Here is a 144179-nt window from a genome sequence, read left to right as displayed (position 1 = left end):
TGAATAAGGAAAGTGGGAAATCCGATAATGTTTTATTCTCAATGTAACGTCGAGACTGCACTGTGACCATTAACCAATCAGGTGATTTCCAACTCTAGCTTGTTTAGTTCCATTTTCATGTCCAGTAGCCAGCGATACAAATATACTTTATTTAATATTTGTTCAGTATACTGTTGACAATATTATAAGATGGTCTAAGTTATGTTAACAATACTTTAGATTTATTACCATCTGTTCGTTTATCACACTCTCGGCTATAACTTTCATGTCTTCCACATTTGCTGTAGTTCTTGTTTTTCTGTCAAGTTTTGGGGCACCTTCTTTATCCAAAAGGCTTTTATCTGTAGTTCCTGGTAATATGTCATGTTAAGTTATATTGGAGGTCCTGTAATTCTGGACTATCATTCGATGGTATAATATTATTTTATTCTGTACTCCTTGGATGTTGCATTAATTGTTTTACTGCGACTGTAACCAATTCAGATTTCCTCAAGAATTAAACAACTTCCTTCAAACACACATAAATACTTTGTTCAGGCATGTATCCTCATTCACTACGTAATATATGAACTCATCATGTTCAAACAAGTGTACTATTTTACTTTGAACATCTGGGCAAGTATATCGCATCTTTAACAATTTTAACTCGGCATTTCTCCTTACTTTTATTTTAAAATATGAATTAGGATCTTCCTTCTCATATGATACCACAAATCTGTTTCATGAAGTGATTACCAATGTAAATTAGGATCTTCCTTCTCATGTGATACAACAAATCTGTTTCATGAAGTGATTACCATTGTAAATTAGGATCTTCCTTCTTATGTGGGCCCGGCATGGCCTAGCGCGTAAGGCGTGCGACTCGTAATCCGAGGGTCGCGGGTTCGCGCCCGCGTCGCGCTAAACATGCTCGCCCTCCCAGCCGTGGGGGTGTATAATGTGACGGTCAATCCCACTATTCGTTGGTAAAAGAGTAGCCCAAGAGTTGGCGGTGGGTGGTGATGACTAGCTGCCTTCCCTCTAGTCTTACACTGCTAAATTAGGGACGGCTAGCACAGATAGCCCTCGAGTAGCTTTGTGCGAAATTACAAAACAAACAAACAAACAACAAACCTTCTTATGTGATACCACAAATCTGTTTCATGAAGTGATTACCAATGTGAATTAGGATCTTCCTTCTGATGTGACACCACAAAGTTGTTTCATGACGTGATTACCAATGTGAATTAGGATCTTCCTTCTGATGTGACACCACAAAGTTGTTTCATGACGTGACCATCAATATGATTTAGGATCTTCCTTCTGATGTGAAACCACAAATCTGTTTCATGACATGGTTGCTAATATGAACTGTAATCTTCCTTCTGATGTGAAACTGCAAATCCGTTTCGTGAGATGGTTACCAATATGATTTAAAATCTTTCTGAAGTGACACCACAAACCTGCTTCATAAGGTGACTACCAGTGTCAGTTAGGATCTTCCCTTCTGATGAGACATATCACAACACACTGTTATCGTGATGTCAAAAAACACATAACTTCAAGAAGTATTGATAGAGATGAAATAAAAACTCCGTAACCCGAGCGCTTTCGAAAGGTGAACGCTCAGGTTATAGGGTTTTTGTTTCATTTCTAACAACACACTATAGAAAAGTTTGTCTTCTTACGTCAAATGAAACGTATACAGAAACCTAGAACATTCTCATCTGCATATTTAATGTAACGTTTAAGCGAAAAGGAGTGATAAAAATGAAAACAGTAATCTACCATTTATTTCAGTCTCTTGTGAAAGATAATAAAACTGTTTTACGTGCTTTTTGTCGACCGATTTAAATAAAGGACGAATAACATTGTATCATTGTATGTTCCATGAGGGTTTCACATAATGTAGTGTTCCGACTTCGTTGTCTTTATAAACCATAATGTGGATATTTATAAGAAAGAAGTGTTCAGGAAGAAACATTTATGTAATGTGTATGTAGATCGTAAAAAAACTTAGTTCTATATCGTCATTAATACAAACAAATCAAACACCGACAGCATGAAATGTTCGAGATTAAGTGATATTTAATAATTATTTTCAGTTTTATTTAGTTGGAAATTAAAATCTCTAACCAAAATCCCATTTTAAAAATACTTTATTTAATGTAACCTTAACTTAGTGTTTACCATCATCAGGGTAGGATTGTACCATCATCAGGGTAGGATTGTACCATAATCAGGGTAGGATTGTACCATCATCAGGGTAGGATTGTAGAGTGAGAAGTTGTTTAACACACACACACACGCACATATATATATAGAACATATTTTACTTATGTATATAAATATAAGCGTACTTTACATATATATAGAGCATACTTGCCTTATATATATAAATATAGGACATTCTTTATACATTATACATATATTTATATAGAACATACTTTACTTACGTATATATAAATATAGAACATACTTTACTTACGTATATATAAATATAGAACATACTTTACTTACGTATATATAAATATAGAACATACTTTACATATTTATATATATAGGACAAATTTTACATGTGTATACACACTGCTGGCAAAAATCTTAAGGCCGATGAACATAAAGAAAAGTTATGCATTTTGCGTTGTTAGACTCAACCACTTATTTGAGTAGGGCTTCGAAAGATGAAAATAAGAAATGGGAAAATAAAAATAAAAATATTTTATAGCATTTAATAGGGAAATTGTGAACACTATGAAATTAACCTAAATACTAGCTGGTTAAAAGTTTTGTTAAAAGTTAAAAGTTTGAACAAACAAACAGTAATTATGAAACGTTAATTAATTTATAAATTATTCATTTCTCTTATTTTTTCAGTGATTTAAATAATTTAATGTATAGACTATAAACTGTCAGTAAGTTCCAACAGTAAGTGTATTTTGATTTGTTTGTTTGTTTTGGAATTTCGCACAAAGCTATTCAAGGGCTATCTGTGCTAGCCGTCCCTAATTTAGCAGTGTAAAACTAGAGGGAAGGCAGCTAGTCATCACCACCCACCGCCAACTCTTGGGCTACTCTTTTACCAACGAATAGTGGGATTGACCATCACATTATAACTCCCCCACGGCTGAAAGGGCGAGCATGTTTGACGCGACCGGGATACCACACCGCGACCCTCAGATTACGAATCGCACGCCTTAAAACGCTTGGCCATGCCGGGCCCGTGTATTTTGAAGTAAGATAAACTGGTAATTGTTTTCTTTATGTCATAGAATAGAACAGTATGACATTCAATGTATGTTTTGTTTAATTTTAAATACTAGTATGAATTTGAAGTTTTTTATTCAGAAAATTATTAATGTGAGAATTTTATAGTTTACAGAATATATTAAGTAACAATTCTTCCCAACAGTGCTTTCTCCCGTATAAGGTGATTACTGATTATGTACAGTATAGTACAGTGCTTCTGTATGAATCAGTTGCAAGTTCATGACTTCGTATTTAGCTGATACTTAAAAAATAATTTTTAAGATAAACTAGGGAAGCACTGTTTCCCTTGCTCTGCAGGTACTTTCCGGAACTAACCAAATTAGTTGAAAGTGTTCCGGTAGGTGCTCTCCGTTTTCACATGTTTCTGCACCTCAATTATAAAGTCAGGATAGTGCTATACTGATGTTTTTCATAGTAAAGTTGTTGGTTTTCCAATGTCGATTAACCATGTGCGAATCTGTGTTCTACATTTTTGATAGACAGAGCGGGAAACGTCGCCATTAAAGTCACCGCTAAGCACCTCGACGTCTGTGTCTTCTGTTGTCACCATGACCGTCTATGATCCTGTCTTTCTGAGTAAAGTACGCGTAGGAACAGAGAGTATTGGTTTTTTTCTTGAGCAGATCTCAATTAAGCAACTTTCATCTGGTCATCATTGGTCATTTTCTTCACTAGTTACATTTCGTTCTTCGACCACAAACTTGATGAGGCTTACCTTGTTGGAAAAGTTGTACAGAAACTTCCTCCATTGCTGGACGTGGTATCCTCATGCATTGTTCTTGACGTGAACGGATGTTCCTGACTTGATGAGGCTTACCTTGTTGGAAAAGTTGTACAGAAACTTCCTCCATTGCTGAACATGGTATCTTCATGCATTGTTCTTGACGTGAACGGATGTTCCTGACTTGATGAGGCTTACCTTGTTGGAAAAGTTGTACAGAAACTTCCTCCATTGCTGGACATGGTATCCTCCTGCATTGTTCTTGACGTGAACGGATGTTCCTGACTTGATGAGGCTCAACTTGTTGGAAAAGTTGTACAGAAACTTCCTCCATTGCTGAAGATGGTATCTTCATGCATTGTTCTTGACGTGAACGGATGTTCCTGACTTGATGAGGCTTAACTTGTTGGAAAAGTTGTACAGAAACTTCCTCCATTGCTGAACATGGTATCCTCATGCATTGTTCTTGACGTGAACGGATGTTCCTGATCCTCTATTGCATCTCTCAGCACTTTGATTGATGTCTTTTGGTATACGCAAAAAACGCACCTTATAAGACAATCTTGAGGAATATTTCAAATAACATTTAAGTTTCATTGTGATTTTCCAATGCAGTTGATACTCCCCTACACTAAGACGTGGGTTATCTTTGTAGTTTTGAGTGATTCGTTCTTAACAAAATACGATAATTAACAAAATCTGGACAAAAATTGAAAAAGAAAACGTGATTAACATGTTGAGTTGTCTTGACAGCCTGAGCAATTATATTACCAAAATATAGCATCAAAATATTTAGAATTAAACTTGGAACAAAGTCACCAAATTTGGTGACAAAGAGCTCATAACGAAACAGTTGGCATTATAAAATGTAATCTGCGCTAGTCGTCCCTAATTCAGCAGTGTAAGACTAGAGTGAAGAAAAGAAACAGTTGGCATTATAAAATGTAATCTTCACTAGTCGTCCCTAATTCAGCAGTGTAAGACTAGAGTGAAGAAAAGAAACAGTTGGCATTATAAAATGTAATCTGCGCTAGTCGTCCCTAATTCAGCAATGTAAGACTAGAGTGAAGAAAAGAAACAGCTGGCATCATAAAATGTAATCTGCGCTAGTCGTCCCTAATTCAGCAGTGTAAGACTAGAGTGAAGAAACGAAACAGTTGGCATTATAAAGTGTAATCTTCACTAGTCGTCCCTAATTCGGCAGTGTAAGACTAGAGTGAAGACAGCTAGTGATCACCACCCACCGCCAACTCTTGGACTACTCTTTTACCAACGAATAGTGGGATTGACCGTCTCATTATAACGCCTCCACGGCTGAAAGGGCGAGCATGTTTGGTGTGACTGGTATTCAAACCCGCGACCCTACGATTACGAGTCGAACGCCACCTGGCCATGTCGGACCTAATTCAAATGCACCATGAGACTTGATCTATTGATACAAAACAAATAGATTTATTCACATTGAGCTGAACATAATGATTTGTAAACATTAAAGAGAATGAGGCCTAGAATGAAATTAAGTAAATTTCAAAAATGCTGAAGATGTATTAAAAAAACAAATACGTATTCTCCTCGTGCGAGTAATGACTCTATACAGGAAACACGTAGTGCAACTTCCGCTTGATGCAAATTCTCTGATGCTAGTTTAATCTTTTCAATTCGAACAACTGAAACGCTTTATGAGCAGAGATGACCTAACAGAAGCACGTTATACCGTAGTATTTTAACCCTAAATGGAACTCTATCGTGTAACGAAAGATCGATTATTAGTTCCCTTTCCTTTTCAGCTGTCACGTAACAGGTCACGTGACAGGATTCTGATTCTCACCTTGTCAGTGAGATTAAACTGTATGGAGTTTACAATGTGTTTATTCTACGTCATTGTTAATACTATACAATAAAGTAATCAAATATAGTAAGAATAATTTTAAAATATTAAATAAGGATTAGGAAAAGATGTTTTAATAGATGAAGTAAACTTCTTTAAGTTGAACTGATATGTAAAGTTGATTATTTGGTTTCTGACGGGGTAAAAAGTGTATAAGACTCAACATTCTTACAAAATATGCACTTTTGATGATGACGACGTACAAAGTCGAAGTATTTCGAGATTATGAGACATTGTGTTAGGTAACTAAAGAAACACTAGTCTATTTGAGGCAATGTATTAGGTAACAAAAGAAACATTGGTCTATTTGAAGCAATGTGTTAGGTAACTAAAGAAACACTAGTCTATTTGAGGCAATGTATTAGGTAACAAAAGAAACATTGGTCTATTTGAAGCAATGTGTTAGGTAACTAAAGAAACACTAGTCTATTTGAGGCAATGTATTAGGTAACAAAAGAAGCATTGGTCTAGTTGAGGCAATGTGTTAGGTAACTAAAGAAACACTAGTCTATTTGAGGCAATGTATTAGGTAATAAAAGAAGCATTGGTCTAGTTGAGGCAATGTGTTAGGTAACTAAAGAAACACTAGTCTATTTGAGGCAATGTATTAGGTAATAAAAGAAACATTGGTCTATTTGAGGCAATGTGTTAGGTAACTAAAGAAACATTGGTCTATTTGAGGCAATGTATTAGGTAACAAAAGAAACATTGGTCTATTTGAGGCAATGTGTTAGGTAACTAAAGAAACATTGGTCTATTTGAGGCAATGTATTAGGTAACAAAAGAAGCATTGGTCTAGTTGAGGCAATGTGTTAGGTAACTAAAGAAACACTAGTCTATTTGAGGCAATGTATTAGGTAACAAAAGAAGCATTGGTCTAGTTGAGGCAATGTGTTAGGTAACTAAAGAAACACTAGTCTATTTGAGGCAATGTATTAGGTAACAAAAGAAACATTGGTCTATTTGAGGCAATGTGTTAGGTAACTAAAGAAACATTGGTCTATTTGAGGCAATGTATTAGGTAACAAAAGAAGCATTGGTCTATTTGAGGCATTGTATAAGATAATTAAAGAAACACTGGTCAGTTTGAGGCAATGTAATGGGTAACTAAAGAAAGACTAGTCTATTTGAGGCAATGTATTAGGTAACAAAAGAAGCATTGGTCTATTTGAGGCAATGCATTAGGTAATAAAAGAAAATTGGTCTATTTGAGGCAATGTATTAGGTAACAAAAGAAACATTGGTCTATTTGAGGCAATGTATTAGGTAACAAAAGAAGCATTGGTCTATTTGAGGCAATGTATTTGGTAATAAAAGAAACACTGGTCTATTTGAGGCATTATATAAGATAATTAAAGAAACACTGGTCAGTTTGAGGCAATGTGATGGGTAACTAAAGAAAGACTAGTCTATTTGAGGCAATGTATTAGGTAACAAAAGAAGCATTGGTCTATTTGAGGCAATGCATTAGGTAATAAAAGAAAATTGGTCTATTTGAGGCAATGTATTAGGTAACAAAAGAAACATTGGTCTATTTGAGGCAATGTATTAGGTAACAAAAGAAGCATTGGTCTATTTGAGGCAATGTATTTGGTAATAAAAGAAACACTGGTCTATTTGAGGCAATGTAATGGGTAACTAAAGAAATTCTTGTATATTTGAGGCAGTGTACTAAGTTACTACAGAAACACTCGTCTATTTGAGGCACTGTATTAGGTAAGTAAAGAAACGCTGGTCTATTTGAGGCTTTGTGTTAGGTAACTAAAGAAGGACTGCCGTATTTGAGGCAATGTATTAGGTAAGTAAAGAAGGACTGCTGTATTTGAAACAATGTATTAGGTAATTAAAGAAAGACTGCTGTATTTGAGGCTTTGTGTTAGGTAACTAAAGAAGGACTGCCGTATTTGAGGCTTTGTGTTAGGTTACTAAAGAAGGACTGCCGTATTTGAGGCAATGTATTAGGTAACTAAAGAAGGACTGCTGTATTTGAAACAATGTATTAGGTAACTAAAGAAGGACTGCTGTATTTGAAACAATGTATTAGGTAACTAAAGAAAGACTGCTGTATTTGAGGCTTTCTGTTAGGTAACTAAAGAAGGACTGCCGTATTTGAGGCTTTGTGTTAGGTAACTAAAGAAGGACTGCCGTATTTGAGGCAATGTATTAGGTAAGTAAAGAAGGACTGCTGTATTTGAAACAATGTATTAGGTAACTAAAGAAAGACTGCTGTATTTGAGGCTTTGTGTTAGGTAACTAAAGAAGGACTGCCGTATTTGAGGCTTTGTGTTAGGTTACTAAAGAAGGACTGCCGTATTTGAGGCAATGTATTAGGTAACTAAAGAAGGACTGCTGTATTTGAAACAATGTATTAGGTAACTAAAGAAGGACTGCTGTATTTGAAACAATGTATTAGGTAACTAAAGAAGGACTGCCGTATTTGAGGCTTTGTGTTAGGTAACTAAAGAAGGACTGCCGTATTTGAGGCAATGTATTAGGTAACTAAAGAAGGACTGCTGTATTTGAAGCAATGTATTAGGTAGCTAAAAAAGGACTGCTGTATTTGACCATGGCTGAACTTTCCCCAGTTTCCCTACATTTGGATCTGTTATGTGGTGAATACATATGAACGTAGAATCAAACAACATATACATGTTAACCAGAAATGACGTTAATATTTTACCTTCTATTATAACACGTGGGAAATCAGTATATCTGTTCCGGTGCCTATCGGCTAATTAACTACGTTCAAAATAGGTTGTTTTCATTTCATATATAGAAATAAAAACTAAATAACAAACTTTTTTAAAGTTTCACAGTCACAAATACTTACGGTTATACTTTTACTTACAACAGTGATAAACGTTTTATGACAAGTTAAACCTGACTAACTGAAAACGGTTTTCAATACCTGGAATTAACCAAGCCTGCTGAACTGTCCCATATCGCTTTGTTAGATAGTTATATTAAAAAAAATCAATATTTGGTATTCATACGGAGAAAACTACTTCTAAACATTGAGAAATGTGTAGTGATATTAAAATAGTCAATAGAAAAAATTACACACAATTAATATCTGCGAAATATTTCTTCAAAGGGTTTCAGTTACTTTTAGTCATAATTTATTTTGATATATTGTTTCCTTCTTAAGCCTCGGTTAATTTTAATGTAATTTTAAGTGAATGTAACAAAGTAATTTTACTAAATTAATATTTAAGAATTTTATTTTCATAACTGGTTTTATTTATTGAGTTTCAAACGGCCCATCGTTTTTTATCTGTAGAATGGATGATCCAAATAACTTTATTTTCATTTTAAGTTCAGTAACCAAAAATGGATTGTTGTTAGCACATCACATTTTATACACAGCAACCAAAACTGAATCAATGATAGACATCAAATTTCGAATACAGTTATCAAAACTGGAAAAATGTTAGCACATCACATTTTTTGTGCAGTTGCCCAAACTGGATTATTATTAGCACATCACATTTGAACTTTTGACCGAATTAAACAACTTTAATTCAAGACACCATTTTCATTGAAATTAATACTCAAAGATTAAATACAATGTAAATGGCGGTAGGTGGTGATGACTAGTTGCCTTCCCTCTAGTCTTACACTGCTAAATTAGGGATGGCTAGCGCAGATTGCCCTCGAGTGGCTTTGTGTGAAATTCAAAACACACGCACTCCTCTAGTTTTACACTGCAAAATCATGGACGGCTAGCACAGATAACTCTGGTGTAGCTTTGCACAAAATTAAAAACACAGCAAACATTAAGATTCCTGTTTATCCTGTTTATGAAGATAAAGAAGGATTATTTATAAACAAGTTTAAAATCTGTAATATTGTTTCACATTAAACGAATTCCTGGAGGCTACATATTTTTTCTTGTCAATATGTATTCCAGCTAGTTCAAGGAGGTTCAATGGGAGAACATTTCAGCCAATAAATCAGAGGTTTATATTTATTTGATCGTGAATTTTCATGCACAATAAGCATTACTAACCAAAGACTTTAATAAAACTTTGTACATCAGTCGGAAGTTATGTAAATTCATTGAAAGGTTATCTTAGAACATAAAAAGTTGCTTCCATTATATGTGAAAATTAAAAACTCAAAAACACAAAATATGAAACCACATATTTTCGTTTATCTACCCATGGATCTAATTCGTTGACAATTCATTCTCAGAAGGTAAAGTATTGCCAAAAATCACTTAAATAAAAACAGCAAAGGCCAAATGAAAAACTGGAAATTGTATGCATCTCCACAGAACAAAAAACATACAAACCAGAATTCACTGTGGAAAAACACTCCTTACAATAACAACAATTAAGTACATTACCTACAATCAGGGGCGTAGATCCTGTGGGGATGGGAGGTATACATCCCTCCCTTCATTTTAGGTGGGGGTATCGACTTTCCTTGTTTACATTTCTACTGGGACTCACGATTACGGACTTACATCACAAACATCCCAGGTTCGACTTTCCTTGTTTATATTTCTACTGGGACTCACGATTACGGACTTACATCGCAAACATCCCAGGTTCGACTTTCCTTGTTTACATTTCTACTGGGACTCACGATTACGGACTTACATCACAAACATCCCAGGTTCGACTTTCCTTGTTTACATTTCTACTGGGACTCACGATTACGGACTTACATCACAAACATCCCAGGTTCAACTTTCCTTGTTTACATTTCTACTGGGACTCACGATTACGGACTTACATCACAAACATCCCAGGTTCGACTTTCCTTGTTTACATTTCTACTGGGACTCACGATTACGGACTTACATCACAAACATCCCAGGTTCGACTTTCCTTGTTTACATTTCTACTGGGACTCACGATTTGTGTTTGTTTATTACTTCTTCTTGAGAACTCCAGCAACAACTGAAAGTGGAATTGTTTGTGTTTAGATTCACCTTCTAGTGTGTTTAATATATATTGTTTTTCTATTTATTAAATTCAACTTCATTACATTAAAATTATTAGAGCAATGTATTTCCTACTTATTGCAAGATTCTGACATTCATTTCATATATTATTTATCATTTAGTTTGTTACGTTTTTATCTTTGGCTATATTATTGATACTGACTCACCATTTAACCAGTAACTTCTTTCACAGTAGCTTATCTCAGATGTCAAACTCCTATGTGTTAAGTTTTGTTTATTTACACTTTACGTTGTTCAACGAATTTTAAATCTTTGACAATGTTGAAAACAAACAGCTAATATTCATGTTTATTCTTTCTATAATGTTACTTTTATTGTCATTAATGATTAGATTGTCTATAATATCTAGTTTTATTAGTTTTGTTTTTTATTATTAGGCTTTTATTATGGAAATTATTTTGCATTATTAGTTTAGTACGTGCATATAGAACTAACTTAAATCTCTTTAGCTGGCCGAAATTCCAGGGATATTATTGGATTCACGACCGAACATATCACTAACAGTGAGGTTACCCTCATAAATGATTAATTTATTTTTTGTAAATAAGAGTGTGTGTGTGTTTTTCTTTTAGCAAAGCCACAAAGGCTATCTGCTCAGCCCACCGAGGGCAATCGAACCCCTACTTTTAGCGTTGTAAATCCGGAGGCATACCGCTGTACTATCTGATAAATGATTAATTTTATTTTTTGTAAATAAGAACAAAAAAAGTCAATTTCATTAGCTTCTACTCTAAACATAAAAGTGCTACTGTACAGTTAACCAACAGGAATATTGGGTTTCCATGTGAGCTAGCACGCATACATGCATATTCTGACTGATACAGGTTGTTTTCTTGAGTACAAAGATGCTTGTTAGCAGATTGGTTTTGGTTTTGGATATAAATATATGGCTTACTGTAACTTGAAGGTGTGATTGATTAATTGCTATGAAAAGGCATGAGAAAAAAAACAACAAGTACATACGTGTGGTTTGGAAAGTAACGAGGGGATTGATAAAAAAAACAAGTACATACGTGTGGTTTGGAAAGTAACGAGGGGATTGATAAAAAACAAGTACATACGTGTGGTTTGGAAAGTAACGAGGGGATTGATAAAAAAACAAGTACATACGTGTGGTTTGGAAAGTAACGAGGGATTGATAAAAAAAAGTACATACGTGTGGTTTGGAAAGTAACGAGGGATTGATAAAAAACAAATACATACGTGTGGTTTGGAAAGCAACGAGGGATTGATAAAAACAAGTACATACGTGAGGTTTGGAAAGTAACGAGAGGATTGATAAAAAACAAAGTACATACGTGTGGTTTGGAAAGTAACGAGAGGATTGATAAAAAAACAAGTACATACGTGTGGTTTGGAAAGTAACGAGAGGATTGATAAAAAAAAAGTACATACGTGTGGTTTGGAAAGTAACGAGGGGATTGATAAAACAACAAGCTACATACGTGTGGTTTGGAAAGCAACGAGGGATTGATAAAAAACAAATACATACGTGTGGTTTGGAAAGCAACGAGGGATTGATAAAACAAAGTACATACGTGTGGTTTGGAAAGTAACGAGGGATTGATAAAAAACAAATACATACGTGTGGTTTGGAAAGTAACGAGGGGATTGATAAAAAACAAGTACATACGTGTGGTTTGGAAAGTAACGAGAGGATTGATAAAAAAACAAGTACATACGTGTGGTTTGGAAAGTAACGAGAGGATTGATAAAAAACAAGTACATACGTGTGGTTTGGAAAGTAACGAGAGGATTGATAAAACAAAATACATACGTGTGGTTTGGAAAGTAACGAGAGGATTGATAAAAAACAAGTACATACGTGTGGTTTGGAAAGTAACGAGAGGATTGATAAAAAACAAGTACATACGTGTGGTTTGGAAAGTAACGAGAGGATTGATAAAACAACAAGTACATACGTGTGGTTTGGAAAGTAACGAGGGATTGATAAAACAAAAGCACATACGTGTGGTTTGGAAAGTAACGAGGGATTGATAAAACAACAAGTACATACTTGTGGTTTGGAAAGCAACGAGGGATTGATAAAAAAAAAGCACATACGTGTGGTTTGGAAAGTAACGAGGGGATTGATAAAAAACAAGTACATACGTGTGGTTTGGAAAGTAACGAGAGGATTGATAAAAAAAAACAAGTACATACGTGTGGTTTGGAAAGTAACGAGGGGATTGATAAAAAACAAGTACATACGTGTGGTTTGGAAAGTAACGAGGGATTGATAAAAAAAATACATACATACGTGGTTTGGAAAGTAACGAGGGGATTGATAAAAAACAAGTACATACGTCTGGTTTGGAAAGCAACGAGAGGATTGATAAAAAACAACAAGTACATACGTGTGGTTTGGAAAGCAACGAGAGGATTGATAAAAAAAAAGTACATACGTGTGGTTTGGAAAGTAACGAGGGGATTGATAAAACAACAAGTACATACGTGTGGTTTGGAAAGCAACGAGGGATTGATAAAAAAAACATACACATACGTGTGGTTTGGAAAGCAACGAGGGATTGATAAAACAAGTACATACGTGTGGTTTGGAAAGCAACGAGAGGATTGATAAAAAACAAATACATACGTGTGGTTTGGAAAGTAACGAGGGGATTGATAAAACAAAGTACATACGTGTGGTTTGGAAAGCAACGAGAGGATTGATAAAAAAACAAGTACATACGTGTGGTTTGGAAAGCAACGAGAGGATTGATAAAACAAGTACATACGTGTGGTTTGGAAAGCAACGAGAGGATTGATAAAAAAAAGCACATACGTGTGGTTTGGAAAGTAACGAGGGATTGATAAAACAACAAACACATACGTGTGGTTTGGAAAGCAACGAGGGATTGATAAAAAAAAGTACATACGTGTGGTTTGGAAAGTAACGAGGGGATTGATAAAACAACAAGTACATACGTGTGGTTTGGAAAGTAACGAGGGGATTGATAAAAAAAAATACATACGTGTGGTTTGGAAAGTAACGAGGGGATTGATAAAAAACAAGTACATACGTGTGGTTTGGAAAGTAACGAGGGGATTGATAAAAAAACAAATACATACGTGTGGTTTGGAAAGTAACGAGGGATTGATAAAACAAGTACATACGTGTGGTTTGGAAAGTAACGAGAGGATTGATAAAAAACAAGTACATACGTGTGGTTTGGAAAGTAACGAAAGGATTGATAAAAAACAAGTACATACGTGTGGTTTGGAAAGTAACGAGAGGATTGATAAAAAACAAGTACATACGTGTGGTTTGGAAAGTAACGAGAGGATTGATAAAAAACAAGTACATACGTGTGGTTTGGAAAGTAACGAGGGGATTGATAAAACAACAAGTACATACGTGTGGTTTGGAAAGTAACGAGGGGATTGATAAAACAACAAGTACATACGTGTGGTTTGGAAAGTAACGAGGGATTGATAAAACAAATACATACGTGTGGTTTGGAAAGTAACGAGGGATTGATAAAAAACAAGTACATACGTGTGGTTTGGAAAGCAACGAGGGATTGATAAAAAAAAAATACATACGTGTGGTTTGGAAAGCAACGAGGGGATTGATAAAAAACAAGTACATACGTGTGGTTTGGAAAGCAACGAGAGGATTGATAAAAAAAAAGCATATACGTGGTTTGGAAAGTAACGAGAGGATTGATAAAAAAAAAAGTACATACGTGTGGTTTGGAAAGCAACGAGAGGATTGATAAAACAACAAGCACATACGTGTGGTTTGGAAGGTAACGAGGGGATTGATAAAACAACAAGCACATACGTGTGGTTTGGAAAGCAACGAGGGGATTGATAAAACAAATACATACGTGTGGTTTGGAAAGTAACGAGGGGATTGATAAAAAAACAAGTACATACGTGTGGTTTGGAAAGTAACGAGAGGATTGATAAAAAAACAAGTACATACGTGTGGTTTGGAAAGTAACGAGAGGATTGATAAAAAACAAGTACATACGTGTGGTTTGGAAAGTAACGAGAGGATTGATAAAACAACAAGTACATACGTGTGGTTTGGAAGGTAACGAGGGATTGATAAAACAACAAGCACATACGTGTGGTTTGGAAAGCAACGAGGGATTGATAAAAAAACAAACACATACGCGTGGTTTGGAAAGCAACGAGGGATTGATAAAAAACAAGCACATACGTGTGGTTTGGAAAGCAACGAGGGATTGATAAAAAAAACAAATACATACGCGTGGTTTGGAAAGCAACGAGGGATTGATAAAAAAAAAGCACATACGTGTGGTTTGGAAAGTAACGAGGGATTGATAAAAAACAAGCACATACGTGTGGTTTGGAAAGCAACGAGAGGATTGATAAAAAACAAGTACATACGTGTGGTTTGGAAAGTAACGAAAGGATTGATAAAAAACAAGTACATACGTGTGGTTTGGAAAGCAACGAGAGGATTGATAAAAAAACAAGTACATACGTGTGGTTTGGAAAGCAACGAGAGGATTGATAAAAAAACAAGTACATACGTGTGGTTTGGAAAGCAACGAGGGATTGATAAAAAACAAGTACATACGTGTGGTTTGGAAAGTAACGAGGGGATTGATAAAACAACAAGCACATACGTGTGGTTTGGAAAGTAACGAGAGGATTGATAAAAAAACAAATACATACGTGGTTTGGAAAGTAACGAGGGGATTGATAAAACAAAGTACATACGTGTGGTTTGGAAAGCAACGAGGGATTGATAAAACAAAATACATACGTGTGGTTTGGAAAGCAACGAGGGATTGATAAAAACAAGTACATACGTGTGGTTTGGAAAGCAACGAGGGGATTGATAAAAAACAAATACATACGTGTGGTTTGGAAAGCAACGAGGGATTGATAAAACAAACAATACACGTGTGGTTTGGAAAGCAACGAGAGGATTGATAAAACAAAATACATACGTGTGGTTTGGAAAGCAACGAGAGGATTGATAAAAAAAAAGCACATACGTGTGGTTTGGAAAGTAACGAGAGGATTGATAAAACAAAGTACATACGTGTGGTTTGGAAAGTAACGAGAGGATTGATAAAAAAAAAGTACATACGTGTGGTTTGGAAAGTAACGAGGGGATTGATAAAACAACAAGTACATACGTGTGGTTTGGAAAGTAACGAGGGGATTGATAAAACAACAAGTACATACGTGTGGTTTGGAAAGTAACGAGGGGATTGATAAAAAAACAAATACATACGTGTGGTTTGGAAAGTAACGAGGGGATTGATAAAAAACAAGTACATACGTGTGGTTTGGAAAGTAACGAGGGGATTGATAAAACAACAAATATATACGTGTGGTTTGGAAAGTAACGAGGAGATTGATAAAAATAGCTGAAGTTAATATCAATAACAGGATGACCAATACATTTCCACTAAAACAGGAATCTCTAGTAGTTTTTCCTTCAGCCCACTTTTCCACATTCTATTCACAAATGACATAACACTGCCGCAGCTAATATACACTTCCTCTCCCAATATGGCGATAGCATTAATGTCTCGAGCACATCACGTGATCCACTCACTGCCGCAAGTCCAGCGTGTATTAAATACAGTAATTAAACGATGTTACAAATGAAGAGGGCTTCTTAATCCAATCAAGACACACACAATAACAGTTCATATGGAAATATGAAGACAAAACGTTAGACAAATCAAATGTACATTATACAACAAGCTTTAAAACAATAGTTTTTAGGGAAACTCATGCCTATCACGAATCATTCACTATTAGGATATTCTCTAATAGGGACCCGCTCATTATAACAATATTATGAAGAAAAATAGCAGTCATCTGCCGAATCGTGGGTATAAAGGAAAGTTATAACAGTCACTACATCATTAAAATCTACAGAGCCAACTAAACCTCTGTGTTAATATAGATGTCTATTACATATATGTCCAACACTTTATACAAAAAGATTAAGTTATAACAGTCACTAAATCATTAAAATCTACAGAGCCAACAAAACCTCTGTGTTAATATAGATGTCTATTACATATAATATGTCCGACACTTTATACAAAAAGATTAAGTTATAACAGTCACTGCTGTCAAAATAACATTCTGTCTCTTAAAATACAAATTTATGGCACTGATGTACCTCTCATTAGAGATTTTACCGATATTCTAGGCCAAAAATACTACAATAAAGCCCAACATAGAGATAGCCAAAGAAACAAGTGCCTTCTACACGACAAACATTCATCTAATTCTAGTCCATAAAGTAGGATCTGGTTCCATATCCTCTCCAAATAAATATAAATCTCTTATCTGCGATATCTAATTCTAATCCATAAAGTGGGATCTGATTCCATATCCTCTCCAAATAAATATAAATCTCTTATCTGCGATATCTAATTCTAATCCATAAAGTGGGATCTAGTTCCATATCCTCTCCAAATAAATATAAATCTCTTATCTGCGATATCTAATTCTAATCCATAAAGTGGGATCTAGTTCCATATCCTCTCCAAATAAATATAAATCTCTTATCTGTGATATCTAATTCTAATCCATAAAGTGGGATCTGGTTCCATATCCTCTCCAAATAAATATAAATCTCTTATCTGCGATATCTAATTCTAATCCATAAAGTGGGATCTGGTTCCATATCCTCTCCAAATAAATATAAATCTCTTATCTGTGATATCTAATTCTAATCCATAAAGTGGGATCTGGTTCCATATCCTCTCCAAGTAAATATAAATCTCTTATCTGTGATATCTAATTCTAATCCATAAAGTGGGATCTGGTTCCATATCCTCTCCAAATAAATATAAATCTCTTATCTGTGAGATCCAAGTCTAGTCCCTAAAGAAGTTGAATGAATTTCATCTTTGTTGTATTCACTTCAGGGTAACAAGTGAGACAAGGCAACATAAGAGCATTTTATATAACATGGGGTAATGACCATTTCTTTGCATTACACAGACTAGGTATTCACATAACTTTAATTACAGTCTTATTACAGTCGTTTTGATTTATTCTATGTTTAATATTATACATTTTTATCATCCTCTCTTTACTTCATATAGTTTAAGTTAAATTAATCATTGTAAATGCGCTGTAATCAAAAGACAGTTCTTTCGAAAACTAACATATTTAACATTTAAATATGGAAGCAGTAACGAAGACGAACTCTCTGAATGCCAAATCAATGAGGTCATTCCAAGGTTACTGAAAATACAAAAAAACAACAAGATCCTGGACCTTCTAACAATATTTTATATCCAGTTCATGGACTAGTAAGATCTGGACCTTCTAACAATATTTTATATCCAGTTCATGGACTAGGCATGGTTGAAGAAAGTCTCAATCCTCACATTTCTCCTGACTGGTTATTTCATTACAGTGACAAAAACAGAATTCTGTAACCTCGTTTGTCCTCTATAATTAAGAAATAAACGTCTTCTCATGTGCCATATGGCGGTAATGAGACTTATTAAACGTTCTCACTACAATAGCCAAAACTATCCACTAAGAGTTGAATTTTGTAACGCATGTTACTGAAACATGAGCGAATTTATCACATAAATTATAGCAACAACAGTTTAAACAACGAAGAGAGAGTTGGGTTGTTTGTTCTGTTGGTGTTTGATTGTTCCTTTTTCTGGAATGCTGATTTCAACTGTCTCATTAAGAAGAATAAATTAGTGTTAAGCATATCACGTACGGTGTATTTGTTCTGTTATTTTTTTATATAAACTAAACGATTTGACTGCACTTAAAATAAAGCCATACAAAAGAAGTGTTAGCTGTACGTTTGCGTGTCTTATAAAGATCGATACATTTTTCCGAGTATCTTGGTAGAATGTGAATCACAAAACAGATATAACTATTTTAGTATTTGCTTTGTAAAGGTTCGAATATTAATTTAACAACATAGAAATGTTTTAAGAATTATAAATGAGACTGTAAAACTACATATTAAAATATTAGGTATAAATGTTCTATTATTTTACAAAACATAAAGTCACTTCAGAAAGAATACCACAACCGTCCTGAAATGTCTGTCTACATAATGTCACTCATATTTTAAATCTTAATTTGAACGACGCAGTGGATCTGAAAAGCTTCACGCTCGAGACCTAACTTATTGTGATGTATGAATACGAGACCTAACTTATTGTGATGTATGAATACGAGACCTAACTTATTGTGATGCATGAATACAAGACCGAACTTATTGTGATGCATGAATACGAGACCTAACTTATTGTGATGTATGAATACGAGACCTAACTTATTATGATGTATGAATACGAGACCTAACTTATTGTGATGCATGAATACGAGACCTAACTTATTGTGATGCATGAATACGAGACCTAACTTATTGTGATGTATGAATACGAGACCTAACTTATTGTGATGCATGAATACGAGACCTAACTTATTGTAATGTATGAATAAGAGACCTAACTTATTGTGATGTATGAATACGAGACCTAACTTATTGTGATGCATGAATACGAGACCTAACTTATTGTAATGTATGAATAAGAGACCTAACTTATTGTGATGTATGAATACGAGACCTAACTTATTGTGATGCATGAATACGAGACCTAACTTATTGTGATGTATGAATAGAGACCTAACTTATTGTGATGTATGAATACGAGACCTAACTTATTGTGATGCATGAATACGAGACCTAACTTATTGTGATGTATGAATACGAGACCTAACTTATTGTGATGTATGAATACGAGACCTAACTTATTGTGATGTATGAATACGAGACCTAACTTATTGTGATGCATGAATACGAGATCTAACTTATTGTGATGCATGAATACGAGACCTAACTTATTGTGATGTATGAATACGAGACCTAACTTATTGTGATGTATGAATACGAGACCTAACTTATTGTTATGCATGAATAAGATTTCCAATTCATAAGATAATTAAAACATCGAGTACCTCTTCACTGAATACATCTTAAACGATTGTTGTCGAGATAAACCTTTTTCTTCACGTTGTAAAAGCTATACCTATCAGAGATAAAACAGTCAAGGTATCTTATGTGTGGTTGTTAAAAACAATCGTGTTTTAAAGAGCTACAACTAGAGATTCGCCATCTTTAAATTAGATAGCCAAAGAATAAGTCACTAACTCTGAGAAGAAACACTTTCGAGATATAATTAAGGGGACTGTGAACTATACAATGTTCGTTGTGTATATATGTGCTAACGATATAAGGAAGAGTATATCAGAGGAGCTAATTAACAAATACAAGGGGCTGATAAAAGTATTTAAAGATAAAGGCTACAAATTAAGTATCTCAAGGATACTGGCAATAATGAATTGTGGTGGTGAAACTTTGAGCATTTCACTAGGACTAAATGACTGGTTGAAATTAATATGTCATCAGCTGGTTAGCTGATTGGATAAATCAGGTCAGTGGGAGGAGGAAACTTTTTGGAATGAATCGTTTGCACGTAAGTAGGGAAGGATGCGTCATGTCTGTGAGGGAAGTGTTAAACTAGGACTAGATAGTGATGAGGTCAAAGATAAACTGAACGAAACAAAGTTAAGATGGAGAGAAAAGTGTAACACAGAGAATCAATATAACAATAGTTGTAAGGATAGACTTAATCGTTACTGTTGTAATGCTCGAAGTATAAGAAATAAAATACGTGGCTTTAGAACACTGCTAGGGATACAAAGTTCTGACATAATGGGAATAAGTGAAACATGGTTATAAGTTAGTTAATAGGAACAAAGTAGTAAATAGAGGGAGACGAGTGGCTCTATATGTAAAGTGTGAGTTACATCCTGTTGAGGTTGATAATATTAAGAATAATAGTAAGGATATTGAATCCAATGGACTTCTGTTAAAGGATATCAAGGGAAAAGTTCTTAGTCGGAATTTTTTACAGACCATCAGATAAAACTGATGAAATTAGTGAGAAACTTTACAGTGTGATTATGATTATGTTACGGGTGATTTTAATTCCAGACATATTGAGTGGGAAATGCTAGAGCCAAACCATGAGAATAAAAACGTTTCTGTAAAATGTTTAATATAGATTTCTTCACCGGTTGGTCAAGGAACGTACTATAAATAATTTTGTTTTAGATTTAGTGTTAACTTCTAATATCTAAATGTTTGAGATGGTGGAAACTGAGGAACACCTAAGTACAAGTGATCATTGCTGTATGAGAGTTGATGTTATACTGCAAATGGAAATAAAAAATAATGATATTTTAATTTAAAATTTCTAAAAAAAGCACATTCTGAAGGGATGTAACAAAAACTACCGTTTATGAGTTGGGCAGATCGGTTATTTGTAGACATGAAGCAAACGAGAAAATGTTTTTAAATTTGTTTATTCCTTGAAAAAAGGCAGGGTTAGCTTCAAGTGAAGAACCAGGTTGGCTCACAAATGGTATAAGATATAAAATTAAAGAAAAGCATCACGAATTTAAATTAATTATAGAATATTTAGAAGATTACAGAAAATCAATAAAGTTGACCAAACAGGAAATTACGACATCCAAAAGAATGTGTGAGAAAATATTTGATGAGAACATAAAAATGAAGAGAAAGATTTTTTTAAGTATATTAGGGGTAAACAAAATCTTAAAATGAGTAGAGGATCCTCGGAGAATGATAAAGGAATGGTTTTATCTGACGATATATCTTTAGTTTTTATCTTGAGCAACTGATAAATGAAAACAAAGTTGAACGATATAACTGTATTTATTCTGAACTTGTTAAAATAAAATTGGAAGGTTTAAATAATAATAAGGCTCTTGGGCCAGATAATATTTCCTTGAGAGTTTTAAAGGAGGTCAAGGATTGGATATGTGAGACACTTGCTGCAGGTTTCTTGTAAATCCTTGAATGTTGGACAAGTACCAACAAATTGGAAACTAGTGAATGCCACTGTCATTTCTAAGGTACGTAATAAAAGTTGTCCCAGCAACTATAGGCCTATTAGTCTTACATCTGTTATGAGAAATGTTTTGGAAAATCTAATCAAATTTATTTAACAAAGTTCATAATTTTACTGTGTAGTCAACATGGTTTCACTAAAGGAAAATCTTGCCTTAAAAATATTTTGACATTTTTTTAAAAAATAGTTACTGTTTATGTAAATAAGGATGAAGGTGTAGATTTTGTGTATATTGATTTTTATAAAGCGCTTAACAAAGTGACACACAAAAGTATTGAAATAAAACTTATCTGCATAGCTATAGGGGATTAGTTAGTAAATTGGATAGAAGAGTAGCTTAATGGAAGAAAGCAGAGGGTTGTTATAAATGGAGCTCAAATAAAATTGATTAATGTTGCAAGTGGTGTACCTTAGAACTCAGTCTTAAGATTATTGCTCTTTTTTATTTTATTAATGGCACAGAAGAGGAATGGTCAATAAATTATTTAACTTTTCTAATGATATCAAGGTATTGAATGTTGCTAACTGTGAAGAGGATTCTGCTGCTTTACAAAAAAATTCAAAGGATTTTGATCATTTGTTAAATTGAATAAATAAGTGGCAGATGGGTTTTAATTATGATAAATGCAAGAGAATGCATGTAGGTTGTCTTAATTTTAATTATAAGTAAAATTTAGATGGCTTAAGAGACTGATCAACCATTACATCAAGATCCTTGTTTCATGGCACTGCTGAGGTCATTTGTATCCAAATTCTATTTACGTTGTATCTACAGAAATATTGAATACAATTCTAAAGAGGTTATAATTACACTGTATAGATCATTGGTTAGTCCACATTTGGAATATTTCATTCAATCTTGGACTTCTTACCTTAGGAAAGACATTGAATTGTTTGAAAGGGTTCAGAGGAGCTATTAAAATGGTACCTGAGAAGGAGGGGTTTGTCATATCAGTAGATATTAAATTTATTGTAAATAAAACCAATAATCATTAATGTATTGAATACCACAGGTAACAAGAGAGTTTATTTCACTTTATTGAACACTACTGCAACAAACATTACATGGGGCACTATATATAAACACACAAAAGCCAAATATATAATTACCTTTAGTTCAAGCTTCTTAAATGAGCGAAGCATCTTACAAGAAACACACATCAACTTCCTATAACGTCTTTAAATTTCGAAAATATATTTTTTAATTGATATAAAGCCTTTTCAATATTTAACATCAAGAGTAGCATTACCAACAAGGCAAATCTTTTCTCTACCCAAGGCACGAAGATTTTATTCAACATCTGTATTCTGAAATGTATCTATTGATTTTATTATGCCAATATAGGTGTGTTCCTGTGATTCAGCGCAAAGCCACAGAATGGGCTACATGCACTCTGTTCACCAGCAAGTAACTAAACCCTGGATTGTAGTGTCGTAAGTCTTAAGGCTGACAGCACATCCACGGAAAGAAAAACATATTTAAGCTAAAAGCTACAAGTGGGATATTAGCCCTTGACGAAAACGAAAAAGTTCAAACATCCTCTTAGGAAAAAAAAAACTCCAACTATAAGGTCTTTCAAATTGTTTAGATCTTTTACTATTTGTCTTAAATCAATAAAGAACTAATATGACGAAACAATCACATACTTCTGTCTGTTACAGATAAACGGAATGTTATTGACTGAACAATCACATACTTCTGTCTGTTACAGATATACGGAATGTTATTGACTGAACAATCACATACTTCTGTCCGTTACACATAAGTAGAATGTTGTTGACTGAACAATAAGTGGAATGTTATTGAATTACTTTCATATTTTTATCTGAGAATATAGAGTGAAGAATTACATAATTCTATTCGTTAGAAAGTCAACAAATCATCAGATGTTCTGCAGAGTTTAGTTTCCATTTTACTGAAATAAACTTATTACACAGTATATAATGCACACGTTATTAAATGTTACAAGTTGTCTCTACATTAATTGTAATACTTAACATCGAAATTTACAATATACTGAATGGAACTATTCAATTCTCTGTTTTAACATATAAGCAAACAAACTGGACGTTTAAAAAGATGCTTCTTTAACGTATTGTCTTTTAAACGAAAAAAGAGACACAAACACATTGTGTTTAACTGTTTCCTTAAACATTCCTTCAAGACTGGTGAAACAGTTATATTTTCTATAACTTATCATGCGAGCCCACTTTCAGCTCTAATAGAATTGATTAATTCATTAAGTTAATAAAATTTAATTACGTATATATTAAGCAGTTAATAGTAGATATGATGCTTAAAATAACTGGTTCCTATTCAGAGATATTTTTTTACCTTACAAAAAAACTGTTTTAGTTTTCCAAGTTTAATTATGTATAACTTTTTAAGATGTTTCAAGGATTAGGTGATTCTTTATATTTCTGGAAAAAATAAATAAATTATATCGTTTACACACCTGTCTCATATTTGAATCAATGTTCCTAATTTCATAAAAAATAAGTATTTCTATAACTAATTTTAGGGTTAGATTCTGAATTGAGCTAATTCGTCGTTTCTTTGAAATATTAAAACAATAATTCCCATGCACCAATAACTTTTGAATAGACAGAACGATTCGGTATCAGAAGCTTTAGAACAAGAAAGGTTTTGAAGTAAATCTCTTACTTATGAAACACATAAACAATAAACATTACCAGCAGATTTGTCATAACAGAAAAACACCAGCTCCTCGTGAGTTTAAATTCTGATAAACTAAGGAGCTATCAGCAACAACCAGAAGTTTATAACAAGGTATACTTTGGTAGTGAGAGCAAAGAACATTTTTTAATTAACATATCGATAAAACTTTAAAGCTAGATATTGCTAAAAAATCTAGCATCGGCTGAAACCTGTTCAGAATTTATGAAACCTAAAAAAAAAAAACAAATGTAAGGAGAAGCTTTACCCTAACAACAGATGATAACTTTGAGAGACTTCTCAAGAAGCCAGGATCTTCTGAACCCATGTCTTCAATGCCTAATAAAAGCATAAAATATATTTACCATTTTATATATTATAACAGATAAATTAAAGAACCAATATGTTTCTTAGAGAAAAAATGTATTGATAAACCCAGAAGTTGTGACATATCTCTATATATTTCTTTTCTTATAACAACGAGAGTTTCGCTTGTTAAATAACTGAGAACTTTCATCTGTCAATTCTGTAGTCACAAATATGTACCAAATCAGTTTCTATTATAGAGATTTTAATGGAAACTTTCAGTTAAGTGTCCATAATTGAAACTTCTGAAAATTGAATGGTTTTCTGTGATTAATGACAAGTTGTAAGTTCCTGTTAAAAAAACATTTCACCAAATACTAAGAATTGGACGAGATTTGTTAGTGTATACATATATTTGTATTTCATATTGAATGAATGTGAACCCAGGCTCGTGTGTTTAATTAAATATTCTTTGTTTGTTTTTAAATTTAGCGCAAAGCTACACGAGGGCTATCTGTGCTAGCAATCCCTAATGTTGCAGTGTAAGACTAGAGAGAAGGCAGCCAGTCATCACCACTCATCGCCAACTGTTGGGCTACTCTTTTACCAATGAATACTGGGATTGACCGTCACATTATAACACATCCACGGCTGAAAATGCAAGCATGTTTTGTGCAACGGGGATTCGCACCCGTGACTCTCAGATTGCGAGTCGAGCGCCTTAACCACCTGGCCATGTCAGGTCATTAAATATTAAACTAAGCCAGAAAAAATTTATACACACACAAGTTTTCAAGTTGTTATTGAACTGTTTACCTACCAGAATAACTGCGCATGTTATGTATCTTATTATAATTAATAACATGTTATATATTTATATATATTACAAATTATTAGCAACACTTTACACGTGATTACTCCAGCTTTATATGTATCATGAACCACAATAGTGGTTGATAATAGGAAACACGAGGAATCACACAAAAACCCAATAGAACTTTCGAGAAAATAACATCTTAAACAGTAAAGACTTCAGTTTAAATAACACTTTAAAATGTTTACTATTGATTGCTAAAGTTGTACACAGATAAAAATGCACAAAAATCACCCATGTTAGGCTTACAAGGAAAAGAAAATCAGATCAAAACGATCTATTTGTAATTATTATTGTTATTCTCTTGTCAGCCTACAACACTGTCTTCTGTAGAATACTAAATAATACATTGCGAATATCGTATGGGTATTACAAAGTTGATTTATTTCTTTTGTCTTTTACATAAGCTAAAAATACCATAACTGTAGTTTAAACGATGCTACAATTACCCCAGCGAATAAAAGATAAGCATTAGATGACATTCATATAGATACTCAATGCTTTGGACACTATACAATCTATGTCTTTAGGGAGCCATCCCTTATAATATGTATCAAGTGAAAACCATGTCAGCTAGATACTAACTTTGTATCAAGTAGTTATTTGCCAACAAACAGATAAGTAAAAAAATTGGGAATTTTGAAACCTGTAAATAGGAATGGTTAAAAAAGTAAACGAATAGGGCTGGAGATACTGCAAATATTATTCACTAGAAACCCTTATTTTGGTTCCATGCTGTTACCTACAATTACGTTTGGTGCAATCAAATATGAATTTGTAGTTTGAATATATATTTGAAGGTTTTTAAATTCCTATTTTTTTATTTATCTTCCATCTGCAGATGGAGTTGCACAGTGCGCTGACATACAGTTCACATTGATGATATCAATATAGAATACAACACAGACAGGGGCGTAGATTCCGGGGGGTGGGAGGGTGGAAGGTATACATCCCCCTCTTCATTTTAGGTGGGGGGTATGGTGTATAAAATCATCCCCCCCTACAGTTTGGTCTGTTGAATTGTTTTATTGCATCACGGGCCTACAAATTGTGTGTTTGTTCTTGTGATTCTCATGTTCTTATACCAATTGAATTACATAATCAGGCCTAGATGTAGGCTTTTTCAGTAGCCGAAATGTAAATCTTTAATACAGGCGTGCTTCTAAGCTTTTCGATCGTATCAGTCAGTAGCCCTAAGTATACATGCAAGTATCGTGGCAACAAGATTACTCTGTGACTGCATGTTTACAGCTTTCAGGTTCACGTAATTAGAGATTACCAATTTGCAAATTGAACAGTCCACATAAGTGGTTGAAAAAATCATCCCCCCCCATCGGGTGTAAAAAATCTACGCCCCTGGACACAGACATAAAACTGAACAGACACATAACCAAGAGTACCTGGTAGCTAAGCCTTTTTCACGTTCGAATTAACACAAATTTAGTGGAGGCACACATATCACAGGTATGAAAGTATTATAGACCTTTCAGTCAACATGAATGGTTTTGGAAGAACCCATATTCGTATATCGTATTCTCCAGTATTGGTTATTAGTGATTTCTCGACCATTCAACAACTTAGCATAACTTATGGCTAGGGATGTCACTACCCTTTCTGCACAGTGAGATATCTTAACAACATTTTAAATAATTGAGCATATAAAACAGTAGTTTTGAAATAACATTAACACCCATGAGCAAAGTAAAGGCTGTGGTTACAAAAGAGAACCTCAGATCTAATTATTCACTGCGATGAAAATGTTTAATATATTTTCTAGTGCCACTAACTTACTAATAAACAAGAAGTTGGATATAAAGAAGGCTCACAGACTTCCAGACATATCTCGAATTCAATGATTTTTTTTCATGAGAAACTTGAATTACAGCAGACCCATCCTGTCAAGTTCCTCAGTAGTTTCAATGTATTGTTGTTTTTTACTTGCTTGGAAAGCAACGTTCATGTACAGTGGAAAGTGTGTCAAAGAGTATGACATACGATTGACCTTCACCCATTTCAAAATTTGTTACGATCGTTCTGGCAGTAGTGACTGACCATGGCCACCTTTCCAGTGAGTCAGTGGCAAGTGTAAAGACATATAATGTAAAAACTGGGTTTTGATACCCATGTTGGGCACATCACACACAAATTTCTAGACACAATATTTATGTTTCATTCAACATAACCCCCAAGTTTACCATTATGGCTTCTATAACAGGACTACAGTATATCGCTATAAACCCCTTGACACAATAACCAAGGTTCTTCACTTACCATTATGGCTTCTATAACAGGACTACAGTATTTTGCTATAAACCCCTTGACACAATAACCAAGGTTCTTCACTTACCATTATGGCTTCTATAACAGGATTACAGTATTTCGCTATAAACCCCTTGACACAATAACCAAGGTTCTTGACTCACCATTATGGCTTCTATAACAGGACTACAGTATTTTGCTATAAACCCCTTGACACAATAACCAAGGTTCTTCACTTACCATTATGGCTTCTATAACAGGACTACAGTATATCGCTATAAACCCCTTGACACAATAACCAAGGTTCTTCACTTACCATTATGGCTTCTATAACAGGATTACAGTATTTCGCTATAAACCCCTTGACACAATAACCAAGGTTCTTGACTCACCATCCTGGCTTCTATAACAGGACTACAGTATATCGCTATAAACCCCTTGACACAATAACCAAGGTTCTTCACTTACCATTATGGCTTCTATAACAGGACTACAGTATTTCGCTATAAACCCCTTGACACAATAACCAAGGTTCTTCACTTACCGTTATGGCTTCTATAACAGGACTACAGTATTTCACTATAAACTCTTCCTTAATGAGCTCTGTATCGGAAAGGCTGTAGGCCGCTTCTAAAGCTTCAGCTCCGTCAAAATTAACGAAACACATTCTTGCTGTGAGCCTCGTTTCCGGATGAAGGAATGATGGGCCAGCAGCCATCAGCTGCAACATGAACAGAGTTTGATATTAAATACACAGACTTCTTGAGTATAAATACAGTAAACTATTATGTTTCAAACCAAACAAAACTCTAATAACACAGCAATATAAAATGTATACAGTAAACATGTGTACACTAAACTACGTACGAAATAGTTATTCTAATGTTAACAGTATCATAAAAAGCATATTGTAAACGGCTACATATTGTGTGTGTGTCACATTTTAAGATATTTTATACGATAAGTGACGAATTGTGAACTTTCCCAGAGATATTGATTTTTGTATAATTTTTTTTACATCTTTGGTGTGCATTAGGAAAACGTAGGCTCTGTAGATAAATGTATTTTGAGCCCTATAAAATAGATTATTCTTTAAAATTCTCAGTGCTTATTAACAAACTAAACAATACAACTCAAAATGAAACACGTGTCACAAGTGTGGTCTACAAAATTATTATTGTGCCGATGATGTGAACGTTTCATAAGTGCTAGTTTGAAGCGCGAACACAATCAATAATTTTAAATATTCCAGTAATTAAAAATGTAAGTTGCAGATGACATTGAATTTGATCTAGAGTTCTTGATTTTTTTTTTCATAACTGTTATTGAAAACTGAGTAATGGGTATATTCTACAAATATCAAGAGAAGCAAATCATTAGATAAAACATACTGACCCTGTAAAGTGAACATAAACACATATATTAAATATTCCATTACGACTGGCCTGCTCGGGACTCCATTCACGTTATGAGCATAATAAACACTATTACCAACAAAATTGTAGAAGCGACCATTTAAACCATTTAGCATGTGTTTTCCACGTCTTAAATGCATTAAAATATAAGTTTTCTCATCTATCTATTAATTTGACCATAGTAATTATAAAAAGCAAGAATAATTTCATTATAGTATCTTAAGTTTGATTTTATTCATCGACTGTTTCGCAGACGTAGGGAGTCCAATATATTATCTTATCATCTATTGACCGTTTCGCTTGAGCATGGGACCCAACTTGTGTCACGATTTTTGTTATAAAATATTGTTGCTAATTTCTGTTCTATAAAACAATTAAAACCATCAGTGGATTTATATGTAAATATGTAAGCAACAAAAAACGTCACACTTGTTTTTATTCTCGTAACCTGATTTGTTAGAAGTCTTGTTAGATAAACTTTGTTTAAGTCAGTTATTCTTCAACTGAAATGTCCATGAAATTTACTAAAGTTTCGTTTTATTTCTTTTGAATTTCACGTAAAACTAATTTACGAATTTCAACGTCGAGTCTTCCTAGTTTAGCAATGTAGATACTCAATACCAGACTCCACCAACTCTTAAGATACTCTCTTACCAACAAATAGTGAAATTCATTGTTACATTATAACGACCCGAAGGCAGATAGACGAGAATGTTCAGTGACCGGTATTAGAACTCGCACATACGCAGGTTACGAGTCGATTGCCCAAACCATCAGGCCTTTTCATTGAAAGTAAAACAAAACACTGGTCACACACCGCAACATTGGCTTCTTCCAGAATGTTGATGCACATTGATTTTCCATTCATTACTCCATATTTCTCCAGTTTAGGTCTCAAGATCTCGAAGTCAGGTAGCATATAATAACCAGCTTGTGGTCGAATTACCTTCACTCCTACTTCATCTAATTCTCTGTGGGAAAAATGTTAAATATTTGTTATTCTGTACGGTCTGGATCCATAATGGAAATAACTATAATACAAATACATTTAGTTTGTTATAATGATTACAAGTCTCTTTAACTGACTAATGTGTGTTTTTTTGATGTGTATTAAAATTTTCATTAATTTTTGGTATGTAGAAAACAAATAAAAAATAAATTGTATAGTTTTTAACTTGTCTGTTTTTGGAATAGCGAAACGTTACAACCAAAAGACGAGGCACAAGTGGTGTTTTGTAACTACTATCTGTCCCTTAACATATATTTCTTATTTTGTTTTCCCATTCTTTCTTAGTTTGAATATAAATGTTTCCAACAGTGAGAGTAGTTATTCATAGAAATTCTTGATAATATAACCATTTAAATGTACCTTTTGTATAATCACCTAACGATTGTTCTCAAATATGTATTTACTGGCTTACCTGTAACAAAAATCTGCAATCGTTGCCAGAATCTTGGTAGTAAGTTGAATGTACTGTTCGCATTCCTTTTCTTGGAGCAAAGCCTGAAAGACACATTAAACCACTGAGAAATAGAACACAGTTCTAACTACAGTTACTAAAACTAACAACTGGTTTGCTTTCCTATTTTTCCTAGTATCTTGTCTTATTGATGTCCTTTAACTTGCCCCCCCAGTGGCTCAGCGGTATGTCTGCGGACTTACAACGCTAAAACCCGGGTTTCGATACCCGTGGTAGGCAGAACACAGGTAGCCCATTGTGTAGCTTTGTGCTTGATTCAAAATAACAAATCCTTGAACTTTCAGATTACTGTCTTGTTTTTATTCCTTTCACAACAGGATGGTCCATATACCAAACTTGCTTCATTTCTTCAAAGTCCATTTGACCCCATGGTTAAAATCAGATTGAATATTTTGAAATTTACCTGACGACGTGATAAAAATTGAATAAGCGTAATGTAATAGCGAAAATATTCGACTCTAAACATTTGTTGTTGAAGACTGCCATTCTTTAACAATAAATCTACTAATTATATACACGTAAACTGACTTGGATCACTCAACTCCATTAATAAAGCTGCATTTGTGGATTTATGGTGACTAAACAGATAAGTGTAGATGACAAAGTGGTTTTACATTTCACATTAAAATTTCACAAGACATAATTATCACGCAGGATACTACCGAAACTTCATGGGAAAGTAAGGTTAACACTTCAGACACACAGCAAGAGAGCGCCACATATGGCAAAGTAAGGTTAACACTTCAGACACACTGCAAGAGAGCGCCACATATGGCAAAGTAAGGTTAACACTTCAGACACACAGCAAGAGAGCGCCACATATGGCAAAGTAAGGTTAACACTTCAGACACACTGCAAGAGAGCGCCACATATGGCAAAGTAAGGTTAACACTTCAGACACACTGTAAGAGAGCGCCACATAGTGTTGTGAGAGGAAGTGATGTCATAAACAAGAATGATGTCATAGCTCCAAGTTCATTAAAACATTTATAATTAATTCACCATAAAAATAACTTTTAAAACTAATTTATTAGTTAATCCTAAGAAATGACAGTAAATGTTTATTCAGCACTTAATTAATTAATAATTGAATCATAGAAGATAATATGTTTCTTACCTGTCATGATTCATTCAATATATGTCTCAACAAAATATAATTAATCACTAATTTATTAGTTATTTAAAAAGGATGCTTAGCTTTAATTAATTAAAACATTTACAACAAATTCATTGATTCAATAATAATGAAATAATCATATAAAGCACACTTAATATTAATTCATTAAATCAATCAAAATGAGTTTGTCCTATAAAGGACATTACATTTCCTTATCATTAATAAGTCCTACAAGGACAATACGATAATTTAAACATATTGCTCAAAGACTTTCAGTACTATATTGTTACATTTCCTGTCCTAAAAGGACTACACCTTACTTACTCTGACGCATACAATACATTACTCTATGTTTAAATTGCTCTGAAAAGACAATATCATACAATAATGAAAGCATTGACTTTATACAACAAGTTATCTCGTCAATAAAATGTTTATTATCCAATAACAATTTTGCTAATTTGTGACAATATAATTTACACATGTTTTACAAAGGCATACTTTTATCTGTACGTAATTACTAAAATTACTGTAGGAATTTAATAAGTAGACTGTGACGTTAATTGTACAATTCATCAACGTCTAGATTTCATTATGTTAAAATTCTTTAATAAAAATAATAAGTGACTGACTTACTGTATGCGGCCCGGCATGGTCAAGCGCGTTAAGGCGTGCGACTCGTAATCTGAGGGTCGCGGGTTCGCATCCCCGTCGCCCCAAACATGCTCGCCCTTTCAGCTGTTGGGGCGTTATAATGTTACGATCAATCCCACTATTCGTTGGTAAAAGAGTAGCCCAAGAGTTGGCGGTGGGTGGTGATGACTAGCTGCCTTCCCTCTAGTCTTACACTGCTAAATTAGGGACGGCTAGCACAGATAGCCCTCGAGTAGCTTTGTGCGAAATTCCAAAAGATAAACAAACAAACAAGCTTACTGTATGCGTCCATTTTCTATATAGCCATTGATCACTTCCAAATGCACATAAAATTTGTGAAAGTATGGAATACATTTTAAACTGTTCATGGGTTCTTTCACAGGATGTGTTGTCGGGCACTTAACGTTTCACAAATCATTCCTGACCAATAATCACCCTACACCTAAATGAATGAATTACTGATTAATAATATTTAAAATATCACAACTTTCATACTTTGTTTTGAATTTCGAGCGAAGCTTCACGAGGGCTATCTGCACTAGCCGTCCCTAATTTAGCAGTGTAAGACTAGAGGGAAGGCAGCTAGTCATCACTACCCACCGCCAACTCTTGGACTACTCTTTTACAAACAAATAGTGGGATTGACTGACACGTTATAATGACCCCACGGCTGAAAGGGCGAGCATGTTTGGTGCGACCGGGGTTCGAACCCGCGACCCTCGGATTGCTAGTCGAACGCCTTAACACACTTGGCCATGCTGGGCCTAACTATTTAGCATTGCAAAATATATTTCTTCATTTACCATGGTCCTGCATGGCCACGTGTTTAAGTCACTGAACTCGTAATCTGAGAGTTGCGGGTTCGAATCCTTCTCACACCAAACATGCTCTCTCTTTTAGCCGTAGGAACGTTATAATGTGATGCTTAATCCCATTATTCATGGGTAAAAGAGTAGCCCAAGAGTTGGCAGTGAGTAGTGATGATTAGTGGCATTCCCTCTCGTCTTACACTGCTAAATTAGAGACGGCTAGCGAAGATAGCCCTTGTATAGCTTTGCGCGAAATTCAAAACAAACAGTCTAAAAGTTGTGATATTTTAAATATTATTAATCAGTAATTCATTCATTTAGGTGTAAGGTGATTATTGGTTGGGAATGATTTGTGAAACATTAAGTGTCCGACAAATTCAGATTACTTCCCCCTCTTTCAATAGTGGCGCCAGGGGGCGCTTGGGGACTTGTTTCCCCCCAAAATGAGCCAAGCCCCCCTCAGCTCCCCAATATTGTTACCTACATACATTAATAAAATATGGAAAACACAATCATCGTTGTTTCTTAACAATTAACATCAAAGAGAGATAGATCTGTAGAACTCAACGTCTTCAATAAGTCAGAAGTATGTGTCATGCGTCCCATAGCAACGTACTGAATGTACTGAAACTCATGCGCTGTATTGTCGCTCCCTGTGTAATGCCATTCTATCTTGAGCTTTGACGAAGATTAGACAACCACGTTGATTTCAAGTTACAACAGATCATCAGGGATTTTACTTGATAAACCAAAGGTTTCACAGGTATTTACCCATTAATTTCATTTATCTTTTATTGAAAAGTAAAACATAGCATGCATGTGTAAGTGTATTGTGTATAGGTCAAAACTATGAAGCATTTAGCCAGTGTTGTGTCCTCTGTTAGATCATTTTGCATTGTGTATCAGCCATCCAAAACTGTACTGATGATTGTGGCATACACTTAAAATTGTGACTTTCAATCTAATTAATGTTATACTTATGATTAGATAATAACCTTACATGTTAACTGACCAAATAATATTTCTAAACAATTCTAGAATGAATTTTGAAATTGTCATTGGGCCATTTAGAAGTGCATAATTTAATGTAATGTAGTAGTTACATTATTGTAACAGGTGCTTGTCACACTTATGATAATAAGAACAATATCACAGTTTGGCCTGTATGAATAATGTGAACTGATGAAGAAACCAGTCTTTCTGTGAAGGTCAACTGAAATTTAGACATTTTGTTTTGGTGTCACTATGATCATTCAATATCCAGGTCGCGGGTTTGCTTTGTTCGAGCGCGCGATTTCCGCATCGAATGCCTTAAGCGTATGATCACCGAGCCGCTGACCATGGTGTACGCTCTGTGTATGGCTAATGATTGGCTCAGCCCGATCGAGATCCAGATGCCAGCCGCACGCCACACCCCTCTCCGCTCACTCCCATTAGCTTCCCACAGTTTTACAACATGCCCTATCAATGCTGTGTTTGTGTTCCCTAATTAGCCCTGTAATTTTACATTATTACTACCCTCTAATTAAGTACTTGTGCTATACGGTTAAAGATAAACACTTTCTAACAGTATTTCACGGATATGTTCTGGATTTTCATGTGCTATTAATATAATTTGGTGATTTCAAAGCCGCAGAGCAGTTGTTCGTAATGTTGAACTATGTTTAGTTTTATTTGTTTCTTATTCATAAAATTACACAATAGTATGTATATCTTTTCCTTAGATTTCGATGTTTAAAATAAATATCCTTTGTAAGCCCTAATGCCAATATAAGGAGAGAAGTTCTATTCGTTTCATATAAACTAACACAACTTGGAAGTAAGAAGTGGTACTAGCAGTCAGCCAGCTCGGGGATCACTTTGACATTCGAGAGCTCTGTATAAAAGGGAGTTATGTTTGTTTACGTGGCTCTCGCTCTCTCTGGTACTCGGCCTCACACTGGAACACACACTCAGTTTGATTAATAAAAGGAAATCAAAATCAGCGACTCGTTTTCAAACAAGGACACCAACACACAAGTCAAGAGTCAGACATCACCCACCAAAACATAAACCGGTCATACTACACATAGGGTTAATTATGCAACACTACCTTCTACCCAAGAAGATGCAGCGAGTAGATGGTCCTACAAACACATGTGGTGCAAGTGAGGAGAACAGTGGTAATCGTGATGGTGAGAAAGCAGACACAACTAGAACAGGACCCCAGCCGCAAGAGGACACCACTCACACCCAGGGTGAAAAACTACCACCAGGACCCAAGGACCTGAGCCAGCTTCCAGATAGTGGTCCTGTCTGTCCAGACATGAAGAGACACCTGGCCACAGAATACAGCAGCCAGTCAAGGTCATTCAACAAGAATTGGCATGATCAGCACTCGTGGTTGGAGTACTCTGTGACCAAAAATGTTGCATTCTGCTTCGCATGTCGTCTATTCAGTCACACACACTTCAGTAAAACTGTGAAGTCCTTCACCCATGAAGGCTTCTGGAGCTCGAAGAAGGCGACCACATCACTGAAGTCCCATGATAACTCTGCAGGACACAAGTTTGCCATGCAAGCTTGGGCAGAGTTTATATTGCAGAAAACAAAGGGTGCAAGGATCCAACATGCTCTCGATGCAAGCCATGCTAAAACTGTGGAGAAAAACCGACATTACATGAGAGCTGTGATATATGCACTGTTCTACACAGCCTGCCAGAAAGAAGCCCAGAAAGGTCACAGGGAAGGTAGTCAGTCAGATAACAGGGTCAATTTTCTGGAACTTCTTGACATGATTTCCAGGTATGATGAAATCATGAAGATGCTAAGTGGTCCTGGCAATGTCAAGTACACGCACCATGATATCCAAAATGAACTGCTTGACATCATAGCTGGAATGATCAGGAAAGATATCAGAAAAGAGGTCTCTCCTGTATGTCACTGATGTGCCCTGACATGACTGCAGCTCCATCATAGCACTGGCCAATGCAGGCATTATGGTCAATACCACATTTAGCCAGAGTCTCCATGATTTTCTTGAGCAATGAATCTGCATCCAGACCCTCAGCAGCTGTGAAGTCCAGGAACTCCTCGTGAAGGCTCTGTTGGTGGAGGTTCAGGAGAGGTGTCTCAGGCTGTGTATGTCCACTGCTATGCACACAGGCTTGTGTTAGTTGATCGTGTGCGCAACGTCTAGGCTGCAGCACAGTTCTTTGTGACAATTCAGAAGCTGTACAAATTCTTCTCTACATCAGTTGTGCATGAAGAATTTCCGAAGGTACAGAAGGAGCTTGAACCTGTGAACCAGCACATAGAGTAGAATCGACTGTCAGACACAAGATGGGTCTGCCAACATGCTGCTTGTCTGGCTGTGAAAAGAACCCTCCCTGCCATTGTGACAACCCTAAAGCATCTTGTGGAGGGGGACAATGTCCACAGAGCTACTGCATCAAAGGGCCTGTGCATCCCCCTAGATCAGCAGTTTGTAACCAGTCTAGTGGCCATATAAAACCTACTGCTGATGACAAAACAGCTATTAGACCACCTCCAGTCACCTGACCTGCAGCTGGCCTCTGTAGAGGGCCTAGTACAATCTGTCATCTCTGGTCTCTCAGAAATTTGAACTGAAGCAGCATGGAAAGACTTGGAAGAGTCTACTGAGGATATGTAAGAAAGTGGGAATACACACTGAGACGGTGCATCAAGGTGGACAGCGATGTGTCCCCAGACACCTGGACGAATTCATAATCACATATAATACTGGCCAAAGAGATGAATCAACACCAGATACCAGGAGACACACCTTCTATGCTATTATAGACAGGATGCTCAACGAGGTAAATAGACAAATTCAGATTACTTCCCCTCTTTCAATAGTGGCGCCAGGGGGCGCTTGGGGACTTGTTTCCCCAAAATGAGCCAAGCCCCCCTCAGCTCCCCAATATTGTTACCTACATACATTAATAAAATATGGAAAACACAATCATCGTTGTTTCTTAACAATTAACATCAAAGAGAGATAGATCTGTAGAACTCAACGTCTTCAATAAGTCAGAAGTATGTGTCATGCGTCCCATAGCAACGTACTGAATGTACTGAAACTCATGCGCTGTATTGTCGCTCCCTGTGTAATGCCATTCTATCTTGAGCTTTGACGAAGATTAGACAACCACGTTGATTTCAAGTTACAACAGATCATCAGGGATTTTACTTGATAAACCAAAGGTTTCACAGGTATTTACCCATTAATTTCATTTATCTTTTATTGAAAAGTAAAACATAGCATGCATGTGTAAGTGTATTGTGTATAGGTCAAAACTATGAAGCATTTAGCCAGTGTTGTGTCCTCTGTTAGATCATTTTGCATTGTGTATCAGCCATCCAAAACTGTACTGATGATTGTGGCATACACTTAAAATTGTGACTTTCAATCTAATTAATGTTATACTTATGATTAGATAATAACCTTACATGTTAACTGACCAAATAATATTTCTAAACAATTCTAGAATGAATTTTGAAATTGTCATTGGGCCATTTAGAAGTGCATAATTTAATGTAATGTAGTAGTTACATTATTGTAACAGGTGCTTGTCACACTTATGATAATAAGAACAATATCACAGTTTGGCCTGTATGAATAATGTGAACTGATGAAGAAACCAGCCTTTCTGTGAAGGTCAACTGAAATTTAGACATTTTGTTTTGGTGTCACTATGATCATTCAATATCCAGGTCGCGGGTTTGCTTTGTTCGAGCGCGCGATTTCCGCATCGAATGCCTTAAGCGTATGATCACCGAGCCGCTGACCATGGTGTACGCTCTGTGTATGGCTAATGATTGGCTCAGCCCGATCGAGATCCAGATGCCAGCCGCACGCCACACCCTCCCCGCTCACTCCCATTAGCTTCCCACAGTTTTACAACATGCCCTATCAATGCTGTGTTTGTGTTCCCTAATTAGCCCTGTAATTTTACATTATTACTACCCTCTAATTAAGTACTTGTGCTATACGGTTAAAGATAAACACTTTCTCTAACAGTATTTCACGGATATGTTCTGGATTTTCATGTGCTATTAATATAATTTGGTGATTTCAAAGCCGCAGAGCAGTTGTTCGTAATGTTGAACTATGTTTAGTTTTTATTTGTTTCTTATTCATAAAATTACACAATAGTATGTATATCTTTTTTCCTTAGATTTCGATGTTTAAAATAAATATCCTTTGTAAGCCCTAATGCCAATATAAGGAGAGAAGTTCCCATTCGTTTCATATAAACTAACACAACTTGGAAGTAAGAAGTGGTACTAGCAGTCAGCCAGCTCGGGGATCACTTTGACATTCGAGAGCTCTGTATAAAAGGGAGTTATGTTTGTTTACGTGGCTCTCGCTCTCTCTGGTACTCGGCCTCACACTGGAACACACACTCAGTTTGGATTAATAAAAGGAAATCAAAATCAGCGACTCGTTTTCAAACAAGGACACCAACACACAAGTCAAGAGTCAGACATCACCCACCAAAACATAAACCGGTCATACTACACATAGGGTTAATTATGCAACACTACCTTCTACCCAAGAAGATGCAGCGAGTAGATGGTCCTACAAACACATGTGGTGCAAGTGAGGAGAACAGTGGTAATCGTGATGGTGAGAAAGCAGACACAACTAGAACAGGACCCCAGCCGCAAGAGGACACCACTCACACCCAGGGTGAAAAAACTACCACCAGGACCCAAGGACCTGAGCCAGCTTCCAGATAGTGGTCCTGTCTGTCCAGACATGAAGAGACACCTGGCCACAGAATACAGCAGCCAGTCAAGGTCATTCAACAAGAATTGGCATGATCAGCACTCGTGGTTGGAGTACTCTGTGACCAAAAATGTTGCATTCTGCTTCGCATGTCGTCTATTCAGTCACACACACTTCAGTAAAACTGTGAAGTCCTTCACCCATGAAGGCTTCTGGAGCTCGAAGAAGGCGACCACATCACTGAAGTCCCATGATAACTCTGCAGGACACAAGTTTGCCATGCAAGCTTGGGCAGAGTTTATATTGCAGAAAACAAAGGGTGCAAGGATCCAACATGCTCTCGATGCAAGCCATGCTAAAACTGTGGAGAAAAACCGACATTACATGAGAGCTGTGATATATGCACTGTTCTACACAGCCTGCCAGAAAGAAGCCCAGAAAGGTCACAGGGAAGGTAGTCAGTCAGATAACAGGGTCAATTTTCTGAACTTTGACATGATTTCCAGGTATGATGAAATCATGAAGATGCTAAGTGGTCCTGGCAATGTCAAGTACACGCACCATGATATCCAAAATGAACTGCTTGACATCATAGCTGGAATGATCAGGAAAGATATCAGAAAAGAGGTCTCTCCTGTATGTCACTGATGTGCCCTGACATGACTGCAGCTCCATCATAGCACTGGCCAATGCAGGCATTATGGTCAATACCACATTTAGCCAGAGTCTCCATGATTTTCTTGAGCAATGAATCTGCATCCAGACCCTCAGCAGCTGTGAAGTCCAGGAACTCCTCGTGAAGGCTCTGTTGGTGGAGGTTCAGGAGAGGTGTCTCAGGCTGTGTATGTCCACTGCTATGCACACAGGCTTGTGTTAGTTGATCGTGTGCGCAACGTCTAGGCTGCAGCACAGTTCTTGTGACAATTCAGAAGCTGTACAAATTCTTCTCTACATCAGTTGTGCATGAAGAATTTCCGAAGGTACAGAAGGAGCTTGAACCTGTGAACCAGCACATAGAGTAGAATCGACTGTCAGACACAAGATGGGTCTGCCAACATGCTGCTTGTCTGGCTGTGAAAAGAACCCTCCCTGCCATTGTGACAACCCTAAAGCATCTTGTGGAGGGGGACAATGTCCACAGAGCTACTGCATCAAAGGGCCTGTGCATCCCCCTAGATCAGCAGTTTGTAACCAGTCTAGTGGCCATATAAAACCTACTGCTGATGACAAAACAGCTATTAGACCACCTCCAGTCACCTGACCTGCAGCTGGCCTCTGTAGATGGCCTAGTACAATCTGTCATCTCTGGTCTCTCAGAAATTTGAACTGAAGCAGCATGGAAAGACTTGGAAGAGTCTACTGAGGATATGTAAGAAAGTGGGAATACACACTGAGACGGTGCATCAAGGTGGACAGCGATGTGTCCCCAGACACCTGGACGAATTCATAATCACATATAATACTGGCCAAAGAGATGAATCAACACCAGATACCAGGAGACACACCTTCTATGCTATTATAGACAGGATGCTCAACGAGGTAAATAGAAGATTCTCCTCTGATGCCTGCAGTGTTCTGATGGGTGCAACTGCATTGAACCCCAAACACTCCACATTTCTGGACAAGCAAGCACTCTTAAGAATGACAGCAAACTACGGTGTGGAAGAGGATGACCTCGCAGTGGAAGTCCACCAGTTGAACCGGCTAATTGCCAGGAAGAAAGACAAGGGGCAGGAAGTATCCACACCATTGGAGCTTGCAACCATGCTGGAGCCATACAAGGATGCTTTCATGGATATCCACAAACTTGTATGCATCTCTGTGACCCTGTCTGTCACTTCAGCTGCTTGTGAGAGAAGTTTCTAATGTCTGAAGCTTCTTAAGACATACTTGCGCAACAGCAGTGGTAACAACCACACCAGCAACCTTCTGTCATATCAGTAAACTCCAGGAGGGCAAAACAACTCGATATTGATACTGTTATAAACACATTTGCTGCCAATCACCAGAACAGGCACATTGTTTTGAAGTAATATTGACTATAAACACAACATGATGAAAGATAGTTAGCCTGATAGTGACCTTACTTTTCCTCAGAGTGTATTAACTTCACATGGGATAATTCGTTTCTGCTATGTAAACTATGTCTTTATGTTATATTTCTGTTGATTTGTAGCTTTACTCTTAATGGTATATTAAATGTTCAATCTAAGCTAATCTTGATTTTCTTTATTATTATGTATTACCTTGGGTAGAATTTAGGTGAGCTTCCTCTTTTACATGTACACATATTTTCATAAACAGATTACTTCTAATTTGTAATAATTAATTATTAATCAGAATATGAGTTTCCAATGAAAACTGCATTGAAAACGCAGTTCAAAATAGCACACCTTTTTGAAATGCACCTTGGTATTTACATTATTATAATTTACCATCTATACTTCATATCGATGGTATTTTGGGAAGCCCCTCCACAGTTTACCTCAGCCTCCCCCAACGAAAATAGCGTCGCCATTGCCCTCTTCTGAGACAGCCAATGAGTGTGAGGCAGCATAACGAGACAGCCAATGAGTGTGAGGCAGCATAACGGTCGTTCCGCCTTTACTGCTGATACATAATTTTGATGCCCCCATTCAACCCCCCCTATGCCCCCCATCCTACCGCCCTCTAAGTAAATCTTATTACTCTAAATAGTTACCACGCATTATATAACTATTATAATTATCACAAATTAAGTTTTCAAAAAATAATACGAAAAGAAGTTTGAACCTATTTTTCAACATTGTTCGTTTGGCCATTGTAAAACAACAAGGTTAAAGTTAGAAACTAAAATGTTGATAATTTGAAACTAGAATATGACTTACTTCTGTAAGAGCATATTGCATGGGTGCCGGAGCACATGAGTAGGTCAGACTAGCAGTAGTTGTTACGGCATTCTTTATCTGTGATAGCTCGTCTGGAAACATTGCGTAGCCCACCTGAAAAAAACATGGGAAAGGTCAAAGGGTATAACTCAAATATTACAGATATTTTACAAACGTTTATTCACAATTCGGAACATGATAAATACTAGTTTCACATGTATAATAGAGAATTCATATTAACATTTTTTGGTTGAAAGTCAAACCTAAAGAAAATTATTTACCCTAATACTGAAAAACAGTTTTAAAATGTTTCATTATTTGGAAATAACGGTGTATAAGGTTTCTATTAGATGGTTGTCAGACCAGTTCTTTCAACTATAGGAATATATAAAATAAAACGTTACTTCCGTAACTTCTGTCATATCTGTTCGTTGGTGGGACAGTGTTTGGTCTACAGACTTGCAACGTTAAAATTCAGGATTAGACCAATAAGGCTTTGATCTACCATAAATAAACGGCTCTGCATGGCTTAATGGTTATCACACTCGACTTCTAATCCGAGGGTTGTGAGTTCCAATCCTTGTAACCAAGCATGTGTACTCCTTTTAGCTGATGGTGCGCTGTGATGGTACGTTAATCCCATTATTTCTTGGTAAAAAATGACTAAAAGAGTTGGTAGAGAGCGATACCGGCTATAACCATTCCCTCATGTATCACTCACTTCAAATAATTTGTTCCATACTGTGAGATATACGATGTCCCATTGTTTACTGATATATCTGTCAAATAGAATTAGTGTACAAATATACTGTAGGTTAATCCAATTTAACATAATAACTTTTACTGCAAAATAGAACAGTTAAAATCGTCATCATAAGATATTATAAACACAGTTTCTTTAACATATTCATCTGTATTTGATACAAATAAAAATTAACTTACCCTCCATCCACCGGCACTGGCCCATTTGGAAAACCCACTACAAACAATGGTGCCCTCTCGATAGAACTAGAAAATAAATAACATAATTAATGCCATTTACTTAAACAAATTATAATGTCAATATTTCTCATACTTTTAAGAGTATTAGTCAACTACACAATTAACGATTTAACTATCTAGTTTCAAGAGTATTAGTCAACTACACAATTAACGATCTATCTAGTTTCAAGAGTATTAGTCAACTACACAATTAACGATCTATCTAGTTTCAAGAGTATCAGTCAACTACACAATTACCGATCTATCTAGTTTCAAGAGTATTAGTCAACTACATAATTAACGATATAACTATCTAGTTTCAAGAGTATTAGTCAACTATACAATTAACGATCTAACTACCTAGTTTCAAGAGTATTAGTCAACTACACAATTAACGATCTAACTATCTAGTTTCAAGAGTATTAGTCAACTACACAATTAACGATCTAACTATCTAGTTTCAAGAGAATTAGTCAACAACACAATTAACGATTTAACTATCTAGTTTCAAGAGTATTAGTCAACTACACAATTAACGATCTATCTAGTTTCAAAAGTATTAGTCAACTACACAATTAACGATCTAACTATCTAGTTTCAAGAGTATTAGTCAACTACACAATTAACGATCTAACTATCTAGTTTCAAGAGTATTAGTCAACTACACAATTAACGATTTAACTATCTAGTTTCAAGAGTATTAGTCAACTACACAATTAACGATCTATCTAATTTCAAGAGTATTAGTCAACTACACAATTAATGATCTATCTAGTTTCAAGAGTATCAGTCAACTACACAATTAACAATTTAACTATCTAATTTAGTGATTCTCAACCTGTGTCCCGCGAGAGATTGGCAGGTGTGTCGCGGTGTTTTTGAAACACATTCAACTTTCTTGGGATTTTACAAACAAGTCGAACACATCAGTTAATAAAAGCTACTATAGAGACACTCTAAAACCTTCCAAAACATTCGATGGGTTTCATTGAACTCGAGCACTGAGAAGTTCATACTTAAATTTCATTCTCGACAGCAACGGTTCGGCTGCTAGTTTAATTGCGGTGCAACAAGCGCTTCGTACGTCATAAATGATGCATCAAACAATCAAACTGCTTTCTGGAACACATTCTTATTCTGCGGTAAGCTACAGCTATTACGTTGTAGGTAGGAATTTTATATCGACTGCAGAAGTTCGTGCTTATCGTGTATGAATTAGCTTTATCATTTATCCATGGAAAAATATTTAAGTAGTAAGTGTTGTGCTGCAAAGGAGGATGTGTTGAATTAAAAGCAAGGAATCAAACGAAAGTACAAAAACGAATACATCGAATACGGTTTTTTCGCTTTGGAATCGGAACATTCTCAATTACCATTCTGCCTACTCTGTAATGCAGCTTTATCGAACGAGGCGCTTGTTCATAGCAAACTGAAGAGACACTTGGAAACAAAATATTCAGTTGTGAAGGATAAACCAAAAGAATACTTTGAGAATCTCGCGACTCAACAACATGAACAATCAAGGAAGCTTGGAAACTACATGAAGCTGCCCGAAAAAGGATTGATTGCAAGTTATAAGGTTGCTCAATTGTTGGCAAAATGCAAGAAAGCACATACGGAGGCCGAATCAGTCATTGTACCAGCGTCAGCAAATATCGTTGAAACTATGCTTGGAACGGATGCCGCCAAAAAGATTAAGCACGTTCCACTGTCCAATGACACAATTTCGCACAGAATTGTAGACTTGTCGTCGGATTTGAAGGACCAAGTTTACAAACACTTCGAAGTGCCTGAAGATGAATTGTCTCTGGTATGGTCTCTTCAAGTTGATGAATCTGCTGACGTTAGTGGAAAAGCTCAAGTTCTGGGTTTTGTTCGATTCATAAAAGATGGAAAAATCGTAAACGAAAAGATTGCAAAGATTTAAAAAGTACAGCGAAAGGCCAAGACATATTCGAGTTGGTGAATGAAAACATTTTGCTCTTTAAACTATACTGGAATAACTGTGTCAGTGTTTACACCGATGGCTGTCCTTCAATGTAAGGAAAAAAGCAGGGATTCGTTACTCTGGTGCGCCAACAAAATCCAAACATCAGGATTGTTCACTGCATGATTCACAGAGAGGCGCTCGCCTCCAAATATTTGCTGAAAGATTTGCAGTCTGTTATGAATCAAGTTATTCAAGTGGTGAATTTCATCAAGTCTCGGCCATTTCAATCTCAACTTTTCTCTCTTCTCTGTGAGGCGATGGATTCAGACTACAAAAAGCTATTGCATCACACTGAAGTTTGATGGCTTTCGATAGGAAAGGTTTTAAAGCGTCTTGTCCAACTAAAAACCGAAGTAATTTATTTCTTGGAGGTTGAGAAAGCAAGTTTTGAATTTTCTTTTCATGATGAGATCTGGTGGCTCAAGGTTCAATTTCTCTCCGACTTGTTTGACAAATTAAATTCTCTGAACTTAAGTCTTCAAGGTCCATCTGAAAACATTATTAGTAACGTCCAAACTGAAGGCCTTCGATGAAAAGGTGATGCTGTGGAAGAATAAGATCTCGAAAGGAGTCCTTGATTGTTTTCCTTCTGTTTACGAATGTCCATCAAAGAAAAAAATTGTCCCTCAAATTTTAAATACATTAAGCGACCTACAGTCGGAACTGAAACATTACTTTTCGTCACTTGCTGTAGACGAATATAACTGGGTGACCTTTTCATTCGGAATAGACAACAAATCTTACAACTGAGGAGGAAGAACAGCTCATTGATTTACGAAACGACAAATTTTATCAGTTATTGTTTCCCGAAAAGAACTTGGATGAGTTTTGGATCTCCATTAAAAATTCATATCCTGCAATCAGTTCAAAAGCAGTTGAAGTTCTGCTTTCATTTGTATCTTCATGGTTTTGCGAAACAGGATTTTCAGCATTGACTGAAATTAAAGCCACAAAGAGAGAGAGGCTTCTTATAGTCGATGATGAAATGCGAGCTTGTTTGTCTACGTTAGAGCCTCGCTTCAATTTGATTTGCTCTCGGAAGCAGGCACAAGCGTCACATTGAAAACATATGTAAACATAAAAAGTTTTTATTTTTCTGCTGTACCACAAAATAGTTAAAAAGTCTTAGAAATTAGGCTTTTTATGTTAGCTCTTCTGTGTTACGTGTATCTAAACGTGATGCACAATGGCATTATTATCTCTTGTTTTGACCGTGATATTCGTTCTAAGGTTTTTATGTTAACTCTTCTGTGTTACGTGTATCTAAACGTGATGCACAATGACATCATTATCTCTTGCTTTGGCCGTGATATTCGTTCTTAGGCTTTTTATGTTAACTCTTCTGTGTTACGTGTATCTAAACGTGATGCACAATGACATCATTATCTCTTGCTTTGGCCGTGATTTTCGTTCTTAGGCTTTTTATGTTAACTCTTCTGTGTTACGTGTATCTAAACGTGATGCACAATGACATCATTATCTCTTGCTTTGGCCGTGATATTCGTTCTTAGGCTTTTTATGTTAACTATTCTGTGTTACGTGTATCTAAACGTGATGCACAATGACATCATTATCTCTTGCTTTGGCCGTGATATTCGTTCTAAGGTTTTTAACGCTTGCCGTGTAACGTGTACCTAAAATAATCATTAAGGCTTTCCAGGTGTGACACGATGATTTTCGGAGTGTCGTAATGTGTCACAAGTCAGAAAAGGTTAGAACCACTGATCTAGTTTCAAGAGTGAACTTCTATGTTATCGTAAGACTGGATGATTTTAAAGAATTTATTCTTTCAATGTCTGGCAATAAAAGTAGTCGTCAATAATAAATTAGTGTATGTACACTACTCTAACATAATTCCATTTTCCATGGATCATTACGATAATAAACACAATATGCAAAAGCTGACCTTGTAGAGGCTCACATGCTGACCACTAAAATGAGTTCGGGCATAAATTTCGTCACTCAGAACAATAAACTTCTCTTGCCTTAAACACTCACTAGGGGAATTAAAACAGACCACATATGTTATGATAAAAACGTAGATTTTGTTTCGTAAACTTACTGTATGCTTACATTTAAATGTAACGACTAGCTCTTTGTTGAAGATTCAGCTAAAAACAAAATAAACCAAATCTTAAAATTTCTCTCAGCATTCAATGAACATCTCAAACAAATGATAACTTCTTCCTGATATAATTGTAGTAATGATCTAACAACATGCAAGATTATTATAAGTAGTTTTCACTTTAACGCAATTTTGAGATCAGCTGTTGTATGCCTAGTTGAAACCTAGTTTATCTACACTTTATTAAAATATTACTATTGTTACTTTGTTTACAATTTTAAGAACAGAATCCCGAGCTTATAAAAATTACAAAATTTGTTCAGTATTTGACTCAAATACTAAATTATGAATTATCTATCGTACTATTGTGAAGTATATAAAACAACTAACCCTAATGCCTTCAGTTCTTCTTCGGTGTACGCAATTCCAGCTGAAAAACATGTGTTTATATAGTATATGTATATATAATATAAACATGTGTTTATATAGTATATGTTTATATACATATCAAGTACACGAAATAATCAAAGATTAACTGAAGTTTATTTGAGCTAAAACAAGACAAGGACACTGTTATAATCTAGTACCACTCTTCTACCTCAGATCCCACTTCTATAAAAATCTGATAATCTGTCGTATGAAGTGAAATACAAATGACTGGTTATTATACAACACATTACATGAAGATTTGGTAGAGACAGCATTGCTTCTTTACAGTGTATGATATTTCACTTCAGTATGGACTATAAATACCAAAGATATCATGACATTAACAGAATGCTGACAAAGTCCTGCGCTATCTTGGTTCACTCCTCCGAGAACACTGTTTTCAGAGCACCTTTATTGTTTTGAGTAACTCCACGAGATAAAACCCTTCTCCTAAGGCAATTTCATGTACGTAAGTTTCTTTTGTTCAATCGGACCTTTCTGAAGGAGTGCATCAATCAGTTTAGTTTAATAAAGGTAGACGTCATCGTCCATTAGCCTCAGATCAGGGTACATACACTATTTCAGCTTCATATAGATAGACGATATAATCCATTAGACCAAAATAAAAACAACTATATTATATTATCTTAATAGAAAAAGATGATGTAATTAATTACAATAGAATAAGGACTACAACAACAGTTTAGCATGATAGACGCATATACTATATTCCATGAAACTGAAGTCTTGGTAACTAGACAAATGTAATATAATATAGTTCACACTATAGTCCATTAGGTATAGATCAGTGCAACTACACTGTTTTAGCATGATAGTAGTAGACACTATTGTCTATCAGACTAAGAACAAGACAGATAACATAACATGATGTTTTGGGACAACATGGAACTTACTGGTCCACCTCAGCTGTCTCATCCTCTACACTGTAACATGATGTTTTGGGACAACATGGAACTTACTGTTCCACCTCAGCTGTCTCATCCTCTACACTGTAACATGATGTTTTGGGACAACATGGAACTTACTGGTCCGCCTCAGCTGTCTCATCCTCTACACTAGACTAAAACTATTAATAAACAAATAAATACAACCTTAAGGCTAGCCTTTGTCGTTAATATACTTATCAGGAGTTCTCTTAAACTAACTTAGATTTACTATGTCCATTACATCTGAAAGCAACCTATTTCAGAAGACCAACAACCCTGTAAGAAAAATGAAACTGTCTTAGCCGAAGATGACTCCTACCCAGACAAAATGCATACTTATGTCCCCTAGTCTCACAGTTACATATGATAAAAGGATTATACATCAGCACTATTAAGTCCCTTTACAATCTTAAACACCTCACTCAAATCTCCACAGCTCTTCTCCTTTCAAGAGAAAACAGTGTGAGAGATCTTAATCTCTCCTCATATGTCAACCTGTCCATCATAGGCACCATTCTAAAAACCCTCCTCTCAACCCTTTCCAACAATTCCATGTCCTTCCTAATGTAAGGAGCCCAAGACTGAACACAATACTCCAAATTTAGCCTAACCAAGGACCTATACAATGACTTTATAACCTTTTTAGACTTGTATTTAATAATTCTGTAAATTTCCTATTTGTTCTTCCTCAAACAATAACACTTTACTTGTATGGCTTAAGAAACTGATCAACTATTACACCAAATCCTTTTCTTTCATGACACTTAAAGTTATTCCTATCCAAATTATGCTTATAATTCATATTATCATAATCCACATGCATTATCTAGCATTTATAACTAATATCCATTTTCCGTTTATTTATCAAATTTAACAAATGTTCTAAATCCTCTTGAAAATTGGCAACATCCTCTTTACACCAAAGACCTTAATTATCACTGGCAACTTTAAGTAATTTAATTACCATTACTTTACTATATCATTGATGTAAATCAGAAAGAGCAAAGGTACTTAGACTGAGCCCTGAGGTACCACACTTGTAACATTAATGCTTTCTGAAAATCCATATACACCAAATCTACACCCTTTCACTCACCTACATAAGCAGTAAATTTTTAAAGACTGCCAAAAGATTTGCAAGACAAGATATGTCAAACCATATTAAATGACTTTGCAAAGCACCTTTAATCAGATTTTCCAAAACTTTTCCCACAAATGATGTAAGACCATCAGCCCTGTAGTTACTTGAACAACATATAACAGCTCCCTTGAAGATAGGAGTGACATTAACTAATTTGCAATCTGTTGGTAATTATTCATTATTCAAGGACTTAGAAAAAAGTTTGGCAAGTGCCTCACATATCCAATCCTTAACCTCCTTCAAAACTATTAGGAAAATATTCTCTAACCAAGTAAACTTATTGTTCTTTAAGCTTTCCAGTTGTATCTTAACAAACGCAGAATTAATATCGTAATCTTGTTCATTCTTATTTTCAATTATAAAATGTTCAAGATATAATGCACAGTTTAAATCTTTACTTGTCTAGACAGAAGAAAAATAAAAATTTAATAACCCAGTTATCTCATAATCATCAGATATGAACCATCCTTTATCATCCTTGAAGGGCACTATCATCATTCTATCATTTTGTTTACTCTTTGTATTTGAATAAAACCTAACTGTTATTTTTTACATTTCTTACCAAACTTTCCTCATTCATTCTTTATGACGTCATAATTTCCCATTTTACCAAATTTTTATTATTCTATAATCTTTTAATTCTTCCAAAATACCATTCAATTTAAATTCCACAAATTTATTATGCTTTTCAATAATTGTATCGCTTATACTCTTTATGAGCCAAGTTGATTTTTACTTGTAACTACCTTTTTTTTCTATGAGGAATATTTTTATCTTGAACATTTAAAAAGCATATCTCCACAAATTTTGTGAAGCTGAGGCATTCTTAGACACTGATCAGATGTGGAAAATCTGTTGTGATAATTCTTGTCACACCCCTTCAAAATTTGCTTTTTTTTAAACTTCTAACTATAATATCATTATTTCTGATCTCTATATGCAGCAAAGCTTTGTATCATATATACCTGGCCCGGCATGGCCAAGCGCGTTAAGGCGTGCGACTCGTAATCTGAGGGTCGCGGGTTCGCATCCCCGTCGCCCCAAACATGTTCGCCCTTTCAGCCGTGGGGGCATTATAATGTGACAGTCAATCCCACTATTCGTTGGTAAAAGAGTAGCCCAAGAGTTGGCGGTGGGTGGTGATGGCTAGCTACCTTCTCTCTAGTCTTACACTGCTAAATTAGGGACGGCTAGCGCAGATAGCCCTCGAGTAGCTTTGTGCGAAATTCAAAAAACAAATATACATCTTATACACCAATGATTACTTGCACCAGGTTGTTCCAAATTCCCACCCACTCAGTGATTTCTATATTAGAAGCTAACAATGATCTTGAAATAGTATTCTTTGTTGTAGATTTCTTTATCAGTTGGTGAAGAAAACCATCTTGAACAGTTTAAAAAAAAACCTTTCTCTCTCATGGTTTGTGTCCAGCATTTATGATTACAAATGCCTGAAACTAAAATTACTCATAACTATAGTTTTATTACTGGTTGAAAAGTTAATGTCATTGTAAAGTTTCTCCTAAATTTCATTAGTATCACCAGGTAGTTTGTAACAGATATCCTCTATAATTGTTCTCTTTACCTCTGCTAATGAAAACCCAAATTGATTCAATCTCCTGGTCTATATTGTCGTTGATATTTTCAGCTTTTAAAGTACGTAACTCACACTTTAATATAAAGTCACTCCTTCCTCTCTTCACTACTCTGTCCTTATTAAATAGCCTGCAACCTTGCAGCTCACAGAAATTCCTGTCCTCAAAATTCATCTACATTTAACTACGTTTCAGTTATTTCCATTATATCAAAATCTTCTGTTCCTTCCAGTGCCCTAAAGTTATCTGTTTTGTTTCTTATACTTCCAGCATCACAACAATAACAATTAAGCCTAACTTTAGAACTGTACTCATTTTATATGTTAAACTATTTCTGCCTCTTATTATTTTTGCGTTTTTATTATCCTAACACTCACCATTGTCTAGTCCTAGTTTCAAATTTTCCTTACAGCTGTGTTAATAGTCCTAGCAAACAAGCCTTCTCTTATCGTATCTAAATGCAAACCACCCATTCAAAACATCTTCTTTTTCCACTGAACTGATCTCACAAGTCTAAATAGTCAATTCGCTCATCCTTACATATTAACCTAAGCCTAGCAATTAGCCCTAGTGACCTATTTATAATTTAACCTTCACCAGGGGAGTAGTCAGAAATGGTCATTTGGTGGATTTTAGTTTGAGTGCTTGGTGCAAGCGCAGAGGCGCGAAGCCATGCTAGGGGTGTCCAGGGGCATGTCCCCCGGAAATTTTTTAAATAAAAGCATAAAAGAAAAGCCTGAATTATGCATTCTGAGACCACCTTTTTTGACAAATTTCAGAATGGCACACTGAGGTGTTTGTCTTATTTTTTAATCATGAATAAATATATAGGCCTATATATATAATATATAACTTAAAGTTATCAGGCCCAGCAAAGTAGGCCTACAGACCTGTCATCAACATATAAAATATAGAGTCACTCAGAAGAGTGTAAAATATATGTATAGTGTGTACAATCTGTATTCAAATATCATGGACAGTGTATGATCAGATTACCTGGATTTCAAGAATTAACTTCACAAATAAACAGTGGATGGCACCGTGGCAAGCTGGCAGCACCTTGGCACTAACCTTGTACCATTGGCACCGTCTGTAGTGAATCATTCACTATAGATGGCGCCAATGGTGCTGTGAATGTGACGTTGGCAAAAATAATGTGACGTTGAGAAACAGAGGTTGCGATAAACAATCATTCACAATGGCAGACGTACATGTTCTGTTATGTTTAACATACGGTCTCAAGCCTCAGAAAGTGACATAAAATAAGACGAGTGTGTTTAAAGCTACTGTCTGCAACCAGTTGTGGGAAAGGTGTTGTTTTTGATGAAACAAAGAAGCAACACAAACATAACTGTTAGATACAAAGGTACGAGTGGGATAGAAAGTAAGTCTCATTTAAACGTTTATAATATTCAATACCTATATGGACAGCATTAAAAATGTGTAGTTTAATAGAAAACTGGGATATTTTTCCTTCAAATTCCGAAAATGTACTAACACACCCTTTTTCTCTCCTGATCAATACGCTGTTAAATGTGGCACTCAGTTGTCTGAATCATGTTATGTAGTTACACAAGCTGTCTATCACAAGTGTGTTAAATGTGGCACTCAGCTGTCTGAATCATATTATGTAGTTACACAAGCTGTCTATTACAAGTGTGTTAAATGTGGCATTCACTTGTCTGAATCATGTTATGTAGTTACACAAGCTGTCTACCAAACATGGTTAAATGTGGCACTCAGTTGTCTGAGTCGTGTTATGTAGTAACACCAGTTATCTATCAGAGATGGTTAAATGTGGCACTCAGTTGTCTGAATCATGCTATATAGTTACACAAACTGTCTATCAGAAATGTGTTAAATGCGGCACTCAATTGTCTGAATCATGTTACATAGTTACACAAGCTGTCTATCAGAAATGTGTTAAATGTGGCACTCAGTTGTCTGAATCATGTTATATAGTTACACAAACTGTCTATCAGAGATGTGTTGAATGTGGCACTCAGTTGTCTGAATCATGTTATTTAGTTACACAAACTGTCTATCAGAGATGTGTTGAATGTGGCACTCAGTTGTCTGAATCGTGTTATATAATTACACAAACTGTATATCAGAAATGTGTTGAATGTGGCACTCAGTTGTCTGAATCGTGTTATATAATTACACAAACTGTCTATCAGAAATGTGTTGAATGTGGCACTCAGTTGTCTGAATCATGCTATATAGTTACATAAACTGTCTCTCAGTATTGTGTTAAATGTGATAGTTGTCTGAATCATGTGATATAGTTACACAAGCTGTCACTTAGTAATGTGTTAAATGTGATAGTTGTCTGAATCATGTTATATTGTTACACAAGCTGTCACTTAGTATTGTGTTAAATGTGATAGTTGTCTGAATCATGTTATATAGTTACACAAGCTGTCACTTAGTATTGTGTTAAATGTGATAGTTGTCTGAATCATGTTATATAGTTACACGAACTGTCACTTAGTAATGTGTTAAATGTGATAGTTGTCTGAATCATGTTATATTGTTACACAAGCTGTCACTTAGTATTGTGTTAAATGTGATAGTTGTCTGAATCATGTTATATTGTTACACAAGCTGTCTCTTAGTATTGTGTTAAATGTGATAGTTGTCTGAATCATGTTATATAGTTACACAAGCTGTCACTTAGTAATGTGTTAAATGCCAATGTTAGTCTTATATGTCAGTACTGCTATTCATGGTTTTTCAAAATAAATTATCTTAGCAATAAGTAAACATCATGCAAGATGAAAAAAAGTCTTAGAATAATATTTATTTTAATAACCAAAGAGAAGTTATGTTTCACAGATAATTTATACGTCACGATATTGAATAAAGTACAATATATACATATGTGTGTATGACAGTAGAAATAATAAGCAGTGCGGTTATGTGAAATATTGAAACAATATTTACTTACTGGTTCTTATCTGTATCACGTGATTTCTTAACGTGCTGCTTTGAGGTACTTTGAGTTATGACGTCGATAACATTTCCTTATGTTGATTTCAAGGGAAAGTGAATCCAAACAGACTGAGAAATCTGACAGATAGCATTTTTCTTCACGCTCTCTGGTCACTTAAATCAAATCGTATTAATTACAAATAGCTTCCAAGATACTTGATATAGTGTGGATAGTTAGAACTATAAAGTTCAGTTGTTTTCTTTTGCCTTTTCCAGAGCAAAAAGCGAACTTTAATGAAAATATCAAATTGACATTGGTGTGGCTTGATATTTAATGGACAAATGACAAGTTTTATTTATCAGTGATATCAATTTAAACAACCTGACAACACTTAAGTGGTTAGGCCAGTATTTTAAAGACGTGAGAATGTAATAAAAGAAAGAAAAATACAACGAAATTTTTAAGTAGTTAAAACGTATCTAGGAACTGTCATAATACAAGATAAAATAATTAAAAAGGTAAATGTGAAAGAAACTGAGAAATTAGAAGCTAAAATAAAACTATCTTAAATACAGGTAGCGTAAAGTAGCTTCAGTTTGTCCTGAATGTAAGTGATGATTTGACCAATGAAGGTCAGAAACGCCACAGAGCAAGGTTAATACAGGAGTGATGAATAGTATTCAAATGGTGATCCAAAAGCATCCATTTTTCACCATATGGAGAAATTGTCGGGCAAGAGAAATGTCTTTTTTTATTATAAGAAATTTCTGTTTGCTTATATGGTTTTATTGATAGTCTGAGGTTGTTCAATAAAATGGTTACATTTTTTACACTTTTTGGTGTTGATGATGCTATAAGTTGTGCAAACAATATCTATGCGGTCTGCTAATGGTGCTATTGTTTGACGTAGTAGAAAGTGGTGGTGAATTTTGGATGTCTTACAGAAATAAAGATAGCGTCTTTGAATGTCATTAACATTTATTGTTGTTCTACTGACTTGAGAAATAACCGGGATTTTAGATAACGTTTGTTTAAACGGTTATTTAATTTATGTAAATTGTTTATATTTTTATAATTTGTGACTTGTTCCTGAGTTCGAAATGAAAAGTAGTAAAAACAGAGAATTCTCATAATCGATAAGTTTTCAGGTCTTATCTTTTCTATGATTTTTTATTAATATATTTTTATGCCCTTTAACCTTTTCATGTGTAATCACAGTTTCGACCTAGACAATTTATTTAAAGCCTAACACATATTATTTGAAGTCACTGAAATCATTCAGCTAACTTTAAAAAACTTTCGCTTGTTACTAAACCATCTCAAACGAAGAAAGAACTATCTTCTGGGAACACTGAGTTAAATGCTTTTTAACCCTTTTTAATCTTATATGGTTATTTAAAAGAATCGACAGGTTAAGACACAAAGACGTTAAATAGTCACATACCAATGGCACTTATAGCTGTCATTAGTACATTCAGTCACATCGCGCTAGACATATCTTAAAATAAGCAAATTATCATAGCTACCGAACAACTTCACCAATGCATATCTTAGTCACAGGATAGTTTAAAGATGGTGAATCTAAATAACATATTCAAAAGACAAGGGAAAAACAAAATGTAGTTGTGCCAAGATTAATTCAGACCAATTTGTTATTATTTGTATTGAATAAGCTGCGAACATAATATCAATTTTAACCACCAGGCGATTGAACTGGACTAGTGATGTTTCATTATAATCAATGTATCATTTTCACTATACTTTACTAACAACTGATTTCATTGTCATTAACACTATAGGGAACTGAGTGTGTTATCATAAGGCCAGATTGAATACAAAAATCATCGAGTCTCGTGAAAACCTCAATTGATACAAAATCATGGTGGAACGGTATGTATAAGAATTATATTCCTTGTTTAGTAAGCAGTGCATTGTAACATTTAGTAAGCAGTGCATTGTAACATTTAGTAAGCAGTGTATTGTAACTGAAAATCGACTACGACTCTTATTGTACTGAGGTCCCAGCAGGTTACGGTAAGCAAAGTGCAGCGTCTTGTAACAGAACAATTCACTCCATGTCACAGGTTCGCAACGTATTGAAAAAGAATCTGTCTAAAAAAGAAACGCATGGTACTTGTACGGAAGATATTTGCACAATATATCCAGATAAGGAAGGTAAACTGAATAAAACTATACGAATAGTACATAGCCATGGCAAAATAGCCTTACGTAGTGACACTTGACGAAATGCACGTGTGTAGCTGGGTAATCGTGTATGTTCACCAAGATAAAAGTTTTCAGTCAGGTATCGTATTCAAGCAGTTGGAAAATGGAACAATTATTCATGTGTATGAAGACACATCGATCAAGTCAGTGGACACAGTGCCTCTGGTAATTCTGTGTGGTCAAACGTTTGTACAAGGCGGTAGAAAACTACTGTCATTGTAAACCAGAGAGATTATAGAAAATATGCAGGGATCAGAGATGTTTATTGGACACTACAGCCTTACAAAGAAGGCTTTTACCATGAAAACAAGGCTACAGGGCTACTGTCAAGATGCATAGTTGTCAGACAGAGTATGACAGGAAGTGGCAACAAAGTCATGAGATTACAGTATAATGTAATCAACATTAGGTGTTCTTATCCAAGTTTGATAGGCTACAAAGCACCACTATTTTAACTATCATCAATAAGTTACTTACTTGGGTTATCCGGATTGCAAAGTATCAGCAGACTAGGAGATTGAATGCAGTTTTCTTTAACAGCCTAAAAGGAAATAAAAACACCATAAAAATTATTTATTTTTTACACACTGCTGGGCCTGGCATGGCCAAGCGTGTTAAGGCGTGCGACTCGTAATTTGAGAGTCGCGGGTTCGCATCCCCATCGCGCCAAACATGCTCGCCCTTTTCAGCTGTCGGGGCGTTATAATGTTACGATCAATCCCACTATTCGTTGGTAAAAGAGTAACACAAGAGTTGGCGGTGGGTGGTGATGACTAGCTGCCTTCCCTCTAGTCTTACACTGCAAAATTAGGGATGGCTAGCGCAGATAGCCCTCGAGTAGCTTTGTGCAAAATTCAAAGACAAACGAATACACTGCTTATATCAAATTTTTAACGATGTTAGGGAACAGTGTCATTACAACTTATGCAACAAAACTTGCATATTACGATTTATGTTTCGATGAATGTTTTTTTATCAGGCACAGTACAGTTAATGTAGGACTGAACGACAACAGTGCTCGTGTCACCCAAGTTAAAATAAAAGTAATTTCACGTGAAGCAGAATATAGTTTTGATTTTATACAAAGGGGTGAAATATCAATAAAAATCACTATTTACTATTAAGTTAGTTTCATCTAAGTTTTCAAATACATCCATTCTGTACAGCTTTTTCAAATGGAATAAATATTGGACGGTGTATAAGCATTACAGGCCTATACAAACACATTTAGGAAGTTCATTATGTATAAGACATGTTTATCTGTAGCAATGTTTCTGGATCTGTGTTAAAGTTTATTTCATATCGTACTTTAATCGAAAAGTTTTCCAAGTGTCGAAGAGAATTTCAATCATTTTATAAAATGTCTACAGCGCAAACCAAAACAGAGTAGTCTATCATAGTAATTAGAGATTTATGAAATCACATGAAGAGTTACTTTAAAGCACCTGAGATAACAAACTAGTTTTTACCTTATAATTTCAGTTTAAAAGTTATATAAAATAATGAGTACAATAAGTGAAGTGTGTGTTTTCTTATAGCAAAGCTCCATCAGGATATCTGCTGAGTCTACCGAGAGGAATCGAACCACTGATTTTTGTAATACAAACCCGTAGACTTGGCGCTGCGCTAAAGCGGTACAGAAGTAAAATACTTTGAACTAGAGCTATTAGATCACATTGAACTTATCAACTCTGGACATGTCTAAAACACAATTAGTAAATTCATAATCTAATACTCAGCAGTCTCAAAAGTAAAACCTCTTTACTCACTAAGGGAAATATAGCTAATAAAGTTAAATTCTTAAAGAACCAGCTAAAGATTTAAAAACGTTACATATAATTATGTGAAACATTAAAAAGATTTCTTTTTTGTCTAGAAGGGTTCAGAAATATTGAATAAAATAAAAACATCAACTGAACTTTAGTTTACATCATTAAGTCAGTGTTTTTGTTAGATTCTATTCGAATCATTCCTTTTATTTTTTAAACAGAAAGCAACAAGAAGCAGAGAAACAGGGAAATTAATTTTTTCCTTCTTGACGTATTTCCCAAGTTTATAAACTAAGCAATATATCCTAAGAATTAAATAAAACTGACCTCTGACATTTATAACTGAATTTTGACCTCTGTTTGCCATTTACAACTGAATTCTGACCTCTGTTTGACATTTATAATTGAATTGTACAGTAACTCCAGAGATCGATATTTACTATTATAGATCATAATTACAGCTCCAAGCACTGACACGTTTCGCATAATATCTGGTAGTTTCAACTTCAATATAATACATGGACCCAGTATTTCTATAGTTTAGACATAACCATTCTTGATATGGAAATGTTGGCCAGATGGAAGACAACCAGTCAGCAGAGCCCACCACCGATGTAGCTACTCTTAAACTAGTAGTAGGATTGACTGTCACGAGTATAAGACCACAACAGATGAAAGTATGCAATGTGTTCAACACCACATCGTGACCCTAATTTTGGACCTTCTGATCTGCAACCTTGTATGCTAACCACTTGACCATTCGTAGCTAAATACGTTTCGAAAGATGCACTTAAGGGGATCCTGATTTCCATACCATGCCAACTATATGATAAACATTACCCAGACCCAAGGAGGTTTGGTTTGTAGGTTTAACTATTTTTTTGAAGGTTCTGTGTCATGGCTGGTTTCACCTGAAAGACACTGCCAGTGATTTGGATGGTTTGGAGGTTTAACTATTCATCTGAAGGTTCTTTGTAATGGCTAGTTTCACTAGGAAGTTACTTGTAGTGATTGGCATGTTTGAAGGTTTAATTATTCCCTTGAAGGTTTTTGGTGGTGTATGGTTTCATTTGAAAATTAATACATCAAGTCATCCATTAAGTAATGTCCGATTTTAGGTTCAGAAAAAAGAAAGGATCTCAAACACTTTTAATATTATTTAATCAATAATGTATGTTACATTGTTATTAATTACTTCCTGTCAACGATTCGCAAGCTTCTGAATGCCACTTTTATAAAATTCTTGGGGTTTGGAGGAAAAGAATGTTAAAAGGGGTAGTTTTGACATCTTCATGTGTTCCAAGCTCGTTTTCATCTTGACAGTCCTGCAAACTTCGGAATACATGATAATCAGATTGGACAAGGTCTGGAGAATAAGGAGGATGTGGAAGTTTTCCCAGTCTAGCTTTTCAATCTTTTCAGTTGTGATCCTTGCTGTATGTGGCCGTTCATTGTACTGGTGTAACACAACACCTTTACGACTGATCAAAGCAGGCCTCTTTTCCTTCAATGTAACGATTACATCAGACTTCTATTGCCAACAGTTAGAGCGCTTGAATGTTGCACCAACAATATCCCATCAAACGCTTAACAAGACTTTCCTAAGGTGGAGGCCGATTTGGAACTGTGCTTTAGGCAGTTTACCTGCACTGACCCATTGTCTGCGGCGTTTAACATTTTTGTAGTATATCCATTTTTCATCTCTAGTCACTGACCTGTCTAAAAAAGGTGAGATACGTTCACGAGAGTGCAGAGAAGTGCAAATGTTCACTCTTGCTCTAAGGTTGCCTTCTGTCAAATCATGGAGGACCCATTTTCTAAGTTTGACACCTTTCCAAGCTGTTGCAGATGACGGTGAACTGTTGAATGGGTTGAATTAAGCTTCTGTGCTAGTTCTTCAACTGTTACAGCACAACCTTCATCAAGTGCTGCCAGCAGGAAGCCATCATTAAACTCAACAGAACGACCTGAATGTGTTACATCACTTAAGCTGTAGTCACCTGATCTGAACTTCTGAAACCACCTTCGACATTTTCTTTCATTGAGAGACTTCGCACCATAAACACCTTGAATGTTTCGTGTAGTTTCTGCTGCACTATTGCCTTTTGTAAACTCATAAAGCATTATATGCCTAATGTGTTCCTCAGATACATCCATCTTCATAAAGGTTTATTTGATTAATGATCTGAAAAAGTGGACTTAGATTAGTTTCTTTTATTTGTCTAAACATTTTTATGCACGTCCTACTAAATATTTTAGTCACTAAAGCCTTCTACAAAGACAGAAGTAATGATGTACTTTCTGTATTAAGTTTTTTGGACATTACTTATGGGATCACTTAATAGTTGTTGAGTTTATCTGCATGTTGGTGGTTGTATGTGAACTGAACTAAAATTTTATCACGACAGATAGGTTGAATGAGGGAATCCTGGAGGATTTTAGGATATTTGAAAATTGATGTTGGTGGCTTGCCTGAAAGTTACTGTTGAAGACGGAACTTACCTGAAGTTTGGTGCGTTCCTTGAAGGTCTGATATAGAGATTATGGTGATGGATGGATTAATACCAAGATCCTTTTTGTGTTGAGTTCACCTGGAGGTTCCAAGAGATGGTGAATAAGTTGATCTGAATGTTTTTGGTGAGAGTGATGGATCACCTGGAAAAATCCAATTCTGATGTGTTATTTTGTCATCCTCATGTTTCTGGTCTAAGCATGCTTCACTTTTAGGACAATGGTAATGGCTGATTTCGACTGGAGATTTCTGGTAGAGTAACTGAGTCTTCTTGGAGGATCCTGATGTTAACTTAGTTAACCTGTAGATTAGTGATAGTTTCATCTCTAGGATTTTCCAGCGGATGAATTCATTGGGAGGCCAATGTTGGTATCAAGTAAAAGTCTGCAGACATTTTTTGTAACACTGCCTTCATTTTCTTTTTTTCACATTTGTGAACTTCTTCTGTCTCACGTTTTATTATTATTATTGCTTCTTTTATTTCCATATGAATATATAATTATGTTTCTTTATTTATTTTTGATTATTTTAACTTACTTATTCTGGGTCAGCTACCCTAAAGTAAGTGCACTTTCAGTACATTGCTAAAAGTTACGTAAAGGCAGAATCAGGATTCCTTATCTTGATCTTTTAAATGTTATTCAATCAGTTGTCTATAGATAAAAACAGGCACGCGCAGATTTGTATCATGCTTTCTAGAAATTCTTTCACATACAGTTTGCATAAAGTTGTCTCTTTTCTTTTTTTTTATTTCTGACTTTGGTTTCGAGTAAGCTTTGAAAAGTATTAAAAATACTCTGGGTAAGACAGCTTGTAATTACTGAACAAATGAATTTAAGCCTAACTCCTTGGGATGCTCGAATAGCAGCATTATAATCTTCCTGCTTCTTCACTGAAAGATGTGCTGTTACAACACATTAGTAAATTACGTTTCTCTCTTTGCTATTATTATCTACTACTTTTATTTGTGGTTGATTAACTCCCTTCTTCTGAACAGGGATGGTATTAGTACGAATGTCCCAAAGGTTTCAAGCATGCGCACCATTTGGATATACTGCGTCTGCTCAGTGACACATCATAACCTGGTTGAATGCATGCCAATTAAAAAATTAAAGGAAGTGTAAATTCTGTAGAATTGTTTGTTTTTTGTGAATATAATATATTATGAAAAATATTTTGATATTGAATTGCAAATGAATAACCACTTCAACAACTCACGTACTCACACAGATTAAAATACACTGACTGCTGTACTTCTTGTTGTACACATCCAGCACTTCTGTATTCTCATATCATATCCTACACTCTTCTCCCACCCCAGTTTTTATCATTTACGGCTCATCCTCTCATGATACAACTTGAATTTATGATACCACTGATTATCTACACCTTACCCCTGCTAACATGTCCTCCGATTCCACTTCGTGGAATGGGGCTATAACGTTTCATGATCTCATGGACTCACATAACAAATCAGTACCAAGAAGCATAAGCGTATTCTGGTACTAATCTACCTTTCTCAAGCTATTTGATACATGATAATATGCTCTATTTTTATCACATTGTCAAATATATAATACTTTTTTTTTAATTTACATTGTTTGGTAATTGACTGTAAACTCTAACTTGTAAAATTATCATGAAAATGATGGTGTATCTCAGTAGTGTTAAAATCCGTCGTGTGGTCATATACTCGACATGGATTTACAATCTGTTTTATGGCGATAGGCGTAGCTGGTGTATGACAATATACTTTAAATAGGTCGCGATATCCATTGCAAACTCTGTGATACATAATGGTGTGCTCCACTTAACATATACGTTACATAATGGTATACTCTACTTAACACATATGTTTGTTTTTTTAATTTCGCGCAAAGCTACACGACGGCTATCTGCGCTAGCCGTCCCTAATTTAGCAGTATAAGACTAGAAGGAAGGCAGCTAGTCATCATGACCCATCGCCAACTCTTAGGCTACTCTTTTACCAACGAATACTGGGATTGACTGTAACATTATAATGTCTCTACGGCTGAAAGGGCGAGCATGTTTGGTGCGAAGGGAATTTGAACCCGCGACCCCCAGATTAGGTTTCTAACGCCTTAACTCACCTGGCCATGCCGGGCCGACATATATGTTACATGATGGTGTAGTTGAGGTATCTATTGTATATCAATGTAATTTATCTATCATTAGATATATAATGTTTGCCAACATATTCTTCCTATATTAAGAGACGCGTTCTACAATAAAGGACGTTACTAGTTGAAAATATAAGTTGTATTACAACGTTTACTATCTAAGTTAACATATTTCTATAACAAAGTTTTTATGAAGTCAGAATAGCTCTATCATATTGTAACATAGCTTACCTTGGTCAAAATTTCTGGCGTCAGTTTCCAGCTAGTATTCAAATCAACAGGAACAACGTGTATTTTGTGTCTTGTGATTCGAGCCTGAGGTTCGTAAGTTGTCCACGTGGGGGACAGAAGGACGATATCTGTAAGAAGTAAATTATAACAAGAATTTACATTCACACGAACAAACAACTATGTAGTCTTGGAATACGTAAGTGTACCAGGCTTACGTTTGTTAGGAACGGACACATATTACAATTATTGAATTTGAAGGTATGCAAAGTAAATGCCAGAAGACTTAAAAGAGGTATCGGGTGATGTCATAAAAATAGTCAATTTTATAAAATCAAGACCACTCAATGCGAGGATCTTCAGTTTACCCTGTGAGGATATGGGAAGTGTGCATAAAAATTTGTTTCTTTATACTGAAGCCCGATGACTTTCTCGGAGAAAAAAGTGCTTGTTCGGTTTTATAAACTGCGTGAAGAGATAAGTTACTTTTCATCTGAATGCCATTTTGAGCTTGCATACATGTTAATGGACAAATGCTGGATTCAGGAAGTGGCTAACCTTTCAGATGTATTTGCTTGTCTAAATGAAGTTAATGCTAGAAAGTAGGGTACCAGGGAAACATACTTGAAAGTTCAGAGTAAAATAGAAGTGCTTTAACGTAAGCTAAAACTTTGGGAAGAATGTATACTTACTTGATTGCTTCGGAAATCTCAGTTGTTTTTAGTTATGAATGAAATTTCCTTAAGTGAAGATGCAAAAGTTTCAGTCTTGCAGTACATATCTGATTTGTGTACAACTATTGGGAAGTAATTCCTTCCTCATTTAGAAAAATTACTGTGGATTCAAAATCCCTTTGTTCACTTTGCAAATATCAACGACTTGTCTTTGAAAGAGAAAGAACAGTTTATAGAAATTTCAACTGATTACACCCTAAAACCAAAATTTCAGCAGGAAGAAATTACACAATTTTGAATTTTGAAATTTACAGAACAGACTAATAGAAAATCTGTTGAACAAACTAAGTTAGAAAATCTATTAAACAAGCTAATTTAAAAAATACGTTGAACAAATAAAGATAAGAAATCTGCAGAATAAACTCAGAACTAAAAAAAATATGTGGAACAAACAGAGTTCGAAAATATGTTGGAAACTAAGCTAGAGAACCTACAGCTTACAATTAAGGCTAAGAAATCTGTTGAACAACATATGTCCGGAAACCTATTGAATAAACTAAGTTAGGAAATCTGTTGAACAAACTAAGTTAGGAAATCTGTTGAACAAACTAAGTTAGGAAATCTGTTGAACAAACTAAGTTAGGAAATCTGTTGAACAAAATAAGTTAGAAAATCTATTAAACAAGCTAATTTAATAAATACGTTCAACAAATAAAGTTAAGAAATCTGTAGAATAAACTCAGAACTAAAAAATATGTGGAACAAACAGAGTTGGAAAATATGTTGGAAACTAAGCTAGAGAGCCTACAGCTTACAATTAAGGCTAAGAAATTTGTTGAACAACATATGTCCGGAAATCTGTTGAACAAACTAAGTTAGGAAATCTGTTGAACAAACTAAGTTAGGAAATCTATTGAACAAACTAAGTTAGAAATCTGTTGAACAAACTAAGTTAGAAACCTATTGAACAAACTAAGTCAGGAAATCTGTTGAACAAACTAAGTTAGGAAATCTGTTGAACAAACTAAGTTAGGAAACCCATTGAACAAACTAAGTTAGGAAATCTGTTGAACAAACTAAGTTAGGAAATCTGTTGAATAAACTAAGTTAGGAAATCTGTTGAACAAACTAAGTTAAAAGATTTGCTGAACAAACTAAGGCAAAGATATTTCTTTAAAACTACGTTAGAAAATTTGTGGAACAAACTAAGTTAGAGTATCAGCAGAATAAACTGAGAGCTAAGAAATATGTTGAGTAAACTGTGATAAGAAATTTGTTAGGAGTAAGAATCACAAAAACAACGTTCTTTGGAACAATAACAAGTAAAATTATTTGATATACGTTACAGCCAACTTGGTAACACGTCTACCGGAACTAGTTGACTAATTTGACGTCACAAAGGAAGATTTTCAATCTTATTAAGAGCATCTACAATAATATTTCGACCAACGGCACTGATGAAGCCAGGTATACAGCACTGTTATTGGTGCCAAAATATATGCACTATTGAAAACTTTGTTGTCGTCAGCTAAATCGGGCTAACAGCTACATTCGAAGCTCATCTCACTCCAGATACGATCGTAATAAACGATTTAAATTTTCCTTCTTTAATCAACTCAACAGGCATTTAGCACTGAAGTAAGAAAATTATCAAGAGATTGTAAGTTTGGTGGGGTTTTTTAAAGAAGGCATCACGAGACAGATTTGTTTCTGGTCTTTCATGACGAACTATTCAAAGAGAATTATTATTTGAAACGGATTTGACTAACAAACGTGCTTTAGAAATCATTACTAGCGAGAGTCTCAGCACCAAGACACTACGGGTGATTTACGTATAGTGTCACAAAGGAAGTGACAATACTCCAAAATGAATCCACAGGAGTCGCACAACACGGACTCAGAAGAAACGCAATATTCAATGGGACAAAATTGGAAATAAAAAAGTCGCATCTATACAAAAAGTCTTTTCGTTGTTGTTGTTTTCAATTAAGCACAAAGCTACTCAATGGGCTATCTGTGCTCTGCTCACCACGGGTATCGAAACCCGGTTTTTAGCGTTGTAAGTCCGCAGACATACCGCTGAGCCAATTGGGGGCACAACGAATCCAACTGAACTGGATCACATTGTTCGAGATGACAAACGGTTTTTGTGAATGTTTGATGAACATATATCAGTGATATTCATGTATCTCAAGACGACTGCTATGGCTATTATAACTTTCATTAAAGAACCTTTGCCAACCTGAAGATGACATAAGAATGTCGAAACGTTGTTCTCTACTTTATTTCAATAAAAGTTTTAATACCCACGCCAGCCGTCTTGAGATACTTTTGAACTTAAAGTGGGTTTCTAGTCATCACGAATTACTTCACGGGTTTATTCTGTGATGTTTTAGGGTTTAGTTGGTTTCGTTTGTTCTGAATTTCGCGCAAAGCTACTCGAGAGCTAACTACGCTAGCCGTTCCTAATTTAGCAGTATAAGACCAGAGGGAAGGCAGCTAGTCATCACCACCCACCGCCGACTCTTGGGCTACTCTTTTACCAACGAATAGTGGGATTGACCGTAACATTATAACGCCCCACGACTGAAAAGGTAAGCATGTTTGGTGTGACGGGGATTCGAACTCGCAACCCTCAGATGACGAATCGAGTACCTTATCCACCTGGCAATGCCAGGCCGATGTTCTAGGGCCACACACCAAAGCACCTCGTGAAATCTGATATAATGTCAAAGTTTCTCAAGCCTTGGCTGTAGTTTCACTAGATGGCGACAGTGGTAATCTCCTTCATCTATTTATGCGCATCATTAACCATATAGCGAAACTATCTTCAGTTATTTATTCATATAAACAACAAGATCTTACTTGGAAATGTTGTTTGTCTTCGGCCCCCTCCTGCGTAAACTGATAACAGTTTTAACTCATACATTCTGAATGTTGTATATTCTTAGTACGTTATGACACATTTCTTCAAATGGATTTTATAAACGGATTATATATTCATAAAGTTATTTCCATTGCATGAAGTAGAAGTAACTACAGGTGTGATTTGAAGATTCCTACATCATTTTTGCCATAAACACTGTTTAATGGAACTATACCTCTACGTCACAAGGAAACTACCGTATAACTTACTTTCATATTGGGTCATTAATATATCTAAGTTTTTTTTGTAGACGTAATCAAACGAAATGTTGTAATTTATTTTTTAGACATTACAAAAGTAAGAATAATATCAGAAGCAACTGGATTGTGCATTACAGCATTTCACTTACTAATTATAGGATAATTTTACCTTTCCTAAGATATGAGACATGTCAGAACGACACTTTTTATCGCTTGTTAAACTTTCCACATTCAGAAATGTAATTTGAAGCTCTATGACTGACACGATAAATATAGATTATACTTATGTTAGTCTTACTTTAGGCCTACTTTTATTTCTCGTGGTATCTCGTAAAACTTGATTTTCTTGCAGTATATTGACTATATTGCGACTTGTTTTTATTTTTATTGTAATGCACCTTATTTGGGCCCGGCATGGCCAAGCGCGTTAAGGCGTTCGACTCGTAATCCGAGGGTTGCAGGTTCGAATCCCGGTCGCACCAAACATGCTCGCTCTTTTAGTCGTGGGGTCGTTATAATGTGCAGTCAATTCCACTATTCGTTGGTAAAAGAGTAGCCCAAGAGTTGGTGATGGGTGGTGATAACTAGCTGCCTTCGCTCTAGCCCTACACTGATAAATTAGGGACGGCTAAAGCAGATAGCCCTCGAGTAGCTTTGCGCGAAATTCAAAACAAACAAAGTGCCGTATTTGTACTCATAAACAATTTTGAAACGATATTACTGTTTTTAGATTTCGATAATCTTTGAAACACAGAAATAGTTGGGTTCTGATAGAAATAAGAACATTTGTCATATCTTTCAAGTCTTTCTTCCGTTGTGGCTTAGTGGCTTATAACATTAAAAACCTAGTTTAAGTGACAATCAAAACTGTAAAGTTATTACCAGTCACTAAATTACCATCTTGCACAGTGCTGTTTTAACACATTTCTTCTATTAATCAGGTTGTTCTTCATTATGCAATAAAGAGAACACAGTAAAATCAAGTTTAAAATGTCTTATTTATTCACTTTCCACGTTAAGTGTAACCAACGTTATCCGTTCGGCCTCTAAGCAGAAATGTAAATAGTTAATTTCGTATCTCTATTCGTTAAAAAAACAACGTAATATTCGCAGCGCTGAACAAACTAAACCCAATAAAGTGTTTATTTATAAAAAAAAAACATGATTTAGTGGGTTAGTGTTTGTTTTACATTATTAATACAAAAATTGAATTGAAATTAACTTCCACTTCAGGGCTGAGTTCCCTGTGCTGGGAAAAGTCTCAATATAACTACATAACGAATATAAGTATTTCATACATAAAATAGAGACCTAAAAGTTATATATGTAATATAGCTAGGCTTGCCTCTTAAATAAATACTGAGCAATATATATTGTTTAAAGTGAATTGTAATTACTTATAAAAATAAAGATGTTTCTCGTATGTGTCTTTTCTTATAGCAAAACCACATCAGGCTATCTGCTGAGCTCACCCGGGGTAATTGAATCGCTACTTTCAGCGGTGTAAATCCGTAGACATACAGTTGTACTAGTGGAGAGCTGTTTCTTAAAATATATTATTATAAGAATTTATATTATACTATCTTCTATAATTCATTTAATTTAAGCTTAGTTATTTTCTCTTGATTGTTATTTACAATAACTATTTACGTACTTAAATATTCATCTTTTATTTTTGTTCAAACCAATAAAATGCTTTATAACTGTTTTTAATCATTTTGGTTTATGAGTTGTATGTATTTGTTCCAGAAGTGTGTTAAAAATACCAATACCTAAGGCGTACTGTTAAACTTCACCCAGTTAACTCATACAGACCCTTAATTAAGTGTTACCAGAATGATATAGCTGCTTCACTGGTTGTCTCCCACTATTTAATCTAATCAATGCACTTTAAAAAAAAAACATCTTCTCAATATTTAATATTCAAAGCAGTTTAAACAGAGACGTAGATACTTCCATTCATTTCTTTCTAAGCCTCATAAAACTTTACTACAATAAGACTAACTGCATTTGTATAGAATCAGCACCCGCTGCTCCAGTCATGACTCCACGTTGCAAGATAGACTGAACTAATCTTCACTATAATATCCTTAATTTATCTATCGACAAAAGTACTCTGACTGTTACAAATTTCTATACTAACTTCAGCATTTTTTTTAGTTAAATCTAATATGTGGGACCTTCAATCTCAGCAGCTATCTACAATGACTCATAAATATTTAACTTTATCTATTCTATTCATTTCTCAGCACTTTTACAATTTTTGTTTCTGCCCAGTGCTCTATTCAAAGCTAACTTCATTTCACATTGTGTTCAGATATTTATCTAACAGTTCTTTTAAGGAGTAACTAGTTTTTGTTCTAGCAGTGAGTAACTAGTTTTTGTTCTACCAGTGAGTAACTAGTTTTAGCTCTAGCAGTGAGTAACTAGTTTTTGTTCTAGCAGTGAGTAACTAGTTCTAGTTCTAGCAGTGAGTAACTAGTTTTTGTTCTAGCAGTGAGTAACTAGTTTTTGCTTTAGCAGTGAGAAACTAGTTTTTGTTCTAGCAGTGAGTGACTAGTTTTTGTTCTAGCACTGAGTAAAAGTTTTTGTTCTAGCAGTGAGTAAATAGTTTTTGTTCTAGCACTGAATAAAAGTTTTTGTTCTAGCAGTGAGTAAATAGTTTTTGTTCTAGCAGTGAGTAACTAGTTTTTGTCCTAGCAGTGAGTAACTTTTTTTTCTAGCAGTGAGTAACTAGTTTTTGTTCTAGCAGTGAGTAAAGGTTTTTGTTCTAACAGTGAGTAAATAGTTTTTGCTCTAGCAGTGAGTAACTAGTTTTTGTTCTAGCAGTTAGTGACTAGTTTTTGTTCTAGCAGTGAGTGACTAGTTTTTGTTCTAGCACTGAGTAGCTAGTTTTTCTTCTAGAAGTGAGTAACTAGTTTTTGTTCTAGCAGTGAGTAACTAGTTTTTGCTCTAGCAGTGAGTAACTAGTTTTTGTTCTAGCAGTGAGTGACTAGTTTTTGTTCTAGCAGTGAGTGACTAGTTTTTGTTCTAGCAGTGAGTAACTAGTTTTTGCTCTGGCAGTGAGTAACTAGTTTTTGCTCTAGCAGTGAGTGACTAGTTTTTGCTCTAGCAGTGAGTAACTAGTATTTGTTCTAGCAGTGAGTAACTAGTTTTTGCTCTAGCAGTGAGTAACTAGTTTTTGCTTTAGCAGTGAGTAACTAGTTTTTGTTCTAGCAGTGAGTAACTAGTTTTTCTCTAGCAGTGAGTAACTAGTTTTTGTTCTAGCAGTGAGTAACTAGTTTTTCCTCTAGCAGTAAGTAACTAGTTTTTGTCCTAGCAGTGAGTAACTTTTTTTTCTAGCAGTGAGTAACTAGTTTTTGTTCTAGCAGTGAGTAAAAGTTTTTGTTCTAGCAGTGAGTAAATAGTTTTTGCTCTAGAAGTGAGTAACTAGTTTTTGTTCTAGCAGTGAGTGACTAGTTTTTGTTCTAGCAGTGAGTAGCTAGTTTTTCTTCTAGAAGGGAGTAACTAGTTTTTGTTCTAGCAGTGAGTAACTAGTTTTTGCTCTAGCAGTGAGTAACTAGTTTTTGTTCTAGCAGTGAGTGACTAGTTTTTGTTCTAGCAGTGAGTGACTAGTTTTTGTTCTAGCAGTGAGTAGCTAGTTTTTCTTCTAGAAGTGAGTAACTAGTTTTTGTTCTAGCAGTGAATAACTAGTTTTTGCTCTAGCAGTGAGTAACTAGTTTTTGTTCTAGCAGTGAGTAACTAGTTTTTGCTCTAGCAGTGAGTAACTAGTTTTTGTTCTAGCAGTGAGTGACTAGTTTTTGTTCTAGCAGTGAGTGACTAGTTTTTGTTCTAGCAGTGAGTAACTAGTTTTTGCTCTGGCAGTGAGTAACTAGTTTTTGCTCTAGCAGTGAGTAACTAGTTTTTGCTCTAGCAGTGAGTAACTAGTATTTGTTCTAGCAGTGAGTAACTAGTTTTTTCTCTAGCAGTGAGTAACTAGTTTTTCCTCTAGCAGTAAGTAACTAGTTTTTGTCCTAGCAGTGAGTAACTTTTTTTCTAGCAGTGAGTAACTAGTTTTTGTTCTAGCAGTGAGTAAAAGTTTTTGTTCTAGCAGTGAGTAAATAGTTTTTGCTCTAGCAGTGAGTAACTAGTTTCTGTTCTAGCAGTGAGTGACTAGTTTTTGTTCTAGCAGTGAGTAGCTAGTTTTTCTTCTAGAAGTGAGTAACTAGTTTTTGTTCTAGCAGTGAGTAACTAGTTTTTGCTCTAGCAGTGAGTAACTAGTTTTTGTTCTAGCAGTGAGTGACTAGTTTTTGTTCTAGCAGTGAGTGACTAGTTTTTGTTCTAGCAGTGAGTGACTAGTTTTTGTTCTAGCAGTGAGTAAATAGTTTTTGTTCTAGCAGTGAGTAACTAGTTTTTGTTCTACCAGTGAGTAACTAGTTTTTGCTCTGGCAGTGAGTAACTAGTTTTTGCTCTAGCAGTGAGTAACTAGTTTTTGCTCTAGCAGTGAGTAACTAGTATTTGTTCTAGCAGTGAGTAACTAGTTTTTGCTCTAGCAGTGAGTAACTAGTTTTTGCTTTAGCAGTGAGTAACTAGTTTTTGTTCTAGCAGTGAGTAATTAGTTTTTTCTCTAGCAGTGAGTAACCAGTTTTTGTTCTAGCAGTGAGTAACTAGTTTTTGCTCTAGCAGTGAGTAACTAGTTTTTGTTCTAGCAGTGAGTAACTAGTTTTTGCTCTAGCAGTGAGTAACTAGTTTTTGTTCTAGCAGTGAGTGACTAGTTTTTGTTCTAGCAGTGAGTGACTAGTTTTTGTTCTAGCAGTGAGTAACTAGTTTTTGCTCTAGCAGTGAGTAACTAGTTTTTGTTCTAGCAGTGAGTGACTAGTTTTTGTTCTAGCAGTGAGTAACTAGTTTTTGCTCTAGCAGTGAGTAACTAGTTTTTGTTCTAGCAGTGAGTAACTAGTTTTTGCTCTAGCAGTGAGTAACTAGTTTTTGTTCTAGCAGTGAGTGACTAGTTTTTGTTCTAGCAGTGAGTAACTAGTTTTTGCTCTGGCAGTGAGTAACTAGTTTTTGCTCTAGCAGTGAGTAACTAGTTTTTGCTCTAGCAGTGAGTAACTAGTATTTGTTCTAGCAGTGAGTAACTAGTTTTTGCTCTAGCAGTGAGTAACTAGTTTTTCCTCTAGCAGTAAGTAACTAGTTTTTGTCCTAGCAGTGAGTAACTTTTTTTCTAGCAGTGAGTAACTAGTTTTTGTTCTAGCAGTGAGTAAAAGTTTTTGTTCTAGCAGTGAGTAAATAGTTTTTGCTCTAGCAGTGAGTAACTAGTTTTTGTTCTAGCAGTGAGTGACTAGTTTTTGTTCTAGCAGTGAGTAGCTAGTTTTTCTTCTACAAGTGAGAAACTAGTTTTTGTTCTAGCAGTGAGTAACTAGTTTTTGCTCTAGCAGTGAGTAACTAGTTTTTGTCCCAGCAGTGAGTGACTAGTTTTGTTCTAGCAGTGAGTGACTAGTTTTTGTTCTAGCAGTGAGTGACTAGTTTTTGTTCTAGCAGTGAGTAAATAGTTTTTGTTCTAGCAGTGAGTAACTAGTTTTTGTTCTACCAGTGAGTAACTAGTTTTGCTCTGGCAGTGAGTAACTAGTTTTGCTCTAGCAGTGAGTAACTAGTTTTCTCTAGCAGTGAGTAACTAGTATTTGTTCTAGCAGTGAGTAACTAGTTTTGCTCTAGCAGTGAGTAACTAGTTTTGCTTTAGCAGTGAGTAACTAGTTTTTGTTCTAGCAGTGAGTAATTAGTTTTTCTCTAGCAGTGAGTAACCAGTTTTTGTTCTAGCAGTGAGTAACTAGTTTTGCTCTAGCAGTGAGTAACTAGTTTTGTTCTAGCAGTGAGTAACTAGTTTTGCTCTAGCAGTGAGTGACTAGTTTTGTTCTAGCAGTGAGTGACTAGTTTTGTTCTAGCAGTGAGTAAATAGTTTTGTTCTAGCAGTGAGTAACTAGTTTTGTTCTACCAGTGAGTAACTAGTTTTGCTCTAGCAGTGAGTAACTAGTTTTGCTCTAGCAGTGAGTAACTAGTATTTGTTCTAGCAGTGAGTAACTAGTTTTGCTCTAGCAGTGAGTAACTAGTTTTGCTTTAGCAGTGAGTAACTAGTTTTGTTCTAGCAGTGAGTAACTAGTTTTTTCTCTAGCAGTGAGTAACCAGTTTTGTTCTAGCAGTGAGTAACTAGTTTTGCTCTAGCAGTGAGTAACTAGTTTTTGCTCTAGCAGTGAGTAACCAGTTTTTGTTCTAAGAGTGAGTAACTAGTTTTTTCTCTAGCAGTGAGTAACCAGTTTTTGTTCTACCAGTGAGTAACTAGTTTTAGCTCTAGCAGTGAGTAACTAGTTTTTGTTCTAGCAGTGAGTAACTAGTTCTAGTTCTAGCAGTGAGTAACTAGTTTTGTTCTAGCAGTGAGTAACTAGTTTTGCTTTAGCAGTGAGAAACTAGTTTTTGTTCTAGCAGTGAGTGACTAGTTTTGTTCTAGCACTGAGTAAAGTTTTGTTCTAGCAGTGAGTAAATAGTTTTTGTTCTAGCACTGAGTAAAAGTTTTTGTTCTAGCAGTGAGTAAATAGTTTTTGTTCTAGCAGTGAGTAACTAGTTTTTGTCCTAGCAGTGAGTAACTTTTTTTTTCTAGCAGTGAGTAACTAGTTTTTGTTCTAGCAGTGAGTAAAGGTTTTTGTTCTAACAGTGAGTAAATAGTTTTTGCTCTAGCAGTGAGTAACTAGTTTTTGTTCTAGCAGTTAGTGACTAGTTTTTGTTCTAGCAGTGAGTGACTAGTTTTTGTTCTAGCAGTGAGTAACTAGTTTTTGCTCTAGCAGTGAGTAACTAGTTTTTGTTCTAGCAGTGAGTGACTAGTTTTTGTTCTAGCAGTGAGTGACTAGTTTTTGTTCTAGCAGTGAGTAAATAGTTTTTCTTCTAGAAGTGAGTAACTAGTTTTTGTTCTAGCAGTGAATAACTAGTTTTTGCTCTAGCAGTGAGTAACTAGTTTTTGTTCTAGCAGTGAGTAACTAGTTTTTGCTCTAGCAGTGAGTAACTAGTTTTTGTTCTAGCAGTGAGTTACTAGTTTTTGTTCTAGCAGTGAGTGACTAGTTTTTGTTCTAGCAGTGAGTAACTAGTTTTGCTCTGGCAGTGAGTAACTAGTTTTGCTCTAGCAGTGAGTAACTAGTTTTGTTCTAGCAGTGAGTAACTAGTTTTTGTCCTAGCAGTGAGTAACTTTTTTTTCTAGCAGTGAGTAACTAGTTTTTGTTCTAGCAGTGAGTAAAGGTTTTTGTTCTAACAGTGAGTAAATAGTTTTTGCTCCAGCAGTGAGTAACTAGTTTTTGTTCTAGCAGTTAGTGACTAGTTTTTGTTCTAGCAGTGAGTGACTAGTTTTTGTTCTAGCAATGAGTAGCTATTTTTTCTTCTAGAAGTGAGTAACTAGTTTTTGTTCTAGAAGTGAGTAACTAGTTTTTGTTCTAGCAGTGAGTGACTAGTTTTTGCTCTAGCAGTGAGTAACTAGTTTTTGTTCTAGCAGTGAGTGACTAGTTTTGTTCTAGCAGTGAGTGACTAGTTTTTGTTCTAGCAGTGAGTAACTAGTTTTGCTATGGCAGTGAGTAACTAGTTTTTGCTCTAGCAGTGAGTAACTAGTTTTTGCTCTAGCAGTGAGTAACTAGTTTTTGCTCTAGCAGTGAGTAACTAGTTTTTGCTTTAGCAGTGAGTAACTAGTTTTTGTTCTAGCAGTGAGTAACTAGTTTTTCTCTAGCAGTGAGTAACTAGTTTTGTTCTAGCAGTGAGTAACTAGTTTTTCCTCTAGCAGTAAGTAACTAGTTTTGTCCCAGCAGTGAGTAACTTTTTTTTTCTAGCAGTGAGTAACTAGTTTTGTTCTAGCAGTGAGTAAAAGTTTTGTTCTAGCAGTGAGTAAATAGTTTTGCTCTAGAAGTGAGTAACTAGTTTTGTTCTAGCAGTGAGTGACTAGTTTTTGTTCTAGCAGTGAGTAGCTAGTTTTTCTTCTAGAAGTGAGTAACTAGTTTTTGTTCTAGCAGTGAGTAACTAGTTTTTGCTCTAGCAGTGAGTAACTAGTTTTGTTCTAGCAGTGAGTGACTAGTTTTGTTCTAGCAGTGAGTGACTAGTTTTGTTCTAGCAGTGAGTAGCTAGTTTTTCTTCTAGAAGTGAGTAACTAGTTTTGTTCTAGCAGTGAGTAACTAGTTTTGCTCTAGCAGTGAGTAACTAGTTTTGTTCTAGCAGTGAGTAACTAGTTTTGCTCTAGCAGTGAGTAACTAGTTTTGTTCTAGCAGTGAGTGACTAGTTTTTGTTCTAGCAGTGAGTGACTAGTTTTTGTTCTAGCAGTGAGTAACTAGTTTTGCTCTGGCAGTGAGTAACTAGTTTTGCTCTATCAGTGAGTAACTAGTTTTTGCTCTAGCAGTGAGTAACTAGTATTTGTTCTAGCAGTGAGTAACTAGTTTTTGCTCTAGCAGTGAGTAACTAGTTTTTGCTTTAGCAGTGAGTAACTAGTTTTTGTTCTAGTGTGAGTAACTAGTTTTTTCTCTAGCAGTGAGTAACTAGTTTTTCCTCTAGCAGTAAGTAACTAGTTTTGTCCCAGCAGTGAGTAACTTTTTTCTAGCAGTGAGTAACTAGTTTTTTGTTCTAGCAGTGAGTAAAAGTTTTGTTCTAGCAGTGAGTAAATAGTTTTTGCTCTAGCAGTGAGTAACTAGTTTTGTTCTAGCAGTGAGTGACTAGTTTTGTTCTAGCAGTGAGTAGCTAGTTTTTCTTCTAGAAGTGAGTAACTAGTTTTGTTCTAGCAGTGAGTAACTAGTTTTTGCTCTAGCAGTGAGTAACTAGTTTTTGTTCTAGCAGTGAGTGACTAGTTTTTGTTCTAGCAGTGAGTGACTAGTTTTTGTTCTAGCAGTGAGTGACTAGTTTTGTTCTAGCAGTGAGTGACTAGTTTTGTTCTAGCAGTGAGTAACTAGTTTTTCTCTCTAGCAGTGAGTAACTAGTTTTTGTTCCCACCAGTGAGTAACTAGTTTTGCTCTGGCAGTGAGTAACTAGTTTTGCTCTAGCAGTGAGTAACTAGTTTTGCTCTAGCAGTGAGTAACTAGTATTTGTTCTAGCAGTGAGTAACTAGTTTTGCTCTAGCAGTGAGTAACTAGTTTTGCTTTAGCAGTGAGTAACTAGTTTTGTTCTAGCAGTGAGTAACTAGTTTTTCTCTAGCAGTGAGTAACCAATTTTTGTTCTAGCAGTGAGTAACTAGTTTTTGCTCTAGCAGTGAGTAACTAGTTTTTGTTCTAGCAGTGAGTAACTAGTTTTTGCTCTAGCAGTGAGTGACTAGTTTTTGTTCTAGCAGTGAGTGACTAGTTTTTGTTCTAGCAGTGAGTAAATAGTTTTTGTTCTAGCAGTGAGTAACTAGTTTTTGTTCTACCAGTGAGTAACTAGTTTTTGCTCTGGCAGTGAGTAACTAGTTTTTGCTCTAGCAGTGAGTAACTAGTTTTTGCTCTAGCAGTGAGTAACTAGTATTTGTTCTAGCAGTGAGTAACTAGTTTTTGCTCTAGCAGTGAGTAACTAGTTTTTGCTCTAGCAGTGAGTAACTAGTTTTTGCTTTAGCAGTGAGTAACTAGTTTTTGTTCTAGCAGTGAGTAACTAGTTTTTTCTCTAGCAGTGAGTAACCAGTTTTTGTTCTAGCAGTGAGTAACTAGTTTTTGCTCTAGCAGTGAGTAACTAGTTTTTGCTCTAGCAGTGAGTAACCAGTTTTTGTTCTAAGAGTGAGTAACTAGTTTTTTCTCTAGCAGTGAGTAACCAGTTTTGTTCCCACCAGTGAGTAACTAGTTTTAGCTCTAGCAGTGAGTAACTAGTTTTTGTTCTAGCAGTGAGTAACTAGTTCTAGTTCTAGCAGTGAGTAACTAGTTTTGTTCTAGCAGTGAGTAACTAGTTTTGCTTTAGCAGTGAGAAACTAGTTTTGTTCTAGCAGTGAGTGACTAGTTTTGTTCTAGCACTGAGTAAAGTTTTGTTCTAGCAGTGAGTAAATAGTTTTTGTTCTAGCACTGAGTAAAAGTTTTTGTTCTAGCAGTGAGTAAATAGTTTTTGTTCTAGCAGTGAGTAACTAGTTTTGTCCCAGCAGTGAGTAACTTTTTTTTCTAGCAGTGAGTAACTAGTTTTTGTTCTAGCAGTGAGTAAAAGTTTTTGTTCTAACAGTGAGTAAATAGTTTTTGCTCTAGCAGTGAGTAACTAGTTTTGTTCTAGCAGTTAGTGACTAGTTTTTGTTCTAGCAGTGAGTGACTAGTTTTTGTTCTAGCAGTGAGTACCTAGTTTTTCTTCTAGAAGTGAGTAACTAGTTTTTGTTCTAGCAGTGAGTAACTAGTTTTTGCTCTAACAGTGAGTAACTAGTTTTTGTTCTAGCAGTGAGTGACTAGTTTTTGTTCTAGCAGTGAGTGACTAGTTTTTGTTCTAGCAGTGAGTAACTAGTTTTTGCTCTGGCAGTGAGTAACTAGTTTTTGCTCTAGCAGTGAGTAACTAGTTTTTGCTCTAGCAGTGAGTAACTAGTATTTCTTCTAGCAGTGAGTAACTAGTTTTTGCTCTAGCAGTGAGTAACTAGTTTTTGCTTTAGCAGTGAGTAACTAGTTTTTGTTCTAGCAGTGAGTAACTAGTTTTTTCTCTAGCAGTGAGTAACTAGTTTTTGTTCTAGCAGTGAGTAACTAGTTTTTCCTCTAGCAGTAAGTAACTAGTTTTTGTCCTAGCAGTGAGTAACTTTTTTTCTAGCAGTGAGTAACTAGTTTTTGTTCTAGCAGCGAGTAAAAGTTTTTGTTCTAGCAGTGAGTAACTAGTTTTTGTTCTAGCAGTGAGTAACTAGTTTTTGCTCTAGCAGTGAGTAACTAGTTTTGTTCTAGCAGTGAGTGACTAGTTTTGTTCTAGCAGTGAGTGACTAGTTTTGTTCTAGCAGTGAGTAGCTAGTTTTTCTCTAGAAGTGAGTAACTAGTTTTGTTCTAGCAGTGAGTAACTAGTTTTGCTCTAGCAGTGAGTAACTAGTTTTTGTTCTAGCAGTGAGTAACTAGTTTTTGCTCTAGCAGTGAGTAACTAGTTTTTGTTCTAGCAGTGAGTGACTAGTTTTTGTTCTAGCAGTGAGTGACTAGTTTTTGTTCTAGCAGTGAGTAACTAGTTTTTGCTCTGGCAGTGAGTAACTAGTTTTTGCTCTAGCAGTGAGTAACTAGTTTTTGCTCTAGCAGTGAGTAACTAGTATTTGTTCTAGCAGTGAGTAACTAGTTTTTGCTCTAGCAGTGAGTAACTAGTTTTTGCTTTAGCAGTGAGTAACTAGTTTTTGTTCTAGCAGTGAGTAACTAGTTTTTTCTCTAGCAGTGAGTAACTAGTTTTTCCTCTAGCAGTAAGTAACTAGTTTTTGTCCTAGCAGTGAGTAACTTTTTTTCTAGCAGTGAGTAACTAGTTTTTGTTCTAGCAGTGAGTAAAAGTTTTTGTTCTAGCAGTGAGTAAATAGTTTTTGCTCTAGCAGTGAGTAACTAGTTTTTGTTCTAGCAGTGAGTGACTAGTTTTTGTTCTAGCAGTGAGTAGCTAGTTTTCTTCTAGAAGTGAGTAACTAGTTTTGTTCTAGCAGTGAGTAACTAGTTTTTGCTCTAGCAGTGAGTAACTAGTTTTGTTCTAGCAGTTAGTGACTAGTTTTTGTTCTAGCAGTGAGTGACTAGTTTTTGTTCTAGCAGTGAGTACCTAGTTTTTCTTCTAGAAGTGAGTAACTAGTTTTTGTTCTAGCAGTGTGTAACTAGTTTTTGCTCTAACAGTGAGTAACTAGTTTTTGTTCTAGCAGTGAGTGACTAGTTTTTGTTCTAGCAGTGAGTGACTAGTTTTTGTTCTAGCAGTGAGTAACTAGTTTTTGCTCTGGCAGTGAGTAACTAGTTTTTGCTCTAGCAGTGAGTAACTAGTTTTTGCTCTAGCAGTGAGTAACTAGTATTTGTTCTAGCAGTGAGTAACTAGTTTTTGCTCTAGCAGTGAGTAACTAGTTTTGTTCTAGCAGTGAGTAACTAGTTTTTCTCTAGCAGTGAGTAACTAGTTTTGTTCTAGCAGTGAGTAACTAGTTTTCCTCTTGCAGTAAGTAACTAGTTTTGTCCCAGCAGTGAGTAACTTTTTTTCTAGCAGTGAGTAACTAGTTTTGTTCTAGCAGTGAGTAAAAGTTTTTGTTCTAGCAGTGAGTAAGCAGTTTTGCTCTAGCAGTGAGTAACTAGTTTTGTTCTAGCAGTGAGTGACTAGTTTTGTTCTAGCAGTGAGTAGCTAGTTTTTCTCTAGAAGTGAGTAACTAGTTTTGTTCTAGCAGTGAGTAACTAGTTTTGCTCTAGCAGTGAGTAACTAGTTTTGTTCCAGCAGTGAGTGACTAGTTTTGTTCTAGCAGTGAGTGACTAGTTTTGTTCTAGCAGTGAGTAGCTAGTTTTTCTTCTAGAAGTGAGTAACTAGTTTTGTTCTAGCAGTGAGTAACTAGTTTTTGCTCTAGCAGTGAGTAACTAGTTTTGTTCTAGCAGTGAGTAACTAGTTTTGCTCTAGCAGTGAGTAACTAGTTTTGTTCTAGCAGTGACTGACTAGTTTTGTTCTAGCAGTGAGTGACTAGTTTTGTTCTAGCAGTGAGTAACTAGTTTTGCTCTGGCAGTGAGTAACTAGTTTTGCTCTAGCAGTGAGTAACTAGTTTTGCTCTAGCAGTGAGTAACTAGTATTTGTTCTAGCAGTGAGTAACTAGTTTTGCTCTAGCAGTGAGTAACTAGTTTTGCTTTAGCAGTGAGTAACTAGTTTTGTTCTAGCAGTGAGTAACTAGTTTTTTCTCTAGCAGTGAGTAACTAGTTTTTCCTCTAGCAGTAAGTAACTAGTTTTGTCCCAGCAGTGAGTAACTTTTTTTCTAGCAGTGAGTAACTAGTTTTGTTCTAGCAGTGAGTAAAAGTTTTGTTCTAGCAGTGAGTAAATAGTTTTGCTCTAGCAGTGAGTAACTAGTTTTGTTCTAGCAGTGAGTGACTAGTTTTGTTCTAGCAGTGAGTAGCTAGTTTTTCTTCTAGAAGTGAGTAACTAGTTTTGTTCTAGCAGTGAGTAACTAGTTTTGCTCTAGCAGTGAGTAACTAGTTTTGTTCTAGCAGTGAGTGACTAGTTTTGTTCTAGCAGTGAGTGACTAGTTTTGTTCTAGCAGTGAGTGACTAGTTTTGTTCTAGCAGTGAGTAAATAGTTTTGTTCTAGCAGTGAGTAACTAGTTTTGTTCTCCACCAGTGAGTAACTAGTTTTGCTCTGGCAGTGAGTAACTAGTTTTTGCTCTAGCAGTGAGTAACTAGTATTTGTTCTAGCAGTGAGTAACTAGTTTTGCTCTAGCAGTGAGTAACTAGTTTTGCTTTAGCAGTGAGTAACTAGTTTTGTTCTAGCAGTGAGTAACTAGTTTTTCTCTAGCAGTGAGTAACCAGTTTTGTTCTAGCAGTGAGTAACTAGTTTTGCTCTAGCAGTGAGTAACTAGTTTTGTTCTAGCAGTGAGTAACCAGTTTTGTTCTAGCAGTGAGTAACTAGTTTTGCTCTAGCAGTGAGTAACTAGTTTTGCTCTAGCAGTGAGTAACCAGTTTTGTTCTAAGAGTGAGTAACTAGTTTTTGTTCTAGCAGTGAGTAACTAGTTTTTGTTCTAACAGTGAGTAACTAGTTTTTGTTCTAGCAGTGAGTAACTAGTTTTTGTTCTAGCAGTGAGTGACTAGTTTTTGTTCTAGCAGTGAGTAGCTAGTTTTTCTTCTAGAAGTGAGTAACTAGTTTTGTTCTAGCAGTGAGTAACTAGTTTTGTTCTAGCAGTGAGTAACTAGTTTTTGTTCTAGCAGTGAGTAACTAGTTTTTGTTCTAGCAGTGAGTGACTAGTTTTTGCTCTAGCATTGAGTAACCAATTTTTGTTCTAGCAGTGAGTAACTAGTTTTTGCTCTAGCAGTGAGTAACTAGTTTTTGTTCTAGCAGTGAGTGACTAGTTTTTGTTCTAGCAGTGAGTGACTAGTTTTGTTCTAGCAGTGAGTGACTAGTTTTTGTTCTAGCAGTGAGTAAATAGTTTTTGTTCTAGCAGTGAGTAACTAGTTTTTGTTCTACCAGTGAGTAACTAGTTTTTGCTCTGGCAGTGAGTAACTAGTTTTTGCTCTAGCAGTGAGTAACTAGTTTTTGCTCTAGCAGTGAGTAACTAGTATTTGTTCTAGCAGTGAGTAACTAGTTTTTGCTCTAGCAGTGAGTAACTAGTTTTTGCTTTAGCAGTGAGTAACTAGTTTTTGTTCTAGCAGTGAGTAACTAGTTTTTTCTCTAGCAGTGAGTAACCAGTTTTTGTTCTAGCAGTGAGTAACTAGTTTTGCTCTAGCAGTGAGTAACTAGTTTTGCTCTAGCAGTGAGTAACTAGTTTTGTTCTAAGAGTGAGTAACTAGTTTTTTCTCTAGCTGTGAGTAACCAGTTTTTGTTCTAGCAGTGAGTAACTTGTTTTTGCTCTAGCAGTGAGTATCTAGTTTTTGCTCTAGCAGTGAGTAACCAGTTTTTGTTCTAACAGTGAGTAACTAGTTTTGTTCTAGCAGTGAGTAACTAGTTTTGTTCTAGCAGTGAGTGACTAGTTTTGTTCTAGCAGTGAGTAGCTAGTTTTTCTCTAGAAGTGAGTAACTAGTTTTTGTTCTAGCAGTGAGTAACTAGTTTTGTTCTAGCAGTGAGTAACTAGTTTTTGTTCTAGCAGTGAGTGACTAGTTTTGTTCTAGCAGTGAGTGACTAGTTTTGCTCTAGCATTGAGTAACCAGTTTTGTTCTAGCAGTGAGTAACTAGTTTTGTTCTAGCAGTGAGTGACTAGATTTTGTTCTAACAGTGAGTAAATAGTTTTGTTCTAGCAGTGAGTAACTAGTTTTGTTCCCACCAGTGAGTAACTAGTTTTGCTCTGGCAGTGAGTAACTAGTTTTGCTCTAGCAGTGAGTAACTAGTATTTGTTCTAGCAGTGAGTAACTAGTTTTGCTCTAGCAGTGAGTAACTAGTTTTTGTTCTAACAGTGAGTAACTAGTTTTGTTCTAGCAGTGAGTTACTAGTTTATGTTCTAGCAGTGAGTAACTAGTTTTTGCTCTAGCAGTGATAACTAGTTTTTTCTCTAGCAGTGAGTAACTAGTTTTTCTATAGCAGTGAGTCACTATTTTTTTTCTAGCAGTGAGTGACTAGTTTTTGTTCTAGCAGTGAGTGACTAGTTTTTGTTCTAGCAGTGAGTAACTAGTTTTTTCTCTAGCAGTGAGTAACCAGTTTTTGTTCTAGCGTGAGTAACTAGTTTTTGCTCTAGCAGTGAGTAACTAGTTTTGCTCTAGCAGTGAGTAACCAGTTTTGTTCTAAGAGTGAGTAACTAGTTTTTGTTCTAGCAGTGAGTAACTAGTTTTTGTTCTAACAGTGAGTAACTAGTTTTTGCTCTAGCAGTGAGTAACTAGTTTTTGCTTTAGCAGTGAGTAACTAGTTTTTGTTCTAGCAGTGAGTAACTAGTTTTTTCTCTAGCAGTGAGTAACTAGTTTTTCCTCTAGCAGTAAGTAACTAGTTTTTGTCCTAGCAGTGAGTAACTTTTTTTCTAGCAGTGAGTAACTAGTTTTTGTTCTAGCAGTGAGTAAAAGTTTTTGTTCTAGCAGTGAGTAAATAGTTTTGCTCTAGCAGTGAGTAACTAGTTTTGTTCTAGCAGTGAGTGACTAGTTTTGTTCTAGCAGTGAGTAGCTAGTTTTTCTTCTAGAAGTGAGTAACTAGTTTTTGTTCTAGCAGTGAGTAACTAGTTTTTGCTCTAGCAGTGAGTAACTAGTTTTGTTCTAGCAGTTAGTGACTAGTTTTTGTTCTAGCAGTGAGTGACTAGTTTTTGTTCTAGCAGTGAGTACCTAGTTTTTCTCTAGAAGTGAGTAACTAGTTTTGTTCTAGCAGTGTGTAACTAGTTTTTGCTCTAACAGTGAGTAACTAGTTTTTGTTCTAGCAGTGAGTGACTAGTTTTTGTTCTAGCAGTGAGTGACTAGTTTTTGTTCTAGCAGTGAGTAACTAGTTTTTGCTCTGGCAGTGAGTAACTAGTTTTGCTCTAGCAGTGAGTAACTAGTTTTGCTCTAGCAGTGAGTAACTAGTATTTGTTCTAGCAGTGAGTAACTAGTTTTTGCTCTAGCAGTGAGTAACTAGTTTTGTTCTAGCAGTGAGTAACTAGTTTTTTCTCTAGCAGTGAGTAACTAGTTTTTGTTCTAGCAGTGAGTAACTAGTTTTTCCTCTTGCAGTAAGTAACTAGTTTTTGTCCTAGCAGTGAGTAACTTTTTTTTCTAGCAGTGAGTAACTAGTTTTTGTTCTAGCAGTGAGTAAAAGTTTTTGTTCTAGCAGTGAGTAAGTAGTTTTTGCTCTAGCAGTGAGTAACTAGTTTTTGTTCTAGCAGTGAGTGACTAGTTTTGTTCTAGCAGTGAGTAGCTAGTTTTTCTTCTAGAAGTGAGTAACTAATTTTTGTTCTAGCAGTGAGTAACTAGTTTTTGCTCTAGCAGTGAGTAACTAGTTTTTGTTCTAGCAGTGAGTGACTAGTTTTTGTTCTAGCAGTGAGTGACTAGTTTTTGTTCTAGCAGTGAGTAGCTAGTTTTTCTTCTAGAAGTGAGTAACTAGTTTTTGTTCTAGCAGTGAGTAACTAGTTTTTGCTCTAGCAGTGAGTAACTAGTTTTTGTTCTAGCAGTGAGTAACTAGTTTTTGCTCTAGCAGTGAGTAAATAGTTTTTGTTCTAGCACTGAGTAAAAGTTTTTGTTCTAGCAGTGAGTAAATAGTTTTTGTTCTAGCAGTGAGTAACTAGTTTTGTCCCAGCAGTGAGTAACTTTTTTTCTAGCAGTGAGTAACTAGTTTTGTTCTAGCAGTGAGTAAAAGTTTTGTTCTAACAGTGAGTAAATAGTTTTTGCTCTAGCAGTGAGTAACTAGTTTTGTTCTAGCAGTTAGTGACTAGTTTTTGTTCTAGCAGTGAGTGACTAGTTTTTGTTCTAGCAGTGAGTACCTAGTTTTTCTTCTAGAAGTGAGTAACTAGTTTTTGTTCTAGCAGTGAGTAACTAGTTTTGCTCTAACAGTGAGTAACTAGTTTTGTTCTAGCAGTGAGTGACTAGTTTTGTTCTAGCAGTGAGTGACTAGTTTTGTTCTAGCAGTGAGTAACTAGTTTTGCCTGGCAGTGAGTAACTAGTTTTGCTCTAGCAGTGAGTAACTAGTTTTTGCTCTAGCAGTGAGTAACTAGTATTTCTTCTAGCAGTGAGTAACTAGTTTTTGCTCTAGCAGTGAGTAACTAGTTTTTGCTTTAGCAGTGAGTAACTAGTTTTTGTTCTAGCAGTGAGTAACTAGTTTTTTCTCTAGCAGTGAGTAACTAGTTTTGTTCTAGCAGTGAGTAACTAGTTTTCCTCTCTAGCAGTAAGTAACTAGTTTTGTCCCAGCAGTGAGTAACTTTTTTTTCTAGCAGTGAGTAACTAGTTTTTGTTCTAGCAGCGAGTAAAAGTTTTTGTTCTAGCAGTGAGTAACTAGTTTTTGTTCTAGCAGTGAGTAACTAGTTTTGCTCTAGCAGTGAGTAACTAGTTTTGTTCTAGCAGTGAGTGACTAGTTTTGTTCTAGCAGTGAGTGACTAGTTTTGTTCTAGCAGTGAGTAGCTAGTTTTTTTCTAGAAGTGAGTAACTAGTTTTGTTCTAGCAGTGAGTAACTAGTTTTGCTCTAGCAGTGAGTAACTAGTTTTGTTCTAGCAGTGAGTAACTAGTTTTGCTCTAGCAGTGAGTAACTAGTTTTGTTCTAGCAGTGAGTGACTAGTTTTGTTCTAGCAGTGAGTGACTAGTTTTGTTCTAGCAGTGAGTAACTAGTTTTGCTCTGGCAGTGAGTAACTAGTTTTTGCTCTAGCAGTGAGTAACTAGTTTTTGCTCTAGCAGTGAGTAACTAGTATTTGTTCTAGCAGTGAGTAACTAGTTTTGCTCTAGCAGTGAGTAACTAGTTTTGCTTTAGCAGTGAGTAACTAGTTTTGTTCTAGCAGTGAGTAACTAGTTTTTTCTCTAGCAGTGAGTAACTAGTTTTCCTCTAGCAGTAAGTAACTAGTTTTGTCCCAGCAGTGAGTAACTTTTTTCTAGCAGTGAGTAACTAGTTTTTGTTCTAGCAGTGAGTAAAAGTTTTTGTTCTAGCAGTGAGTAAATAGTTTTTGCTCTAGCAGTGAGTAACTAGTTTTTGTTCTAGCAGTGAGTGACTAGTTTTTGTTCTAGCAGTGAGTAGCTAGTTTTTTCTTCTAGAAGTGAGTAACTAGTTTTGTTCTAGCAGTGAGTAACTAGTTTTGCTCTAGCAGTGAGTAACTAGTTTTGTTCTAGCAGTTAGTAACTAGTTTTTGTTCTAGCAGTGAGTGACTAGTTTTTGTTCTAGCAGTGAGTACCTAGTTTTTCTTCTAGAAGTGAGTAACTAGTTTTTGTTCTAGCAGTGTGTAACTAGTTTTTGCTCTAACAGTGAGTAACTAGTTTTTGTTCTAGCAGTGAGTGACTAGTTTTTGTTCTAGCAGTGAGTGACTAGTTTTTGTTCTAGCAGTGAGTAACTAGTTTTGCTCTGGCAGTGAGTAACTAGTTTTGCTCTAGCAGTGAGTAACTAGTTTTTGCTCTAGCAGTGAGTAACTAGTATTTGTTCTAGCAGTGAGTAACTAGTTTTTGCTCTAGCAGTGAGTAACTAGTTTTGTTCTAGCAGTGAGTAACTAGTTTTTTCTCTAGCAGTGAGTAACTAGTTTTTGTTCTAGCAGTGAGTAACTAGTTTTTCCTCTTGCAGTAAGTAACTAGTTTTTGTCCTAGCAGTGAGTAACTTTTTTTTCTAGCAGTGAGTAACTAGTTTTTGTTCTAGCAGTGAGTAAAAGTTTTTGTTCTAGCAGTGAGTAAGTAGTTTTTGCTCTAGCAGTGAGTAACTAGTTTTTGTTCTAGCAGTGAGTGACTAGTTTTTGTTCTAGCAGTGAGTAGCTAGTTTTTCTTCTAGAAGTGAGTAACTAATTTTGTTCTAGCAGTGAGTAACTAGTTTTGCTCTAGCAGTGAGTAACTAGTTTTGTTCTAGCAGTGAGTGACTAGTTTTGTTCCAGCAGTGAGTGACTAGTTTTGTTCTAGCAGTGAGTAGCTAGTTTTCTTCTAGAAGTGAGTAACTAGTTTTGTTCTAGCAGTGAGTAACTAGTTTTGCTCTAGCAGTGAGTAACTAGTTTTGTTCTAGCAGTGAGTAACTAGTTTTGCTCTAGCAGTGAGTAACTAGTTTTGTTCTAGCAGTGACTGACTAGTTTTGTTCTAGCAGTGAGTGACTAGTTTTGTTCTAGCAGTGAGTAACTAGTTTTGCTCTGGCAGTGAGTAACTAGTTTTGCTCTAGCAGTGAGTAACTAGTTTTGCTCTAGCAGTGAGTAACTAGTATTTGTTCTAGCAGTGAGTAACTAGTTTTGCTCTAGCAGTGAGTAACTAGTTTTGCTTTAGCAGTGAGTAACTAGTTTTGTTCTAGCAGTGAGTAACTAGTTTTTTCTAGCAGTGAGTAACTAGTTTTTCCTCTAGCAGTAAGTAACTAGTTTTGTCCCAGCAGTGAGTAACTTTTTTCTAGCAGTGAGTAACTAGTTTTGTTCTAGCAGTGAGTAAAAGTTTTGTTCTAGCAGTGAGTAAATAGTTTTGCTCTAGCAGTGAGTAACTAGTTTTGTTCTAGCAGTGAGTGACTAGTTTTGTTCTAGCAGTGAGTAGCTAGTTTTTCTTTTAGAAGTGAGTAACTAGTTTTGTTCTAGCAGTGAGTAACTAGTTTTGCTCTAGCAGTGAGTAACTAGTTTTGTTCTAGCAGTGAGTGACTAGTTTTGTTCTAGCAGTGAGTGACTAGTTTTGTTCTAGCAGTGAGTGACTAGTTTTGTTCTAGCAGTGAGTAAATAGTTTTGTTCTAGCAGTGAGTAACTAGTTTTGTTCTACCAGTGAGTAACTAGTTTTGCTCTGGCAGTGAGTAACTAGTTTTGCTCTAGCAGTGAGTAACTAGTATTTGTTCTAGCAGTGAGTAACTAGTTTTTGCTCTAGCAGTGAGTAACTAGTTTTTGCTTTAGCAGTGAGTAACTAGTTTTTGTTCTAGCAGTGAGTAACTAGTTTTTTCTCTAGCAGTGAGTAACCAGTTTTGTTCTAGCAGTGAGTAACTAGTTTTGCTCTAGCAGTGAGTAACTAGTTTTGTTCTAGCAGTGAGTAACCAGTTTTGTTCTAGCAGTGAGTAACTAGTTTTGCTCTAGCAGTGAGTAACTAGTTTTGCTCTAGCAGTGAGTAACCAGTTTTGTTCTAAGAGTGAGTAACTAGTTTTGTTCTAGCAGTGAGTAACTAGTTTTGTTCTAACAGTGAGTAACTAGTTTTGTTCTAGCAGTGAGTAACTAGTTTTGTTCTAGCAGTGAGTGACTAGTTTTTGTTCTAGCAGTGAGTAGCTAGTTTTTCTCTAGAAGTGAGTAACTAGTTTTGTTCTAGCAGTGAGTAACTAGTTTTGTTCTAGCAGTGAGTAACTAGTTTTGTTCTAGCAGTGAGTAACTAGTTTTGTTCTAGCAGTGAGTGACTAGTTTTGCTCTAGCATTGAGTAACCAATTTTGTTCTAGCAGTGAGTAACTAGTTTTTGCTCTAGCAGTGAGTAACTAGTTTTGTTCTAGCAGTGAGTGACTAGTTTTGTTCTAGCAGTGAGTGACTAGTTTTGTTCTAGCAGTGAGTGACTAGTTTTGTTCTAGCAGTGAGTAAATAGTTTTGTTCTAGCAGTGAGTAACTAGTTTTGTTCTACCAGTGAGTAACTAGTTTTTTGCTCTGGCAGTGAGTAACTAGTTTTGCTCTAGCAGTGAGTAACTAGTTTTGCTCTAGCAGTGAGTAACTAGTATTTGTTCTAGCAGTGAGTAACTAGTTTTGCTCTAGCAGTGAGTAACTAGTTTTGCTTTAGCAGTGAGTAACTAGTTTTGTTCTAGCAGTGAGTAACTAGTTTTTTCTCTAGCAGTGAGTAACCAGTTTTTGTTCTAGCAGTGAGTAACTAGTTTTGCTCTAGCAGTGAGTAACTAGTTTTGCTCTAGCAGTGAGTAACCAGTTTTTGTTCTAAGAGTGAGTAACTAGTTTTTTCTCTAGCTGTGAGTAACCAGTTTTTGTTCTAGCAGTGAGTAACTTGTTTTTGCTCTAGCAGTGAGTATCTAGTTTTTGCTCTAGCAGTGAGTAACCAGTTTTTGTTCTAACAGTGAGTAACTAGTTTTTGTTCTAGCAGTGAGTAACTAGTTTTTGTTCTAGCAGTGAGTGACTAGTTTTTGTTCTAGCAGTGAGTAGCTAGTTTTTCTTCTAGAAGTGAGTAACTAGTTTTTGTTCTAGCAGTGAGTAACTAGTTTTGTTCTAGCAGTGAGTAACTAGTTTTGTTCTAGCAGTGAGTGACTAGTTTTTGTTCTAGCAGTGAGTGACTAGTTTTTGCTCTAGCATTGAGTAACCAATTTTTGTTCTAGCAGTGAGTAACTAGTTTTTGTTCTAGCAGTGAGTGACTAGATTTTGTTCTAACAGTGAGTAAATAGTTTTTGTTCTAGCAGTGAGTAACTAGTTTTTGTTCTACCAGTGAGTAACTAGTTTTTGCTCTGGCAGTGAGTAACTAGTTTTTGCTCTAGCAGTGAGTAACTAGTATTTGTTCTAGCAGTGAGTAACTAGTTTTTGCTCTAGCAGTGAGTAACTAGTTTTTGTTCTAACAGTGAGTAACTAGTTTTTGTTCTAGCAGTGAGTTACTAGTTTATGTTCTAGCAGTGAGTAACTAGTTTTTGCTCTAGCAGTGATAACTAGTTTTTTCTCTAGCAGTGAGTAACTAGTTTTTCTATAGCAGTGAGTCACTATTTTTTTTCTAGCAGTGAGTGACTAGTTTTTGTTCTAGCAGTGAGTGACTAGTTTTTGTTCTAGCAGTGAGTAACTAGTTTTTTCTCTAGCAGTGAGTAACCAGTTTTTGTTCTAGCGTGAGTAACTAGTTTTTGCTCTAGCAGTGAGTAACTAGTTTTTGCTCTAGCAGTGAGTAACCAGTTTTTGTTCTAAGAGTGAGTAACTAGTTTTTGTTCTAGCAGTGAGTAACTAGTTTTTGTTCTAACAGTGAGTAACTAGTTTTTGCTCTAGCAGTGAGTAACTAGTTTTTGCTTTAGCAGTGAGTAACTAGTTTTTGTTCTAGCAGTGAGTAACTAGTTTTTCTCTAGCAGTGAGTAACTAGTTTTTCCTCTAGCAGTAAGTAACTAGTTTTGTCCCAGCAGTGAGTAACTTTTTTCTAGCAGTGAGTAACTAGTTTTTGTTCTAGCAGTGAGTAAAAGTTTTTGTTCTAGCAGTGAGTAAATAGTTTTTGCTTTAGCAGTGAGTAACTAGTTTTTGTTCTAGCAGTGAGTGACTAGTTTTTGTTCTAGCAGTGAGTAGCTAGTTTTTCTTCTAGAAGTGAGTAACTAGTTTTTGTTCTAGCAGTGAGTAACTAGTTTTTGCTCTAGCAGTGAGTAACTAGTTTTGTTCTAGCAGTTAGTGACTAGTTTTGTTCTAGCAGTGAGTGACTAGTTTTGTTCTAGCAGTGAGTACCTAGTTTTTTTCTTCTAGAAGTGAGTAACTAGTTTTTGTTCTAGCAGTGTGTAACTAGTTTTTGCTCTAACAGTGAGTAACTAGTTTTTGTTCTAGCAGTGAGTGACTAGTTTTTGTTCTAGCAGTGAGTGACTAGTTTTTGTTCTAGCAGTGAGTAACTAGTTTTTGCTCTGGCAGTGAGTAACTAGTTTTTGCTCTAGCAGTGAGTAACTAGTTTTTGCTCTAGCAGTGAGTAACTAGTATTTGTTCTAGCAGTGAGTAACTAGTTTTTGCTCTAGCAGTGAGTAACTAGTTTTGTTCTAGCAGTGAGTAACTAGTTTTTTCTCTAGCAGTGAGTAACTAGTTTTGTTCTAGCAGTGAGTAACTAGTTTTTCCTCTTGCAGTAAGTAACTAGTTTTGTCCCAGCAGTGAGTAACTTTTTTTCTAGCAGTGAGTAACTAGTTTTTGTTCTAGCAGTGAGTAAAAGTTTTTGTTCTAGCAGTGAGTAAGTAGTTTTTGCTCTAGCAGTGAGTAACTAGTTTTTGTTCTAGCAGTGAGTGACTAGTTTTTGTTCTAGCAGTGAGTAGCTAGTTTTTCTTCTAGAAGTGAGTAACTAATTTTTGTTCTAGCAGTGAGTAACTAGTTTTGCTCTAGCAGTGAGTAACTAGTTTTTGTTCTAGCAGTGAGTGACTAGTTTTTGTTCTAGCAGTGAGTGACTAGTTTTTGTTCTAGCAGTGAGTAGCTAGTTTTTCTTCTAGAAGTGAGTAACTAGTTTTTGTTCTAGCAGTGAGTAACTAGTTTTTGCTCTAGCAGTGAGTAACTAGTTTTTGTTCTAGCAGTGAGTAACTAGTTTTTGCTCTAGCAGTGAGTAACTAGTTTTTGTTCTAGCAGTGACTGACTAGTTTTTGTTCTAGCAGTGAGTGACTAGTTTTTTGTTCTAGCAGTGAGTAACTAGTTTTGCTCTGGCAGTGAGTAACTAGTTTTGCTCTAGCAGTGAGTAACTAGTTTTGCTCTAGCAGTGAGTAACTAGTATTTGTTCTAGCAGTGAGTAACTAGTTTTTGCTCTAGCAGTGAGTAACTAGTTTTTGCTTTAGCAGTGAGTAACTAGTTTTTGTTCTAGCAGTGAGTAACTAGTTTTTTCTCTAGCAGTGAGTAACTAGTTTTTCCTCTAGCAGTAAGTAACTAGTTTTTGTCCTAGCAGTGAGTAACTTTTTTTCTAGCAGTGAGTAACTAGTTTTTGTTCTAGCAGTGAGTAAAAGTTTTTGTTCTAGCAGTGAGTAAATAGTTTTTGCTCTAGCAGTGAGTAACTAGTTTTTGTTCTAGCAGTGAGTGACTAGTTTTTGTTCTAGCAGTGAGTAGCTAGTTTTTCTTCTAGAAGTGAGTAACTAGTTTTTGTTCTAGCAGTGAGTAACTAGTTTTTGCTCTAGCAGTGAGTAACTAGTTTTTGTTCTAGCAGTGAGTGACTAGTTTTTGTTCTAGCAGTGAGTGACTAGTTTTTGTTCTAGCAGTGAGTGACTAGTTTTTGTTCTAGCAGTGAGTAAATAGTTTTTGTTCTAGCAGTGAGTAACTAGTTTTTGTTCTACCAGTGAGTAACTAGTTTTTGCTCTGGCAGTGAGTAACTAGTTTTTGCTCTAGCAGTGAGTAACTAGTATTTGTTCTAGCAGTGAGTAACTAGTTTTTGCTCTAGCAGTGAGTAACTAGTTTTTGCTTTAGCAGTGAGTAACTAGTTTTTGTTCTAGCAGTGAGTAACTAGTTTTTTCTCTAGCAGTGAGTAACCAGTTTTTGTTCTAGCAGTGAGTAACTAGTTTTTGCTCTAGCAGTGAGTAACTAGTTTTTGTTCTAGCAGTGAGTAACCAGTTTTTGTTCTAGCAGTGAGTAACTAGTTTTTGCTCTAGCAGTGAGTAACTAGTTTTTGCTCTAGCAGTGAGTAACCAGTTTTTGTTCTAAGAGTGAGTAACTAGTTTTGTTCTCCAGCAGTGAGTAACTAGTTTTTGTTCTAACAGTGAGTAACTAGTTTTGTTCTAGCAGTGAGTAACTAGTTTTGTTCTAGCAGTGAGTGACTAGTTTTTGTTCTAGCAGTGAGTAGCTAGTTTTTCTTCTAGAAGTGAGTAACTAGTTTTTGTTCTAGCAGTGAGTAACTAGTTTTTGTTCTAGCAGTGAGTAACTAGTTTTTGTTCTAGCAGTGAGTAACTAGTTTTTGTTCTAGCAGTGAGTGACTAGTTTTTGCTCTAGCATTGAGTAACCAATTTTTGTTCTAGCAGTGAGTAACTAGTTTTTGCTCTAGCAGTGAGTAACTAGTTTTTGTTCTAGCAGTGAGTGACTAGTTTTTGTTCTAGCAGTGAGTGACTAGTTTTTGTTCTAGCAGTGAGTGACTAGTTTTTGTTCTAGCAGTGAGTAAATAGTTTTTGTTCTAGCAGTGAGTAACTAGTTTTTGTTCTACCAGTGAGTAACTAGTTTTTGCTCTGGCAGTGAGTAACTAGTTTTTGCTCTAGCAGTGAGTAACTAGTTTTTGCTCTAGCAGTGAGTAACTAGTATTTGTTCTAGCAGTGAGTAACTAGTTTTTGCTCTAGCAGTGAGTAACTAGTTTTTGCTTTAGCAGTGAGTAACTAGTTTTTGTTCTAGCAGTGAGTAACTAGTTTTTTCTCTAGCAGTGAGTAACCAGTTTTTGTTCTAGCAGTGAGTAACTAGTTTTTGCTCTAGCAGTGAGTAACTAGTTTTTGCTCTAGCAGTGAGTAACCAGTTTTTGTTCTAAGAGTGAGTAACTAGTTTTTTCTCTAGCTGTGAGTAACCAGTTTTTGTTCTAGCAGTGAGTAACTTGTTTTTGCTCTAGCAGTGAGTATCTAGTTTTTGCTCTAGCAGTGAGTAACCAGTTTTTGTTCTAACAGTGAGTAACTAGTTTTTGTTCTAGCAGTGAGTAACTAGTTTTTGTTCTAGCAGTGAGTGACTAGTTTTTGTTCTAGCAGTGAGTAGCTAGTTTTTCTTCTAGAAGTGAGTAACTAGTTTTTGTTCTAGCAGTGAGTAACTAGTTTTTGTTCTAGCAGTGAGTAACTAGTTTTTGTTCTAGCAGTGAGTGACTAGTTTTTGTTCTAGCAGTGAGTGACTAGTTTTTGCTCTAGCATTGAGTAACCAATTTTTGTTCTAGCAGTGAGTAACTAGTTTTTGTTCTAGCAGTGAGTGACTAGATTTTGTTCTAACAGTGAGTAAATAGTTTTTGTTCTAGCAGTGAGTAACTAGTTTTTGTTCTACCAGTGAGTAACTAGTTTTTGCTCTGGCAGTGAGTAACTAGTTTTTGCTCTAGCAGTGAGTAACTAGTATTTGTTCTAGCAGTGAGTAACTAGTTTTTGCTCTAGCAGTGAGTAACTAGTTTTTGTTCTAACAGTGAGTAACTAGTTTTTGTTCTAGCAGTGAGTTACTAGTTTATGTTCTAGCAGTGAGTAACTAGTTTTTGCTCTAGCAGTGATAACTAGTTTTTTCTCTAGCAGTGAGTAACTAGTTTTTCTATAGCAGTGAGTCACTATTTTTTTTCTAGCAGTGAGTGACTAGTTTTTGTTCTAGCAGTGAGTAACTAGTTTTGTTCTAGCAGTGAGTAACTAGTTTTTCTCTAGCAGTGAGTAACCAGTTTTGTTCTAGCGTGAGTAACTAGTTTTTGCTCTAGCAGTGAGTAACTAGTTTTGCTCTAGCAGTGAGTAACCAGTTTTTGTTCTAAGAGTGAGTAACTAGTTTTTGTTCTAGCAGTGAGTAACTAGTTTTTGCTTTAGCAGTGAGTAACTAGTTTTTGTTCTAGCAGTGAGTAACTAGTTTTTTCTCTAGCAGTGAGTAACCAGTTTTTGTTCTAGCAGTGAGTAACTAGTTTTTGCTCTAGCAGTGAGTAACTAGTTTTTGCTCTAGCAGTGAGTAACCAGTTTTTGTTCTAAGAGTGAGTAACTAGTTTTTTCTCTAGCTGTGAGTAACCAGTTTTTGTTCTAGCAGTGAGTAACTTGTTTTTGCTCTAGCAGTGAGTATCTAGTTTTTGCTCTAGCAGTGAGTAACCAGTTTTTGTTCTAACAGTGAGTAACTAGTTTTTGTTCTAGCAGTGAGTAACTAGTTTTTGTTCTAGCAGTGAGTGACTAGTTTTTGTTCTAGCAGTGAGTAGCTAGTTTTTCTTCTAGAAGTGAGTAACTAGTTTTTGTTCTAGCAGTGAGTAACTAGTTTTTGTTCTAGCAGTGAGTAACTAGTTTTTGTTCTAGCAGTGAGTGACTAGTTTTGTTCTAGCAGTGAGTGACTAGTTTTGCTCTAGCAGTGAGTAACCAATTTTGTTCTAGCAGTGAGTAACTAGTTTTGTTCTAGCAGTGAGTGACTAGATTTTGTTCTAACAGTGAGTAAATAGTTTTGTTCTAGCAGTGAGTAACTAGTTTTGTTCTACCAGTGAGTAACTAGTTTTTTGCTCTGGCAGTGAGTAACTAGTTTTGCTCTAGCAGTGAGTAACTAGTATTTGTTCTAGCAGTGAGTAACTAGTTTTTGCTCTAGCAGTGAGTAACTAGTTTTTGTTCTAACAGTGAGTAACTAGTTTTTGTTCTAGCAGTGAGTTACTAGTTTATGTTCTAGCAGTGAGTAACTAGTTTTTGCTCTAGCAGTGATAACTAGTTTTTTCTCTAGCAGTGAGTAACTAGTTTTTCTATAGCAGTGAGTCACTATTTTTTTTCTAGCAGTGAGTGACTAGTTTTTGTTCTAGCAGTGAGTAACTAGTTTTTGTTCTAGCAGTGAGTAACTAGTTTTTTCTCTAGCAGTGAGTAACCAGTTTTTGTTCTAGCGTGAGTAACTAGTTTTGCTCTAGCAGTGAGTAACTAGTTTTGCTCTAGCAGTGAGTAACCAGTTTTGTTCTAAGAGTGAGTAACTAGTTTTTGTTCTAGCAGTGAGTAACTAGTTTTTGTTCTAACAGTGAGTAACTAGTTTTTGTTCTAGCAGTGAGTAACTAGTTTTTGTTCTAGCAGTGAGTGACTAGTTTTTGTTCTAGCAGTGAGTAGCTAGTTTTTCTTCTAGAAGTGAGTAACTAGTTTTTGTTCTAGCAGTGAGTAACTAGTTTTGTTCTAGCAGTGAGTAACTAGTTTTTGTTCTAGCAGTGAGTAACTAGTTTTTGTTCTAGCAGTGAGTGACTAGTTTTTGCTCTAGCATTGAGTAACCAATTTTTGTTCTAGCAGTGAGTAACTAGTTTTTGTTCTAGCAGTGAGTGACTAGATTTTGTTCTAACAGTGAGTAAATAGTTTTTGTTCTAGCAGTGAGTAACTAGTTTTTGTTCTACCAGTGAGTGACTAGTTTTTGCTCTGGCAGTGAGTAACTAGTTTTTGCTCTAGCACTGAGTAACTAGTTTTTGTTCTAACAGTGAGTAACTAGTTTTTGTTCTAGCAGTGAGTTACTAGTTTATGTTCTAGCAGTGAGTAACTAGTTTTTGCTCTAGCAGTGATAACTAGTTTTTTCTCTAGCAGTGAGTAACTAGTTTTTTCTATAGCAGTGAGTCACTATTTTTTTTCTAGCAGTGAGTGACTAGTTTTTGTTCTAGCAGTGAGTAGCTAGTTTTTCTTCTAGAAGTGAGTAACTAGTTTTTGTTCTAGCAGTGAGTAACTAGTTTTTGTTCTTGCAGTGAGTAACTAGTTTTTGTTCTAGCAGTGAGTAACTAGTTTTGCTCTAGCAGTGAGTAACTAGTTTTGTTCTAGCAGTGAGTAACTAGTTTTGTTCTAGCAGTGAGTGACTAGATTTTTTCTCTAACAGTGAGTAAATAGTTTTGTTCTAGCAGTGAGTAACTAGTTTTGTTCTACCAGTGAGTAACTAGTTTTGCTCTGGCAGTGAGTAACTAGTTTTGCTCTAGCAGTGAGTAACTAGTATTTGTTCTAGCAGTGAGTAACTAGTTTTTGTTCTAGCAGTGAGTAACTAGTTTTTGCTCTAGCAGTGATAACTAGTTTTTTCTCTAGCAGTGAGTAACTAGTTTTTTCTATAGCAGTGAGTCACTATTTTTTTTCTAGCAGTGAGTAACTAGTTTTTGCTCTAGCAGTGAGTAACTAGTTTTTGTTCTAGCAGTGAGTAACTAGTTTTTGTTCTAGCAGTGAGTAACTAGTATTTGTTCTAGCAGTGAGTAACTAGTATTTGTTCTAGCAGTGAGTAACTAGTTTTTGCTCTAGCAGTGAGTAACTAGTTTTTGTTCTAGCAGTGAGTAACTAGTTTTTTCTTCTAGCAGTGAGTAACTAGTTTTTGTTCTAGCAGTGAGTAACTAGTTTTTGTTCTAGCAGTGAGTAACTAGTTTTTGTTCTAGCAGTGAGTAACTAGTTCTTCTTCTAGCAGTGAGTAACTAGTATTTGTTCTAGCATTGAGTAACTAGTTTTTGCTCTCGCAGTGAGTAACTAGTTTTTCTTCTAGCAGTGAGTAACTAGTTTTTGTTCTAGCAGTAAGGTTTAGTTTAGATTACCTTTCGTGATATTTCTAAATTCTGTCGTTATTTGTTCTATAGACAACCGAACACTATAGTTAACTTGACTTATATAGTTAACACTTGACTATAGTTGAGCTTAACATGCAGACCTTGAACACGAGCACTCTTTATACAGGACAACTATCGACTTCAACAATCTGCTTCCAGCATGAAAGCAAAGGAAGCAGCGCTTCCTCAATGTACCCTCCTGGCACAGCGGTAATTTTTCGGATTTACAACGCTAAATTTAGGGGTTCGATTACCTTTGGTGAATACAGATAGCCTTATGTGGCTTTGCTATAAGAAAAACACACACGATTCCCCAGTATATGTTGAAAAATTAATTTTTAGTATCAATTAAATACGATGTTATGAACTTGCAACTGATTCATACAGAATCACTGTACTATACTGTACATAATCAGTAATCCCCTTGAACGGGAGAAAGCACTGTTGGGAAGAATTGTTACTTAATATATTCTGTAAACTATGAAATTCTCACATTAATAATTTTCTGAATAAAAAACTTCAAATTCATACTAGTATTTAAAATTAAACAAAACATACATTGAATGTTATACTGTTCTATTCTATGACATAAAGAAAACAATTACCAGTTTATCTTACTTCAAAATACACGCAAAGCTGGAACTTACTGACAGTTTATAGTCTATACATTAAATTATTTAAATCACTGAAAAAGTAAGCGAAATGAATAATTTATAAATTAATTAACATTTCATAATTACTATTTTATAAATTAAAATGTGCAATAAACAAATCTAATATAATAAGAAAATAATAATCATTTATAATAAGTTTTCTTGCAATATTTGTCTTTTTACGACCCACATTTAACGGTTGTTTGTTACCTCTCTGATGTCACCTAATGTGCCTGTGTGTGTGTTTTCTTATAGCAAAGCCACATCAGGTTATCAGCCTTGTGAATTAAGCAACTTCACACACTGTGTGCTTAACGTTACACCCACATTGTAAGCATTTACTCACATCTTTTAATAGAAAAATATTGTAACTGTATTATTGAAAACTTAAGCAAATTTTATGATTTAAAAATTTTAAGGCAATTAAAAAAACAAAAATTCCTCTAGTCGTATATTTTAAGCTCTAGAACTAGTTAGATTTGTAAAATCACGGATTGAGTTCCAACTGAATAGCCAACACTAAATAAATATATGCTATTTGGATGGACAGCAATTAGCATTTAGAGGTCATAATAAATCACTAGAGTCTGTTAACCGAGGCAGTTATGTGGAATTGGTAAATCTGTGCTAGAAAAATTATCCATTATTAAAATCTCGTTTAGAAAATTGAGTGTATTTTTTGGCCTGTAAAATATAATAAACTATGACCTCATTAACGTGTAGGGGGAGCTTTGTTGAATAAAATTAAAAGTGAAATTAGTGGTTCTCCGTTTATGGCTCTCGTATTAGATGAAACTACTTATCCAAGAACCATAACTCAGCTTTCTATGTTGTGCGATATGTGACTAAACATGGTGAAATTTGCGATAAATTTCTGGGGTTTACACGGGTTGGTGTAGATCGAACAGGTATAGGAATATCCAATATAGCGTTTAATTAAGTCGATGAATTAAATATTTGGTAAACATTTGTTGCGCATACTTATTATGGGCAAACTTAATGTTCAGTGAATTCAATGGGCTTCAAAAGAACGTTACAAATACGTATCCAAAACATCTTTTCATTCACTTTTAGGCACATAGATTGGAATTATTATAATCGCCATCTATAACGAAGATCAAGGAGTGTGACAGATTCTTTAACAAAACTTAAATCAAATTCTTTGTTGTTTTTTTGTAAAATCAACAAAGTGTGTGCGCTTTTTAGATGCTGAACTGAAGAAAAGATTCCCGAAAGTAGCCTCGACTCGTTTGAATTATAATCACTGTCTTGTTGAAACTGCCTTGCAACACAAGGAAAAGCTCGTTGACTTATTTCAAAATATTGGTGATAATTTTGGCAACTGAGATACTGAAACTATTACCTATGTCCAAGTACTTTCACCGAATCTCAGAGACTTTGAATTCAATTTCTTATTGAATATACTTGCTGGTATTTTTTCATATATAAATGTTATATTTAATGTTATACAGAATAGGATATTTGATATATCCTACTGTATTTTTGTTTGTTTTTTTAATTTAGCGCAAAGCTACACGAGGGCTATCTGCACTATCCGTCCATAATTTAGCAGTGTAAGACAAGAGAAGCTAGTCATCATCACCCACCACCAAGTATTAGGCTACTCCATTACCAACGAATAGTGCGATTGACCGTCTAATTATAACGCCCCCACGGCTGAAAGAACGAGCATGTTTGGTACGACGGGGATTCGAACCCGCAACCCTCAGAGTACGAGTCGAACGCTTCATCACACCTGGCCATGCCAGACCCCTACTGTATGAATAACGTAAATAGAAATGTGACTATTCTGCAGAAAAAAAAAAAACATTTTGATAAATTTTGGGCAACAGACGATGCATTATAACCCCCTACTGAGCGGATAATAAATAATCCCAGAGAACACATTAAAATAATATATAGAAAGTTATTTTATAAAACGTTGATGGATGCAGTTTGAATTGAAATCAGGTTTCAAAGCTTGAAAACCACGTCATTCCTTGAACTTCTTGACACATTAAAAAACATTAGAAGAATAAAAACAACACTTCCTGAACTAGCACTAAGATCATCACAAGATAATTATGGAAAGTAGTTTGATATTTATGGAAAGTAGTTTGATAATTATGGAAAGTAGTTTGATATTTATGGAAAGTAGTTTGATATTTATGGAAAGTAGTTTGATATTTATGGAAAGTAGTTTGATATTTATGGAAAGTAGTTTGATATTCATGGAAAGTAGTTTGATATTTATGGAAAGTAGTTTGATATTTATGGAAAGTAGTTTGATATTCATGGAAAGTAGTTTGATATTTATGGAAAGTAGTTTGATATTTATGGAAAGTAGTTTGATATTCATGGAAAGTAGTTTGATATTTATGGAAAGTAGTTTGATATTTATGGAAAGTAGTTTGATATTCATGGAAAGTAGTTTGATATTTATGGAAAGTAGTTTGATATTCATCGCTGAAAAATGAGCTCTTAGTTTTATACGCTGACGCAGCTCTACAACAACTTACAGAGTTGTGTGAGTTAACCTTGACTCTTCCAGTTACCAGTACCTCAGTTGTGTGAGTTAACCTTGACTCTTCCAGTTACCAGTACCTCAGTTGTGTGAGTTAACCTTGACTCTTCCAGCCACCAGTACCTCAGTTGTGTGAGTTAACCTTGACTCTTCCAGCCACCAGTACCTCAGTTGTGTGAGTTAACCTTGACTCTTCCAGTTACCAATACCTCAGTTGTGTGAGGTAACCTTGACTCTTCCAGTTACCAGTACCTCAGTTGTGTGAGTTAACCTTGACTCTTCCAGTTACCAGTACCTCAGTTGTGTGAGTTAACCTTGACTCTTCCAGCCACCAGTACCTCAGTTGTGTGAGTTAACCTTGACTCTTCCAGCCACCAGTACCTCAGTTGTGTGAGTTAACCTTGACTCTTCCAGTTACCAATACCTCAGTTGTGTGAGGTAACCTTGACTCTTCCAGTTACCAGTACCTCAGTTGTGTGAGTTAACCTTGACTCTTCCAGTTACCAGTACCTCAGTTGTGTGAGTTAACCTTGACTCTTCCAGCCACCAGTACCTCAGTTGTGTGAGTTAACCTTGACTCTTCCAGCCACCAGTACCTCAGTTGTGTGAGTTAACCTTGACTCTTCCAGTTACCAATACCTCAGTTGTGTGAGGTAACCTTGACTCTTCCAGTTACCAGTACCTCAGTTGTGTGAGTTAACCTTGACTCTTCCAGTTACCAGTACCTCAGTTGTGTGAGTTAACCTTGACTCTTCCAGCCACCAGTACCTCAGTTGTGTGAGTTAACCTTGACTCTTCCAGTTACCAATACCTCAGTTGTGTGAGGTAACCTTGACTCTTCCAGTTACCAGTACCTCAGTTGTGTGAGGTAACCTTGACTCTTCCAGTTACCAGTACCTCAGTTGTGTGAGTTAACCTTGACTCTTCCAGCCACCACTACCTCAGTTGTGTGAGTTAACCTTGACTCTTCCAGTTACCAATACCTCAGTTGTGTGAGGTAACCTTGACTCTTCCAGTTACCAGTACCTCAGTTGTGTGAGTTAACCTTGACTCTTCCAGTTACCAGTACCTCAGTTGTGTGAGTTAACCTTGACTCTTCCAGCCACCAGTACCTCAGTTGTGTGAGTTAACCTTGACTCTTCCAGTTACCAATACCTCAGTTGTGTGAGGTAACCTTGACTCTTCCAGTTACCAGTACCTCAGTTGTGTGAGGTAACCTTGACTCTTCCAGTTACCAGTACCTCAGTTGTGTGAGTTAACCTTGACTCTTCCAGCCACCAGTACCTCAGTTGTGTGAGTTAACCTTGACTCTTCCAGCCACCAGTACCTCAGTTGTGTGAGTTAACCTTGACTCTTCCAGTTACCAGTACCTCAGTTGTGTGAGGTAACCTTGACTCTTCCAGCCACCAGTACCTCAGTTGTGTGAGGTAACCTTGACTCTTCCAGTTACCAGTACCTCAGTTGTGTGAGTTAACCTTGACTCTTCCAGCCACCAGTACCTCAGTTGTGTGAGTTAACCTTGACTCTTCCAGCCACCAGTACCTCAGCTGTGTGAGTTAACCTTGACTCTTCCAGCCACCAGTATCTCAGTTGTGAGTTAACCTTGACTCTTCCAGTTACCAGTACCTCAGTTCTGTGAGTTAACCTTGACTCTTCCAGCCACCAGTACCTCAGTTGTGTGAGTTAACCTTGACTCTTCCAGTTACCAGTACCTCAGTTGTGTGAGGTAACCTTGACTCTTCCAGTTACCAGTACCTCAGTTGTGTGAGTTAACCTTGACTCTTCCAGCCACCAGTACCTCAGTTGTGTGAGTTAACCTTGACTCTTCCAGTTACCAGTACCTCAGTTGTGTGAGGTAACCTTGACTCTTCCAGCCACCAGTACCTCAGTTGTGTGAGGTAACCTTGACTCTTCCAGTTACCAGTACCTCAGTTGTGTGAGTTAACCTTGACTCTTCCAGTTACCAGTACCTCAGTTGTGTGAGTTAACCTTGACTCTTCCAGCCACCAGTACCTCAGTTGTGTGAGGTAACCTTGACTCTTCCAGCCACTAGTACCTCAGTTGTGTGAGGTAACCTTGACTCTTCCAGCCACCAGTACCTCAGTTGTGTGAGGTAACCTTGACTCTTCCAGTTACCAGTACCTCAGTTGTGTGAGTTAACCTTGACTCTTCCAGTTACCAGTACCTCAGTTGTGTGAGTTAACCTTGACTCTTCCAGCCACCAGTACCTCAGTTGTGTGAGTTAACCTTGACTCTTCCAGTTACCAGTACCTCAGTTGTGTGAGGTAACCTTGACTCTTCCAGCCACCAGTACCTCAGTTGTGTGAGTTAACCTTGACTCTTCCAGTTACCAGTACCTCAGTTGTGTGAGTTAACCTTGACTCTTCCAGTTACCAATACCTCAGTTGTGTGAGTTAACCTTGACTCTTCCAGTTACCAGTACCTCAGTTGTGTGAGTTAACCTTGACTCTTCCAGTTACCAGTACCTCAGTTGTGTGAGTTAACCTTGACTCTTCCAGCCACCAGTACCTCAGTTGTGTGAGTTAACCTTGACTCTTCCAGCCACCAGTACCTCAGTTGTGTGAGTTAACCTTGACTCTTCCAGCCACCAGTACCTCAGTTGTGTGAGGTAACCTTGACTCTTCCAGTTACCAGTACCTCAGTTGTGTGAGTTAACCTTGACTCTTCCAGTTACCAGTACCTCAGTTGTGTGAGTTAACCTTGACTCTTCCAGCCACCAGTACCTCAGTTGTGTGAGTTAACCTTGACTCTTCCAGTTACCAGTACCTCAGTTGTGTGAGTTAACCTTGACTCTTCCAGTTACCAGTACCTCAGTTGTGTGAGTTAACCTTGACTCTTCCAGCCACCAGTACCTCAGTTGTGTGAGTTAACCTTGACTCTTCCAGTTACCAATACCTCAGTTGTGTGAGGTAACCTTGACTCTTCCAGTTACCAGTACCTCAGTTGTGTGAGTTAACCTTGACTCTTCCAGTTACCAGTACCTCAGTTGTGTGAGTTAACCTTGACTCTTCCAGCCACCAGTACCTCAGTTGTGTGAGTTAACCTTGACTCTTCCAGCCACCAGTACCTCAGTTGTGTGAGTTAACCTTGACTCTTCCAGTTACCAGTACCTCAGTTGTGTGAGTTAACCTTGACTCTTCCAGTTACCAGTACCTCAGTTGTGTGAGTTAACCTTGACTCTTCCAGTTACCAGTACCTCAGTTGTGTGAGTTAACCTTGACTCTTCCAGCCACCAGTACCTCAGTTGTGTGAGTTAACCTTGACTCTTCCAGCCACCAGTACCTCAGTTGTGTGAGTTAACCTTGACTCTTCCAGTTACCAGTACCTCAGTTGTGTGAGGTAACCTTGACTCTTCCAGTTACCAGTACCTCAGTTGTGTGAGTTAACCTTGACTCTTCCAGTTACCAGTACCTCAGTTGTGTGAGTTAACCTTGACTCTTCCAGCCACCAGTACCTCAGTTGTGTGAGTTAACCTTGACTCTTCCAGTTACCAATACCTCAGTTGTGTGAGGTAACCTTGACTCTTCCAGTTACCAGTACCTCAGTTGTGTGAGGTAACCTTGACTCTTCCAGTTACCAGTACCTCAGTTGTGTGAGTTAACCTTGACTCTTCCAGCCACCAGTACCTCAGTTGTGTGAGTTAACCTTGACTCTTCCAGTTACCAATACCTCAGTTGTGTGAGGTAACCTTGACTCTTCCAGTTACCAGTACCTCAGTTGTGTGAGTTAACCTTGACTCTTCCAGTTACCAGTACCTCAGTTGTGTGAGTTAACCTTGACTCTTCCAGCCACCAGTACCTCAGTTGTGTGAGTTAACCTTGACTCTTCCAGTTACCAATACCTCAGTTGTGTGAGGTAACCTTGACTCTTCCAGTTACCAGTACCTCAGTTGTGTGAGGTAACCTTGACTCTTCCAGTTACCAGTACCTCAGTTGTGTGAGTTAACCTTGACTCTTCCAGCCACCAGTACCTCAGTTGTGTGAGTTAACCTTGACTCTTCCAGCCACCAGTACCTCAGTTGTGTGAGTTAACCTTGACTCTTCCAGTTACCAGTACCTCAGTTGTGTGAGGTAACCTTGACTCTTCCAGTTACCAGTACCTCAGTTGTGTGAGTTAACCTTGACTCTTCCAGTTACCAGTACCTCAGTTGTGTGAGTTAACCTTGACTCTTCCAGCCACCAGTACCTCAGTTGTGTGAGTTAACCTTGACTCTTCCAGCCACCAGTACCTCAGTTGTGTGAGTTAACCTTGACTCTTCCAGTTACCAGTACCTCAGTTGTGTGAGGTAACCTTGACTCTTCCAGTTACCAGTACCTCAGTTGTGTGAGTTAACCTTGACTCTTCCAGTTACCAGTACCTCAGTTGTGTGAGTTAACCTTGACTCTTCCAGCCACCAGTACCTCAGTTGTGTGAGTTAACCTTGACTCTTCCAGTTACCAATACCTCAGTTGTGTGAGGTAACCTTGACTCTTCCAGTTACCAGTACCTCAGTTGTGTGAGGTAACCTTGACTCTTCCAGTTACCAGTACCTCAGTTGTGTGAGTTAACCTTGACTCTTCCAGCCACCACTACCTCAGTTGTGTGAGTTAACCTTGACTCTTCCAGTTACCAATACCTCAGTTGTGTGAGGTAACCTTGACTCTTCCAGTTACCAGTACCTCAGTTGTGTGAGTTAACCTTGACTCTTCCAGTTACCAGTACCTCAGTTGTGTGAGTTAACCTTGACTCTTCCAGCCACCAGTACCTCAGTTGTGTGAGTTAACCTTGACTCTTCCAGTTACCAATACCTCAGTTGTGTGAGGTAACCTTGACTCTTCCAGTTACCAGTACCTCAGTTGTGTGAGGTAACCTTGACTCTTCCAGTTACCAGTACCTCAGTTGTGTGAGTTAACCTTGACTCTTCCAGCCACCAGTACCTCAGTTGTGTGAGTTAACCTTGACTCTTCCAGCCACCAGTACCTCAGTTGTGTGAGTTAACCTTGACTCTTCCAGTTACCAGTACCTCAGTTGTGTGAGGTAACCTTGACTCTTCCAGCCACCAGTACCTCAGTTGTGTGAGGTAACCTTGACTCTTCCAGTTACCAGTACCTCAGTTGTGTGAGTTAACCTTGACTCTTCCAGCCACCAGTACCTCAGTTGTGTGAGTTAACCTTGACTCTTCCAGCCACCAGTACCTCAGCTGTGTGAGTTAACCTTGACTCTTCCAGCCACCAGTATCTCAGTTGTGAGTTAACCTTGACTCTTCCAGTTACCAGTACCTCAGTTCTGTGAGTTAACCTTGACTCTTCCAGCCACCAGTACCTCAGTTGTGTGAGTTAACCTTGACTCTTCCAGTTACCAGTACCTCAGTTGTGTGAGGTAACCTTGACTCTTCCAGTTACCAGTACCTCAGTTGTGTGAGTTAACCTTGACTCTTCCAGCCACCAGTACCTCAGTTGTGTGAGTTAACCTTGACTCTTCCAGTTACCAGTACCTCAGTTGTGTGAGGTAACCTTGACTCTTCCAGCCACCAGTACCTCAGTTGTGTGAGGTAACCTTGACTCTTCCAGTTACCAGTACCTCAGTTGTGTGAGTTAACCTTGACTCTTCCAGTTACCAGTACCTCAGTTGTGTGAGTTAACCTTGACTCTTCCAGCCACCAGTACCTCAGTTGTGTGAGGTAACCTTGACTCTTCCAGCCACTAGTACCTCAGTTGTGTGAGGTAACCTTGACTCTTCCAGCCACCAGTACCTCAGTTGTGTGAGGTAACCTTGACTCTTCCAGTTACCAGTACCTCAGTTGTGTGAGTTAACCTTGACTCTTCCAGTTACCAGTACCTCAGTTGTGTGAGTTAACCTTGACTCTTCCAGCCACCAGTACCTCAGTTGTGTGAGTTAACCTTGACTCTTCCAGTTACCAGTACCTCAGTTGTGTGAGGTAACCTTGACTCTTCCAGCCACCAGTACCTCAGTTGTGTGAGTTAACCTTGACTCTTCCAGTTACCAGTACCTCAGTTGTGTGAGTTAACCTTGACTCTTCCAGTTACCAATACCTCAGTTGTGTGAGTTAACCTTGACTCTTCCAGTTACCAGTACCTCAGTTGTGTGAGTTAACCTTGACTCTTCCAGTTACCAGTACCTCAGTTGTGTGAGTTAACCTTGACTCTTCCAGCCACCAGTACCTCAGTTGTGTGAGTTAACCTTGACTCTTCCAGCCACCAGTACCTCAGTTGTGTGAGTTAACCTTGACTCTTCCAGCCACCAGTACCTCAGTTGTGTGAGGTAACCTTGACTCTTCCAGTTACCAGTACCTCAGTTGTGTGAGTTAACCTTGACTCTTCCAGTTACCAGTACCTCAGTTGTGTGAGTTAACCTTGACTCTTCCAGCCACCAGTACCTCAGTTGTGTGAGTTAACCTTGACTCTTCCAGTTACCAGTACCTCAGTTGTGTGAGTTAATCTTGACTCTTCCAGTTACCAGTACCTCAGTTGTGTGAGTTAACCTTGACTCTTCCAGCCACCAGTACCTCAGTTGTGTGAGTTAACCTTGACTCTTCCAGTTACCAATACCTCAGTTGTGTGAGGTAACCTTGACTCTTCCAGTTACCAGTACCTCAGTTGTGTGAGTTAACCTTGACTCTTCCAGTTACCAGTACCTCAGTTGTGTGAGTTAACCTTGACTCTTCCAGCCACCAGTACCTCAGTTGTGTGAGTTAACCTTGACTCTTCCAGCCACCAGTACCTCAGTTGTGTGAGTTAACCTTGACTCTTCCAGTTACCAATACCTCAGTTGTGTGAGTTAACCTTGACTCTTCCAGTTACCAGTACCTCAGTTGTGTGAGTTAACCTTGACTCTTCCAGTTACCAGTACCTCAGTTGTGTGAGTTAACCTTGACTCTTCCAGCCACCAGTACCTCAGTTGTGTGAGTTAACCTTGACTCTTCCAGCCACCAGTACCTCAGTTGTGTGAGTTAACCTTGACTCTTCCAGTTACCAATACCTCAGTTGTGTGAGGTAACCTTGACTCTTCCAGTTACCAGTACCTCAGTTGTGTGAGTTAACCTTGACTCTTCCAGTTACCAGTACCTCAGTTGTGTGAGTTAACCTTGACTCTTCCAGCCACCAGTACCTCAGTTGTGTGAGTTAACCTTGACTCTTCCAGTTACCAATACCTCAGTTGTGTGAGGTAACCTTGACTCTTCCAGTTACCAGTACCTCAGTTGTGTGAGGTAACCTTGACTCTTCCAGTTACCAGTACCTCAGTTGTGTGAGTTAACCTTGACTCTTCCAGCCACCAGTACCTCAGTTGTGTGAGTTAACCTTGACTCTTCCAGTTACCAATACCTCAGTTGTGTGAGGTAACCTTGACTCTTCCAGTTACCAGTACCTCAGTTGTGTGAGTTAACCTTGACTCTTCCAGTTACCAGTACCTCAGTTGTGTGAGTTAACCTTGACTCTTCCAGCCACCAGTACCTCAGTTGTGTGAGTTAACCTTGACTCTTCCAGTTACCAATACCTCAGTTGTGTGAGGTAACCTTGACTCTTCCAGTTACCAGTACCTCAGTTGTGTGAGGTAACCTTGACTCTTCCAGTTACCAGTACCTCAGTTGTGTGAGTTAACCTTGACTCTTCCAGCCACCAGTACCTCAGTTGTGTGAGTTAACCTTGACTCTTCCAGCCACCAGTACCTCAGTTGTGTGAGTTAACCTTGACTCTTCCAGTTACCAGTACCTCAGTTGTGTGAGGTAACCTTGACTCTTCCAGCCACCAGTACCTCAGTTGTGTGAGGTAACCTTGACTCTTCCAGTTACCAGTACCTCAGTTGTGTGAGTTAACCTTGACTCTTCCAGCCACCAGTACCTCAGTTGTGTGAGTTAACCTTGACTCTTCCAGCCACCAGTACCTCAGCTGTGTGAGTTAACCTTGACTCTTCCAGCCACCAGTACCTCAGTTGTGAGTTAACCTTGACTCTTCCAGTTACCAGTACCTCAGTTCTGTGAGTTAACCTTGACTCTTCCAGCCACCAGTACCTCAGTTGTGTGAGTTAACCTTGACTCTTCCAGTTACCAGTACCTCAGTTGTGTGAGGTAACCTTGACTCTTCCAGTTACCAGTACCTCAGTTGTGTGAGTTAACCTTGACTCTTCCAGCCACCAGTACCTCAGTTGTGTGAGTTAACCTTGACTCTTCCAGTTACCAGTACCTCAGTTGTGTGAGGTAACCTTGACTCTTCCAGCCACCAGTACCTCAGTTGTGTGAGGTAACCTTGACTCTTCCAGTTACCAGTACCTCAGTTGTGTGAGTTAACCTTGACTCTTCCAGTTACCAGTACCTCAGTTGTGTGAGTTAACCTTGACTCTTCCAGCCACCAGTACCTCAGTTGTGTGAGGTAACCTTGACTCTTCCAGCCACTAGTACCTCAGTTGTGTGAGGTAACCTTGACTCTTCCAGCCACCAGTACCTCAGTTGTGTGAGGTAACCTTGACTCTTCCAGTTACCAGTACCTCAGTTGTGTGAGTTAACCTTGACTCTTCCAGTTACCAGTACCTCAGTTGTGTGAGTTAACCTTGACTCTTCCAGCCACCAGTACCTCAGTTGTGTGAGTTAACCTTGACTCTTCCAGTTACCAGTACCTCAGTTGTGTGAGGTAACCTTGACTCTTCCAGCCACCAGTACCTCAGTTGTGTGAGTTAACCTTGACTCTTCCAGTTACCAGTACCTCAGTTGTGTGAGTTAACCTTGACTCTTCCAGTTACCAATACCTCAGTTGTGTGAGTTAACCTTGACTCTTCCAGTTACCAGTACCTCAGTTGTGTGAGTTAACCTTGACTCTTCCAGTTACCAGTACCTCAGTTGTGTGAGTTAACCTTGACTCTTCCAGTTACCAGTACCTCAGTTGTGTGAGTTAACCTTGACTCTTCCAGCCACCAGTACCTCAGTTGTGTGAGTTAACCTTGACTCTTCCAGCCACCAGTACCTCAGTTGTGTGAGTTAACCTTGACTCTTCCAGCCATCAGTACCTCAGTTGTGTGAGGTAACCTTGACTCTTCCAGTTACCAGTACCTCAGTTGTGTGAGTTAACCTTGACTCTTCCAGTTACCAGTACCTCAGTTGTGTGAGTTAACCTTGACTCTTCCAGCCACCAGTACCTCAGTTGTGTGAGTTAACCTTGACTCTTCCAGTTACCAGTACCTCAGTTGTGTGAGTTAACCTTGACTCTTCCAGCCACCAGTACCTCAGTTGTGTGAGTTAACCTTGACTCTTCCAGTTACCAGTACCTCAGTTGTGTGAGTTAACCTTGACTCTTCCAGTTACCAATATCTCAGTTGTGTGAGTTAACCTTGACTCTTCCAGCCATCAGTACCTCAGTTGTGTGAGTTAACCTTGACTCTTCCAGTTACCAGTACCTCAGTTGTGTGAGTTAACCTTGACTCTTCCAGCCACCAGTACCTCAGTTGTGTGAGTTAACCTTGACTCTTCCAGTTACCAGTACCTCAGTTGTGTGAGTTAACCTTGACTCTTCCAGTTACCAATACCTCAGTTGTGTGAGTTAACCTTGACTCTTTCAGCCACCAGTACCTCAGTTGTGTGAGTTAACCTTGACTCTTCCAGCCACCAGTACCTCAGTTGTGTGAGTTAACCTTGACTCTTCCAGTTACCAGTACCTCAGCTGAGCGCTCTATCTTTTCTTTAAAAAGAATACACAGCTGCACCAGAAATGTACAACAAGAAAGACTCGCAAGTCTTAATCGTGATTAAAAAAAAGTTTCTTTGGGAAATAAAGACTGATAGTTTCTATAAAGATGTAGTAAACTTATTCAATCAAAAGGAAAGGAGCCCCACGGTGGTATGTCTGCGGACTTACACACTAAAAACCGGGTTTCGATACCCGTAGTGGGCAGAGCACAGATATCCCATTGTATAGCTTTGTGCTTAATTCTAAACAACAACAACAACTATGATTCTTCGTTTTCCAGCCCGGCTTGGCTAGGTGGGTTAAGGCGTTCGACTTATAATCCGAGGGTCGCGGGTTCGAATCCCTGTCGCAACAAACATGCTCGCCCTTTCAGCTGTGACGGTCAATCCCACTATTCGCTGGCAAAAAAAGTAGCCCAAGAGTTGGCGGTGGGTGGTGATGACTAACTGCCTTCTCTCTGTTCTTCAAAAAGAATGCACAGCTACACCAGAAATATACAGCAACAAGAAAGACTTGTAAGTTTAGCATTAACCGTGATTATGAAAAAGCTTCTATGGGGAAATAAAGACTGATAGTTTTTATAAAGATGTCGTAAACTTATTCAATCACTAGGAGGATAGAATTAACATATAAATAAAATAAGTTCCCGAATATGTCTTGTATTTATCTTTAATTAAAAGTACATAATCTTAAATATGGTTACTGACTACAAGTAATTAATTTTATATTTATTGGGCGTTGTGTGCAGCCCCCCGCTAGTACAGCGGTATGTCTCCGGATTTACAACGCTAAATCAGGGATTCGATTCCCCTCGGTGGGCTGAGCAGATAGCCTTTGTGGCTTTGCTAAAAGAAAACACACATCGTTTTGTGCAATTTTTTCTAATAACACTATGTAACACAAATTTTGTTCCTAATTATTATGTGTTATTTCTTAATTGCTTATATTGTAAAGGTACAGAAAATGGCCATTATTCCCTTCAAACTTTTGTGACCTGGATAATGAAATTTAGAAATTAACCTATTTTCTATGTGAAAACGGGCAAATTTGCACATTTTCATTTACATAAGATCTGAACAAAACAACATATGAATCAAGATTTAAATGTATTTATACTAAAGTTATACAAAAATTATCAAGAATGTTTAAAAGTGACTAGTTTTTTGAGATTTGTGACTGTGATGTAAATCACTTTCACGTATCAGCCCCCAAATATAGCCTCCCATCGTGTTTTTGTTATACCCTCCTTGGTAGCAACGTTCAAAGTCCAGTATATCTTGGTGAAAGCGCTCGTCTTGCTCCTCTGAGTATGCTTCCATATTCTCCTTCATTTATCAAGATGAACGTCAAGGATATGGACTTTCAGGGACATCCTGCAGCCCATTTTGCCGTAGTTCTTCACAAGAGCCTCAACCAGTTCCACATAATTGCCCAAGAAGCCCCGAACCACTGCGAGAAAGCTGCCCCAAGCTTCTTTACCCTTCCTACTGAGCTTCGTGGGGAATTCTGTGCACTCGAGGATCTTCTTTATTTGTGGTCCAACGAAGACACCAGCTTTGACCTTTCCATCAGACAGCTTAGGGAAGAAGTCTCGAAGATACTTGAAGGCTGCAGACTCCTTATCAAGAGCTGTGACAGATTGTTTCATAAAACACAATTTTATGTTTCAATGGTGGGAACAACACCTTCTGGAGGTCCACTAGTGACTTACACTTGACTTTGTGCTTCCTCACAGAGAATTCGGTCCGTTGTGGCCAGTGCTTTCTGTTGTAGTGCGCTACGGTGTTCCTGCTGTTCCTGGTGTTCTTTGATCAAATCAGATAGGTCTACGTGTTCACTTAGGCAGCTAGAATTAAACTGCAACGATGAATGGTGAGCCCCAGTATATATATTACTATGGAAAGTTCTCGAAAATTGTATAAGGTTCTTGAAAATTCTCGTAAATTCTACAATATTCTAGAAAGTTCTTGAAAATTCTTGTAAGTTCGAGGAAATTCTCTATCAGCTACTCAGCACTTAATCTACCTGGAATGTTCTGGAAAATGGGTAAATTTGAAAAGTTCATTACTTAGATCACAAAAGCAAAGTTTTAAAAAAAAAACAGGTCTTTTCCATTTACTTTAGGCATAAGCAATTAGGAAATAACACTTTCTGTCCAGGAACAATACAAAGTAAAAATTGTGTTACATGGTGTAATCCATATTTTACGCTTTTCCTCCCCATCAGGACAACACGCCCCCTGGTCACAATAAAACATATTACCCTATAAAAACAATGATTGAACCAATTCTATTAATTACCGACCCATTAGCTTACTAAACCCATTAGGAATACTGACAGAAAAGCTCGTAACTAACAAACTAAACTGTTACCTCAACCCAACAAAATTATTAACAGGAATCAAAACACAGACATGAAGCACAGACAAACCTTGGATCACCTAAAACGAACTGAAGTAATTCATAAATGTTTGAACGGACAATAAGTCACTACATAAACCTTCTCAAAAGTCCAGTTTCACACAACTAGTTAAGAAACAAATTACACAAAGTACGAAGGATATAAACTTTTCTCACACACCGTACCACCAGGAGCAAAATTTAACATTCATGTTTGTCGCAGGAGACCCGCAATTATTAGTCCTTGACTCCACGTTCCATAACGTTTGTGTAAACGATACACCCTTTCTCTCAACAGAATGTACAGTTGCATCACAGTACGCTGATGACAGCCATTTGGAGCACAACAAGCAATGTTCAGACCATACAGTTTATAATTGGTATAACAAGTGCTGTGTCACCCTTAACTCCACAAAAAGACATGTTATAGCTTTTCGTAAAAGATTAAGCAAATAAAACAGAAAGTTTAGAAACCCTAAATTGCAGTTGAATAATACAGCCATCAAATTCTCTAACCACATCAAGTTCCAAGACTAGCAATCATAACCAGAGCCAGTACTGGAACTAATTATCAAGCCCCGGCATGGCCAGATGGTTAAGGCACTCGACTCGTAAGCTGAGAGTCGTGGGTTCCCATGCTCGCCCTTTCAGCTGTAGGGGGCATTATAATATGACGTTCTTTGGATACTATTGTGGCAAAATAGCTAGACAGTACCCTCCTAAGTTGGGAAGTAAATATCGTAGTCAATCACCTAAATAAACATAACTACCACACCTACCAAGATGCCTGTAAGTCTAATTACCAGTAATTTTCTGTTGTCTCTCAAGCACCTTGTTGGATACAAAACATAACTCACTGCCAAGTTACTTGCTCATTTTGGAGTAGAATTGGGTAGAGTCATGTTCATGAAATTCGAGAGTCGCAGGAGTTGGTTGGCTTGTGATACAGAGCTATAATGTCATATAATTTGTTTTTCTAACGTTAAGTGTTAATGTGTTTATATCTAAACAGTATTTAGTGTTGTTAAGTTTTCACTCTGTGGTACTGGGGGTCTGTACCAAGCAGGGTTGTATCATGACAGAAAACTATCCGTTCGTCTAGTGCTCAGCTGCACATATCATCTAGAGATATTACTCTGCAAAGGATCGGTTCTAAAACTGTACCCAGAAGGATTGAATATTCTGAATGAAACTGACAACAACATTTACTTTAACTATCTGGGGTACACTCTATAAATAACATAAGCTCTCTAACTCCTGTATTGTACAACATAACTAGTTCTACTCTGTATCTAACATAACTCCTATATTATACAACATAACTGGGTCTACACTACAGGGCCCATTTAACATAACTCCTCTAACTGCTATATTGTACAACATAACTAAATCTATTTTGCAGGTACCAATCTAACATAACTCCTCTCACTCCTACATCGCACAATATAACTAGATTATTCTGTAGGTACCAATCTAACATAACTCCTCTCACTCCTACATCGTACAATACAACTAGATTATTCTGTAGGTACCAATCTAACATAACTCCTCTCACTCCTACATCGTACAATATAACTAGATTATTCTGTAGGTACCAATCTAACATAACTCCTCTCACTCCTACATCGTACAATATAACTAAATCTATTTTGAAGGTACCAATCTAACATAACTCCTCTCACTCCTACATCGCACAATATAACTAGATTATTCTGTAGGTACCAATCTAACATAACTCCTCTCACTCCTACATCGTACAATACAACTAGATTATTCTGTAGGTACCAATCTAACATAACTCCTCTCACTCCTACATCGTACAATATAACTAGATTATTCTGTAGGTACCAATCTAACATAACTCCTCTCACTCCTACATCGTACAATATAACTAAATCTATTTTGAAGGTACCAATCTAACATAACTCCTCTCACTCCTACATCGCACAATATAACTAGATTATTCTGTAGGTACCAATCTAACATAACTCCTCTCACTCCCACATCGTGCAATATAACTAGATTATTCTGTAGGTACCAATCTAACATAACTCCTCTCACTCCTATATACCACTATTCGTTGGTAAAAGAGAAGCCCAAGAGTTGGCTGAATTTATCGACATGTTTATGATATAATCTTTGAATAAATTCGAGTATTTTACTTCTGGGTACATCTGTTAAGAAGATTAACTCAGCTTTCACATCACAATCATAAATGCATATTTTAAAATTTCTAAACAGAAATGTGGAAAAGGCGGATAGCTTTTGTGTCCCTGGGAACACAATCTATTTGTGGAGGTACCACTACAAAAAAAATGACTTTCAATAACAAGAAGTTGAGAGTCAACTAGTGTTCCGTTTAACGGTCGTACTTAACAAATATGGCTGACCTTCTTTTTTTCCATCTCTGACATAATTCTGATTTTAGGACTCATCGAATTAAAATGATTGTAAAATTCTAATAAAGTACAAAAGTTATTCCGTTACACTAAAAACGTGCCATCTAATTTCCTTAACCACGCTATAAGTTTCTCTTTAGACGTGTTTAACCTCTTCACTTCAAAATTGAACATAATTCATATAAAAAAGAGAATGGAAGAACCAATCCTTAAACTTTTAATTTGTTGAAAAAAATAGTTCTTGCCTTAAAATATGAGTTTCACACACACTCGTGAACCTTTAATATTTTAAAATTTATAAAATATGAGTGTCACACACACTCCTGAACCTTTAATATTTTAAAATTTATAAAATATGAGTTTCACACACACTCGTGAACCTTTAATATTTCAAAATTTATAAAATATGAGTGTCACACACACTCCTGAACCTTTAATATTTTAAAATTTATAAAATATGAGTTTCACACACACTCCTGAACCTTTAATATTTTAAAATTTATAAAATATGAGTTTCACACACACTCGTGAACCTTTAATATTTTAAAATTTATAAAATATGAGTTTCACACACACTCCTGAACCTTTAATATTTTAAAATTTATAAAATATGAGTTTCACACACACTCGTGAACCTTTAATATTTTAAAATTTATAAAATATGAGTTTCACACACACTCGTGAACCTTTAATATTTCAAAATTTATAAAATATGAGTGTCACACACACTCCTGAACCTTTAATATTTTAAAATTTATAAAATATGAGTTTCACACACACTCGTGAACCTTTAATATTTTAAAATTTATAAAATATGAGTTTCACACACACTCGTGAACCTTTAATATTTTAAAATTTATAAAATATGAGTGTCACACACACTCCTGAACCTTTAATATTTTAAAATTTATAAAATGTGAGTGTCACACACACTCGTGAACCTTTAATATTTTAAAATTTATAAAATATGAGTTTCACACACACTCGTGAACCTTTAATATTTTAAAATTTATAAAATATGAGTTTCACACACTCGTGAACCTTTAATATTTTAAAATTTATAAAATATGAGTTTCACACACACTGGTGAACTTTTAATATTTTAAAATTTATAAAATATGAGTTTCACACACACTCGTGAACCTTTAATATTTTAAAATTTATAAAATATGAGTGTCACACACACTCCTGAACCTTTAATATTTTAAAATTTATAAAATATGAGTGTCACACACACTCCTGAACCTTTAATATTTTAAAATTTATAAAATATGAGTTTCACACACACTCGTGAACCTTTAAGATTTTAAAATTTATAAAATATGAGTTTCACACACTCGTGAACCTTTAATATTTTAAAATTTATAAAATATGAGTTTCACACACACTGGTGAACTTTTAATATTTTAAAATTTATAAAATATGAGTTTCACACACACTCGTGAACCTTTAATATTTTAAAATTTATAAAATATGAGTTTCACACACACTCGTGAACCTTTAATATTTTAAAATTTATAAAATATGAGTGTCACACACACTCCTGAACCTTTAATATTTTAAAATTTATAAAATATGAGTTTCACACACACTCGTGAACCTTTAATATTTTAAAATTTATAAAATATGAGTTTCACACACTCGTGAACCTTTAATATTTTAAAATTTATAAAATATGAGTTTCACACACACTGGTGAACTTTTAATATTTTAAAATTTATAAAATATGAGTTTCACACACACTCGTGAACCTTTAATATTTTAAAATTTATAAAATATGAATCTCACACACACTCGTGAACCTTTAATATTTTAAAATTTATAAAATATGAATCTCACACACACTCGTGAACCTTTAATATTTTAAAATTTATAAAATATGAGTTTCACACACACTCGTGAACCTTTAATATTTTAAAATTTATAAAATATGAGTTTCACACACACTCCTGAACCTTTAATATTTTAAAATTTATAAAATATGAATCTCACACACACTCGTGACCCTTTAATATTTTAAAATTTATAAAATATGAGTTTCACACACACTCGTGAACCTTTAATATTTTAAAATTTATAAAATATGAATCTCACACACACTCGTGAACCTTTAATATTTTAAAATTTATAAAATATGAGTTTCACACACACACTCGTGAACCTTTACTATTTTAAAATTTATAAAATATGAGTTTCACACACACTCGTGAACCTTTAATATTTTAAAATTTATAAAATATGAGTTTCACACACACTGGTGAACTTTTAATATTTTAAAATTTATAAAATATGAGTTTCACACACACTCATGAACCTTTAATATTTTAAAATTTATAAAATATGAGTTTCACACACACACTCGTGAGGAAACTTTCAAAGTTTGTTCTTCATCCAGAAACTTCTTAAATGGAGCATTTGTGAACAGCGACACGCTATCAAAAGAGACTATTTAATTAATTAATTACATATTTATCACGACATTTTGTTAATGAAATCTAACGAATGTTTCAATGTGTATTCATGAAACGTCATTACAAATGAACATTTTCGACAAATAAATTTTGATAACGGTTAAAATGATGTACCTATATCGTCACCAACTTGGCAAAAGATGATACCAATTTCATGGATTTTAGATGGAACAAAGAATCTTCGTTAGATTAAATTATCATGAACCATGAAGGTAGGATCCTTTTACCACCATTTTTAAATTATCATGAACCATGGAGGTAGGATCCTTTTATCACCAGTTTTAAATTATCATGAACCATGGAGGTAGGATCCTTTTATCACCATTTTTAAATTATAATGAACCATGGAGGTAGGATCCTTTTATCACCATTTTAAATTATCATTAACCATGGAGGTAGGATACTCGTGAACCTGACAATGACCGAAGAAGGTCGAAACGTTGTTCGCTCTTCTATGTAAAAGTGTTTTCTCAGCCCAAACGAGCCGTTTTTGCATATAAATTTCTCAACAAGTGGGTTTCTCGTCATCACTGATTAAAGGTAGGATCCTTTTATCACCAGTTTTAAATTATAATGCACCATGGAGGTAGGATTCTTTTATCGCCAGTTTTAAATTATAATTAACCATGGAGGTAGGTTATCACCAGTTTTAAACTATAATGCACCATGGAGGTAGGATTCTTTTTAATTTTTTCGTAGAAACCACTTTCTACTACTTCTTTCATTTTTGTTTTCATACAACTAATAGAAATATTAAATTTGCCTTATATCCAATATTACAATTTGACCACCATTATATCCAGTATTACAATTTGACCACCTTATATATCCAATATTACAATTTGACCACCTTTATATCCGATATTATATTGATATTGACCACCATTATATCCAATTTGACCACCATTATATCCAATTTGTCCACCTTTATCTGTTTATAATGTTTCTTTAATGCTCGTAACTATTCTACTTCATCATTACTTAACTTAGGTCAACCTTTCTGGTTCAATAAATCATTATTTAACTTAGGTCAACCTTTCTGGTTCAATAAATCATTACTTAACTTAGGTCAACCTTTCTGGTTCAATAAATCATTATTTAACTTAGATCAACCTTTCTGGTTCAATAAATCATTATTTAACTTAGGTCAACCTTTCTGGTTCAATAAATGATTAACTACTTCTGTTCTAACTCTGTGTTTTCTCCGATCATTCACTTTTAATATTTAAAAACATGCTTCTCTAGATACAATAAGCTCACCTTCGATTTTCATTTTTTGGATGACATCTGATACGTTATCAGATTTGAGGTTTGACAATTATTGGTGTACTTATCTTCTGAAACTGGAATCTTATTATTCTATTTATAATTAAAGCTTTTATCTTTCTTCTTTATCAGGTTATTCAGTTTAATCTTATAATTTATTTTAATTATTCAAACTTCAACCAACTAAATGCATCTAATCTGCATCACAGTAAGTTATGAATGTATTTGGTTAATTTTAAGTGCAAATTGTAGAGTGCCCCTTATGCCGATACTAAAATGTTGATGTCAATAAACAATGGATTATCCATGGCAACATTTTTTATGCTTCGAGTTAGGAGCGCCCTGTGTTAATTATTGGGTGGTTTTAAGTAACTCTGAGTTCATTACAGTCACCAAGTTATGCGTGTTAATATTTTCACCATTTTTTATTAACACCCTATTTCTCGTTCCTGTCTTGAGAAGTTCATTCATTTGCGAGTAATTAATTCTTCAAGTTTTTACAATATGAGTACCAAAGGTAGGTGCATTGGAGGTTTTGAAATTCATATGGACAAATGCAGAGCAGTGATCCATAATATTAATTTAAATAGCTTTTGTCTGATTGTTCACAGAACCATTAATAAAAAATATGATCGATACACGACCTCAGATTATTACAGACTCCAGTAGCAATTATTTTACACGAGACAAATTTATTTTCTACTAACATATTTAATTAATCATTTTACACCAATGTCAAAACCATCTTAACATTATTGTAGATATTTACATTAGTGTTTTCTATAATTATGGACCCGGCATGGCCAAGTGGTTAAGGCACTCGACTCGTAATCCGAGGGTCACGGTTCGAATCCCCGTCACACCAAACGTGCTCGCCCTTTCAGCCAAGGGGGCCTTATAATGTGACGATTGATCCCACTATTCGTTGGTAAAATAGTGGCCCAAGAGTTGGCGTTGGGTGGTGATGACCAGCTGCCTTCCCTCTTGTCTTACACTGCTAAATTAGGGACGGCTAGCGTAGATACCCCTCGTATGTAGCTTTGCGCGAAATTAGAAAAAAAACAAACAAATAAGTTTTTCAAATACAATGTCAAACATTAAATCCACACACATTATGTTACATTCGACTATCTCCTGCTAAAACAACAATGCAACTTACTGGAAACGTCTAGATTAAGAAACATAGGTTATTACCTCACACTAGATTTATGGCATTAAATGGTAGATATTGAGTAGAATAACGCAATGTTTCAAAGTATTCGAATGAATTTATTTATGTATCAACAATCCATGTTCTAGGCTTTCACTAGCCATTAGCCACATCGCCACTGGCGAAAAGAAACAACCTGTGGCAAAATAAATCTTGTGTTGGTTTCGCCACAGTGGCGAAAGATAATAATTTTTCGGTCTTGGATGATTTTCCTTTATTTATTCTGCTCAAGTTTCGGTCTTAACAGCTTTCGTGGTTTTTATCACCATCCACGCCATTAATGATGATAAATGACCAGAGGCTCCCCCCAGCAAGTTGAAGAAACAAGAAACGTCTTTAAAAACTACCACTGACTGTAATCTATATTTTTTTTATATATGTATTTTTATGATTTCAGGGATATGACAACTAACAAGTTAAATGTTTTAAAATATATTACTCAGCTGTCTAATTATTTCTTTTATTTTCATTTCTTATACGACATCTTTGATTCTGCTCGTGGTACACAAACAGTAATCTGAGAAAACCTGATTTTCGTCAAACCAACATATGGTCTGTATCAAAGTGGAAATTCCAAGTTTCGTTTGACATGTGTTTGAATTGAGATCACGACAACTCCTAGATCAGATAAAAAGACGTCTAAACAGTTAGATATATCAAGTTTTTTTTTCAAAAGAAGATCGAAGCAACGACATTAACTGATGGTGGGAAATCCACTTCCAAAAGAAAAGACAGCTCTGAATAAACTGAAGCTTCCAGCAGTGATCAGACTGTTGGTGTGAACAAAAAACATACCCACGATTTTCACAGAGTTGTTAAAGAAACTTGGTTTTCGCAGTTTCCTTGGCTGGAATATGTTTCCCAACAAAATACATTTAATTGCAAATTATGCAGGGACAACAAGAAGACAAATATTTATGCTGCCACTGGGTAAACTGTACTAAGCCTAAACATAGACGACTTGGTGGAGCATGTATGGTCAGAAGATCATCACAGTGCAGTAGCATCACAAGTTTTGAAGAAGGACATGTCAACTGCTGCTGTGAATGTGTATGTAAGGGGTAAAGGTGGCATTCAGGCACAGATGGCCACATTACTTGTACAAACAAAGGAAGCCATCCCAACTGTGAAGTTTCATTCCCTCCTTTCACTACAAGTATTCAATGTAAGAATATTCTTCATTCTAGTATTAATAATATACTTTCTGTTTTCTACAGTATTTTCTTAAAACAAAAGGTAATTTGACAATTTTCTAAAAGTGAAACATTTTGAAAATATCTATCAAAAATTAAGTAGCTAGCCAACTCTTCCAAATATCTTTGTTTATTACTTTAATTGGTGGTCTTATTTCAAAACACAAGTTCTTATATATTTTTTAACAGGAAGTGACCTCTCTAAAGAAACTACAGACTCAGTCACAATGTGGAACAGATAGGTTCATATACACCCACAGCCAGTCTCTGGATCATATGTACAGTGCCCTAAATCATGTAACAGCAGTCTCTGGATGATATGTACAGTACCCTAAATCATGTAGTTCAGGATGAAATACAGGCAGTCTTTCAGACATTGCCTTTTCCATTTTTTGCTCTTGAAGCAGATGAAGCAACTGATGTAGGAAACATCTCTATACTGATAATTTATATCAGGTATCGTTCATCATTAGGTGAGGTTACAAGTCGATTCCTTGCTGTGCGTGAGCTGACCAACACTGGAGCTGATTCTATCTACAACACAATGCACTCAGTCATGGCAGATCGAGGATTGTTTGATGTTGACTTGGTTGGACTTGCAACTGATGGTGCAAATGTCATGGTGGGAATAAAAACAGATGTTGCTACAAAATTTAAGGAGGAATGCCCCTGAATAATAACAAGTCATTGTTTGGCACACAGATTACAGTTGGCAGCTGAAAAGGCAGCAATCCAGGTGCCATACCTTGTTACATTTCAGTTTTGAACCAGTTTACAATAAGCCTGAAATATTCTCCTAAGTTGTGTCGGGTTCTGGAAGAGAGCAAAGCATTGCATGGAGAGAAAAGTGACAAAATCAAACAAGTGTTCTTCACACGATGGCTCTCTTTTAATGATTCCATCCAAGCACTAGTCAACTGTATTGTATCTGTGATAAGCTGCCTGCAGGTCATAGCAATGGAACGTGGTACTCCAGGCCGAGCCTTGCTACATGGTCTAGTTCAGCAAATGTCATGTTACAGCTTTGTCATGATGACACATTTTTTGGATGACGCTGTTGGCATTCTTGGACTTTTGCCAAGATCTCTACAGAGAGCTGATTTATCTTATGATCAGGCTAAAGCAATTATTGATGGGTCAATTCTGTAAATTCAGTTGCTGGTACACATCTCTGGTCCTTACACACAGACTGCACTGAAGAAACTCCCACAAGCTCCTGATGCCAGTGGTTACACTTCTTACAGAGGCCATGACATCAAAGATATTGATAAACAATGTAAAAAGTACAGATCAACTGCTGAGTCATTTGTTAAAGAGGTGGTCACAAGACTACAAGTAGCATTTCCACACATTAACATCATGTCATTTTTGTCAATATTTAGCCCATGTTACAGCAGAGCAGTATCTGATGAGGATGATCTGAAGAAACTCATCCAGCACTTCTCTCCTTTCGTCAATGAGGATGAGGCACTGACTGAATGGTTGCTACTAAGGAACATAATGGAACAGAATGCTCACAAAAACAGAAGTATGAAGAGCTTCTACAAGGAATACATCAACCAGACCCGTCAAACTTTTTCAAATCTGTCTCAGCTTGCAGCAATTGGATTAATAATTCCAGTTACATCTGTTGACTGTGAACGGGGAATTAACAGGTACAACAGCATCAAAACAGATGTCAGAAGCAGTTTGTCTGTGGCCAAGACAGAAATGTTACTGAACTTATCCATGGAGTCCAAACCTTTAGATCATTTTAACTTCGACTCTGCATTCAGATACTGGGTCACTCACAAAGACAGATGTGGGTACCATTCCCTGTTGAAGAAATGTGCTTCGGAACTTCAGGTGTCAACTTCTACCACATCTTCTGTTGAGGATGATTTGGCTGAAGAGTTGCCATTGGATTTATCTACTTACTAGTCATGCTACCGTATTCTAGTTTTAAGTCATTGTTTTGTTTCTGTGTTATTTTGATAAATGTATCTTTATTTTCCTCTTTATCATGTTTATTTTGTTTTTTTGTTTGTCTTGTTTTTTGTGGGAAAGATTGCTAGGGAATAAAAAATAGTACAAAACTTAATGTCTTGTAGATTTTCACATAATTACAACTATTTTTTACTAGATGGAATTGATGCATATTAAAAGTCACACACCACACAGTTTTTGGCGACCTAAAATTGTGGATAAACAACTTTCACTCTGGCTAAAAGAAAATTACTTTGTTTAGCCACAGTAGTTAAGAGAGTTATTTTTCTAATGGAAGCCCAGATGTTGTACATAAATCTAAAAGGAAACTTCACAACAGTCAACCACCTACAATAACTCACACCCGTTAAACACTCAATAATAGACGAAAATAACTTTGTAAGAGTTCGTTAACTGTCTACAAAAAGCACTAGTTTAAAAAAAATACTTTTTAAAATGTTTTTCTGGTTCGTTCCGAATCTCATCACAAAATGCAAGTATCATTTTCGTGTCCAATTGGAACGTGTACGAATAAAATACTTTTTAAAATGTTTTTCTGGTTCGTTCCGAATCTCATCACAAAATGCAAGTATCATTTTCGTGTCCAATTGGAACGTGTACGAATAAAATAATTTTTAAAATGTTTTTCTGGTTCGTTCCGAATCTCATCACAAAATGCAAGTATCATTTTCGTGTCCAATTGGAACGTGTACGCTCATTACGCAAGACAATATTACTGGATTATTCACTTAGAGAACTGAGTATAGAGCAAAACCTACCTCCGGAGAACGCTGTTAGAATGTGGTAGATAACTTCTTTGCTGCCTGGTGAAACAACTATGTTATCTGGATCAACTGTGAAACCATCAAATTTCTCATGAAACCTGCTGATCGCCTGTCGAAATTCCTGGAGTCCTACCCAAGAAAATAAAAAAATTAAAGCAAACGACGCTTGTAGAAGTCGAACCTAAAGTCAACAAATGGCAGCTGGCTGGTCTAACGAATTAGAAAAATTATGTAACAATAATTACCATGACACATTGCAATATAAATATCGCACATTCGGATTCAACACTATTGAATTACCTGCACACATCATTTCCTCATGTATCCAAAGACCAATCTATAAACCAGTATGCATATGTCTGTGGTAGGTACAGACTTACAACAGTTCACTTGTCTCTCAGGAAAAACAAAACGCGTATATATCAGTATAGGTACCATGGTAGGTATATAGACGTGCAGCAGTTCACTTATTTCTAAAAAAAAACATAAATAATACATGTATATATCAATATAGGTACCTTTATGGTAGGTATAGACATGCAACAGTCTATCAGTTTCTTAAGAAAAACAAAATAAAACATATATATATATATATCAGTATAGGTACCTTTATTCTAGGTATAGACTTGCAACAGTTCACTTATTTCTAAAAAAAATAAACATAAATAATACATGTATATATCAATATAGGTACCTTTATGGTAAGTATAGACATGCAGGAATTCACTCCTCCCTGACAAAAAAAAAAAAAAAAACATGTATATATCCGTGTAGCCACCTTTATGGTAAGTATAGACTTGCAACAATTATCTTATCTCTCAACAAAATAAAACATACATATATCATTATACGTACTCTTATTGCAGGTATAAACGTGCAACAGTTTATTTATCTCTCAAGAAAAACAAAACAGCACAACTTGTATATATCAGCATACGTACATTTTATTGTAGGTATACAATTGCAACAGTTTACTTGTGTTTCAACACAAACAAAACATGTACGTATCAGTATGGGTACCTCTATGTTAGGTATAGACTTGCAGCAGTTCAGTCGTCTTTCAACACAAACAAAACATGTACATATCAGTTTGGGTACCTCTATGTTAGGTATAGACTTGCAGTAATACACATGTCTTTCAACACAAACAAAACATGTACGTATCAGTTTGGGTACCTCTATGTTAGGTGTAGACTTGCAGCAGTCCACTTGTCTCTAAACTAAAACAATACAAAGCATACAAACCATGTATATGTCAGTATAGATACCTTTATCGCAGGTATAGACTTGCAACAGTTCACTTGTCTCTCAAAAAACAAAACGCGTATACATCAGTATAGGTATCTTTATGGAAATTATATGCTTGCCAGCAGTTTACTTGTCTCTCAAGAAAAACAAAATAAAACATACATACATCAGTAAAGGAATCTTTCTTGTAGGTATAAACGTGCAACAGTTCATTTGTCTCTCAAGAAAAACAAAACAGCACAACTTGTATATATCAGCATACGTACATTTTATTGTAGGTATACAATTGCAACAGTTCACTTGTGTTTCAACACAAACAAAACATGTACGTATCAGTATGGGTACCTCTATGTTAGGTATAGACTTGCAGCAGTTCACTTGTCTTTCAACACAAACAAAACATGTACGTATCAGTATGGGTACCTCTATGTTAGGTATAGACTTGTAGTAGTTTACTTGTCTTTCAACACAAACAAAACATGTACGTATCAGTATGGGTACCTCTATGTTAGGTATAGACTTGCAGCAGTTCACTTGTCTTTCAACACAAACAAAACATGTACGTATCAGTATGGGTACCTCTATGTTAGGTATAGACTTGTAGTAGTTCACTTGTCTTTCAACACAAACAAAACATGTACGTATCAGTATGGGTACCTCTATGTTAGGTATAGACTTGTAGTAGTTCACTTGTCTTTCAACACAAACAAAACATGTACGTATCAGTATGGGTACCTCTATGTTAGGTATAGACTTGCAGCAGTTCACTTGTCTTTCAACACAAACAAAACATGTACGTATCAGTATGGGTACCTCTATGTTAGGTATAGACTTGCAGCAGTTCACTTGTCTTTCAACACAAACAAAACATGTACGTATCAGTATGGGTACCTCTATGTTAGGTATAGACTTGCAGCAGTTCACTTGTCTTTCAACACAAACAAAACATGTACGTATCAGTATGGGTACCTCTATGTTAGGTATAGACTTGTAGTAGTTCACTTGTCTTTCAACACAAACAAAACATGTACGTATCAGTATGGGTACCTCTATGTTAGGTATAGACTTGCAGCAGTTCACTCGTCTTTCAACACAAACAAAACATGTACGTATCAGTATGGGTACCTCTATGTTAGGTATAGACTTGTAGTAGTTCACTTGTCTTTCAACACAAACAAAACATGTACGTATCAGTATGGGTACCTCTATGTTAGGTATAGACTTGTAGTAGTTCACTTGTCTTTCAACACAAACAAAACATGTACGTATCAGTATGGGTACCTCTATGTTAGGTATAGACTTGCAGCAGTTCACTTGTCTTTCAACACAAACAAAACATGTACGTATCAGTATGGGTACCTCTATGTTAGGTATAGACTTGTAGTAGTTCACTCGTCTTTCAACACAAACAAAACATGTACGTATCAGTATGGGTACCTCTATGTTAGGTATAGACTTGCAGCAGTTCACTCGTCTTTCAACACAAACAAAACATGTACGTATCAGTATGGGTACCTCTATGTTAGGTATAGACTTGCAGCAGTTCACTCGTCTTTCAACACAAACAAAACATGTACGTATCAGTTTGGATACCTCTATGTTAGGTATAGACTTGTAGTAGTACACTTGTCTTTCAACACAAACAAAACATGTACATATCAGTATGGGTACCTCTATGTTAGGTATAGACTTGCAACAGTCCTCTTATTTCTTCAGATCTCGCTTAACAAATAAATAGTTATAACAAAGGCCTGAACAAATAAATAAAGTAAGTGTACTATTCTTAACAAAGAAAATAAAATGCAAGAAGGAAATTGTACAGTGAAAACAGTTTTCAAGAAACATGTAGTTATTGTTAGCTGAATGCTAGAGAGTATAATTACATAATTTATATCTCAGGAGACACACTAAATGTCAGATTATACTGAAGTAATTTATTTCTGGTAACACACTAAAAGACAGATTGTGTACTGACGTAATTTATTTCTGTGGGGACACACTAAATGTCAGAAAATATGCTGAAGTAATTTACTTTTGTGGGGACACACTGAATGTCAGAACGTATACTGATGTAATTTATTACTGTGAGGACACAGTGTTGGTCTGAAACATAATGTGCTTTCCTAACCAAGACCACAATATCTTCACTACAACAGCTGCCATATCTAAGTGCTTAAAATAGAATATTATCAATAGTCTAGTCTTCCACGTATAATGGCCCTGCATGGCCAGGTGGGTTAAGGCGTTCGACTCGTAAACTTAGGGTCGAGGGTTCGAATCTCCCTCGCAAACATGCTCGCTCTTTCAGCCGTGTGGGCGTTATAATGTTACGGTCAATCTCACTATTCGTTGGTAAAAGAGTAGCTCAAGAGTTGGTGATGGGTGGTGATGACTTGCTGCCTACCCTCTGGTCTTACAGCCGCTAAATTAGGGACAGCTGGCACAATTATACCTCGAGTAGATTTGCGTGATATTCAAAACAAACAATCTACGTATAATAAATGTACTCATTAAAGCAATTACAAAGCCATACAAGACGTTAAAACAAACTATAATATTATTGTGTTACAAAGATGTCGATGCGAGTAGAATTAATTGTGAGCAAGAAACTGAGTCTTAAAAACAGAATTTCTCTTGCTCTGTGACGTGTCACTTTGAACTCAAGGACTTCTTGTATATTTGAAAAAGATATTTCTATTTATTCGAACTCGGCAATCATTTAAAATAATATCCAAGATATCCTAGTTCATCAGGCTTCAGCTGATCGCACTTCATCGTAAACTGATATTCTTCTGGCATTTTTCCAACATACATAAAAAATAATACTTTTTCACAAAACCTCTTGTACCTCACGCACTATAAAACGTTTCGCCATCAGTACGTTAAAGTAATACAAAAAAAAAAAACCTCTTGGAGTTTAGACAACCACAAATTTTCTGCCAACGTCAAGAAACATAATTTATCCAGTCTAGTCATGAACCTCTCGGTTATTGAAACTGTGTTTTTTAATATATATGTAAAAACGGCTTGTTTGGGTTGAGAAATTTTTTTTTTTTTTTTGTAGAGGAACGAGCAACGTTGTCGTCAGGTTCACAAAGAAGGAAAGAGGTAACTGATCGGTAGCTGACCACATGTTTGAAGGGGTTGTGTAACTGAGTGTAGGAATGTAGAGGGCGTGCTTAGTTGTTTGAATATATTTATTAATATAGGTGTTCCTTTGCATTGGTTTATTTTGGGCTTGAGTTGTTGTATAAGTAAGGCTTCTTTAATTTTGCGTTTCTTTATGTTTGTTTATTTATTTAGTATTTGGGTGTTTTCTATGGTTATGTTGTGTTTATTTGACTTGCAGTGTTCGAAAACGTGTGAAGGTGACTTTTTGTGTTCTTTGAATCTGGTTTCCATTTTTCTATTTGTTTCTCCAATATAGAAGTTGTGGCAGTTATCACATTGTACATGTATTTTATAAATAATATTGGTGTGGTATTTGTCAGTGTAGTTTTTTACATAGTACAGACCTTAGTTTTGTGCCTGGTTTTCGAATAAATTTAGTATTAACTGGAATGTCATATTTTGTTACTACTTTTTGCTAGTTACTAGTTTTTATACACAGCCATAAAACTATGCTCACCAGATAAAATTAATGATGAATTAGACAAAATAAAACAATACTTCATCAATATCAATAAGTTTCCTTCACAAACCGTAGAAAACATTATACACACACACCTAGACAGAGAGCAAAATCAACCAACAAAAGTAAATATATCTCACGAACCAAAAAATCACGAAACCATATACTGCTGCATACCCTACATTCCCGACATGAGCAGACAAATAACCAACATTTGGCAAAAACTAGTAACAAAATATGACATTCCAGTTAATACTAAATTTATTCGAAAACCAGGCACAAAACTAAGGTCTGTACTATGTAAAAACTACACTGACAAATACCACACCAATATTATTTATAAAATACATGTACAATGTGATAACTGCCACAACTTCTATATTGGAGAAACAAATAGAAAAATGGAAACCAGATTGAAAGAACACAAAAAGTCACCTTCACACGTTTTCGAACACTGCAAGTCAAATAAACACAACATAACCATAGAAAACACCCAAATACTAAATAAATAAACAAACATAAAGAAACGCAAAATTAAAGAAGCCTTACTTATACAACAACTCAAGCCCAAAATAAACCAATACAAAGGAACGCCTTTATACCTACTTATATTAATAAATATAATCCAACATTTAAGCACGCCTTCTACATTCCTATACTCAATTACACAACCACCTTCAAACATGTGGTCAGCTATTGGTCAGTTACCTCTTTCTTTCTTTGTGAAACTGACAATGACCGAAGAAGGTCGAAACGTCGTTCGCTTCTCTACATAAAAGTATTTTCTCAACCCAGACGAGCCGTTTTTTACATATATATTTTTCTCTACAAGTGGGTTTTCTCGTCATCACTGATTATTGTGTGCTTTAATGGTGATTTGTTACAAGCATCAAAGTGTAACCAAACGTCACTAAAAGTTTGCACTTCCCACTCCAACTAATCTCGTCCATATTTTATTATTAAGCCAAGCAGTGTTTGATCAGGCCTTTGTTGCATTTGTTCTATCATTTAGAGTGGCACTGCTTTATATCTTCACAACCATATGTGCCTCCACATAATCCTTGTACAGGTAACATTTTACAGCAGTATCAACTGTGAAAGTTATAAGCCATGAAAAAAAACTACCCACACCATAAAAGGATTTTAATTTTTACCCTAACGATACAATACTCAACGTTTGTTGGAAACCATTGTTGTTTGTGTAGTTCGAGTTTGATCATTTTCTATCGCATTCTGACTTAATTATTTTCAAAGAGTTGATCTTCTGAACTTTATTTGTAACTTTCATTGCTAGTGGTGGTGAAGGTTCTCATGTAGTGGTTATAGCTTTTGTTGGGCCCTAGTTTCATGAGATTTCATATCAGTGGAAAGTAAAAATCTTTTTAGTATTTCTGTTGACATTCAGCCCAACTTATCTGTACTTTGTTGATGTTATGAGCGTGACTTTATGTTGTTGTCCTCGTACAATCAGCGATAGTATCAGGTTTCCTCCTGATATATCAACTCGAAAAGTGTATGCGGAGTTCCACAGAAAATCTATAATGTCACAGTTGACACCTGAATATTTTGGTGAACTTTAACACAATTACATCAGTACTGGTTGGTTTTGAATGACCTTTATGTGGTTAATTTCATGAATAGTTGCACATACTAAATATTCTGACACACTTATTCTGATTTATACTGTAGATTGTAGGCCATTTATACTCTAAAACTCAGGGTGTTTCAGGTTTAGGCCTGGCATGGCCAAGCGCGTGAGGCGTGCGACTCGTAATCCGAGGGTCGCGGGTTCGTGCCCGCGTCGCGCTAAACATGCTCGCCCTCCCAGCCGTGGGGGCGTATAATGTGACGGTCAATCCCACTATTCGTTGGTAAAAGAGTAGCCCAAGAGTTGGCGGTGGGTGGTGATGACTAGCTGCCTTCCCTCTAGTCTTACACTGCTAAATTAGGGACGGCTAGCACAGATAGCCCACGAGTAGCTTTGTGCGAAATTCCAAAACAAACAAACAAACAAAGTTTCAGGTTTGGGTTATATTGTTCTTGGGTTGAAGTTTCCTTGCATGAGTTATTTTTGGCAGGAGGTTTCTTTGTTTCCTTTATACGTCAAAATTTTCTCACCGCGTTTTTAGTGAGAATTTGAAACGAGAATATGTCACATTCACTACCCACATAAGCAGGTATATAATAAAGTTACTTTAGTAACTTCATTGGTTATTAAGTAAATAAATGTATTCACGTGTTTCTAACCACTGAGTGGTTAAGCCATGTATTTAGAAGTACATCTATGACATATAAATGTATGCTTTAGAAGTTCTCATGAATAAAAATCTGCCTTTATATTTGAAAACACTATGTATTCTATTTTCAAGTTTAGAAACTATACTGAGTCAACATGCAAATAGGTTCTAGGAAATAGCATACATAATTATTGATTGTTACATTTTGTTTGTGCCTTCCTGTATACAATAGTATTAAAGTGTTTTGTTTGACCTCCATTTTACACGTTTAACACTTATAAGCTATTTTAAATATATACATGACGTCATCAATTATATTATCATTAATACCATTGCTATTTATCATATATCTCACGTTATTAAGTTCCTTAAGATAATAATAAGAGACTAACCTAGTCATTTCAGAGGCTCAGCAGTGAGTGGGCTTACGATGTCAAAAATTGGGTTTCGATACCGTATTGGGCGGAAGAACACAGATAACCTAACTCAAATGCTAAATATCTTAAAAACACGACGAACTATTATTTCAACTAAATTTGTTTTGTTTAATCAAAAATTAAAATGTAAACCTGTAAATACATGAATATGAAAACTTCATCTTTAAAACTACTGTTATTATACAAGTGAACCAAGAAAGTCAAATTGATTATCTTTCACAGCAATTTTTACACTTTTATGTTGATTATTAAGATATCGTAAAAATCAACTTTCACGTTTAGAGTGACTAGAGTTCTTTTTTTTTAGTTCTCCAGTGGGTCAGCAGTGAATTGTTTGTTTGTTTGTTTTTCTGAATTTCGCACAAAGCTAATCGAGGGCTATCTGTGCTAGCCGTCCCTAATTTAGCAGTGTAAAACTAAAGGGAAGGCAACTAGTCATCACTACCCACCGTCAACTGTTGGGCTACTCTTTTACCAACGAATAGTTGGATGGATCGTCACATTATAACGCCCCGACAGCTGAAAAAGGCGAGTATGTTTGGCGCGACGGGGATGCGAACCCACGACCCTCAGATTACGAGTCGCGCGCCTTAACACGCTTAGCCATGCCGGGCCCCAGCGGTGAATTAATAGACTAACAACATTTTTTAGCTCTGCGCTAAAACAAGCAGACAAACAATTAATTTATGTCGTATACCACCCTTGTTACAGATCGTTAAACAATGGAAATCCCTTTATTATTATGACACATACAGTTTCAGTGATTGGTGATATAACAATATGGTTACTTTTATTGGGGTTAATGTAACAATGGATTATGAAATAATTATTAATAACTTAAACAAATTGGAGAAGTTAAGCAGTCCTTCATCAAACCTAATTTTCTTAGTGTCCATGCAGAAAAGCAAATATACAGTTTTTTTTTAAGTTTTCCACTACGTATTCATGCGACAATAGAATGTTTTCTATTACATCACATGCAGGCTTCCCTTGGTAACATCTTTAACAAATATTGTTCTACAAACCTGTAATTGTACCAGATTTCGGTGTTAATCGACTACTGCACACTAAACAACTTTGAGGGCCTTGATATAGTACCTGTATATACGTGAAGTGTAGTAACATATAGTACCTGTATATACGTGAAGTGTAGTAACATATGACTTGTATTGATGAAAAAGTTACGACATGTGGAAGAAAACAACCTGAAATATTTGTCAACTTTAAAGAGGAAAACAAAATGTGATAACGATTTCGTCATTAAACTTATTTTAATTTGGTGAGTATTTCACCTTGATTTCTCTATCTAAAGGCCAGTTTGAATAACATAAGTTAACCCTAACTGAACAACACACACACTATATAACACATATTTATCAGTATATGGGAAGAAACACCTTACCGTGCACTGTGACGTAATCATTCTGCGACACACTCTTTTTTAGCTCGAGTTGCGCGTGCTTCATTGCAGGAAAGGGAGATTGACCAAATGCCATATGATAAATCGACCTTCCATTTCTCTTCAAAGCTTTAACAAACTCGTGAAATTCCAAATTTGAAACCAAACTCTGACCCTGTAGTTCTTTACGAACCAGATCTATTGGCGGACCTTCCATTAGCCGTACTTTACTAGAACAATGTTGGGATACGGTCTATATTTTACAAATGGTTTCAGTGCATATTTTTACTTGATCGAAATTTGATTTGAGCAATCGTCTAAAGAGGGCACCAGTAGAACAGTTACTAAACACTGGTAACCAGGGCAATGATGCTTTGACAAAATGTAGGTTCATATTATAATAATGATAGTAGTATTTTATTAAAGTCTTTAATGTTAAGATTTGAAACAAATGATAATAAAATCCGAATATTCAAGATGAATAAACTTTGATATTTGACAACGAGTAACGACTTCAGCCATATGTTGCTTAAAAGGAAGTATTAAATATTGTCCATAGATGTCTCTCGTTAAATTATTCTAGATCTATTATATATATCTTCGCCCCACATCTAGATGATTGATAAGATAGCAGAAAAAAAAATATATTTCTAAGTACTAATTTTTTACTACGTCAGAAATACCTTTACAAACTTACAGCGCTAAAATATAGGGTTCGATTCATTATGGTGGACAGAAAGGAGATATCCTATGCAACTATGTGGCAAAACAAACAAATTGTAAGTTAATTATATTAATCTAACGCCCCCTGGGTGGCAAACGGATTGTCTGTGGACTTGAAACGCTAGAAACCGGGTTTTAATAACCCATTCAGTAGCTTAATTAAACACACAGTAATCTAACTCTAGGCCTTCAAGAATTATTTGAATTTAAAAAACAAAATACTAGTAGGGTATATTCCGTAAACCTATTGCATGCTTTCCTTTCCTTTATTGAACTGCAAATTCAAATAATTGTTATATGTTTAATAATATTTAATAACATAATTATAAATTATATACACACGATTGGAATAAAACAAATGCGAAGTGTTCATTAAAATATCTTCCCGACTTACAGAGAATAAATATTAAACATTTCACTGACCAGCGTCTCAGTAGGAAGAATTTTAATGCATTAAATATAACAAAACTGCTACACGTGTAATTCAAAAGATCAAGAGACACTTCAAACTTTTAGAAGTTGCATGAATTGATTATTGATCATTGATCATTTTGGTAAAATGAAATACACTGTTAGTGTTAAAGTAATAAATAAATACATTTTTATTTAAGTTCAAATGTTCAGCTTTTATGCCTGCTTTCCCTAAAAGTTTGTCACTACGAGCCATGATAAAGATTACGTATTATTTCACTTTATAAAACCTAATTTCGTAACAACAGGGCGACATGGGAAATATTAAGTCTTGTAGCTATTAGCAAACAAACAATACCGTCGATATGTCAAACTATTAAACTTAAAATAACTGGAATATTTCTCCCTTCCGTAACTAGTTCAGAATATATCACATGGAAGGTGTTTTTAAGTAATTTGTTTCTATATTTTCGTATAAATGATATGCTTGTATTTCTGACATACATGCAAAGTGAATGATGAAAGGGCATAATCATGTAACACTACTAATCCTTTTGTCTATTCACATGATAAATACAATAGTGTCAGTTAATCACTTCTCCCTGGGGCAGAACAAGCCCTACCCAAAGTGCGATACAAGTTAATATGAGTTGTAGTTTTCACCCTTCATTATGTAACTTGGAACATTGGATGACGTAAGAAATCTAAGAAACCCTTTGTCTGACTTGAAGTTTTGAAAATTCCTTGGCACTTGAACGATATTCAATGTTTAAAAACGCACAATTAGTTTAAAGCAACAACGATTATTTAATACACAGTTCTAAAATTAAGACAGTTTCCAGTCTCATTGTGTTACTATTTCACCTTTAGCAGAACACGAACTGAATGGGAAATAACTATTGTATTAACACAATATGAAGAATCAATTAGTGTAAATACACATGAGATAATTAAATATAAAAAACGTAAATTTAAATTATTTAATAAGGATGATGGACCGGATGAAAAACGTTGTCATGAAATTCTATAATATGTAAATTAGACTTGTAGCCATTGTACAAATAATGGTTATATTGTACGAACCATTCTTCTTGAAGATGACGCAGTGATGTACATCGTCGAAACACGAAGTGTATGTTTTCCAGTCTTGGAGTTGTTACTGATTTTAATTTGTATACTAAGTAATGGGCATTTTATTGTACTTCTCAGACTGGAAATGTCTTATTTTTAGAACTGTATATTAAGTAATCGTTATTTCAAAATAATTGTGTTTTTACATATTGACTTAAAGTTGTTTGTAATATCAGTCTTATGTTTAAGAAACTCTTTTCCTTCTACAGAAACCATTTCAAGTGGAAACTAATAAAAGACGGTAGAATATACTAAAACGTGGAATATGAAGATGACCCGGCATGGCCAGGTGATTAAGGCGCTCGACTTGTAATCTCAGGATTGCGGGTTCGAAACCCCATCGCACCAAACATGATGCACCTTTCAGCTGTGGGGGCGTTATAATGTGACGGTCAATCTAATTATTCGTTTGTAAAAAAGTAACCCAAGAGTTGGCGGTGGATGGTAATGACTAGCTGCGTTCCTTCTAATCTTACACTGCAAACTTAAGGATGGCTAGCGCAGATAGCTCTCGTGTAGCCTTGCACGAAATTCAAAATATACATCAAGTGTACTTGAAGATATGGCTTATTATTCTTTTCATCCGTCTTTTCTGGTTTTCTCTTTGCTTAAAAGAATCAAACTAATTTTGCCGAAACTTTTGTGTCAGACATCAGTGTACATAAATGAAATAACTGTCAAAGTACAAAGTTAATGCATTAATGAAAGTGTCGTTTTGCGAAGCTAATAATTCGGTAGTGGTGACAATAAGCTGGCAAACGCGTCGTTGTGTTTACCGAGAAAGCTACTAGCAGTGATAGAAAGTTTGTGATTGCGTCGCTGTGTCAAGTCAGTAAACTTACAGCAGTGTTTATAAACCAACGACCGTATTGTTCTGTAAAACTAGTTTTACTTTTCGTATTTTAGTACTTGCGTGTAGAAGTAATCACGCGATATTAGTTTGAACAATGAACTAACTTTATAATATTAAAAAATATATATTGCTTATTTTTATTTGGAAATCAGAATATTTATTTAAGAGTCATGTGTAAATAAGATGCTCTGGTTGTGTCTTCACAAGTACAAGTAATTTATGCAATATGATAAAGAATTTAAAACAATAATTATTAATGATATTCTAAAATACTCATATAAACGTAGATTACATATGATGAGATGACTTAAACACACACATATATATAGGATGTACCCGTTGAGCCACATATAAAAGCACGATAGTCACAATAAACTTAGTATACTGATGGTTCAATGTCATGTTAATTAGTGCTTCTACCATGCTGTGGGCAGGAATGATAACTTCAAGAGGTAAGTTTCATCTTACTTACCCTCAAGTGGTAATACCTTATTTTTTATTTTTGTCATCTTTTTTATGTATATCTCTTTTTTATTATTATTTTAACATGGGAGAGCAGTCACCTTTCCACAACTGTCTGCAGACAATAAAGGGTGACATAGCTGTAGGACTTTGTGGGCTTGAGCACCCACATCTCGCTCTCCTAATTTCTAATCTTCTTACGTGAGAGTAGCGAATTGGAGTTTAAGACTGATAGACGATGTATCCCCATCTCAATGTGAGTCCTACTTCCGTAGTCACCTCCAAAACTTAGGATACATTTTATAATCTCACGTTGTAGTTTCTACCCTAGGATCTTTTTTTTAAAAAAATGTAGCGTATTTTGTTTAATTTTAATGTGTATTGTTTTGGCTTAAAAATTTATGGTTATAATATATACACCCAATCTACAGAATCCAAGAATAAACTGAGTTTCATGTTTCTCAGTCCCAAAAATCTCAGGATGAGATAAAAAAGCACAGAGCCATTTATACATTTTGAAATAAGTTTGTTTTGTTTGTGTTACCATACAGTTTTACAAAGCATTTCGGTCTACAGTATAGCTTAGAAAAAAATTTTGTTGAATTTAATCATATCTGTTTTCCTAAGACTAAAAAGATTTATTTTCCACTTGTAAGTGTGAAAAAAAAATTATTAATAACTACCAAATGGCCTGGCATGGCCAAGCGCGTAAGGCGTGCGACTCGTAATCCGAGGGTCGCGCTAAACATGCTCGCCCTCCCAGCCGTGGGGGCGTATAATGTGACGATCAATCCCACTATTCGTTGGTAAAAGAGTAGCCCAAGAGTTGGCGGTGGGTGGTGATGACTAGCTGCCTTCCCTCTAGTCTTACACTGCTAAATTAGGGACGGCTAGTACAGATAGCCCTCGAGTAGCTTTGTGCAAAATTCAAAATCAAACAAAACAAAACAAACTACCAAATTGTGCCTCACTTTCCCATCCTCTTATGACTCACTGGTAAATTTGATTACTTCTAACACTAAAAACTAGGTTTAGGCCAAGGATTACTCTTTGCAACAAACTAATGAAAGAGGCATATTCACATAATTTTAGTGCCATTTCTTGTCAATTAATAAGATAAAAATATTGAAATCTTATTTTTAAAATAATTTACCAATCGGTGCTACGGAAGTTCGTATTTCCTTTTGCCAAATGTAATGCAAAAATTAACCAACTGATGAACCCAAGTGGCCCAAAAACATATTTGTTTCATTGCAGCTGAAGTAAGAGCCTCCCTCGAAACCGAAATAAAATAAGTTGTAAATATTTATATTAAGATTCTAAAATGTTCCCACTTCACAAATCAGACTACCTGACCTATAATTTCCCGATCCAATATTATTACATTTGGCCACTCTTACGTAGTGATCTATAACATCCTTTGAAAACATTGAAAAAATACAGTTTGTTCCTAGTGCTTTATCCAATTTAAATCTCTTAAATTTTATATTTACCATCAAATGATTAATATCTACACGGTTGACCCCTGCTAGAACAGCGGTATGTCTCCGAATTTACAACGTTAAAATCAGGGGTTCGATTTCTCCTGGTGGACTCAGCAGATAGCCCGATGTGGCTTTGCTACAAGAAAACATACACACACATCTACAGGATTTATGTCAATTATAATATTTACTAAATAATGCTTATGGTTAAAAATACTTGTAATATCTGCCCAAGGAGAATAAAAGATTTAAGGACTTAGCCCTCTCGTAATCATCAGCAACAATTATTTTTAAGGGTCAATACTATTAGTATATTTAAAATTGATATGTGCAATTGCACAAAGAGAAAAATATTTAGGTTTCAAATGGTTTGCAATTCTTGAAGAGGGTATTGCTTGATAAAACGTCCATAAATACAATACAGATACTAAGTATATGCATATTTAAAGGTTTTAAAGACGTATTTTTATAACGTATAATACGGAAAGTAACAGAAAGAAAATATTTCAAGAAACGTAGATACCAACTAGTATTTGTTTGTTTTTTTTAATTTTGCCCAAAGTTACTTGAGGGCTAGATGTTCTAGCCATCCCTAATTTAGTAGTGTAAGACTAGAGGGAAGGCAGATAGTCATCACCACCCACCGCCAACTCTTGGGCTACTCTTTTACCAACGAATAGTGGAAGTGACCGTCACATTATAACGACCCCACGGCTGAAAAGGCAAACATCTTTGGCGCGACGTGGATGCGAACCCGCGACCTTCAGATTTCGAGTCGCACGCCTTAACACACCTGGCCATGCCGGGCCACCAACTAGTGAACATACTTTATTAACATAAAGCAGATAACAAGGTTTCGACCTTCTTAGGTCATCTTGAGACTAACAAAGGTTCTTTAATAAAAGTCTTGAGATACATTTTTATTTCAAATGAGTTCTCGTCATCAGGGATATAGTAAGTCAGAACCCTCAAATCACTCTACATTTAGACATAATTGAAGCAATAGAGCACTTATACGGGAGGATCTAATAGACAGCAGTAATTTTAAGATAAGTTAACGTAACAGAACAGCCTACCAGAAGTCAATTTATTATTGATAATAAATTGGCAGACTTTAAGCTAAATGAAGAATTATTAATTGAACCTGTAGAAACAGAAAAAGCAGGAGTTTACATAGCTGCTTGTATCAATAAAGTGTCTGAAAGAAACACGGTGCAGATTAAAGTATTAAAAATTACTTAGGAAATAAATACTACCTGAACAAATTGTGGTAAGTAAAGCTAGCAGTGAAGAGAAAACACACACACAGTAGAACAGCATAACAGAAAACCTAACCAGAAGCAGGTATCACACAATAAAATAAGTTGAAATCTGTCTTAGGAGATGTAGAATGGAAAACTAAACAGAAGTTAATATGGTTTATATTTCTAGGAGAAGGTGATTCTAATGGATGTAGCAATAAGATTAAACATAAGATAATGTTATATGACAATAAACCTATAGCATAAAGATCCTCTAGAGTAACAGAAAAGAACAAAGTGGAACTTGTTTGTTTGTTTGTTTGTTTTTTAATTTCGCACAAAGCTACTCGAGGGCTATCTGCGCTAGCCGTCCCTAATTTAGCAGTGTAAGACTAGAGGGAAGGCAGCTAGTCATCACCACCCACCGCCAACTCTTGGGCTACTCTTTTACCAACGAATAGTGGGATTGATCGTCACATTATAACGCCCCCACGGCTGAAAGGGCGAGCATGTTTGGCGTGACGGGGATGCGAACCCGCGACCTTCGAATTACGAGTCGCACACCTTAACGCGCTTGGCCATGCCGGGCCCAGAGTGGAACTAAAGGAATGTGTAACAGAAATGGTTGAATAAGATCTGAGAGAAGATGGTAGTCATTACGCATATAGAGTTATGTTAGTTCCTAAAAGTGATGGTCGTTTAAGGTTCTGTGTGGATTTTAGAGAAAATGAACGTGGTAACAGTCAGAGATTTTTATCCATTATTTAATATCCAGAAGACGCCAGAGAGGTTACATAAAAGTATTTCTTGTCCATTGACTTGCAAAACAAATATTGGCCATAGACTTGCAAAACAAATATTGACAAGTAGAGATCAAGGAAAAAGACAAAACTGCTTTTGTACTACCTTCAGTCAATTACCACTTTAATGGAATGTCATTTGAATTGTGTAATGCTCCTTCAACATTTCAATTTTTAATTAATGTTTGCAATCTGGTTTATAATATTCAGAATGTTTTTTACTTTAATGATATTATAGCTTTTCTGCGAGTTTTGAAGAAGAAAGATCAAACATACCTTGGACAGGTTACGCATCACAATTTTAAGGCTAAAACCTATAAATGGCAGTTTCTATAAATGAATAGTATTTAGGCCATGTGGTGACTGCAAAAGGTGTAAAATCTGACCCAAAGAACCTAGAAGTTTGGAAAAATCATCCAGTTCTAAAAACAGTAAAAGGTATCTTTACATTTTTGAGATTCGTATGATTTTATAGGTAATTTATCCCATATTTTGCGAGTAAAGCAAGACCTTTAATGCAATTAACTAAGAAAGATGTAACATTTCGATGGACAGTTAAAAGAAAAGAAGCTTTTTGAAACGCTACGAGACTCTTTGTTAAAGGCACCAATCTTCAACTATTCAGACTTTAATAAGACATTTATTTTATGCATGGATGTTTTAGGTTTTCCTATGGGGTTTTGTCTCAGTTTGACAAAAACTGAAATGAACACCCTATAACTTATCAGAGTAGAAAACTAGGAAAGCTGAAATGAATTACTCCATAACCAAATATGACTACTTAGCTGTGGTGCATGGTATTAGCCTTACCATAATCACAGATCACGCGCCCTTGAGATGGTTAATTACTTTAAAATATCCATCGTTTAGATCAGCTAGATGGTCTTTGCTACTACAAGGCTAGGATTTCAAAGTTATACATAGATCAGGTAAAACACATTTGAGTGTAGATGCCTTAAGCAAAATAAAAACTGGAAACATAGAAGACAACAAAAGCAAGCAGAAACTGACTTCTTGGCCAACGTTTTATCCAGGATCACTTTCAGAGTCCAGGGAATCTTTAAGTACTCCTTCCCAAGGTTGAACAGAATATGAACATCCGTAATGATAGCACAAGGCAATCAGATAAAGCTAATTTTCTAGTTAACAAAGTTTAATGTAAAACACGATAGGTTGAGAATTTGATAATATTTAGTTAGAATCAGAACACTTTCTTATGGGTCAGAAGCTCACTTATCAGTGTGGGTGAACACTTTCTTATGAGTCAGAAGCTCACTTATCAGTGTGGGTGAACACTTTCTTATGAGTCAGAAGCTCACTTATTAGTGTGGGTGAACACTTTCTTATGGGTCAGAAGCTAACTTATCAGTGTGGGTGAACACTTTCTTATGGGTCAGAAGCTCACTTATCAGTGTGGGTGAACACTTTCTTATGGGTCAGAAGCTCACTTATTAGTGTGGGTGAACACTTTCTTATGAGTCAGAAGCTCACTTATCAGTGTGGGTGAACACTTTCTTATGGGTCAGAAGCTCACTTATCAGTGTGGGTGAACACTTTCTTATGGGTCAGAAGCTCACTTATCAGTGTGGGTGAACACTTTCTTATGAGTCAGAAGCTCACTTATCAGTGTGGGTGAACACTTTCTTATGGGTCAGAAGCTCACTTATCAGTGTGGGTGAACACTTTCTTATGGGTCAGAAGCTCACTTATCAGTGTGGGTTTACGACTCTAACAGCCCCATTAAAAATCAAAACTATAATACTATTGCCCTGACATTTCTTCAGATAAGTGCAATCTGTGCACTCTGGATAGTTCCAATTTAAACATCAAAACTATTATCTCACCAACTCCAATGAAAATATCGTCTAATACCATATCTATTATTGATTTTTACAAGTCAGTGTACAAATCTTATTTCATTCTCAGCTTATATTGACATTTTAACCAAATTATATCTTTAGTTTATGACAGTTGCACTCTTGTGCATTTTACCATGCATATAATATAACAGTTAATGAATTCATAGATAATGTCTGTATGCATGTGAAACGTCATACGTAACCATATGTATACAATATTATTTATACTTATATATCATTATATGTTCCTTATAATACATACTTGTAGTATGGTTAATACGTAAAACCACAGAACTATACATCTCAACAGCCACCCGCCCACTAATGCACTTCCATGAGTGAGTTGCTGAAATCAGGACCAGTCCAACCGAAACCAAGGTGCTTCTATGATGTTGGCATGTACGAAAATCATACCAAATCTCTTCACTAATTTCTTTGTTTCTTTAATTGTTTATTCATATATGTACTACTATGCAATAATCTTTCCAAGCTGCTGACGTACCAATCCAAATGTTTCATCTGATGTAGACTTGAAACAGTCCACAATTTTTTGTGGAAAGTCTGCTACAGATGACGGACAATACATCAGGCCCTTATAAAGTTACGTTTCTTTACAAAAGATGAGCATCTTGGATTAAGAGCCAGTCAGATTGTACATAATATGCCATGGTAGTTGTGCATCCAAGTCAGTAAGGACTACGAAACATCATGAGCATATACAAACCACTTAGCTGTGGATAATATGTCAGAGAACTATTATTTACCATACACAGCACCATATGCAATAATGCAAACAACTAGTCATCGAAATTACCCCATTGATCTGTGTGAACTTATACAGATGCACTGAAAGATGCTACTGGTTGTTGAGCCAACATATTAACAATGAACTGTTCTAATATATTAATAAATGAATAAGTTGTAGCCCACTTTATAAAGTAACTGATGGTCATCATCAAATACAGATTCCGTCATTAAATATTTATGAGAGGGTGAGCTATATTTATAGTAATCTATGTAATGTGGAATATATGACTCTGCTGGAACTGTACGAAGCAATTCTACCTCTTGGAAGAACATACACAGAAACAGTACAATATTTGCACTATTGCTCAGTATCTCGACAAAAATATGTCCAGAAAAATCCATTTTTACATGTTGGCACAGGTGTGGAAAACACTGGGATAGTCTCTAGTCTGAATTATTTTCTGTTTGAGAGCTCTGGAAATGGCTAGCTGAATCACAAATTAAAAACCATATTTTGGTTATTTATGTTATATAACTTTGACACAACAAACATTCCTGCACCTATATCTATTCATTCAGGTACCACAGAATATATATCTCCACGAAAAATTCCTCAACCTATGCTGATTCTGCTTTAACTTTATGCACATCATGTTTTATCAATAGTACATCTGACCTTACAGTTGCTCTGAATAAAAATCCTGGAGCATTGTGGAGTCCATCTTTTAGTAAAATTATCACTTACTATATGATTTATTGCCACTACTGTTGTGATGCTATTCACAGCCACAAATTAATTGGAATCTGAGCATTTAGTTTATAGAAAAACTTCACCATTTGACTAGACAATATATTGATGTTTCTGTGCTGTTGTTACCAATGGTGATGATGTACGACAAAGTTATGTTCTTGTAGTGTTATTATCTAATGTGCTATTATTCCTTTAAGGTTCTAACTGATAGAAAGGTAGTTAAGATGAACATACAACTAGGGGGAGTAATGTTTATAAAATTGTACAGTTGAAACAGGAGCCGTAACCATATGAGTAGTATACAAAGTTACATGTTCTATCCCTTCCTGTAACTATGGTAATACCATTCCAATCCTACTACTATTGGTATCAGTATCAAAGATGTTTGGCCAGTCACATATCGCATAGATTAACATTACAGCATCAGTTAAGGCATATTTAAGTGACTGAGATACCTAGTCACAACCTAAAGATCACCCAAAATTCTTCAGCTTTAATCACTGTAGACAAGCAATGCAGCCATCTTAAAGAAAAGGGCCATAAAATATAGGCAATAGAATGCAAGCTCTAGAAAGTTGCGTACCTATTATTTCATCACAGATTTCATCCCTACCCACAAAATCTTAATTTTTATTTTTTATATTTGAGCAAGATTACACGAGTGTTATATATATCAGTCATCCTTAATTATGAACTGATATACAAGAGGAAAGACAGCTAGTTAAGATCACCCACCATCAAATTCTTGGGTTACACTAGTTGAATAGAGAGACTTGACTATCGCTCTGTAATGCAACTAACAATCACTAAATGAATATAAGGAAATAACAAAAGATTTGTTTTTAGTTTGAATTTCGCGCAAAGCTACATGAGGGCTATCTGCGCTAGCCGTCCCTAATTTAGCAGTATAAGAAAAGAAGGAAGGCAGCTAGTCATCATCACCCATCGCCAACTCTTAGGCTACTCTTTTACCAACGAATACTGGGATTGACTGTAACATTATAATGTCTCTACAGCTGAAAGGGCGAGCATGTTTGGTGGGACGGTAATTCAAACCTGCGACCCTCAGATTATGAGTCGAGTGCCTTAACCATCTGGCCATGCCGGGCCAATAACAAGAGAAGATTAAACATTACTTTAAAAGGATATTCTGTCTTAAGTGCAGGATATGCAATAAATTCGGCAGGAAAATTTCTAGTGTGTGAAGTGTCAAGAACATGAACACATTGACTGTTTAATTACTGCATCAGAACAACCACTCATGTAAGCGTATTAACATCATGGAACTTTTAAACTAGTTTTGAAGGCTCCCTACATATCAATTACGAGTAATTTTGATGAATTTCATTTAGAAGCGCTATGGAATTCTCAGTCGTGTACAGAAGATTAATAAATACACATACTAGAATCGCTTTTCACAATTTGTGAACAAGCTGCGGCCCACATCTCTAGTGATAGCAGATCAAATCAGAATAGTCTTAGATCAAATTACTGATAGAAATCTTCTGATTGCTTACTAAGGGAAATTTGATACATAAAATTGAAAGCAGCACCTAATATCTTGTGAAGGCCCTTTAGCAATAGCTTATGAAACACTGGCTAGTGTATGAACTTTAAGTCTCCCAAGTAGATTTGAAATGTGTTAGATACAGTTGTGTTTTATAGAGATATATGATATAACAATAAATCATTTAGCGTAAATAAAAATACTGATGAAAAATTAACCAGTCAGAATTCAAACAAGGGATCAAAATTTTTGTGATAAGTTGGGGCAAGATACTAATATGAGTTCTACAGTTCAGTTGATTATCCTAAATAATTCCAAGATGGTGTATGGTAGCAACTCTTCCTATTTCGAAGTGATAAACAGTGATATAAAACTACACCATGTGCTTGCCTTTAGGAAATCTCAAGCCCATTAGGCCAAGTATGGCGCATGCTTAGTGTGCCCAGGCTGTGTACCCAAGGTCTAATGGTTCGAGGTCGTAGCTAAAGTCTTGTGTTATATGAAAGTATATCGATTGACATGTGACCATAAAACTGCTACACTTTGTGTTTTACCAGGGTAGTCTGTCATACTGTTTTATTTTGATATAAACCAGTCTGTACCAAAACAATTTAAAAATAATTGAAATATCTAGTAACAGGAAAAACATTTTCAACCGAAAATTCATTTTATCTGACAGATGACAACTTTTGAGTTAAAGAGAACACGTCTAGAATAGTGAGAATGTTCGGTGCCTTAATTTTCATTGTGCATAACTAAGAAGCTTTTGCTGCTTAGGGTAACAGAAACCTTAGTGAGGACAAAATGTGACAGAATGCTCGTATGAGGAATGCAACGAGATGGAGTTTCACCATCAAGAACAAGTCCCTTTTCCTTCAACAGGAAAGTGCAAAGTGCATTTAATTTGGGAAGTTTTCCATAGCAGATAGTGACTAACAACGTGAAACTCTGATTTAATAGCCACATTGATAATAGTATCACTACTAAAATTAGTGTACGGATTTTAAATGTTAAGATAGTAATAAGACTGTTACTCAATTTAATTTATAATGAGATATCTGTCAGCAATCATCAGAG

At 36.0% G+C, this 144179-nt stretch overlaps 2 protein-coding genes across 3 annotated transcripts; one reads left to right on the top strand and one right to left on the bottom strand.

Annotated features, from left to right (window-relative positions):
* Positions 1-22781: 22781 nt before the first annotated feature.
* Positions 22782-131464, bottom strand: LOC143249905 (asparagine--oxo-acid transaminase-like). The gene is made up of 12 exons (XM_076500510.1): positions 131137-131464; positions 122176-122310; positions 62920-63047; positions 56744-56807; positions 47384-47423; positions 46835-46925; positions 42900-42965; positions 41958-42071; positions 30717-30799; positions 30113-30266; positions 28425-28601; positions 22782-24780 (listed from the first exon to the last, which is right to left on the bottom strand). The coding sequence occupies exons 1-12, from the start codon at positions 131348-131350 to the stop codon at positions 24742-24744; spliced, it is 1305 nt and encodes a 434-aa protein (XP_076356625.1). The 5' UTR covers positions 131351-131464; the 3' UTR covers positions 22782-24741.
* LOC143249906 (E3 SUMO-protein ligase KIAA1586-like) lies at positions 118842-120595 on the top strand. 2 transcript variants are annotated; one of them, XM_076500513.1, is made up of 2 exons: positions 118842-119403; positions 119621-120595. In XM_076500513.1, exons 1-2 carry the CDS (start codon positions 119266-119268, stop codon positions 119747-119749), a joined length of 267 nt encoding a protein of 88 aa, XP_076356628.1. In that variant the 5' UTR covers positions 118842-119265; the 3' UTR covers positions 119750-120595. The 2 variants fall into 2 exon arrangements, with proteins under 2 accessions (XP_076356628.1, XP_076356626.1); XM_076500511.1 differs by having other exon boundaries at positions 118851-119403.
* Positions 131465-144179: the final 12715 nt, after the last annotated feature.

Source organism: Tachypleus tridentatus, chromosome 4 (genome assembly GCF_004210375.1).
Source record: "Tachypleus tridentatus isolate NWPU-2018 chromosome 4, ASM421037v1, whole genome shotgun sequence".
NCBI classification, from domain to species: Eukaryota; Metazoa; Arthropoda; class Merostomata; order Xiphosura; family Limulidae; genus Tachypleus; species Tachypleus tridentatus.
This window is presented reverse-complemented; position numbering and strand designations above follow the sequence as displayed.

Bases quoted from the DNA above. Each gene is read 5' to 3' on its own strand.
- LOC143249906 (XM_076500511.1), top strand. From the start codon at position 119,751: ATGTACAGTACCCTAAATCATGTAGTTCAGGATGAAATACAGGCAGTC.
- LOC143249905 (XM_076500510.1), bottom strand. From the start codon at position 131,350: ATGGAAGGTCCGCCAATAGATCTGGTTCGTAAAGAACTACAGGGTCAG. The intron at 63,048-122,175 runs GTAGGTTTTGCT...TACTTCTTACAG, and splicing joins TCTAACAGCGTTCTCCGGAG to ATATCGTCCTTCTGTCCCCC. The intron at 42,072-42,899 runs GTAAGTTAATTT...TGTTTTTTTCAG, and splicing joins CCAGTGCCGGTGGATGGAGG to GTGGGCTACGCAATGTTTCC.